A 144,179-nucleotide genomic window follows, 5' to 3' on the forward strand; every position below is an offset into this window, starting at 1 on the left:
TTTTATAAAGGCAATATGTTGCAAAGTTCACTACATTTTCTCCAATTTTTTAAATCAATTTGCAATATTTATTTAATTCACTAGCCCAGTAGTCTGCCAATAGGGCTTTTAGCTAGTAGGCCCAGAGCTACTCATGGGTGCATGAAGCAACTGTTTCTGTGGTGTCTGTTGAATTTAACATTATTTAAGGCATGGATGGCATTGGATTGAATTGCAAAATGTGTTTTTCTTGGGTTTTTCACTTTTTTTCGTGTGTGTTGAATAAATGGCTTTGTTGAAGTGTGTGCTTGTTGTGTAACTTGCTAAGCTTTTTTAGCCCTGTGGATTTTTGTTTTTGGCATTGTTGCATTAAAGCTGTGATTAGCAATTTAGCATGACTCCTTTGTCTGTCCAGTGTGTGAGTGTGTTTGTAATTGCTGGCCAGTATTTGCCTTGGCTGAGCCTCCCTGTGTGTCCAGGGACCATTTTGTAAAGTCTGTGCCATATAGGCCTGCTTGAGTTCATTGTTTTCCAGGGCCTCTTGCTTGTTGTGAGTGATCATGTGGCTGCTTCAATTTTGTGGTGGTAGTTAGTGTGCTTTATGCTTTTGCCAAAGGCCTGCATATCTGTCCTTTGTTCCGCTTTGCTTATTGCTTCTGCACAATGCCAAACGGGGTCCGTTACATTTTTATTGTTGCTGTTGTTCTTCTTCTTTCCTATCCTTCCTGAGTGTACAGTACACCATGAAAACCCTTGTTGTCAAAGTCTCACAAATGGCTACACTGTTGTTATGTTTTTTAAACACTGAGGTAATAAATTTAATATTATTAATAATAACACTAACAAGTGTGACCCCACACTAAGTTATATATTATATTTGTTTGTTTGTTTGTACTAGTAGTAATTGAACCACAACAAGGAATACCATGTTTCTCTAATGTTCTTCTTGCTTCTTTGCTTTTAGGTGCACAAAAGAGGAGGAGACAACATCACCCATTGTACTGCCAGTCAGAAGTCCTGCTGCGCACGACGTCACGTGACATGTGACCACAGACATCTCTTCAACTTGTGTCACTACATGCTGCTGAGATCTTGAAGATGGCCCCAAAGAAAGGTACCAGGTACAGTAGTACCAAACAGTTGCCAGTGACAGTGAGAAGAAGGCACTGCCACTTATTACCAAAAACAGCACCTGCAGCAGTGGCATCTGAGGAGCATGCTGGGAGCAGCACCCCTGCATCAACAGACCCACCCCACCAACCTATGCCCAAGCCTATGTCTGTCGTGGAGGCAGCCAGTTTAATCAAGAGTCCAATGCCGACTAGCAGTGAAGTTAAAATTGAATCATCACAAAGACTCAGATATGTGTGTAACTTCAGCCGCAACAAAAGACGCAACCACCACCCCCAATAGTAATTGTTCCTCCAGAAGTAGAGGCAGTTCAGGAAATTGAGCTCCCTGCAGAGGAAGAAGAGCAAGCCACTATTTCAGAATAATCCATTGACTTCCAGATCGCCAGCAAGGAAAAGGAGGGATAGTCCATCTACTTCTTCTGCCAGCCCCTCTTCTGATGATCCAGATGCTACTTGGAAGCCACCAGCTCGGTATGAGAGTGAGACACGCCACAAGACAAGGCTAGGGAAAAGGAAGGTTCCAGAAAGCTTTGATCAAAACCCATTGCTGTATTGGTATGGGAATCTGCGCAAATGGCCATTGCTCAGCAGGCTGGCGATAAACTATCTGACTTGCCCTTTCACAAGTGTCTCTTCTGAGCATGTTTTCAATGCTGCTGGTGCTGTTCTGACAGTGAGAAGGACCAGTCTCGTGCCCCAAAACGTGGAGAGGTTAACCATGATCAAAATGAATCAGCACTTTACACCACCGGATTGCACCATACCTGAAGTAGCACAGCAGGTAGATGATGACAGCGACTTTGGCCATGATGGAACTAGTGTGTTAGATTACCTACTTTTGGGTGAACCACCAGATTTTGAGGGCGAGCTCTACTTCTCTGACAACAACTAGGCTTTCGACTTGTTACCCTCTTCCTTGCTTTGACGCCCCAAAAAAAAAAAAAAGCTAGGAATATTATTTACTTTAATTATTTGTGTTTGTCACTGTCTTTCTGGTTCGAATAACAACAAATCCATCACCACTGTCTTACTCTTTGATTGCCGGATTGGAGTTGCAACTGTGTGCAGACAGTGAAGAAGTAAGTACACTTCCACGAGTCCTGCTCCAGTCCTGACTCACCGTAAATCCATTTCCCTCAAGCCAGACATTGGATGGAGAATAGTACAAGAAATGTGAAATGTGTGCCTGCCTCGTCGAGTCCCTACAAAGAACTTGACTATAGCTATCCTCCTTTCCAAGCCATGAGGGACTGCCCCATAAGAACAGGTAAATGATGGCATGCATTGGACACTGACGCTGAGTGACTGGTGTTTGTGTTGTTGTGCATCAAGTCTAGTCTACTAGTATTTAATCTACACACAAAAAAGTGACTTAAGTCAATGTTTCCCTTTTTGTTGTTCAATAGAAAATGTTACTACTGCAGGCTGATCCATTGCATTTTTGATTCTGGACTCTCTCTGTACACTACAGAGTTGGACACCATGATGACGATACCATATTCGCAGTCAGTCAGTATGATCAGAGATGATTGATGGAATAACTCGGGTGATCATGAAGTGGCCTAAAAGGTAAAAAAGTCAACAACAACGATACTAGACCTACTTGTCTGTGTAGTGGTGGAGGCAAGTGTGGTGGTATGACTGACAGCGGTGCATTGATTTAGTTACTTAATTTGAAAAATGCTATGTTGCTGTGTATGTATGTGTGTGTGATAACTGCTGTCTGGCTCAAAATGTAAGCTAAGTGGACGTTGGGTTGGTGCCGCAGGCTTGCTCCTGTTGTTGTTGTAGATGCTGGACACAGAGTACACCAAATCACAAATACGCAGGGCAAATTTGGTGTATTTTCATTCAGCCGGTTTTACAATAGCATTGCTTAAAGAAGTCTATGGAAAATGCATAGGGAAATTAACTTTTGGGACCCCCCCTTTATTCTCTGTCCCCGCTTGATTCATTACTCCGAAACTTCCCAGGAAGGAGCTGAGGTGAATTAGTATACATATATATCTATCTATCTATCTATCTATCTATCTATCTATCTATCTATCTATCTATCTATCTATCTATCTATCTATCTATCTATCTATCTATCTATCTATCTATCTATCTATCTATCTATCTATCTATCTATCTATCTATCTATCTATCTATCTATCTATCTATCTATCTATCTATCTATCTATCTATCTATCTATCTATCTATCTATTTACTGAAAAAACAGCGGTTACAAAGACGCCATTGTTGTGCTCAGATTTCACTCATACAAAACCATCAAAATTCACCCGCCCACTCAAACAGCCACTCACTTAGTCACCCATAGAGCCACTTACACACCCAGTCACTCACTTATACAGCAATTCAGACACCCACCTACTCACTCACCCATGCAGTCACTACACACCCACTTACCCACCCATAGAGCCACTCACAAGACCATTCACTCACTCATACATCCACTGAAACACCCACTCACTCACACAGCAACTCACTCAACCACACAGCTACTCGCACTCTGACTTCTACACCCATAAAGCAACTCACACACCCCTACCCACAAGGATACATACAGTCATGCAGTAGTATGTTTAACACCTATAAACTCTTAAAAACACTTACACTCACTTGTTGATGTCATCAGTGATGTAATCAATCAATCAGGGGAATTGTAAGCTCGCTACTCACCTGTAAGGGTCTCAAGGTGCTGAGGGGGGTGGGGGCCCGCAGATCTGTTTAGCCAAAGAGCCAGGTCTGGAGAGTTTTCCAGTAGCTCATTCCAGGTCTTGGCCACAATGTGAGAGAAGGATCTTCCACCTGCTCTGGCTCTGTGACAACGCAGGGTTTTGGCCAGTGCGAGGTTGGAAGATCAGAGGTTTCTTTTGGGTAAGAATATAAAAAGGAGATTCTCCGTACCAAGGAAGATTATTTCTCTAATAAAATTCTTAGCTCATCTAATAATCCCAAAGAAATGTTTTCCATAGTGAACGAACAGTCCTTCTGTGACTCCTTTAATTCCTTTTTCTTTGAGAAAATTGCCTCTATTAAAGATAGTATTCCCTCTTCTACCTTTCTCATATCTGATCCGAGTATCTGTCAGAATGTACCTCGGATGGATCAAATTCCTTTGATCTCTAAGGAGACCTTTCTTGATATACTTACAAAAGTTGACTCTGGTTCCCCCACTGATTGCTGCCCTCCTCATATACTTCGGGAAGTTTTTACTATCTGTCCTGACCCCCCTCTTTCATTCCTTAACAACTCATTTAAATATGGCATTGTCCCTGACATATTTAAAATTGTGGAAATCATCCCCATTCTGAAAAAAACGGGCGCGGACCCGTCTGTTCTTAGTAATTATCGCCCCATCTCTCTGCTACCCTATTTGGACAAAGTCCTAGAGGCTTATGTGGCAAATTGCTTTAGTACATTTGTTGAACACAACCAGATCTTGGACTCCCACCCGGCAGGCTTTAGACCAGCTCATTCTACGGAATCTATTATACTTACAGTCTTGGACTAATTAGCGGCATCCCCCAGGCCCTGGTTCTCCTGGATTTGTCAGCAGCATTTGACACGGTCGATCAGAACATCCTGGTTGACCGTGTCAGAAATGCCGGGATCCAGGGTCTGGCGTTGAGATGGATTTCCTCCTATCTCAGCAAACGTTGCAAATTTCTCGTCCAACAAGAGGGAACTGACCTGTGGGGTCCCCCAGGGCTCCTCCCTCTCTCCACTCATCTTTAATCTGTATCTTCTTCCTCTAATTCAATCTCTGAGAGAAAGAAGGATTGGGACGTTCAACTATGCTGATGATCTCCAATTGGTGTTTGATATCAACTCGTCAGCATCCTCAGTCTCCCACTTTCAATCTACTATGATCTTTATAAGTGACTGGATGAATAACAACCAACTCAAGTTGAACCCTGACAAAACTGAGCTGATCCTTACAGGCAGCTGTATCAATCCTTCGCATTCCAACTTTTGGCCACCCTCCTTGGGCAACTCTCCGGTGCCGGCAAGCTCTGCCAAAAGTTTAGGCATACACGATTTGTCAATGAATGACCAAATTGGTTCAGTGGTTTCCGCAAGTTTCTTCCGACTGAGGAGAATAAGGAAGATTAGCAGATTTCTGTCGAGGGAAGCTCTAACGCTGCTTATCATAGCCTTGGTTATCTCCCGATTGGACTATGCCAATTCGTTGTACTATTGCAAAAACAACAGTTGATGGACAGAATGCAGAACAATGTCATACATTCACCCAGTACACGGATCTGGGCCTAAATCCATCGTTTTTTGGCTCACCATGCCGTTCCAGTTTGAACCCAGCCATATGCAAATCAGTCTTGACCCTGTGCCTCATGGGAACAGTCCAGCCCGAACTGCCAAGCCAGGTCCTCCCTGGACTGGAAACCAGCATCCTAGGACCGGTTTCGGGGTCTCACCCCTCTTCAGCCTGGATAGCTTGATTCCAGTGGCATGGAGAGCACGGGACCCAGGTCTGGGCATACCCTTCCCACTCGGGGTGACAATTGCAAAAACAACAGTTGATGGACAGAATGCAGAACAATGTCATACATTCACCCCAGTACAGAGATCTGGGCCTAAATCCATCGTTTTTTTGCTCACCATGCCGTTCCAGTTTGAACCCAGCCATATGTAAATCAGTCTTGACCCTGTGCCATATGGGAACAGTCCAGCCCGAACAGCCAAGCCAAGTCCTCCCTGGACTGGAAACAAACATACCCTTTCCACTCGGGGTGACAAATGCAAAAACAACAGTTGATGGACAGAATGCAGAACAATGTCATACATTCACCCCATTACAGAGATCTGGGCCTAAATCCATCGTTTTTTTGCTCACCATGCCATTCCAGTTTGAACTCAGTCATATGCAAATCAGTCTTGACCCTGTGCCTCATGGAAACAGTCCAGCCCGAACTGCCAAGCCAGGTCTTCCCTAGACTGGAAACAAGCATCCTAGGACCGGGTTCGGGGTTTCACCCCTCCTCAGCCAGGATAGCTTGATTCCAGTGGCATGGAAAGCACGGGACCTACGTCTGGACATACCCTTCCCACTCGGGGTGACAAATGCAAAAACAACAGTTGATGGACAGAATGCAGAACAATGTCATACATTCACCCCAGTATAGAGATCTGGGCATAAATCCATAGTTTTTTTGCTCACCATGCCGTTCCAGTTTGAACCCAGCCATATGCAAATCTGTCTTGACCCTGTGTCTCATGGTAACAGTCCAGCCCGAACTGCCAAGCCAGGTCCTCTCTGGACTGGAAACAAGCATCCTAGGATTGGTTTCGGGATTTCACCCCTCTTCAGCCAGGATAGCTTGATTGCAGTGCCATGGAGAGCAAGGGACCCACATGTGGGCATACCCTTCCCACTCGGGGTGACAATTGCAAAAACAACAGTTGATGGACAGAATGCAGAACAATGTCATACATTCACCCCAGTACAGAGATCTGGGCCTAAATCCATCGTTTTTTTGCTCACCATGCCGTTCCAGTTTGAACCCAGCCATATGCAAATTAGTCTTGACCCCGTGTCTCATGGGAAGAGTCCAGTCCGAACTGCCAAGCCAGGTCCTCCCTGGACTGGAAACAAGCATCCTAGGACCGGTTTCGGGGTTTCACCCCTCTTCAGCCTCTTCTGTCCATCAACTGTTGTTTTTGAATTCGTTGTACTATGGCATCCCCACTTATCAACTGGGACGTCTTCAGTTGGTTCAGAACCAAGCTGACAGACTCATCTTTCACCAACCTAAGTGGCAGCATGTGACACCTATTATGAAAAAACTACACTGGCTCCCTGTGGCCAAGAGGTGTGTGTTCAAGCTGGGTTGCACCATCTTTAAAGCTCTTCACGGCAACAGCCCTGCTTTTATTTCTTCTAGGATTCAACATTACATTCCCTCCCGGGACTTGTGCTCCTCCTCCTCAAATTTATTAGTCATTCCTTCTTTTAAACATAAGAAGCACGGAGGCTCTAGATTTACCGTTTTGGCCCCACAATTCTGGAACTCTCTCCCCGTGGAGATGAGATTGGTTACGTCCTATGCACAGTTCAGAAAATCGCTTAAGACTCGATTGTTTGCCCAATCATACGACATCTAACCTCAGTTTCCCGCCAGCACCTCTCTGCCCTGTCAGCACCAAGAAACCGTTTGGTGTATGTAAGCTATTTAAAAGTTTTAACATAACATACGTAGAAGTTGATTCTGTCATTGAGGTATTTGGGTCCGTTGTTTTGTAGGCATTTGTAGGCATGAGTGAGGATTTTGAAGGTGACTCTTTTCACCACCGGGAGCCAGTGGAGTCTTAGTAGGTGTTGGCTGATGTGTTCATGCCGGGGGATGCCGAGGACGAGTCTGGCGGTGGTGTTCTGTATTGTCTGGAGTTTGCGGAGTAGGGACTTGTTGATGCTGGCATAGAGTGCGTTTCCAAAGTCCAGTCTGCTGGTGTTAAGTGCGTAGGTGACTGTCTTCCTTGACTCGGGGGGATCCATTTGAAGGTCTTGCGAAGGACGGAGGGTGTTGAAGGAGCTGGAGGTGACGGCATTGACCTGACGGTTCATGGTGAGTGATGAGTCGAGTATGATGCTGAGGTTTTTGGCATGATGTGAGGGGGTAGGTGGGCCTCCGAGGGTGGCCGCCACCAGGTGTTGTCCCATGCTGAAGGGGTGGCTCCAAGGACGAGGACTTCTGTCTTCTCGGTGTTGAGCTTCAGGCAGCTGTTTGTCATCCAGACCGTTACATCTTGCATTCCTTTCTGGAAGATGAGTTTGGCGGTGGTGGGGTCTTTGGTGAGGGAGAGGATGAGCTGGGTGTCATAAGAAGTTGAGTTTGGCGGTGGTGGGATCTTTGTTGAGGGAGAGGATGAGCTGGGTGTCGTAATTAATGTCACTGACCATGTCATGAGTGATGTAATATGTGAGGTCATAAGCAGTGCATTGCGGGAGGGTGAGTTATAGTTAGCTCAGGTAACTATAACTGCTGAATTTCTATGGTTTTGTACGAGTGAAATCTGAGGCTAACTAAGGTTGTTTAAATTCTATTTCCTAACTATAACATCCTTGTAACCTTTGGCTTTTTAAGTGAATTTTTTAGGTTTTTCAAATTCTATTTTCTAAATATAATGACCCTGTAACCTTTGATTTTTAAGTGAAATACTATGATTTTTAACTTGTAACCGCATTTGCAGAGTGGAGGAGAAAGGGGGCGTGCCTGTGACCAGCTCTCAGAAATCCTGCTGTATCAGAATAACACGAGGTAACAGGAGGGCTTTTTGGCCTTGAAGGACCCTCAGCATCCAAGAGGACTTCATCCCCCACCCAGTTGTGCACCAGGAGGTGCATTTGCACAGTGGCCAAGAAAGAGGGCAGGCCTCCGACCAGCTTACAGCAATCCCACTGTGTGGGACTGTCTGGAGATAACAGAATGGCTCCTTGGCCCCCAAGGACCTTCAGCAGCCAAGGGGACTTCATCCCCAACCAATAGTGTGCCAGGAGGATCGTATGCATAGTGGTGGAGAAAGGTGTCGGCCTCCGACAAGTTCTCAGCAATCCCACTGTGCAGGACTTACTGTAGGCAACAGGAGGGGTGTTTGGCCTCCAAGGACGCTCTGGAGTCAAGGGGAGTTCATCCTCCAAGTAGTAGTGAACCAGGAGTGTGTTTTCAGAGGGGTGGTGAAAGGGGGTGAGGCTTGTGGCGACTTGCCAGGGCCATATTTTTAAAATACTTTTTCTTTTATTAGGGTAGCCCTCCTTCCCTCTTCAATTTGCGACACTACTGATGCACATGAGGTCTCTATAGCTTGTAAAATGACATCCAACGCATAAATTCAATCTTGCATTGGTTGGCCTTGCGCAGATCCCTGGTTACAACGGTCTGGTGAGCACTAGGGATGGTGGGTGGGACTGACCTCTATGTTTTTTAATTCTACCCATGATGTTTGTTTTTTAGCTGTTGTGTATTTCGTAAACTGCTTCTCGAAATTATACTAGCTTTATCATCTTTTAATATGTATGTCGCAGCAGTCGTTTTGTCCTTCAGGCAATGGGTGAAATGCTTAAAGCAATCTAAAACACTGGCAATTACTCGGGCCTACTGGCCTACTGTCAAGTATTCATGTGCCACAGGACTTTGTGCATGATTGTGCATATTTTTACTATGTATACTCCTTAGTTATGCAAACAGCTGCAGGTATTTGGTGCTTCAAACTACAGGCGTGCCACAGCATTGCAGCAGCCATCTATATTATTCAACTATAGCACTTTTCTTATAAGCATTCTATTTCATGTTCTGTCCACTTCGAATCCAGTGCTTGTGAACTTTCTTGCTTTCACAATACACAGAAACACTGCTTCTGTTTATATCATTATCAGTTACACAACAGTAAGTCCTGCACACCTTATTACCAGTTACACAACAGGGAGTCCTGCGCACCTTTCTTACGTGTGCCCTTTAACTTCTAGAACCGTGTGTGATAAACACTGTATACTACTCTGTGCCAAATGACTTAGCACAGTTTCTTTTTTTATGCATGAATGTCTAGCTCTGGTTACCATATTGATGGTCACTGCCTGCTTATCAGACCTGCTGCTCCTGATATCTTCCACATGCGCTTTGCTGAATATATGTTTAATGCTGCACGTTGTTTAGATGATGTTGTGGACGTTCTGATTCAGCACTAAGCATTAAGGCCAGCACGCAGCTTAGGCGGTACTATAAACGTGCAGATTCAGCACTATGACAGTCCATGCCTTATATTGCACTTGTCGTATTAACTATTGATCACCTCATGCGATTGACTCAATATTCTACCTGCCAAAACTATCAGATAGATATATCTTCACATTCCCTCCAACATCTGCATCAGCACCAGACTCACCGTATTATGGCGGGCAAGGTGATTCATGAAAGGACCCACTAGGGCTGTTAATCTCCCAGTATGAGGCTCATGAAGAGTCTGTGCCTGGACCATTAGGCACGCACCACAGGAGCAGAGATCAGCACATAGTTTATGACAGTTTCATAACATCTGTAAACCAGTCTACTATTTTCCGGGAGTCTACCACTTTAAGAAGGAGAAGTAGTCTCAAGGGACGATTGCGTACAGCAACAGGCAGGTGGGTGGAGGAACAGTTGGTTCCACCTTTTGCCCCTCCCACAAAATGGCCAGAGTTGCAGAATTTGTATGCGTGGCTTCTTTCATTTGCGGAACAATGATGGGCTCCAGGGGTTGTGCACATAGGAGGGGCCGCTCCAAACCACAACCCACTTTTAGTCTGATATCATGTCGGCATGTAGACTAATCTATAAGATCAGAATCACCCCCAAGCCCTGCTGCTGAGTGGTCCATCTTTGTAGTGATTTACCTCACGGGGCTAGCTTATCGCTGGTTTTCCTATCAAGGTTGTTGCTAAAGCCCCAGACAGACTAACACGGCATTCCCAGGCCTGTCATTGAAGGATTAATGACTGCTTGCTGAGTCTGCCTGCCAGAGCTAAACCAACCTGCGAACGCCGTTTTCAGTGGTTTAGCCACATCCCTCTCAGCAGAGGTCCTGATGGCATTGCACTGAGAAAAAGAAATAGGTAATGGGTGAAATGCTTAAAGCAATCTAAAACACTGGCAACTACTCGGGCTACATCCTTCCCACTGTTTTCTACCACTCTGTCACTGTAGACAGAGGCCAGCCATATGTAAATTGTATTTGATGCTTCTTTAATAGGCGCAGTCCAGACTGAAATACTAGTCCAGAGTCAGACTCCAGATGGGAACACAAGCAACTCCTGACTGGTTTATGTCTATTTAAGCGTTTTCACTGATGTATAGTTTGATTCCTATCGATGAATGTACCATCTGTTAGCCTATAAAATTAACACAGAAGTCTACATTGTGAAAACATGTATACAATTCAGTTTGCCAACTGTTTTCCTCCTTACTGCACCTACTCAAGATGGTTTTCTGTTCAAAGCGCAAACCCGACTTTGGTTAATATTCTTACTCAGGTAGTGTCCACAGTCTTTTTCTAACTACAACAGCATGTTAATATAGATATACATTTATTATTATTATTATTATTATCATTATTACTGGTAGTAATATTAGTTTTAGGAGTAGTATTGCTGTATTGTTGTTGTCATTGTTGCTGTTGTCATTATTACTTTTGTCAATATTCCCATCAGTATAATTATTAATGCCACTACTATTATTAGTGCTAATGATAACAATCATATTAAGATGAATACCAATAGAATGACTGCTGGATACTGTCATCCATCTTTCCATCAACACAACTTGTGGATGATTAAGCTTTAAGGAAGTATCCCCACTGTGTGAGAAACCAGGACTTTTTTGCAGTGTCCCCCACTTTATGCCCCCGTTTTGGCTACCAGGGAAAGTGCTCTGTGTAAAAGGTACATGATAATTAGATATAATTACAATTGGTACTGAAAACCTACCTGTAATCCCTAGTATATAGTAGGACATGTAGGTTTAGAGGCCCAGTAGATTTAAAGCACTTATGTGTCCCTGATGTGGTGCCTGCTGTCATTTTAAAAGCCAGCCCTTTCATGTCCAAATTAAACTTTGTAATTAACAGTGCTTCCAAAGCCTTAAACTACTTCATTTGTACATTTAAGTACCCCTAAGGTCTGCCCTAGGTGCCACAAGAGTAGGGTGCCAATTCCGTATTTGTCCCACTGTAGTACACTAACTCTGTAGGCTAATATGGGAAGGCTTTATTTAACAATAATAAAATCTAACTATTGACTGGAGTGAGCTAAAATAATAGTTCAAAGTGTCAAAATAGTTAGAATTAATCCAGCAACTTGCCACAGTTGGATTTATTATAACTGTGTCAGAAAAAGAATTATAGAACTTGCTTTTCTGATGTGCCTGAATGCAGCCCTGTAACAGTCTCTTCCGGTTGGCAATCCTTTGACAGGCTGAGCCAAGCACTCTTGATTAGGTGTGAAGTGGCCTGGGCTGAGACAATGGAGACATCTGGCAAGAGGAGATCTGATTCCTGCAGATGTCAAGACAGGAAGGGGGCAAATAGCCAAACAGTTCTTCAAAGGCAGAAAGACAGTGAATACAGGGACCTGGCTCACCATCACTTCCTGCGCCCTCAGCCAGATCTGATCCCCTGTAATTAAATTGGGGGAGAGGCTGTAAGGGGAGTGTAGGGGACATTTAGCCACACCTGTGGGTGGGGTTAGGCAGACCTGTACCTCCAGGAGAGATATTCTCCATTTTGATTTTGGTGGAATAGTACTTTCTTGGACAAGACAATGCCACACTTAAGGGGAAGTGGTAATCACAAAGGATGGCACCCTCCACCCCATTGGTCAGAGGTGCCCCTTGTTTGCCAGCCCAGAAACCTGGATACATATGGGAGAGCAGCCCAGCAACTCATATCCCTGCCTGGAAATATCAAGAGAAGAAGGCTTGCCCTGCTGGTCTGCACCCAAGAGTACTGCACTCATAAGGACTGCAACTGCTGAACATTTTGGCCTTCACAAAAGAGGACATTGCCTGGCTTCAAAGAGATTAAGGAGTGGAAAGCAATAGGTACAAAGGAGCTTCAATAAGTCACCTGCATAAACTCCACCAAGACAAGCCCAGCTGACTAACTTCCCTTGGACTTAACTTATTTCACAAGGTGCATTGTGGGTATTGTAGTCCCAAACCTCCAAGAGGCAAATCAGAGCTTCAGCAACCTTAACTGGTGCTGTGAAGCACTTTCCTGCATCAAGAAACACTTCTTGAATTGGCCCCTCAAATACTCAACAGAAACATCTAGAGAAGAAGGACTGCCCTGCTGTACCCTTGGACTGCACAAGACAGGACTACACTCATACGGACTACACTTACTGCACTCATAGGGCTTCACAACAAAATGACTTTACCTGTCTTAAAGGATGAGGAGTGAACTCCCTGATAAGTAACAGGCAGACAAGTGCTGAAAGTGCTACCTGCAATATCAACAACAAGAACAACCCCAGCTGAAAATCTTCATCTGGATTTTACTTGGATTTGACCGGGTGCATTGTGGGAGTTGTAGTCCCAGAACTCACAAGGCAAACCAGAGCTTTTTAACCCTTGGCTGGTGCTGTGGACCACTTTCCTGTATCAAGAAACAAACCGGGAAGTAAGTGTAAAAGTGTTACATTGTGAGGTGGCCTGAACTCTTAACTTTGCCCCTGTCCAGCGCAACCTTTGTTTTGTTCTTTGAGCGCTATTTGCTTATTAGCGTTAGTTTAACATTTAATCTTTGAAAAATCGCCAGTTCTCTACGTTGGATTTTTTTTATTTTTTTTTTCATTTTAGTGTAATTTTAATCATAAAGATTTGTTCTAATTTTATAAATTGGTATTAGATTTTTATTGTGTGTTGTGTTTTACTTATTTACTTTTTCTGGTGATAATAAATGTTTTACACACCTGTCTCCTAAGTTAAGCCTGTCTGCTTGCACTCAAGCTGCCAAGGGATGAGGAAGGATTCATTTATTTATTAGGAACATGACTGAACCTTATTTGTGATTGTGGTGTTATTACTAAGTGTAGGCACCTACCTGCCCTTACTAATAAACTACCTTCCAACACACTGCATGTGTGTTTTGGAAAATAGGGCCCTTTTTTATTATAATATGAAATCAAGCATGTATTTAACAAAAAGACAAATAGCTGTGCTGCAAAACACAAGTTTTAGCACAAAGAAAAAATTGGCAATTCTCCGACACTATTTGTCAGTGAGACATCTTTTCAGGTTAATGAGCTAATTGAAACCAACCTTTCTGTGAGTGAACTTTAGATGCTTTAAATCTTCACCATCATTAAATATTTAAAGGTAACAAGACTGGTAATTATTTCTGAACTTTGTCAGGGCACTAGCAGTTTCAGTGTTCTGAAATGAATATCTTGTACAGCTAGATATATCAAGTCACTCCATTTGTACATTGTGCTTCATTTCCAAGAAGCGAAAAATCTTTATAAAAACATGTCTATGTGTGCCATGTGAAAATTAAACTGGAGTTTTGTGGCACACGTCAACAATGAGCTCCTGAGCTTTACAGAAAAACAAGGCTGAAATCAATTCAATGCAATATATTGTGCATCCTGAAAAACAATAAAATGTTTTAATATTTTCAAAATTTTTACTATTGTACCTTAAGAAATAGTTAATGATTTAAACATGTAAGGCATGCTTTTTATAATGATTATTAATAAAAATCGATAGCTATTTTATGTTTGAGTGAGTTGTGGAGTTATCGGTACGCCTTGGAGATGTAATGCCTCATGTCAGGTGGCACCTTCAAGAATCGGAACCGGTACACAACATTGGTAGGAGTCTAATCCCTAACAGAACATTTGGCTGTACTAGTTGCAAGCAAAGGTCTGAGATTGGTATGGAGGATAATGAACTAGACTGGAGGCTGCATGCTGTCATTCCAGTGCAAGCCAAACAGCATGGAGTTTATTTAGAGGTAGAGGATAAATGGACATTTGTCAAAATGACACGAGTACTTTCTCCCTAGCTCTCTGTTCCCCCACCATATTAGTGGGGAGGGCAATATTTTCATTTGGGAGAACCATTATTTTCATTAGGAAGATAGCATCAAACTGACCAATAAGATTAGGGGGAACAGCAAGCCTCCATTTTCTGGGGCACAATTTCTGTCGAAGACTGCCATGCAGTAAAATCACTGATTTGCACAAAATGTCCATACAATATCCCTTACATGCTAGGATACAACTACCATCATGCTAGAGACTTGCTATGTGGGTACCAGAAGTGTGCTCTTTTCACCAAATAACAATTTAATCTTGTAACACAGGCATGGATAAACTACAGCCACAGGTATTTATTGAGTTCTGTTCTGCCATGCTGTAGGGACCCAACATGTGGAAAGAAAATCACCATTGCTGAGGGTTGGAGCTCACAATTAAGTATACCATTCTACACTGGTATGATGGGAAATTTCTGTGCAACACTGATCAATTGGCAGTCCATCTAGCAAAGAATAAATTGTTCTGAAAGTCGATGTGAATAACTGCATTATTTCTTTTTGCAAATACAGCATGTAATATTCAATGACAATGGGCTTTCATACCCTGTGTAGCAGTAGCTGTGCCGCATCTGTGCAGAAAAAGAGTAGTACAGCTGCTCAAGGGGGTGCCCAGGAATTAAGACCACAGCTAATGATAGCCCCTGCCTTGTGATATTGCTGGACCTCTCAGTTAACTACAACACCATCAAACACTGCAATCCCATCCACACCCATAAGTCTCACATAGGATTCATTGGCAATGTCCTTCACTAGTTATTCTCTAGGCCTGGGCAAAATGTGATTTACGGTGGAGTAATAGGAGTAGTTTTAGTACATTTGCTTACTCTTGTGATGCAAAAGTACCAGAAATTACATGCTAATGCCCTTTCCTGTGATCTGGAGTAATGTAGGGCAAAAATGCCTACACCAGAGCACAGGAGAAGAGAAGGAGAGTATGCTGTAATTCTATGTAATTACACTATGGCCACTTACGCATTTTAAGTCCAACTGTATTATTCGCAGTTCACGCAAGACATAATACATAGGGGGACGCAAGGAGGAGGACGACAGAAAGACGGAGACACCGTGGCACGTAGGAGGGCGGCCCGCAGAGAAGGTAAGTGGATTTAAAAAAAATGTTTTTGAAGAGGCTGGCCTCGACTGTGGGCCGTAGTCCGCTCCTCCATGGAGTCGGAGTTTTGCCACAAGTTCGCATTCCCAGCGGAGGGTGGAGTCGGTAAAACTCTGCAAACTATGCTGGCGGAGCAGAGTACTCGGCCCGGGGTTAATCAAAACATTGATAAGCAGAAAATGCATTACACTCCACCTCACCAAGATGGATTTTCTGTTATTTACCCAGAACATCTAGAACAAAATAGTCTAATCCTGGATCAATGACATATAACTTCCTTACTTAAAACTGCAAATTCTGCCCACTGCCAGGTCACAAGAGTTCATCCTGGATACCAGCCTCAACATGCAGGAACACATTGTTAAGGAAACACAGATGGCCTGGTTCCAACTCTCTACTAAAGGAAGTGAAGCTCTTCCTCCCAGAAAGTGACTTCAGACCTGATACTGAGGCCCTTGTACTCTTGCATTTGGTTGGTGGAAACCCACTGCTCCATGGCCTTCTAGACTCTCTTCTGGCCCCCTTGAGGGTATTCTAGGGGATGCAGCTTTTCACATCCAGGGCCTAAAGAAATATGAACACATCACCCCCCACCCTGAAGAAACTCCACAGGTTCCCCTTACTGACACACGCCATCTACAAAACTATCTACATCATTTACAAAACCATCATGGCCAGAATTCCCTTTCAAATGGCTAACTAGCTCGCCACCTCTGGTAGCTACTGGAATCCTTGCAGCCAGTATACCATCAGATTGGAGAGAAAAAAAGAGTAAAAACGGGAAGAAATAACAAGGCAAACGGCCTTTTACATGTATGCACCCAGGTTCTGGAACAACATTCCTGTATCCCTCAGGATTACCCCAACTGTACTGCATTTAGGAAAGAGTTGAAGTCATACCTCTGTAAAGAACACTACATCACAGTGCAGTAGAGTACACTTCAGATCCAGGAAACCAGTTCAAATCACTCATTGACTACATCTTTGCCTTTGACCCTATACAGTACTCACCTGACTTGTGGCTAAGATTGTTATCTGCAAATGAACTAACATACATACGATTTTGAATGGGGATTTCAAGACTAATGAACTCTAGGCAATCCTACATCAACTGGTCAGCAGTTGTAATTTGGTTCATATGGACTCTGAGGTTAGAAGTCAAATAATGGATGTTAGACTAGCCATCCTTAGGTTAGTCTTCCTCTAAACGTTTTGCCTGTTTCCCAACATGTTTGCTGAAATTCACTTTTGTTGGCCTCTGTGCACTTTACCACTGGTAAAGTGCTGGTGCAAACCCCCCTAAACATGGTTAAATTGGTTTACAACTGATTGGCATATGTAATGTACTTATAAGACCCTTTTAGAGTGGTCTACTATATACCCAGGGCATGTAAATTATATGCTACTAGTGGACCTGCAGCACATACTACGCCACTCACCTGAGTAGCCCTTTAAAACATGACACAGGTTGGCCATTGCAGATTGAATGCAGTTTTACACTCCCAGTTCGACTAGGCAATATAACCCCCTTGCCAAGCCTTAAACTCCCCTTTTATTGCATACAAGTCATCCCTAAGGTACGCCAAAAGTAGCCGATAGGACAGGACGCTTTGATAAGTAAAAGTTTGACAATGTACTTTTAAGTTTTGCATGCGCTTGTAGTGAAAAACTCCTAAATGTATTTGTTACTACTGTGAGGCCTTCAGGTCCATAGGATAACAGTGGGTTGCCTTATTACATTTAATAAGTGCTAACGTTTGATTGGGGACAGAGAAGCATTTCATGTTTGGTACATATGAAATTGTAATAAAAAAATCTCCTTAATAGGAAAGTTGGATTTTAAATTACAATTTTGAAAATGGACGTTTAGAACGTTTGCATTTTCCTGCCCTCTGCCATTTGGTAGCTGCAGCCCCTCTTGGGTCACATGACACAGTGTAGTTGGCAGTTAGGACCTTGTGAATTCTTCCCAGACAGTCACATAATAGAGGAATTAAGTGTGCCTCAATGGGCCATCTGCTGGAAGGATAGGGGGCAAAGCTGGGTCCAGCCCCACTTGAAACTGAGTATGTTGTGCTCAGCCTTCACACAAAGGGCTTGTCGCCACTGCATTGTCTCTGCAGCCAGCTTGAAGTAGGGACCGGGGAGTCAGGAAGTTCTAATCACTTCAAATGGAAGCCGCTAGAAACTTCTCCTAACTTCAAATAAGGTACAGGGTATACAAATAAGGCCCACAACCCGCTTTTCAGTTCACTCTGGACCTGTGGAAGGACTCTCAGAGGAGTGCTTCCTACTGTGGCCTGCTGTATACTCCACCAAACTTCTTAACAGTTTCCTGGAGCCTGCATTGAATCCTCTGCAACCTGACCTGTTGTTGCGCCCCACTTCTCCACCTGAACTCAGGACAACCAGAGTGACTCCAAGGACTAGTTTGCTGGCCTCCTGTTCAGAGCCACATGGAGATAGCAGGTTTCCACCATTTTGAACCCATCCCTTGGCCCAGCCTGAGTGAGACATAACCCCCAAGTGGTGTTCCTCCAGTCCTGGACCCTTGGTGTTGGAGCTAAAGGTACCCAGATAGCCAAAAGCCAAACATTTGCTGTGAGAACCCAAGAAAGATTGGGACCAACGTGCTCCTGAATCTGCAGTAGGTGCATTACCGCTCAGCCTGACTTTGCGAAGACTCCTGCTGCGTTCTTCTCTGCAGCAGCAAATCTTGTTCAGAGGTCCTACGCCAAGGGGGCATCTGGCCTCCTGGAACCCTTGTCAGCTACAACCTCCTGCCTCGTCCTGCTGGAGATTTTCAGTTTCCATAAAAGTCTAAATATAGTGGCTCCCCTATCATTACGCTGTATCCTCAGACACCACTTGCAGTCTTGCCCCACTAAACTTTGCCTTCTTTGAACTTTTTTGCCAGAAATTCTTCTAAGGCCAAAGGCACATGCCGATGGGGTCCAATCCACTTCCTGTATCTGACCCACACTCCATCGCAACCAGCCATATGTTCAACTTTGACTCGGTCTCACATAACTAGATGTCTGGGGTTGGCGGTTTAATCATAAGTCTAGGTCTACTGATTTGATTTTTGCCATATTGGTGTCAAATAATTTATTACAATGTACTTTCTTTTTCAAAATTGGTGTGGGATTATTCTGGTTTCTTTTTCTTTCACGCTACCATGGTATAAGCACAGGTTGATGTAGTGGCATTTTGTGTTTCGCACCCGGGAAGGAGGTGCAATTGCATGCATGGCGGATTGCTTTAATTTTTTCAGATATTCAAGGGAACCCCAGTACATGCTCATGTGAGTGCCTTTTTGTGGTGTTCTCTTTGTACGGACACAAATGACATGTGTAAGTGTCTCCAGGGACTCCTTCTCTGAGGCTTAGGAAATCAAATAAAGATAGCAGTCTATAGTAGTTGCTATAACAGTATATAGTCCACTTATGTTCTGAGCCCTTTTAGCGAGCCAGAAATACACCACTTAACAATGGATTTCTATGAAATCTGATGCCACGAGAAATGTCCAAGAGGAGCTTTTCATCAAGTATGTGAATCAGAAGGATATCTATGGGGCAACATTAATATTAGCTCTACCCTTCAAGTCATGAATACCATAAAAAGTAGTTGTATAGAAATATTTATTGACAGAACACAATGTTGTATTGGTAGAGAATAACTAGGCACAGGGTCAAGACTGATTTGCATATGGCCATGTCTAAACTGGGGTGGTGTAGTGGGCAAAAGAACGATGGATTTAACCCAGATCTCTTGACTGGGGGAGAATGTATGCATTGTCAGCATTCCGTCCATCATTTGTTTGTTGTAACGCTTTTCACCCTAAGTGGGATGGGTATTCCCAGACGTGGGACCCGTGCTCACCACGCCACTGGAGTCAAGCTATCCTGGCTGATGACGGCTGATAGCCAGAAACCGGTCCTAGGATGCTTGATTCCGGTCCAGCGAAGACATGGCTTGGCAGTTCGGGCTGGACTGTTCCCATAAGGCACAGGGTCAAGACTGATTTGCATATGGCCATGTCTAAACTGGGGTGGTGTAGTGGGCAAAAGAACGATGGATTTAACCCAGATCTCTTGACTGGGGGAGAATGTATGCATTGTCAGCATTCCGTCCATCATTTGTTTGTTGTAACAGGTTGATGTAGTGGCATTTTGTGTTTCGCACCCGGGAAGGAGGTGCAATTGCATGCATGGCGGATTGCTTTAATTTTTTCAGATATTCAAGGGAACCCCAGTACATGCTCATGTGAGTGCCTTTTTGTGGTGTTCTCTTTGTATGGACACAAATGACATGTGTAAGTGTCTCCAGGGACTCCTTCTCTGAGGCTTTGGAAATCAAATAAAGATAGCAGTCTATAGTAGTTGCTATAACAGTATATAGTCCACTTATGTTCTGAGCCCTTTTAGCGAGCCAGAAATACACCACTTAACAATGGATTTCTATGAAATCTGATGCCACGAGAAATGTCCAAGAGGAGCTTTTCGTCAAGTATGTGAATCAGAAGGATATCTATGGGGCAACATTAATATTAGCTCTACCCTTCAAGTCATGAATACCATAAAAAGTGGTTGTATAGAAATATTTATTGACAGAACACAATGTTGTATTGGTAGAGAATAACTAGGCCATCTCAGCCACCAAATTCCCTCTTTTACTGCAATATAAAGCAGTTACATTTCTGAAGGAATTTCATTCATCATATATAAAACCACTGTCTCCCAGGAATTATCCCTGACTGGGAAAATAATAAAAGTTACATTACTAATATCTTCTCAAAGCTAGAAGCAAATAGAAATATAATTAATTTTGTATGCATTTTGGCAAATCTTTATTTACGCTGCAAACAATTATATAATTATCTACTAGCAGGTCTAAAAAAATGATCAACACCAATTTAGTGCTTTTAAGGAAAATGGAGTCTAAACGTGTGTCATACCAATGTGACACTAAGGGGGTAATTAGGATGGCTGGTGGATGCACTCTATTGGACAACGGGCAGCCCGACTTGCTGTCTGCGGTCTCATCAGTGTGATTACAATTAACCCTGGCCGGTGAACAACGCTACGCTCGCAGAGTTTGCGGAGTTTCTGTAACTTCGCAGTTCACACAGAAAGCGTAGTTACCGAATACTACGCAATCTGCAACGTAGCGTAGCTGTTTTTCTTCTTCGCCTGCTCAATATACATTCTCGCGCGAGCAGTAACGACTTACCGTGATTCTGCGTTCGCCGATGAGATTTCCTATCCGTTCGCGTGCGCCACAAGATTTGGAATCCAGCCGCAAGATCCCGTGAGAGTGTGCGAACGCGAACACGTCATCCGGACGAGCGATCTGACTTCCGGTGGCAGTGTTGGTAAGATCGGGATCCCGAACATGCAGACACGTCATTCGGATGTGCGATTTTACTTCCGGCGGCAGTGTTGGTAAGATTGCGATCCCGAACACGCGGAAACTACAATCTGGCGAAGAATATCTCTCGAGCATCATAAAACCTTCTCAAAAATGATCATTTTGCTAAAAAAAAACTCCTCAGATAGTGATTTGGCTGTAGTTCTTTGTGCAAGGAGTCCTTTTTCTTTTTTACTTTTTTTTTCAAGAGGAAGGAAGTGCCCCTGAATCTCCAACTTCCTGTTCCTGTCCAGCTGGCTCCTCCTAGTCCATGTGCTGTTCACTTTCATTTGGATTTGGAGCTGGAAAGATCATTTTTTGTGTCTGTCTGCCTCATCATATCATTGGATTGGATTTGAGCCTTGAGGACTTTTGGATTTGAGATTTTACAAGTAAGTTGGAGAATTGGTGTACTTGTTTGTTTGATTGGGGCTTGTTTGTACCTACATTTTTTGGGGATTTTCATTGTTTTTAAAATGTATTGTTGTGGGTGGCCTGTAGTTTCAGTAGGGGCCTAGTGTGAGAAAGTGCCATCTTTCTTGCATGGTATGCTTCCACTTTTTGCTGAATTGCTGAATGTACTTTGACTGAGTGTGCCCTGGGCTCCTGCCAATCAGGTGCCCAGGGCCTATGTTCCTTCCCTAAAAACTGTGCTGAAACCAAAACCCATTTTGGCAAACCCTGGCCACATGTCAGCCCCTGGTAAATGGTACTCTAGGTACCCAGGGCCTTGTGACCAGGGAAGGTCCCTAAGGGCTGCAGCACTGATTGTGCCACCCTTAGAGGCTCTGTATTCTGACACACACACAGTGCCCTTGCAGGATGAGTGTCTGGGTACAGAACAAAACAGAGAGACGACATGGCACACATCTCTGTGTGCCATGCCCCCAACACACACTGCCCTGGCATACATCAGTCACCCCTCTAGCTGGGGCCCTATGCCAGTGGTGTGGGTAGAGGCGCATGAGCCCTGTGCCCCTACAGTACCCAGGTCCAGTATATGGTGCTGGGAGATCGTCAACACGAACTCCACAGCACCATGATGGCTCCACTGAAGACTGAGAAGTTTGGTATCAAACTTCTCAGCACATTAAACCCGCACTGATGCCAGAGCAGGATTTAATGTACAATGCACGACAGAGGGCATCTTAGAGATGCCACCTGAACCTAACCCACAATACACGTCTTGTCTGAGGGGCTGCCTAGGCTGCCACACAGCAGACATGTTGCTGGACCCCTGGGTAGAGAGCCATCCGCTCTCCTGGGCCTGCAACAATGCACATCCTTGGCGAGGTGCTAGGTCTTCTCCCCCAGGATGGGCAGAGGATGCTTCAAAGGCATGCTGCTTTTGTGAGCTTCTCCAGGCCACTTGCTGTACACAGCAACTGGCCCCTACCGGTTCTAAACCCCCACTCTGGCAGGAAGACTGGCCGGAAATCCCAAGGAAGTAAAGGGGTTGTGCCAGCCTCTGCCAACCCCACCCCTCAGATGGGGGAGGCCAGGTGAAGCACATCTCCAGGCTCTCGCCAACTTGAAGATGGTAAGCCCTGCCCAATCAGGACTGGCCTACTGCCCCCTCCCACAGGAGAGTGGCAGGATAGGGGCTGTACCCACCCCTGAGGTCCCTGCCCTTTACCTACCTGTAACGCCCCTAAATTCCTTATTTAGGGGCACCCTGAACCTTCCTTCCTTAGATCCAGATTCCGAAACAGCAAAGAAGATCAAGAAGCAAGAAGACCTGCAGTGCAGCTGCTAACAAGAAGAAGACACCAACTGCTTTGGCCCCGGCCCTACCAGCCTATCGACCCTCAAACCTGCTCCTGCTAAATCCCGGCATCTCCTATGGCCAGCAACCTCACAAACCCCAGAGGACCAGGTAACCTTGTGACTCTAAGCATCTGGGACTCCCACGAGCAGTGGTACTGCTCAAAGCAAGTAACTGACCCCTGGCATCAGCCAGGAACCGCAAACCATGCACAGTCTGCACCCGCCAAGCCTGGCCTGTGCTGGAGTGGACAAAGACCACAAGGACATCCCCCTGGCGACTGTGACCCTGAATCTGGCATCCAAGTACCCACCTCGATGCTCCTGACAACGCCTGCAGCCTCAAAGCCAGGGACCTCTCCAACCGCGATCAACAGAGGGTAAGATTTCCCGACACCAAAAGGCACCCCTGCACCCGGCGCCCTGCGGCCCCCTGTGCCCAACTCCTGGGTACCTACATATCCTCCAACTACCCAACTTACCTCTAAAAGTGGTGGTCGCACCCAAAGAATCTTCGTCCCCGAGCTTGCAGCCTTTGTTCGTTCTTGAGCTTCTCCATTGCAATCCATTGAGCGCCCTACGGCTCAAAAGCACCGTGCACCCAGCCGACCGAGTGGCCCTGGCAGTGCAACTTCTACTCTAACCTACTTCCCCATTTGCCCTGAGCAAGTGACCAGGAGCCCAGCTCCCACAGCTGCGTGGTCTGCTAGCCAGCAGCCACCAACCACAGGCCCCCTGCCTCCCATAGGATAACATTGGGCCTAACTCACTCTGCAACCTGCTGCCCCTGCGCCACTGAGGGTGCGACAACTGCACTTACCTGACCCTGAGAGACCCCCGAGTCTATGCCCAGAACCTTAACTCTGCCAGTCGAGTACTTACCCAAAAGCCGATAACTCACTCTTCCATAGGGTAAGATTGACTGGTTTCACTTGAAAATTCTTCAAAGTGTGGAGTTTCTAAACTTTAAAATATTCACCTAAAATCAACCAAGTAACGAAACCTGAAATACTCACCTGCTATCAGGAGAGATCCCAGTGCTGGATCTTGGTGCCCAGCACTGACCCTGAAAAGTAATTACAACCTTACTTACCGCTAACTCAATTTTCTTCCATAGGAAACCATTGACTGTTTTTCTGTGAAATATCTTCTGTGTCGATTTTTCCAAACTACAAATATTCTTTAAAAATTTCACCAACTGTGAAAACGTAATTATTTCCCTGTCTTAGAAAGATGTCCCAGTGCGGGACCTAGGAGCCCAGCACTGGATTACAAAAGTAACGAGAACATACTTTACCTGTAAATTGAATTTTCTTCCATAGGAAACCATTGACTATTTTTCTGTGAAATTTCTTGTGTGTCTATTTTGCAAACGTATAAATATTCGTTAGACATCGCCTGTATAACCTAAACGCATTCTCTCAACTGCTTAGAGGTGGTACACTAGTGCTGGATCCAGGATCCAACACTGAACTAGAAAAGGTAACAATAACCCCACTTACCTGCTATGTGAATTTCCTCCCATAGGATTACATTGGTGGTTTTATTAGAGAAAAGTTTTTAAGTGTCAACTTTTGAAATACCAAAATATTGCTTAAAAATCAGAACAGTAACTAAAACGTATTTACTCACCTGTTTCGAGGAACTGTCCCAGGACTGAATCTAGGATCCACTTCTGGAGTTAGAAAAGTAATCCTTAAAGTAACTAATTGCATTTAACTTGAAATTCCCATTGAGCTCAATGTATTATTGTGTTTGAAATTGTGTTGCCTATTGCAACCACTGTAACTATTATATTCAAAAGTCTATTGCCTATTGAAAAGTATTTATCTAAAGCATCTTCATCTGCGAAAGTGTGTTTTGATACCTATTGTTGGTTCTAAAATAAAAGAACTGCCTATTTTTATACAAAAACCATTGGCCAAGAGTTCAGTTCTTGAGTGTGTGAGACCATTTGGTGACTGAGTGTGTGCAACAAATGCTTTACACTGTCCTCTGATACTGCCTTACTGCTCAACCAAGCTACCACTTTAGAGAGTAAGGTTATATTTAACTTTAGCCTCTGCCAAACCTCTGGGGACTATGGACTCTGTGCACACTGTACCTATTTGGGAACAGTATATACAGAGCCACTTTCCTACACCTAGTTGTTTTTCTTTGAAATTTCAGCCAGTAGGTCCAGAGGTACCCATGGGTGCATGTTCCTGTGGTGTCTGTTGAATTTAAATATCATGTAGGGCATGGATGGCATTAGATTGAATTGCTAAATGTGGTTTTGGGGGTGTATTTAACTTTTTGGGTGTGTGTGTTAATAAATAAATACCTTTGTTGGATGTGTGTGTGTGCTTGCTGTGTAACTTTCCAAGCTTTTTGCATTTCGTATTAAAGCTGTGTTGTTTAGCAGGCCTCCTTTGTCTAGTCATATAGGCCTGCTTGAGTTCATTGTTTTCCATGGCCTGTTGTGACTGTGAGTGACCATGTGGCTTGGGGCCATTTTGTGGTGGTAGTTTAGTAGTGTGCTGCTTTTTCCATATAGGCCTGCATGTCTTTTCTTTGTTCCCCTTGGTTTATGCTTGTTGTTGTTGTGGCCTGGCCATGTGGGTGGTGGCCATTTTGTGAAGGCAGGCAGTGTGCTTTTGCCATAGACTTGCATTGTCTGTCTTCCATTTCTTTTTGTTGTGGGTGGCTAGCGGCCATTTTGTAGAGCCATCCAGGCTGTGTGCACTGCTTTTGCCATAGGCCTGCATTCATTGTCTGTCTTCACTTTCTTGTTATTGTGGGTGGCCTTGCCATGTGGGTGGCGGCCATTTTGTGGAGTAAGGTAGTGTGATTGCTTTTGCCATAGGCTTCCAAGCTTGTGGCCTAGTCTGCCAGTAGGCCCTGAGGTAGATATCATGGGTGCATAAAAACTGTTTCTGTGTTGTCTGTTGAATTTTAACATCATTTATGGCCTGGATGGCATTGGATTGAATTGCAAAATGTGTTTTTTGGGGTGGAATTTCAGTTTTTTGGTGTGTGTTAAATAAATAGGCCTTTTCAGCCAGTAGGTAACCCTGAGCGTTCAGCTCACGTAGTTTTGGCAACTCCGCACTGCATGACAACGCGGACTTACACTTTTTTTCTTCTTTGCGTGCTCAATATGCGTGTTCGCGCACGCAATAACGACTTTTTGTGAAGATCACGATGCCGAATACGCAGAATTCGCAATCTGGCGAAGAATATCTCTCTCATAAAACCTTCTTGAAAATGATGATTTTTTTCATTTTGCTCAATAAACTGCTCATGTTGTCATTTGGCTGTAGTTTTTTGAGCAAGGAGTCATTTTTCATTTTTACAATTTTTTTAAAGAGGAAGGAAGTTCCCCAAGGTCTCCAACTTCCTGGTCCTGTCCTTTGTCTTCACTTTCTTGTTATTGTGGGTGGCCTGACCATGTGGGTGGCGGCCATTTTGTGAAGCCAGGCATTGTGTTTTTGCCATAGGCCTGCATTGTCTGTCTTGTCTTCCTTTTCTTGTTGTTGTGGGTGGCCTGGCCATGTGGTGGCGGCCATTTTGTGTGACCAGCCTCTGTGCTTTTGCCATAGGCCTCCAAGCTTGTGGCCTAGTCTGCCAGTAGGCCCAGAGGTACTCATCAATCATCATGGGTGCATGAAACAACTGTTTTTGTGTTGTCTGTTGAATTTAAACATCATTTAGGGCATGGATCTCATTGGATTGAATTGTAAAATTTGGTTGATGGGGGGATTCACTTTTTGGGTGTGTGTTAGGCCTTTTCAGCCAGTAGACCCAGAGGTACTCATGGGTGCATGAAACAACTGTTTCTGTTGTGTCTGTTGAATTTCAATTAGGGCATGGATGGCATTGGATTGAATATTGAATTGCAAAATGTGGTTATTTTTCGGGGTGTATTTCACTTTTTGGGTGTGTTAAATAAATGCCTTTTTTGCTGGTGTTGCTGTAGTTGTTGTGTAACTTTCCAACCTGTTTTTAGAAATGTGGATTTTCGTTCTTGCATTAAAGCTGTGTTGTTTATCAGGCATCCTTTGTCTGGCCATATAGGCCTGCTTGAGATCATTGTTTGCCGTGCCTTGTGCCTGTGAGTGACCATGTGGCTGGGGGCCATTTTGTGGTGGTAGTTATTAGTGTGCTGTTTTTGCCACATAGGTCTTTCCATTGTTCCTCTTGTCTTACTGCTTCCAAATCCATCCCTATTGCCAGCTGCAGTTTCCTGATGCTGCATCCATCCCACGTGATGCACAAAGTTAGGGCAAACAGGCTCCATTACATTTTTGTTTTTGTTCTTTGCTATTCTTATTCTTCCTGAGTGTACACAGTACACCAGGAAAGCCCTGGCCTCGTTCACAAAGTCTCATAAATGGCTACACTGTTGTTGTTCACTGAGTTACTAAAATTTAATAATTGTAACCACCACACACTAAGTTATATATTATATTAATTTGATTGTACTATCGTTTGACTGATGATCTTCTGGCTTGTTTGCTTTTAGGTGCACAAAAGACTGAGGAGGAGGTGTGTCATCATCGCCCGTTGTGCTGCCAGACAGATGTCCTGCTGCTATAAACGATGTGACGTGTGAGTGACCTGACCAGACATCTCTGCAACTTGTGCAACTGTGTGCTGCTAACATCTGAAGAAGATGCCCCCAAAGAAAGCAGGTGCCAGGTCCTCCAGTACCAAGAAAGTTGCTATTGAGAAGAAGGAACAGAAGAAGGAAGTGACACTTAAGTCTGGTGTGCCGCCCAAATCTTTTTTGGGAAACCAAAAATGACGCCTGCAGCAGCGGTGTCTGGGGGACAAGCTGGGGGCAGCACCTCCACATCAGTGGGCCCAACCCACCAACTCAGGCCCGAGCACATGAGTGTGAAAGAGGTAGCCAGCCTAATGGTGGAAACCAGTGATGCTGAGCCTGAGATACACTTATCACTATCTCAAAGTAGTCCCCAATCAACGCAGGAGGAAACAATAGTAGTTGTTGCTCCTCCTGAAGTAGGGGCAGTTCAGGAAATTGAGCCTCATGCAGAGGAAGAAGAAGAGGAAGCCACTCATTCAGAAGATATATTGTCTTCCAAATTCCCAGCAAGGAAAAGGAGGGTTAGTCCATCAAGTTCTTCGTCAAGCACCCCTTCTGATGATCTAGATGCCACTTGGAAGCCACAAACTGAGTATGAGAGAGAGATACGTCCCAAGACCAGGCTAGGGAAAAGGAAGGTTCCAGAAAGCCTTACACTTATGGAGGTCAATGTAGAACAGCAGGATGATGATGATGAGCCAGTCATCACGAACATCACTCCCGGTCCCAAGGAGATGGAGACCAACATTATTACCCTATCCAAAATCGCTACGAGGGATGTAACATGCATACCTCCAACACAGGTAACACCAACACGACCTACAGGTTCCATATTTGCATTAGCAAAGGCCCGGCAGCGACCTACATCCAGCACAACCACCACCTCAGTAGAAGTAGGTAGTGGTACAGCACAGAGTCAAATTCAACACACACCCTCCAGTTCATCTGGCATTTGAAGTGGCACCTCCAGCAGGAGGTAAAAGTTAAGCTCCCCAGTTTGGGACGTCTTTACGGTTAGCGAAAAGGAGGAGAACATTGCTATATGCTCCATTTGTAATACCTCTGTTAGTCGGGGTAAGCTTGGTACAAACTATGGTACCGGAGGCCAAATAACACATCTGAAAAAACACCACTTGATCGACTGGAAGGACCACCTTTGTGGCATAAAAACTGCAACCATTGGTGTTGGTGGGTATAAACGAGTAGAAGATCGGATCACGGTGGAAGAGGAAGGACAGGGAGACATTCTCTCTGGTAGTGGTACACAAAGTAGCCCTGTCCCCAGCAGTGCAGTGTTACCGTCGCCCACATCTTCGGCAACATCTCAGTGGCACAAGAGTAAGAGTCAGCCTGAGACAGCAAGGAGTACCGCAATAAAAAAAGTGCGTCGTTGAGCCTAAGTGAAAGGAAAACCATGCAGCCTACCATTATCAGCATGTTTAAGGGGGAGGGCAGTATGAAAGCAACCACCCAATAGCACGTTTGTACAATGCGAAGCTGGCCAAAATGTTATCACTGGACAAACTCCCTTTTTCTTTTGTTGAAGGGGTGGATTTTCTGGAATTTGTGACAGCTATCTGCCCAAAATGGCAGGTTTCCAGCCGCTACTATTTTGCCAGAGTTGCTGTTCCAGCACTACATCACGACATGCTGGAATTGCTTGGAAAAGCCTTGAAGAAGAGTGCTGTTCAGAGTATCCACCTGACAACAGACATGTGGACCAGTTGCCAAGACACTGATTACATGTGCATCACTGCACATTGGATCTCTTTTGTGGGGGTTAGAGAACAGATATCTGCTGGTGTTGACGCTGCCGAGATTTTTCATGCCACTCGCAAACATGAAACTGTAGCCATGTTTGCCATGGAGAAATCTCATACTGCTGCAAACATTTTGGATGAGTTTAACAGCAAGTTCTTTGAGTGGCTGCTCCCAACAGGGCTTAACATTGTTTTTTTTGCCACGGACAATGGCAGTAATGTAGTTAGGGCCATGAAAGATAGTGGCTATTTCAGGGTCCCGTGTTTGGCACACTGCATTAACATTGCTGTTCAAGACTTTCTGAAAAATGAATACAAAGTCAGCAACTTACTGGCCACCTGCAGAAGAATATGCACACATTTCAGCCATTCTTTTAAAGCCCGGAAGCAGCTGAGGGTCATTCAACGTGAGCATAAAATGCCAGTCAAAGCACTCATCCAGGAGGTGCCAACACGTTGGAACTCAACTTATTACATGCTTGATCGTCTGTTTGAGCAGTACATACCACTCAATGCATATGTCATGCAAAGATTAGGGGATCCTACTGTGAGAGGCATGACCGTTGAGATGGGCCAATGGGACCTCGTTAAATGCCTGACAGGGATGGTACTTCCTTTTGAGGTATTCACACATGAAGTCAGCAGAGAGGACTGTACTATGGGCCAAGCTATCCCATTGTTGCACATGCTAGAGCAACAGCTTAAGGGGGTGTATGAAACATACGCAGGTGCGGATGACAAACAAGACGTATATTATTTGGCGGACTCCTTAGCCGTTCGCTTATCTGAAAATACAAGGATTCAAAAATAACATTGTGTCACATCCACATTACATTACTGCTACAATTTTGGATCCACGGTACAAAGTATTTCTGAACAGTAAGGCAGTAATTCCTTTTTCAGAAGTGCATGTTGTCAAGTACAAAACTTTGATAGCTGAGCAAGCCATTGACTTTGAAAATGAATGGCTGGTAATTAGAGGCCCCCCGCCTCAGGCCAGAACAAGTACTACAGGGCATCCAGAGTCAAGTTCTACTTCAGAGCCTGAGGGCAGTGCATTTGCCTTCCAGCAGTCACCCACACCAACACTACCAATAACATCAACAACAGCATGAACAGGATCATCCACAGAACAATTGGTTTCTACGGCAGGGGTATGGTAAGTCCAGTGCTGATGCAAAGGCAAAAGAGGCCGAGCACATCGGAGCACCCCTGAGCATTGAGCGGACGGTCCAGGCCTATCTGGATGACCCAACAGAGGTCTTCATGGATCAAAACCCATTGGTCTATTGGTATGGGAGAAGAAGCCAATGGACAGTGCTCAGCAGGCTGGCGATAAAGTATCTGGCTTCCCCTTTCACAAGTGTCTCTTCTGAGCATGTTTTCAGTGCTGCAGGTGCCATTGTAACTTTGAAAAGGACCACTCCCTCACCCAAAAGTGTGGAGAGGTTAACCATGATCAAAATGAATCAGCACTTTATACCACCGGAGTACAAAATACGTGAATCACAGCAGGAAGAGAGAGCGACTTCGATGAAGGAAGTAGTGGGTTAGATGACCTACTTCTGTTCGAACCACCAGAGTTTGAGGACGAGCTCCTCTTCCCTGACAACTAGGCTTTCAAATTGTTACTTTCTTCCTTCCTTTATTTGTGTGTATATCTGCCTTACTGGTTCTAATCAAATCACAACAAATCACTCACCACCGTCTTCTCTTTTCATTTCCCTATTGAAGTTGCACCTCTGTGCATTTAACTGTCCACTCAGAGTCCTGCTCCATCTTCCTGACTCGCCCTAAATACATTTCCATCGACATTGGATGGAGAATAGTACAAGAAATGTGGCCTCTAACAGTGACACAGTCCATCTAGAAGAAGTGAAACGTGACTATAGCTATCCTCTGTTTTGTTTCCGAGCCGAAACTCATCACTATCCGAAGGATACCGCCTCTGCAGGCATCCACAACTCTTCACTCTCAGAACTTGGGCAGGCATCCAAAAGTAAACTTATCACTGTCAGAAGGCTACAGCCTCGGCAAGCATCCAAAGTTCATCACTGTCAGAACAGAAGGTACGTGGCAGAGAAAGACAAGACTCTTCGAAGAAACTTGCTGAAATTTCTGCAAACTCAATGACCAATGACCGCTACCCAGGCCGCGGCCCATCACAGCGCCGACCATGTGAACCAACTTCAACTGCGACAAAGTGCCACAGATGAATAAGAAGAAAACCGAAACAGCGACTAACAACACTCAAAATGAATGTGGAGTAATAATGAGGCCACTGCCTCGTTAAAAAAAACACACACCTGTCAGAACTAGGCATCTGATCTGACAGCCAAAGAGGAGAGCAAGACAGGTAATGATGGCATGCATTGGATGCTTGCTGACTCTGAGCGACTGCTGTTGTTTGTTGTGTTGATGTTGTGCATGAAGTCGAACTCTACTAGTTAATCTGCCAAGTAAAAGTGACTCAAGTGACAGTCAATGTTTCCCTTCTTGTTGTTTAATAACCAAATTGTACTCCTTCTACTGCAGGTGCAGGCCAATATCCGTTGTAGTTTTTTAATATGGAATATGGACTTAATCGGAGTCACTACAGACTGAGTTGGAGTTGGACAACACGTACCACATCATGAGGATTACCATACTATCTTTGCACGCAGTCAGTCAGTTGGATCGGAGATGATTGATGTAATAACTCGAGGCGTTTACTTTCAAATCAAGTGGCATAAAAGGTAAATAAGTCAACAACCACAGCAGACCTACATGTCTGTGTAGTGGTGGAGTCGAGTAGTACTAGTCACAAGTGTAGTAGTGCAGGTATGACTGACAGCCGTGTGTTGATTTAGTTACTTAATTTGGAAAATGCTATGTTGCGGTATAGGTGTCCTGTTTCAGGTTAATGCTGGAAACAGACTTGTTGTTTATTAACAAAGTTGTACTTCTACCACAGTGTGATCCATTGGACATTTGAATATGGACTCTGGACTCACTCGGTACACTACAGACTGAGTTGGACACCATGATCATGATGACCACATACTATACTCTTCGCAATCAGTCAGTAGGATCAGAGATGATTGATGGAATAACTGCGTTTCATGAAGTAGCATAAAAGGTAAACACAACAATTCAACAATAACCATAGCAGACCTACATGTCTGTGTAGTGGTGGAGTCGAGTGTAGTGGTATGACTGCCAGCGGCAAATTGATTTAGTCCCTTAATTTTGAAAATGCTAGGTTGCTGTATATGCCTTTTGTCTGGCTCAGTCAAAATTTAAGCTAAATGGAGGTAGGGTCACAGCCCGGTGCCGTGGGCCTGTTCTGTCCTGTTGTTGTTGTAGCTTAATGCTGTAAACAGAGTAGACTGGATGTATCCAAGCCGCCTCAGTCTGAAAGTGTTGTCTATTCTCTTCTTGCACTCATCCGTAATTGAGGCTTTTTTTTATCCATTGATTTTTCAATACCCCTTTTGTTTTTCCATCTACACTTACAGGCCGGCCTTTACCCTGTGCTATACTGGGAGAAACAACTCACACTTACCTTACCAATCCGCATCAGGCAGGCAGTGGCACCCAAGATTGATGTGCGAAGTGTCCATGGAAGGGAGGACCAAGAGGAATGACGAGATGCAACTCCACAATTTGACCAGGATAATACAGTAACTTTAGTATCATTCATCATTCGTCTTTTAATTATTTTTATTCCTTTTTTCTCTTCAATCATTATGACTGTGTGTTGTTGTTTGTTTGCTAATTGATCCCTGCAACTATTTTTTATTTTTAGTTGCTATCTTTAAAAGTTACACCGGTAAAACATGTAATTTGGGTCTCTCTGAGGGCATGCAGGCAAGGCAAATTGCATATTAATATACTGCTACCCTATACTGTCTAATTGTCTAGTAGTAGTTAGTAAGTACTACTCATTAACCATCAAGTTATCTTCATCATAATTCTTTCCCTCAGCATCTATTTTAGGTATTGCAAGTGTCTGTAAAAATGTTGTGATCGAGTCAGGTGTAGCCCCTTCAGTTGCTTGATAAATCCCCTCGTAATGTTTTAAAAACAACTCACCAATGGAAGTGGTGGTCTTGACTTGTGTTTTAGTAATGGGGTCTATTAACTGGTCTATTCTATTACGCACCTTCTTTTCTTTAGATTGCCAGGCCAACAGCTTTCCTGTGTATTCACTCTCCTCATAGATCTTTTGCATTTGTAAATTACTATTAATTTCACCTAAATCATAATAAAAATCCTTCATCCTACGCTTCGCCTCATGGAGTTTATGTCCAGAAGCCTTGGATCTGACCCTATAGTGCTCTTGGGTTGCCTGCGAGAGTTCAGATTGGAGTTTAGTTTTCTTCTCCCTTCTTGCCTTGAGTTTAGGAATTTCTTTAGATGTGATAATTCCACGTAGAGTAGCTTTAAATGCATCCCATATTATGTTTACTGGGGCTGTACCTCTATTCTGAGTGAAAAATTGCTCAATTTTTTCGTTAATATCCGTACACCATTGTTGATCAAGAAGGTTAGATTTGTTAAAAAACCATCTCCTTGGAGAACTTACTTCATAGTCACCTAAATTAACCTCCATGCAAAGAGCTGCATGGTCTGAAAAAGCATTGGGTAGATAGGCATAGTTATACAATTCTAGGTCATGAGATGAAAGAAAAAAATCTAACCTTGATGCGGAGTTATATTTTGCTGAGTGGCATGTGTATTCGCGTTTGGTAGGGTTTAAATCACGCCAACAATCAGTAAGATCTAAGTCGGTTTTGCAACTTTGGATAGCTAAGGCAAGTTGAGGTTTATTCTGTCGGCGGTCTTTCTTGGAGGAGTCTAATCGTGGGTCTTGTAATAAGTTAAAATCACCCCCCCAAATTATTGGCCCAGGAAGACTGGTTAATGCCTGCTTAACCTGTAGGATAGCTTGAGGGTCATCCAAAATTGGTGCATAGATTGTAGAGAGGATGACATTATGGTTATTTAATTTACCGTGTGCGACGACCCATCTACCTCTGGGGTCTATGCATGTCCCTTCAAGAAAAAAACCTACATGTCTCCCTATTAAGATAGAAACTCCTCTCTGGGCCATCCCTGCAGGAGCAGATATGTTATAGCCCGCCCAGCTTTTGAAGAGTTTAGCTGACTCTGTCTGATCTTTATGGTGAGTTTCTTGAAGATAAATTATGTCTGGTACAAGGTTTTTCAACCAGCATTCAATAGCGTTCCTTTTACGAACGTTATTCAGACCGTTAACATTTAAGGTAATAAGTTTCACCATGTTGTTTGAGATTCAAGACGTTAAATGTGGCCTTCCGCCGAAATGTAAAAGAGCAAAACCACAAAAATGCAAATGAACAAACAACAGCAGCAGCATATAAAATACAAATGCGCAAGTACGCAACTGTGCAAATGTGCAAATGTACAAACAGCAGCAGCAGTTTAGGAATAAATTTCTCCATGATGTTTGAGATTCAAAACATTGAATATAGCCTTCCGCATGGATGCAAATGTGCAAATACGTAAAAGTGCAAATGTGCAGACAACAACAGCAGCATATGAAATACAAATGTGCAAGTATGCAATAGTGCAAAAGTGCAGATGTACAAACAGCAACAGCAGAGAGTAATACCTTTTCTCCATGTTGTTTGAGACTCAAAAGATTGAGTGTAGACTTTCGCATGGAAGCAAATGTGCAAATACGCAAAAGTGCAAATGTGCAAATAACAACAGCAGTATATAAATTTGATGTCCTCAGCAAAAAATACAAATGTGTATCACTGTCTGTGAAGGTATGCAGATAAGCAGAAAAATAGTAAAAAATAGCGACATGGATCTGAGAGATTTGATTCCTTCTCAGCTCAAAATGGGCAGGCATTACTTGTGAGGTCTTGTTGTCTAGCCATGATCCCAAAAAAAAAAAAAAAAAAAAGAATTTCGTAGAATATCCTTACTCATACCGTAATTGTTATGATGTGAAAAAACATAATGCCTTAGAACTCTCATTTTCCCCCCTTTGCAACACCCCCCTTCACCCCCCTTCCCTCCCCCCTTGAGTGGACGGAGACCCCAGTGTCCGACTTCCGTCCAACTCTGTTGTTTCTTCTTTTTGGATGCCATTGCAATGCATCCTTGTGTGCTTCCTGTTTTCATCGAATGACCGCCCTAGGAAGATAGTGACTTCAGCAGTAATCCGCAACTTATTTAATTATCCTCCAAGGCCTTCGAGGAATGACTGAGCTTCATGTAGGACCGAGAATATAAAAAATGTCAGGATTTTACTTTATTAGAATTAGATGAAGTGATAGAGTCCTTCCCCAATTGCAAGGCTAATGGCGAGGATGGCCTCCCCATTGAATTTTTAAAAAAATTTGGGGGAATATTACGAAAGGAATTTTTGAAATTAATTAATAATCTACTTCAAGGGAGCCCCCCGCCGGATTCTTTCCATACAGCGGTGGTGGTCAGTATTTTAAAAAAGGGAAAAGATAAGGAAAATATAAACTCATATAGACCGATTAGCCTTTTAAATACAGACTACAACATTTTTACAAAACTTTTAGCAAATCGATTAAATAAAATTGTAGGATCTCTGATAGCTCATGACCAGTGCGGCTTTATTGCAGGCAGACATCTCAATTCCAATACTACATTTTTATTAGAGACACTAGATTATTTTAATACAAATAAGGTGGAGGCTCAAATTTGGTTTTTGGATGCGGAGAAAGCCTTCGATCTAGTGTCTTGGGATTGTCTGTTTGCAATTCTGAGTAGTTTTAATTTCCCGAAGGTTTTTATTTGTATTTTACAAAATTTGTACAAAAACTCTAGGGCACAAATCATCATCAATAACACCAATATTGGCTCCTGTGCGGTTACTAGAGGTACGCCCCTTGTCGCCAATTTTGTTTGCATTATTTATTGAACCTCTGGCGATCGCAATCAGGAATATTAAAGCCGACACTGCCCCAATTTTAGGTATGACAAATATAAAATTATATGCAGATGATATTGCCCTTTTTATTGACTCTAAACCCTCAAGCCAATTTAAGATTTTGAAAATCTTCTCTGATTTTCAAAAACTAGGCGGCTATAAAATTAATGTAAACAAAACGGAAATTATTCTACTTAACTGCACTATAGACACCTTAGCTCCTGAGTTCAGGAAGATATATAACACGGATCCAAAGAGATATCTTGGAATACTCATATCCGCCAGCCCAGATGATCTTTTTTCACTTAATTTTGTACCTTTATTAAATAAGGTTGGCTCTCTTCTAGACCGCTGGAATTTACTTCCCCTGTCTCTTCTGGGGCGGGCATCGCTAATTCGAATGTCGGTGTTACCCCTTTTCAATTTCCTCTTTAGTGCAATTCCCTGCGCAATCCAGGCCTCTTATTTTAAAAAAATAGAAGCTTTGATCTCCTCTTTTCTATGGGCAAAAAAATCTCCCAGATTAGCACTGAGCACTTTATATTTATCATCTGCACAAGGAGGACTGTCCCTCCCAAATTTCAGAGAATACTACTTCGCGTCTTTTGCACATTACAGTCACAGGTTTTTTTTTCTAGACTCTCATGAGACAGATATTTTTTTTATGAAAAGGATGTTGTTTGAATTGAAAATCTACGATCCGGTTAGAGCCACGAAAGATCCCAAAAAAGTTTGCTATAAATCCCTTCAGTGGATCTTCAAGGTGAAAACGCAGTTTTTTAAATTTTATGACTTACCTATTTTTAGCAATAAGACAAATTTAATAAATCTTAGTTTGGGAGATGCTCGCTGCTTGGACCAAAATATATTAACTATTTGGAAAGAGAATGGTTTTGAGAAAATTGAAGATTTCCTCCTGGGAAATAGATGGAAATCTTGGGACGAAATACACACCCAGTTAACTCATTCGCACTTAATGCTGAACTGGTCCTTTATTAGAATAAATCTAAAACTCAGAGAACTTAATATAGCAAATTTATCCAATAAAGAAAATATTTCCACTATCTTTAATAACAAAATTCAAAAGAAAATGAGTATCTGGGTCAAAATTTTAAAAGAAAGCAAGGCCCAGGACCCTTACAGCAAGTTTTCTGAAAGATGGAAAAAGAGGGAAGATATTACAATCAGTCATCAGGTATGGGACAAAATAAATACATTCAATAAAACCATTTTTCGCGGAGCAAATTTTAAACGTATGCAATTCTTCAACAAATGGTTAATATATAGAACCCCTTCCTTCCTACATAATAATTTCCCCCAAGTAGCCAACAAATGTTTCCGATGTGATGAAAAAGGCACTTGGAAACACATTGTCTGGGAGTGCCCAAAGATCCAGGTTTTATGGAAGGAAATAGAAGAATATCTTTCAACTATTCTTAAAACTAATATCGTATTTGATGACCTTATTCCCCTTCTAGGCTGCTCTCCTATTCACACCCAACATGACGAGTCCCTCTTTATAGCTTCCTTAATAGCTAAATCCCTCATATTACAGTCCTGGAAAACAGATTCTGTTCCATCCTTCCAGGCATGGAAGTTCAAACTATTTCAAATCCAAGGTAGGGAAAGAAGTTATTCTTTTAGATCAGGGGCTCTCAAAAAATATGATACAAATTGGAGTGTGTTTGATTCTTAAAATTGTCTTGCTATTACTTTAAGGGATGTATACTGTTGCGAGAACATCTTTTAGCTTATATGTCTAGTGTGTTCATCTGGACTTCGCACGTGTCACTTTATACATTAGCAATTTCAACTGAGAAGACGTCCACTGTATTTAAATGCTGCATACTGTTTTCATTCTATCAAAATCTTTTGATTATTAATGGCAGTTTTTTTTTTTTTAAATAATCTTGTACCTTTTTTTTTTTTTCAATTCAAATGTTAAAATGACAATTTGTAAGAATATTGCTGCTACTTCTTTTCTCATACTGTATTAATTGGTCTTCACGGCATCTTGTTTTCAGTTTCTCTGTATTGTTATATTTGAACTCTCAATAAAATTTTTTTTAAAAAAGTTATCTTCATCATGCATGCATTTCCTTTTTCTCCCTTTATAGATTTATTGGATAAAATCATGGTCGTCTGCCAAGATTGTGTTTTGCTTTTGTTGTGTCCATGCATACTGTTTTTCTTCGTCAAACCTTTGCCCAAACCCCCCTTCCCATCCATTCATCAAACCCTAACCCTCTTATCGTGGGCTGTGTGATTTATATTAAGGTGTGACTACATTAAATGTACACCAACAATTTATCACACGCTTGCTGGAGCAGATGTGGTGAAAGCAACACTAATTCAATTTCAAGGCAGGGTGAGGATCTTCTTCTGCTTGCCCACCCATGCTCAGTCTATGTGCAACCCAATTTTTTTTCCAAAGGGACCTAATACATCATAATTAATTGCTGGCATTGATTGGATTCATCATCAACATCCACACAGCAGTATAGGTTACGAATTACGATTGTGTTAAGTGACTCGACACAACTACAGTTTGTAACTTCTTGTACTAGGCTGTCCCCACCACCATTACGTTTTATTTTACTTTAGCAGTTGCAATATTGTTTGTTTGGCAGTCTTTTTCTGTACTGTACTTTACTTCGTTCTACTACTCCTCCCACAGTCTCTCTCAGGCCAGTGACTGTCTCTTTTTTTTTTTTTTTTTGCAAATGCTACTGCCAGTGTCTACTACTACCACCACAACCATGGCCTCCTCTCCATTCTCTTGGGAACCCATGCAGCCATCGCTGTGCCGAACTTAATAATCATCAATCACAGGTAAGGTAAGTTTGGTGGGCGGTATAATGGACTAGGAGGAGAGACTGACAGTACTAGTAGGACAAATAACTCAATAAGGGGTACCGCATCTATTTGTTTGTGTGTTACAAAATTGGCAGATTATTTAAATCAAACACTGGCTGATGCCCTGCAGCAGCAAGGAAACCATGTGACATAAATTCATAAAACAGTAACCCCCCCACAAAACATTAACATCGTATGTTTAAGTATAAATATAATTTATTACCCTAACAAAAATAAACTATCCCACACCTGACCCACCCCTCTCCTCAACCCCAACCAATGTCCAAAACGAAAAAGTGCAAACAATGTCCATAAACCCCAACACCCAATTCCCAACCACCAACAAAAGGAATAAAAAAAAGGGCAATCCAACGGGGTCATAGATAGTTCTTAGATTCGCGGGCTTTAAGGTTTTGTCCACGAGGATCTTGACCCGCTCCTCTAGGTGCTCCTCAAGGCGTGCCATTCGGAAGAGCATCTGGCGGCAAAATGCCCTGCAGTTGCATCCAGGGTGGGGGGAAGCAGTGCTGGATGTTAAAGAAGTGCGGCAGCAGGTGGCTGCCTGACCACGGCGCCGTACCACAGGACGCGGGGCCTGGCTGGGGCCCGGGGCATTGGAGGAGGCTGTAGCTGCTGCCGCCTCCTCCTCCTCCTCTGCTTGAGCCACCAGCTGCCGGTACTCTTGGCAGATGGCCTCGAGTTTCCGGCGCCGGGCCCTGGTTGCCAACTTCTTCCGTGTTGTTTTTTCTTGGGAAGAAGGATCTATATCAAGAAAGGAAACGAATATTGTAACCAATACTCTTAGCAAAACAGTAAAACAAAATGAATTCAACACATAGTGGCACAGTAGCACTAGCAAGCACAGTGCATAACATTTGTGGTAAGTATCTATCCTCCCACTTCCTTGGCCTCTAACATTTGTGGGAGTTTCAGGCCTTACACTAGCACTATGGACTCCAGTACACAGTACACCAGTCTTCTTCTTATCTCTAGTTTAGCGAAATGACATAACCTTGTTGTAGTCGGCATGCCAGCTCAGTCAGCTAAGCTTTCACCCAAGACAAACAAACGAGTCATGATGCAGAGACTAGGCCTGGGTGGCAAATTCCGTTCCACTCGCGGAATTTCACGGTCCGCGGAGAACACAAAATTGCCAAAAATTCGCTTTCCGCATCTTCGCAGAATTTTTTGTTGTTCGTGCTTTCTAAATGCATGTTCGTGAGATATTTCTCCCCAAGCATACAAACAGCGTTCGTGAACAGGAAAAAAGCATCGCGAACGAGCGCTACAAGCAATTCCACGTGTTCGCAGAACTTTTGCATGCTCGTGGTGATTTTTCACCGTTTCGCAGATCTTTGCATAGTGCGACTACGCAAATTCCGCCCACCCCTAGCAGAGACTCACGTTAGTTTTATTTACTACTGTCTGCAGGTGGGGAAGCTCGTATTTTTCTATTAGTGGTGGAACTGGCCATAATCTCTCTGTTACAAGAAGGGCAATTGCTCAATTTCACTTTCACCCTGCCCTGGCTACTACAAAAAGGCAGATTACATATCTGATCCAATGATCATTGCTTATATATGGGACGACGACATAAGGTCAGTACGGTAGCGGTCGGTGGTGGGAGTGCTGGCGGGTGGTGAGGTGGGGAGGGGGGGCAGGGTGAGGGGTAGTAAACTATGGATTACAGCCGATTACAGGTAAGTAAACATATAAATTAAAAAAACTAATTTCGTTGCGCGCACTGCATCGCATTTGGCAGTGAAGTGCGCACAATGAAATTTGTTTTATTTATTTTTATGTTTACTTACCTGTATTTGGCCTTAATCCATAGTTTACTACCCCCCACCCTGCCCGTCCCCCTCCCCACTTCACCGCCCGGCAGCACTCCCACCACCGACTGCTACTGCATAAGGTACTTGTTTTGATTGATTGTGTAACCAACAGATAGGCCACCCTTTTCAGGCTGGCTGACAAAGTCAAAAATGAATTAACATAGATATGGAGAGGTCCTCGGAGTCTAAGGAAGGCACTTGATAACTATACACAATATATATTTATGATGTGCTTGCAAACTACTGTGAGTCAACTGTATTATGAAAATACAACTTATATTCCCCTCGGCTTTCCTACTCTGGCGCGGTTTCTTTTACATTCTCTTCAAACTATGACTCTGCATCCAGTGACAGTCTCCACCTATGCTGTCTATGATGAATACATCCAGGCACCCATCCATTCAAAGTAAATGTCTATCATTCTTCTTAATCTCTCAACAAACCTTAGTTTGTTTCACCAACAACCACCCATTGCTTGCCTTAGAGTTTGACCCAAACACCTCTGATGATTCTTGCTATCCAGTATCCACCCATACTGTGTCGCCCACCCAGGCAGGCATCTTCTTTCACCTTCCACCCATCCTTCAACAACCCATGCATCTGATTCCTATAAAGCCACCTTTGCATGCTTCCAACGTATCCTTTTCTGCTGTCATATTACATCTCGCCCGTCCTTCCTCCTTCCACCCTTCTTTCCCTTTTTGTTCAACACATCCATCAAGGTCATCTGATCTGACTTTTAGTCTTCTCCATAAAACTTTCACAGCTGAGTTGGAGTCAGAGAGAAGAGGCCATTGGTTACTCAACTCACGCTGCTAATGCTGTTGCTAATGCATTGCTAATGCTAAGTAAAGGTTGTCTTCTTCAACCGTTGTATAATGTTCACTACAAGTTCATACTTAATAAGTCTCAGCAGTACAGTGAGTAAAGTGAACACCCATCCAGCTAGTGTAATGTCTATAAGTAATGAATCTAACTTACCACCGCGCGCCACTGCTGGTGGCTCTCCCCCTGTAGATCCTGCAGGTGCCGCATCTCCTGCCCCGCCAGAATGGCCTCAGTGACATCGCTGCTGGCCCCGCCATCACTGGTGGTTGGTGGTACGCCTAGAAAAACATTACCCATTTTTAGATGCCTGTACACCCCCCCCATTTATTCGTTTTCACTAGCAAGAGTGAAAAAAAAGTTAATACATACATATACAACATACATCACTAGTCCAAATTGGGTACTAGAGTAGAGTCAGTATACACTAGTAGTATTATGGTCCCTAGGGTCATTATAGTCTACTCTACTCTTTGGAAACATAGCCTGAGCCATGCAACCATGTTAGCTTCATGTCTTTTACGCATGTTACCTCGCAGCTTGTTGTGCAGTAAGACGCCTTTGAGCCCACATGAGCTCATACAGCTACTGTCTGAGCGTTGCGTACAAGAGGTCAAAAAACAAGCCACTTTGTTATGGAGTTCTGTTAGTCTGTATTGCTTAGCAATACCATATTGCACTTTTTGGCATGACTGAGAAATGCTTGCATTATACTATCTAAACATTACACATGTTTAGATGCCTGTACACCCCCCTATTTATTTGTTTTCACTAGCAAGATTGAAAAAAAGTTAATACATACATATACAACATACATCACTAGTCCAAATCGGGTACTAGAGTAGAGTCAGTATACACTAGTAGTATTATGGTCCCTAGGGTCATTATAGTCTACTCTACTCTTTGCGAACATAGCCTGAGCCATGCAACCATGTTAGCTTCATGTCTTTTGCGCATGTTATCTCGCAGCTTGTTGTGCAGTAAGACGCCTTTGAGCCCACATGAGCTCATACAGCTACTGTCTGAGCGTTGCGTACAAGAGGTAAAAAAACAAGCCACTTTGTTATGGAGTTCTGTTAGTCCGTGGACAGCATATATCAGGCCAACTTCTCACGTTGGTGTGCAGCGTGTGGGATTCCAGCTTGCTATTGTTTTACCTGATAATCTCAATTGAATTGATCAACTGAAAACCACTAAAGGTACCTTAGGTACATATAATATCAAGTTTAGTATACAGTAAGTTCTACTGAACTTAGAGTTGTCTGTTAAAGTATAGAACACCCTTTCTACGACTCAAGAGAGTTTAGTAGGCCACACTAGTGTAGGTAGTGCAATACACCACACCACATTAGTAATGTCTAATCAGCCAGGAACCAGTGGGTCCCTGCCAGAAGCCAGTGAGCTTCTCCCCTATAGATATGAGGATCTCTCCTTTGCACAGCTTAGGGCATTATGTTCCCTTAGGAAGCTGAAGACAGGCAAAAGCCCAACCACCCAGCATCTCATAAAGATACTCAAGCTGAATGATCTCCCAGGGCCTAGTGGACTTGGGGTGGCAGGCAGAGTGGGTGGGACAGCAGCTGTGGATGGGCCTAGGGGTGGAAACTCCCCTGACCCCACCTCTACTGCTGACTAGACTGATGACAATGATCAGGATCTGGTGAACCCAGCTCCCCTGGATGAGGATGAGGAGGATGACAACAACGCTCCCCTCTTTGTTCCTTTAGGAAGAGTTGAAAGTAGGGCTAGAAGGGCTAGGTCTCTCTCAAGGAGATCTGTCCAGTCTACCTCATCTGTAGGGACCTCTATTTTGTCTCATAGAGGGAGGGAGACTGCTGAAGTATGAGCAAGACATGTTCAACCTCAGAAAACAGCAGATAGCCTTAGATAGGGAAGCCCTAGAGCTCTACAGAGCTAGTAAAAAGGAGGGACTAGAGTCCCTTGGTGGCAGCAATTTCCCTAGATATAGGGAGAGGTCTCATGGCCATAGAAACCTAAGTAAGATTGTCCCTCCCTACCAGAGTGGGGATGACATCCACAAATGGATAACTGCCTTGGAGAGGGCCTGTAAAGTACAGAAGGTCCCTCAAGGTCAGTGGGCAGCAATCTTATGGCTCTCCTTTGCAGACAAATGTAGCTCCTCACTATAAGAGAAGAGGATGCTGATGATTACCAGGTCTTGACAAGTGCACTGATAGATGGGTTTGGCCTAACCGCTGAGCAATACAGATTACAGTTCAGAGATACCCAAAAAGCACAAAATCAAGACTGGGTTGACTTTGTTGACTGTGCTCCTAAAGCTCTGGAAGGTTGGTTATTGGGCAGTAAAGTGTGTGACTTCATAGGATTGTACAATCTGATAATGAGGGAGCAGATTCTTAATAACTGTCAAAATCAGCTGTTGCACCAGTACCTGGTAGACTCTGATCTGACCTCTCCCCAAGATTTGGGAAAGAAGGCAGACAAATGGGTCAGAACCAGGGTGAGACAGAAGGTACAGAATCAAGGTGGTGACCCAAAGAAGCAGGATTCTAAGAACTCTGACAAGGGTGGGGACAAGGGTAAAGATCAGAAGTCTTCTCAAGGACCCCAAAAATCTTCTTCAAATGGGGAGTCACAGTCTAACAAGGGAAAAGGCCAAAAGAAACCTTGGTGCAAAATCTGTAAACAGAAAACTCACTGGACCAATGACTGCACCAAGTCCAAAGAATCTACTTCAGCCACCAATTCCCCTAAGGCAACTGTTCCCCCTAGTACAGCTACAATAGGTGGTGGCGATGTCCAGAATAAGGGTGTAGTAAGGTTGACCCTGGGTTCTGAGGTGGACTCTGGCCTAGTCAGAGTTCCAACTCAGGCTGTGCTTGTCTGTGATGGGGGCATGGATATGTCCCCCTTTGTGAGTCCCAGTAATCTGGACAAATATAGACAACAGCCTTTGATAAATGGAGTAGAGGCTTGGGCATTCAGGGACACAGGAGCAAGTGTCACCATGGTGACAAAAGATCTTGTGGATCCTGGACAGATTATACTTGGCGAAATGAACCAAGTGACCAATGCTAGCAATGTCAGACCAGACCATTCTTTGGCAGTTGTTAACTTCTCATGGGGAGGGGTAACTGGCCTTAAGAAGGTTGTGGTAAGTGCAGACCTACCAGTACAGTGCTTGCTTGGCAATGATCTAGAGACTTCAGCCTGTGCTAAAGTGGAGCTCAGGACACATGCAGAAATGTTAGGGATCCCTGCTCATGCCTTTGCTGTGACTAGGTCACAGGCCAAAATGTCTAAAGCTGGACAGGCCCTGGATTCTGGAAAAATGGACCAGGTGCCTCACAAGAGGAGGAGTAGGGTTAAGGCAGAGCCTTCCCACCTGACTCAGAATGCTGATCAGTCTCCTCAGGGATATGATCTGGATCCTGAAGAAGGAACTGTCCCAGAGGAGCTTGAACCTGACCAGGTTGAGTTATTGGGGACAAGGGGCCCTTCCAGGTCTGATCTGAGCCAGGAGCAGAAAACCTGCCCCTCTCTTGAACCCCTCAGAAAGCAAGCTGCTGATGAGGCTGCTGTGAATGCTAGTGGCACCCATAAAGTTTATTGGGATGATGGACTCCTTTACTCAGAGAGTAGAGACTCCAAGCCTGGTGCATCCAGGAGGTTGGTTATACCTCTGAAGTTCAGGGGCTTCCTATTGACACTAGCCCATGATATTCCCCTAGCAGGACACCTGGGCCAGAACAAGACCTGGGACAGAATTTTCCCTCACTTTCAATGGCCCCACATGTCTGAAGACACTGAGGGGTTTTGTCGCTCCTGTGTAACCTGCCAAGCCAGTGACAAAGCAGGTGACACTACAAAGGCCCCCCTAATACCACTACCTGTGGTGGGAGTGCCCTTTGAAAGGGTAGGGATTGACATTGTTGGTCCCATGGATCCCCAAACAGCATCTGGGCACAGATTTATACTGGTGGTAGTGGATCATGCCACCTGGTACCCAGAGGCAATTCCCCTAAGGACCACCACAGCACCTGTGGTGGCAAGAGCTCTCTTGAGTGTATTCTCAAGAGTATGCTTTCCTAAGGAGATATTATCTGACAGGGGTGCAATCTTCATGTCTAGTTACTTGACTGCTATGTGGAAGGAGTGTGGAGTGAACTAGAAGATCACCACACCCTATCACCGACAATGCAATGGTTTAGTTGAAAGATTCAACAAAACCTTTAAGGGCATGATTAAAGGACTCCCAGAGAAGCTTAGGCAAAGATGGGCCATACTCTTGCCCTGCCTTTTATTTGCATACAGGGAGGTGCCTCAAAAGGGCGTTGGTTACAGCCCTTTTGAACTTTTGTTTGGTCACCCTGTCAGGGGTCCATTCTGTCTGGTTAAGGAAGGATGGGAGTTACCTCTCAAGCCCCCCAAACAGGACATAGTGGACTATGCACTTGGTCTCCGCTCCAGGATGGCTGAGTATATGAAAAAGGCAACAAAAAACCTTGAGGCTAGCCAGGAACTGCAAAAAGCCTGGCATGACCAAAAGGCTGTACTGACTGTTTACCAGCCAGGACAGAAAGCGTGGGTGTTGGAGCCTGTGGCCCCGGCAGCCCACCAGGACAAATGGAGTGGCCCCCATGCAATTGTTGAGCAGAAACGGGAGGTTACCTACTTGGTAGACCTTGGAACCCCTAAGAGTCCCCATAGGGTACTTCATGTCAACAGACTAAAACCATATGTTGACAGGGCAGACATGGGCTTGCTCATGGCTACTTATGAAGGACAGGAGGAAGAAAGTGACCTGCTTTCTCAGAACCCTGATGATGGGTCAGTTGAAGGTGTAGCCTTGGCAGGCAGCCTCACTGCCCAGCAGCAAACTGACTTCAGAAACCTTCTCAGCCAGTTCAGACATATGTTTTCTCTGACTCCTAGTCAGACCACCTGGTGCACTCAAGAAGTGGACACTGGAGACAGTCTACCTGTGAAGAATAAGATCTACAGGCAACCTACCTAACCATGTCAGGGACTGTATAAGGACAGAAGTCCAAAAGATGTTGGATTTGGGAGTGATTGAACCCTCAGTCCTTGGGCTAGTCCAGTAGTCCTGGTACCTAAACCTCACACCACAGATGGCAAGAGAGAAATGAGGTTTTGTGTAGACTACAGGGATCTCAGTGCAGTCACGAGGACTGATGCCCATCCCATCCCCAGGGCAGATAAGCTAATAGATACTTTGGCCTCAGCCAAGTTTCTAAGCACATTTGACCTGACAGCTGGCTACTGGCAGATCAGACTAGCTGATGATGCAAAGCCAAAGACAGCATTTTCTACCCCTAGTGGGCACTATCAGTTTGTGGTAATTGCCCTATGGTTTGTAGAATGCACCTGCCACTTTCCAAAGGTTGGTGAATCAAGTCCTTACATGCCTGGAAGACTATAGTGCAGCATATGTAGATGATATTGCTGTCTTTAGCTCCACCTGGGAGGATCACCTGGTCCACCTGAGGAATGTTTTAGAGACCCTGCAAAAGGCAGGCCTCACAATCAAGGCTACTAAGTGCCAGATAGGGCAGAGTCAGGTTGTGTACCTGGGCCACCTTGTAGGTGGAGGCCAAGTTCAACCACTACAGAGCAAAATCCAGACCATCATGGGCTGGATTGCTCCAACAACCCAGAGTCAGATGAGAGCCTTCTTAGGCCTGACTGGGTCCTATAGGAGATTTGTCAATAGGTATGGATCAATAGTGACACGCCTGAATGACTTAACTTCTAAAAAGATGCCCAAAAAGTTCAGTGGACAGCTAGCTGTCAAAAGGCATTTGATGACCTGAATCAGGCCATGTGCACTGCTCCCATTCTGCAGAGTCCTGACTACTCCAAGAAGTTCATTGTCCAAACAGATGCATCTGAATTGGGGGTAGGGGCTGTACTGTCACAATTGAATGATGAAGGTCAGGATCAGCCAGTAGCTTTCATAAGCAGAAGGCTGACCCCTAGAGAGAAACGTTGGTCAGCCATTGAGAGGGAGGCCTTTGCTGTGGTTTGGGCTCTGAAGAAGTTGAGGCCATACTTGTTTGGTACTCACTTCCTTGTGCAGACAGACCATAAGCCCCTCAACAAATGAAGGGTGAAAACCCCAAACTGCTTAGGTGGTCCATTTCCCTACAGGGGATGGACTTTACAGTTGAACATAGACCTGGGAGTAACCATGCCAATGCAGCTGGACTGTCTAGGTATTTCCACTTAGAAAATGAAGACTCAACTGGTCAAGGTTAGTTTAACGTACCTGTGTTTGGGGGGGTTGTGTAGGAGAGTAGGATCTACTTCACATGGGTACCCCCACTTTTTGCTGGTGTTTCACTGTTTTTCAACCTTAGTCTGGCTGTGGCCCTGCTAATCAGGACTAGGCCTGGGCCAAAATTCCGTTCCGCTCGCGGAAATTGCGATAATTTGGCATTTTCGCGTTCATGTCAAAATTTCCGCAATCCGCATCTTACCGGTAATTTTTTTCTTGCTCGCGCTGTAAAAAAACTACATTCTCACGTGCGCGCGATCGCCTTACCTGAATCCTCGCGTTCGCCGACAAGTTTTCTCGACCCCGTCGCGTTCTCCATGAGATGTTGGATTGTTGATAGCCATTTTGCGCTGTCTCGCGACAGTTCGCACCCGCATTAACGTCATTTGTCACGCGATCACGTCATTTGTCGCGCGATCACATCTTTCTTCTCGTGATCATGCACCGCAAGAGTATGAGAAGATTGAGATCTCGAACACGTCATTCCCCACCGCGAGCGAGATCGTGAGGACGCGGGCACATCATATCGAACGAGAAAAGGAGAAAGAGACCCCGAACACATCATATCCAACGCGACAGGGAGCGAGAGAACACGATCAAGTCATTTTGGACATGCCATCGACATCCGGTGGAAGTAATGTGAAGCTCGAGAACTCGAACATGTCAAATTTTCAATTTGGAGAAGAATATCAGCTCTAGCAGCATGAAACCTTTTGCAAATGATGATTTGGATGAAAACAACTCCTCAGATTGACATTTGGCTGTCCTTTTTTGTGCAAGGAGTCCTTTTTTAAAAAGGTGGGGAGAGGGAGGAAGTGCCACAGAATCTCCAACTTCCTGTTCCTGTCCAGCAGGCTCCTCCCAGTGCTTTGTCCATCTCCTGCTCATTCTGCCTTTGGATTTTGAGCTGGGAAGGTAACTCTTTTTGTCTGCTGCATCATTGCAATTGGATTTGAGGATTTTTTAATTGGATATTTTATAAGTAAGTGGTTGTTGTGTCTGTTTGATTGGGGGCATTGCAGTTGTTGTAACTACAATTTATTTTTGGTAACTATCATCATTCCTTTTTTTTAAAATGTTGTGGGTAGTAGTAGTCGGTAGTAGTCCTGAGCTAGTCATGGCCTCATGGGTGTGTGCATGATGAAGCAACTGTTCCTTTGGTGTTTTTGAATGTATTTCATTTTCAAGCATCATTTAGGGCCTGGATGGCATTGGATTTGGCATTGGCTGGCCTGTCTGCCAACAGGCCAGCTTTCATCCAGTAGGATCAGAGCAGGTAGCCACAGCTTTATTAATCAAGTGTTTCTGTGTGGTCTGTTGAATTTAGACATCATTTAGGGCATGGATGGCATTGGATTGAGTTGGGGAAGTGTGTTTTTTTGGGGTGGGTTTCTGATGTTGGGCCTGGCCATGTGGCTGGTGGCCATTTTGAAGCCTAGGCCTGTAAGCTTGTCTGGCCTTGTCTGCCAACAACAGGCCTGCTTTCATCCAGTAGGCTCAGAGGCTGAGCAGGTAGCCACAGCTGTATTAATCAAGTGTTTCTGTGTGGTCTGTTGAATTTAGACATCATTTAGGGCATGGATGGCATTGGATTGAGTTGGGAAGTGTGTTTTTTTGGGGTGGGCTTTCTGATGGTGTTGGGCCTGGCCATGTGGCTGGTGGCCATTTTGAAGCCTAGGCCTGCAAGCTTGCCTGGCCTTGTCTGCCAACAACAGGCCTGCTTTCATCCAGTAGGCTCAGAGGCTGAGCAGGTAGCCACAGCTGTATTAATCAAGTGTTTCTGTGTGGTCTGTTGAATTTAGACATCATTTAGGGCATGGATGGCATTGGATTGAGTTGGGGAAATGTTTTTTTTTTTGCGGTGGGCTTTCTGATGTTGTTGGGCCTGGCCATGTGGCTGGTGGCCATTTTGAAGCCTAGGCCTGCAAGCTTGTTTGGCCTTGTCTGCCAACAGGCCTGCTTTCATCCAGTAGGATCAGAGCAGGTAGCCACAGCTTTATTAATCAAGTGTTTCTGTGTGGTCTGTTGAATGTAGACATCATTTAGGGCATGGATGGCATTGGATTGAGTTGGCAAGTGTGTTTTTTTGGGGTGGGCATTCTGATGTTGGTTGTCTTAAAGACATGCTTTTGTTGTGTGTGTCTGGTGTGTGTTGGTGTGCAATGCATGCACCCTGCAGACCTTTTTGGAGCCTGTGAATGTTCATATTTGCATTTTGTTGCATTAACGACAGAGCAGTGTGCTCTAGCATTCATCCTTTACCTGGCTTTTATAGGCCTTTTGTCAGCTCCTGGTGTTTCCCAGGCCCCCTGCTTGTTTGTGATTTGTGAGTGTCCATGTGGCTGGTGGCCTTTTTTTGTGTTGGGAGTTATTAGTGTCCTGCTTTTGCCATATAGGCCTGCATGGTTTTCCTATTGGCTTACTGCTTCCATCCATCCACCCCCTTTGCCAGCAGCAGATCCATGGATGCTGAGATGCTCAAATAATTTAATGGCAAATAGGGTCCACCCCACTTCCATTACATTTTTATTTTGGTGGTTCTTATTAACTTTCCTATCCTTCCTGAGAGTGTAGTGTGTGACTGTACACAGTAGTATAACATAGCCCTTGTTAAAAAAAAGTCATAAATGGCTAGACTATATCTTTTGTTTGCACTAGTACAGTAGTAAGTAACTGAACCACAAATGCAACATTTCACTGATGTGCTGGCTTACTTGCTTTTAGGTGCACAAAAAGCCAGAGGAGGAGGTGTCATCAGCATCACCCGGCTACCCGTTGTACTGCCAGCCAGACAGAAGTCCTGCTGTGCATCACGTCCACGTGTGACCAGAACTTGTTGTGCATCTGCATCCTGCCTGACATCTGAAGAAGATAGCCCCAAACAAATGTACCATATCCAATACCAAGAAAGTTGCCGGCGAGAAGAAGGAACAGAGAAAGGAAGTGCCATTAACCACGACTGGTGTGCCTGCCAATTTTTTTTTTTGGCACCAAAAAAGTTACGCCTGCAGCAGCGTTGTCCGGAAACCAAGCTGGGAGCAGCACCTGAGCACCAGCGGTCCAACCCCACCAACCTAGGCCCAAGGGCTTTAGTTTCGCAGAGGTAGCCAGTCTACTATCGAGCAGCGATGTTGAAATGTCATTATCCCAAAGTAGTGCACAATCAACGCAGGCGGAAATTCAGCAGATAAGTGTGCAGCCGCAACAAGGCCAGCAGCAGCAGCCGCAACAAGAACAGCAGCAGCCGCAACAAGAACAGCAGCAGCCGAACAAGAACCCGCCATAGTAGTTGTTGCTCCTGACGTAGGGGCATTTCAGGAGATCGAGCTTCCTGCAGACAAAGTGGAGCAAACCACTGTTTCAGAAGATCTATTGTCTTCCAGACCACCAGCAAGGAAAGGTGGCATAGTCCATCATCTTCTTCTTCAAGCCCCACTTCTGATGATCGTGATGCCACTTGGCATCCACCAGCTCAGTCTGAGAGTGATGCACGCCACAAGACAATGCTTCTGAAAAGGAAGGTCCCAGAAAAACTTAGAGTTATGGAGGTAGATGTAGAAGAGGGGGGTGATGTTGATGAAGATGAGCGAATCATCGCGCACATCACTCCCGCCCCAAAGGGATTGGAGACCAACATTCTCACCCTATCCAGAAGGGCTGCTACTGAACGGGATGTAGCACGGATATCACCAACACAGGTTACACCACCACTACCTCCAGCTGCCAAATTTTCCAAGACCCGGCAGGGACCTACATCCAGCTCAACCATCTCAGTAGGTAGTGGTAGTAAAAGCACACCCTCCAGTTCATCTGGTATTGAAAGTGGCACATCCAGCAGTGCCAGAAACTTCTCCTCCCCAGTTTGGGACTTCTTTTCTGTTAGTACCAAGGAGGAGAACGTTGCTATATGCTCAATTTGTCGACAAGGTGTTCGGCGGGGTAAGCTTGGTACAAACTATGGTACCGGAGGCCAAGCAAGTCATCTAAGAATACACCACACTATTGTGTGGGAGAATCATCAACTTCAGTTAAAAGAAAGTAGAAAAACTCAACCCATTGAAGTTGGTCAGGGAGCGATATTATTGCGGTGGAAGGTGAAGAAGAGGGAGGCATTTCTAGCCCTGTCCCCAGTAGTGTAGTGGTACCGCCCACATCCTCCTCAGTAACATCTGTGTGGCACCACAGTAAGAGCCATACTCAGAGACAGGCTGAGACACCAAGGCGACCGAGTACCGCAATGAGACAAACTGTATCGTTGAGCCTAAGTGGGTTAATGAAAACAACAGCACCACAAAGGAAAGTAATCCAGCCTACCATTGAGAGCATGATTAGGTTGGAGGGGCAGTTCCAACATAACCACCCAACGGCACAGTTATACAATGCGAAGCTGGCTAAAATGTTAGCGGTGGATCTTCTCCCTTTTTCATTTGTGGAAGGGGTGGGTTTCCTTGAATTTGTGTCAGCCATCTGCCCTAAATGGAAGGTTCCCAGCCAGTCCTATTTCGCAAGAATTGCTGTTCCGGCACTACATCATGATGTACTGGAATTGGTTGGGCAAGCTTTGCAGCAGAGTGCTGTTCACAATATCCACCTGACAACAGACATGTGGACCAGTTGCCAAGTCACAGATTACATGTGCATCACTGCACACTGGGTCTCTTTTGTGGGGGTTAGAGATAAGCTATCTGCACGAGGTGCTGTTGACACAGCTGCGATTTTTAAAGGTACTCGGAAACATGCAACTGTAGCCATGTTCGCCATGCAGCAATCTCATACGGCTGTAAACATTTTGCAAGAGTTTCAAAGCAAGGTTTTTGAATGGCTGCGTCCAAGAGGGCTTAGTATTGGTTTTGTTGCCACAGACAATGACAGTAATGTACTTAAGGCCATGGATCTTGGTTCCTATTTCAGGGTTCCGTGTTTGGCGCACTGCATAAATATTATAGTTCAAGACTTTCTGAAAAAATAACCCATAGTCAGCAACTTACTGGCCATCTGCCGAAGAATATGCACTCATTTCAGCCATTCTTTTAAAGCTCGGAAGCAGCTGAGGATCATTCAACATGAATATAGGATGCCAGTCAAAGCACTCATCAAGGAGGTGGCAACACGTTGGAACTCAACGTATTACATGCTTGATCGTCTGTTTGAGCAGTACAGGCCACTCCATGAATATGTCTGGAAAAGAGGGGATGCTACTGTTAAAGTCATGAACCTTCAGATGGAGCAATGGAGCCTAATTAAATGCCTGACTGAGATGTTTCGTCCTTTTGAGGTCTTCACACGTGAATAGAGCAAGGAGTTCTGTACAATGGGCCAAGCTATCCCATTATTGCAAATGCTAGAGCATCAGCTGAAGAAGGTGTCTGAATCATACAAAGGTGTAGAGGACAAAAGGGAAGCCTATGACTTGGTGGAGAGCTTAGCCCGTCGCTTAGCTGAAAATACAAGGATAGAAAATAAAATGTTCTCACAAGAACATTACATTTGTGCCACAATTCTGGATCCATGTGCAAAATTTGGACTGAAGACATTCTTTGCTTTTTCAGAGATTGATGTTGCCCGCTACAAAACTTGTATAGCTGAGGCAGCCAGTAAGTTGGAAAACGAACGGCTGCTAATTAAAAGCCCGCAAGATCAACCCACAAGAAGTACTGCAGCAGAGCATGCAGGATCAAGTGCAACTTCGTCGGCAGAGGGCAGTGCGTTTGGATCACAACACTCACCATCACTATCGACAACAGCAACAATAACTGGATCATTAGGCCCAGTAGAATCGTTAGACAATTGCTATGTACAGTTAGGCATTAATAAGCACAGTGCTGATGCATAGAGAAAAGAGCCCGAAAGCTTACCAGCAGCACCCCTGAACATTGAGCGGATGGTCCAGGCCTATCTGGACGACCCAACAGAGGTGTACATTGATCAAAACCCATTGCTGTATTGGTATCGGAAAAGGTCTGAATGGCCACTGCTCAGCAGGCTGGCAATAAGCTATCTGGCTTGCCCTGTCGCAAGTGTCTCTTCCGAACGTGTTTTCAGTGCTGCTGGTTCCATTGTAACATTGAGAAGGACCTGTCTCTCGCCCAAAAACATGGAGAGGTTAACAATGATCAAAATGAATCAGCACTTCATACCACCGAATTACACAATACATGAAGCAATGGAGGAAGATGAGGACAGCGGCTCAGGTGACGGAAGTAGTGTGTCACATGATTACCTACTACTGGCTGAACCCCCAGAGTTTGAATACGAGCTATACTTCCCTGACAATTAGGCTTGCACTTACTGTCTACCTCCCTTTTTTTCCTCTTTATTTGTGTGCCTGTCGTTCTGGTTACAAGCTTGTGAATCACAACAAATCCATTACCACTGTCCTCTACTCTTCATACTTAATATACAAGTTTCAGGTGTCAGTACAGTCCTCCGAATCCAGCTCCTCCGCTCCATCATACTGAATCTCCCGCCTAAATCCATTGCCCTCATGAATGATGATGGAAAATAGAAGAAAAAATTAAAACTTTCCTAGTCCCGCCAAAAGAAGTGGAGCATGAATCAGATGACTACTATAGCTTTCCTCCTTTCAGAGCCGAGAGAGACTGCCCATTAACTGAAAATGAGATGGAACAGGTAATGATTGATGCCATGCATTGGACGCAGAGTCGCAGACTGAATGATATTGTTGTGTTTGTTGTGCATGAAGTTATGTCATTGTGCACTAATCATCTATCTACAGTACACACTAAACGTAACTCAAGGTGAATTTTCCCCTTCTTGCAAATAAGAAATTTGTACTTCTGCTGCAGCTTGATACTTTGCTTTTAATTCAATACAGGAAGGGGACTCAATCTGCGCACTGAGTATGATTGACAACAGCACCGTCCACAATGATGATGGCGAAAAAGACGGCCCGTTAACTTAAGATGAAAAGGAACAGGAAATGACAATTAATGGCATGCATTGGACACCTGACTCTGAGCGATTGGTGTTTGTGTTTTCGTTGTTTGTTTGTTTGTTGTGCACAAAGTGAAGTCAAAGTGTACTAGTAGTCTTACTGTACACACTAAAGAGTGACTCAAGTCAATAATACTTCTACTCTTGTTGTGTAATAACAAAATGTTACTTCTACTGCAGGCCGATCTTCACAGTCAGTCAGTACAAGTATCGGAGATGATTGATGGCATAATAACAAGTCAAGGGGACGTTTCATGAGTGGCATAAAAGCATAAAGGTAAACACGTCAACAACAACCACAGCAGACCCAAATGTCTGTGTAGAAGTGGAGTCGAGTGTAGTGGTGGGATGACTGCCGTGCATTGATTTACTAACTTAAACTGTAAAATGCTGTGTTTGGAATGGATAATGTGCTTTGCCTTTGTCCAACTCTTTAAAAAAAAAAAAAAGTACTCTAAACGCAGTATGTGCTACTGCTAAGCTACGTGCCGTCAGGCCTGTCACTGTGGGCCTGCTCTCTCCTGTTGTTGTTGAAGGTCAATGCTGGAAACAGACTAGAGTAGAGATGATGCATACATGCCGCCTCGGAAAGTGTTCTTGTTGCACTACACCATATCTTGTGCACTTGTTTCAACTTTGTTTCTCAATATCCTCTTTATTTTTCCATCTACAATTACAGGCCGGGCCTTGCCCTATACTTAGGAAAACATTACAATGCACACTTACCTTACCAATAAATCGCCATTTTTTTCCAGCCGGGCAGTGGCGAGTGGCGACACCCAAGATTGATGGACGAGAGGACGAAGAGGAATGCCGAGATGCAAATCCAGTCCACATTTTTTACCAGGATAACACAGTAACAGTATCAACTTTCATCTTCTTTTAAATAATTTGATTAATTTTTTTGTCTGCAATCTTTACAACAGTGTGTTCTTGTTGTTGTTATTATCATCATTAGGTTTGCTCTCTGTTTACGATTCTTCCCGACCAATATTTAAAATTTCTATTTGCTATCTGTAAAAGTATTAATGCCGGAACAACAGAACAAGAAGTGTATGTAATCCGGGTCTCTCATCATCATGCATGCATTTCCTTTTTCTCCCTTAACATATGGATATGGAAGTCTTCAAAGATTGTCGTTTGTTTGTCCATGCATACTGTTTTTCACTGTCAAACCTTTCCCCAAACCCCCTTCCCATCCATTCAACAAACCCTAACCCTCTTCCCCCGGGCTGTGTGACTTATTGTCGAGGTGTGACTAAATTAAATGTACACCAATACTTAATCACACGCTTGCTGGGGCGGATGTGGCGAAAGCAACAGTACTTCCATTCCAAGGCAGAGCGATGATCTTCTTCTGCTTGCCCACCCATGAGTAGTATATTTTAGAGGTGATTTTATTTAACAAAGGAACATATACCTCAGCATTAATTGCCGGCATTGATTGGATTTGTTGTCATTCCTTATACAAAGCATTAACTGTTACGCTGTAGGCCTAGTCAAGTGACTCGACACAACTGTAGTTTGTAACTCTGTCTCGTAGGCTATCCCAACCACCATTATGTTTTGTTGTAAAATATTTTAGCATATTATTGTTGCTCGGTAAGGTCGGTACTGTACTTCATTCTACTACTCCTCGAACAGTCTCTCAAAGGTGATTGACTGTCTCATTTTCTTTTTTTGCAAATGCTGCTGCCCTGCCAGTGTCGACTACTACTACTATACTACCACCACCACCACCCCATTCATGGCATGTTAGAAAAAGGAAACCATCTTCACCATGCAGTCATTGCTGTGCCTAAGTTAAACATCAAGCAAAGGTAAGAGAAGTTTGGGGGAGGCAGAATTAATAATGGACATGTTTTCAATGAATTCAATTTCACACACCCCTTTGAGTCCAGATAAAGAATGCATAGACTAGAGGAGAGACTGAAAGTACTAGTAGGACAAGTCAATCAGTGAGGGGTGTCGCATCTATCTGTTTGTGTCTTACACAGTCAGCCAATTATTTAAATCAAACACTGGCTATGGGCGGGCCTGCACCAGCAAGGAAACAGTGTGATGTAAAACAGTAACCCCACCTACAAAACATTAATAACATTGCATGTAACGTAGAAAAATAGATTTAATTGACCCTAACAAAAATAAACTAAAAACCCACAAAAGCTGACCCACCCGCCTCCCTAACCCCAACCAATGTCCGTAAGAAAGTCCAGAAAATAGTCCAAAAACCCAACGCCCAAACCAGTTCCCACCCACCCAAACAAGAATTAAAAAAAGGGGCAGAAGACAGGGACTAAGGTGTGGGGCAGGATTGCAGGAGGACACGCATCTGCTCCTCTAGGCGGGCGACGCGGCATCTGAGGGCGCGGCAGTTGCAGCCACAGTAGGGGTGGGCACCAGAGATGGTATTGCAGTGGCGGCGGGCAGCCGCCAGACGGTGGCGCTGTACCGCTGGAGGGCAGTGGCTGGGGCCTGGGGCACTGGAGGAGGCTTGAAGTGCTGCTGCAGTCTCTTCCTCCTCTTCTGCCAAGACCACCAGCCGCCGATATTCCTGCTGGATTGCCTCCAGCTTCTGGCGCCGTGCCTTGGCGGCCAACTCCTTCCGATTGACTTTGGAAGGAGTAGCTGTGTATCAAAAAGAAAAAAACAAGACAATTGTAAAATATACTCTTAGAAAAACAGTAAGGCAAGTTAATTATACACATAGTGGCATGGTAGAGTAGCACTATAAAGCACAGTACATAACATTTTAAATCTCGCCCGTCCTTCTTCCTTCCACCCGTCTTTCACTTTTTAGTTGAACAGTGCACTAGGTGATCTGATCTGACTTTTAGTCTTCTCCATAAAACTTTCAAAGCGGAGTTGAAATCAGATAGATGAGGCCAATGGTTACTCAATACTCCCGCCCTTATGCCAATTAAAGGGTGTCTAGTCTAGTTCCCTCTTCAAATGTTCACAACAACTCATACTTACTTGGACATCGGATGGCGGGCGGACTTTATCCGACCGCCATCCTCATGCTAAAAAGGGTGGGGGTCCCGTGGGGACAATTAGGATGTGACCGCCACAGTGGCGGGCGCATCCTGTTTTTTTTACATTCTGGTGGGCGGTGCCGAAAGCAATGCTAAAAATACATGTTGTGCTTTTCCAAGCACAACATGACAGGCCCCGCGTGGAGGCTGTCACGTTTTGATTTGAAAGGCAGGGGGGTACCATAGCATAGGTACCCTCCATGGGGGCCACCAAGTATACTCTGCATGCCTTTCCGTGGCGGCCGGCAATGCCGCTATGTAAAGGCATTCCAAAATGCAGATTATATGGCTGGTGGTGTGTTCAGAGAGACACCACCACCATATTGAACCCTTTTCCGCCTGGTACAGGGATGGCAGGAGGTTGGCCCCTGCGGGGTCGGCGGTGACTACCGCCGGCCCGGCGGGGGCAATCCGCCCGCCATCCTAATGGGGCCCTAAGTCTCAACAGTACAGTATACATACAGTACACCCTTGCAGTGAGTTTACTATCAACAATAGTTAAGGATTATGAATCTAAATTACCACCGCCCGCCACTGTTGCTGGCACTCCCCCTACAGCTCCATCGTCGGTATCGGCAGCAACTGCCGCATCCTCTCCCTCCGCGTCGCCTTCGCTGGCCCCGGCAATGGTGGTCGGTAGTGCGCCTAGAACACATTACACATTTATTAGGCGTCATATACACCTCCCCCTATTGGTCAGTAGCAAGATTGAAAAATGAGTTAATAGTATAACATACATCACTAGTACAAATCAGGTAGTAGTAGAGTAGACACTAATAGTTATATATGGTCCCCCCTAGGGTCATTCTAGCCTTTGCTTAGTTAGCCCGAGCCATGCAACCATTTTACCTTTGTGTCTTTTATTTTTGCACATGTGACGTTACCTTGCAGCTTGTTGTATAATGCACCTTTGAGCCCACATGACCTGCCTCACACTGCTACTGTCTACGCGCTGCATATAAGCGGTCAACAAAAACATTAACAAGCCACTTTTTTATGAAGTACTGGTGTACTGTTAGTCCATATTGCTTATCCATAAATGCTACACTTTTTGGCACGGCTGAGAAATGCTTGCAAGTTGCAATATACTAACGCGCACCATTTCATTTTTCGCATTACAGACGGAAGATTCCCTTCTACGAACCAGAGCTTTGCAGAGCTTATGAATGATGCAACAACTACCAGTACTAGGTTCTTCTAAGGTGAGGGTCCCTTCACTCAGAGATCTTCATTTATAAATGTATATAAACTAAATTCCTAGGGGATGGTGGAGCTGCCTTCCACCACTGTTCAGTTATCATGATTTAATTCCCAACTGTAAGTAAGTGTAACAATGTTTATTGTTTTAATGTTATTGGGCCCGATTCACAGAACTAACTTAAGACAAAATCCTAAACTTACTACCATTTTGGTATTCACAGAAGGCACTTACTCATTTTGGTATTCACAGAAGGCACTTACTCATTTCGGTATTCACAGAAGTTAGGAGTCCTAACTTTAGGACTCCTAAATGCCTTCTGTGAATACCGAAAGTCTTAAAATTAGGATTTTTCGCAGTTTAGTAGTAGTATAGTTAGGACTCCTAACTTTAGGACTCCTAAATGCCTTCTGTGAATACCGAAATTCTTAAAATTAGGATTTTTCTCAATTTAGTAGTCCTAAATTTAGGACTCCTAACTTTAGGACTCCTAAATGCCTTCTGTGACTACCGAAAGTCTTAAAATTAGGATTTTTTTCAGTTTAGTAGTAGTATAGTTAGGACTCCTAACTTTAGGACTCCTAAATGCCTTCTGTGAATACCGAAATTCTTAAAATTAGGATTTTTCTCAATTTAGTAGTCCTAAGTCTAAACTTAGGACTACTAAATTGAGAAACTTCTGTGAATACCGAAATGAGTAAGTGCCTTCTGTGAATACCAAAATGGTAGTAAGTTTAGGATTTTGTCTTAAGTTAGTTCTGTGAATCGGGCCCATTGATTTTCCGGTTGGTGCTGCATTATATAATAGAACAATGTACAGAGCTTCTCAATTCAAAATAAACATTTTGAACTTACATAGACTTGGTGGCATTTGGTGTGGACTTACACGAGTGAGCAAATTAAAGGAAGGGTGTGCATGTGCATTGCTTCCACGACTGAGAGGTTGGGTGTGTTATGTTCTGGGTTGTCTACTTGTTGGGTATCTTGGGGGAGGGTTCGGAGACCTAATAGTTATGACAAGACACTACTATAGTCGGGCAGGGGATTGTGTTGGGTTCTGAATTTCTGATTGAGGTGTGTGAGGAAGGTCCAACCTACCATCACAAATATCCTATTTTCCTGTGCAAAGGTCTGTATGTGCAAGATCCCTACAACAGTAGTAGTATGTCCTATAGGCTATCATATCAAAATAGTAATAAATCTGGTTGGGCATTTGTTGGTGTGAATTGTCAAAGCCTCAAGATTAACAAAGACTCAAGATCAATAAGACTAGAAAGAGTACAATAGGACGACCCAAAGGACTGGACTCAATGGCTGGAGCTACTGGTGAATCTGAGTTTTATTTACAGCCTTTCCAATAAAGAGTGGCCAACTGGGCAAGCTTAGCTACTACAGTACAGACAGACTGATAGTAGCAGTAGTACAGAGAGTCATCATAGCAGAGGCAGGGATAACAAGATTTTTGAAACCGTACAGATGGAAGGATAATTGTTGGTAAAAAATAGCATTGGGAAACTGAAACTATAGTTCGTGAAAAATATGGTGCAGTAAAAGTTATGGAATAAGAATTATTATTAAAAACAAGAAGACTTACTGGGGCCAGCAGAGGAGCCTTCGTTGGTGTCCTCCTAGTGGTGGTGTTCTCCCACCGACTGCCTACTCCCTGTCTGCCTGCCCCTGGGTGCTGATGAACAGGAAAGATATAAGAAAGAGACAAACATTGATGGATGGTGTCAAACAAATACAATATTTTTAAAGAACGGTCAAAAAACACTTATGTAAACAACAATTGCAATAACTAAATTGACCGATCTCATCTGGTCAACAAGTAGTATCGGGGGATTCGCGGATCGACTACTTAAGATACTATTTATCAACAGTAATCCAGTCTTCCATTCTGATTCCAGAATACTAAGTTACAACTAAGCCTAAGTACGACGTACCACCCGACCTAGTCCACCTATTCCAGGCGTGCCAATTGTACATTAAGCATGCATTTCCACTTCTTTTAGTCCTCAACAATGCATATGGTCAAATGGAGGACACATGACTACATTTTTTGTATACACCAAATTTTGGGTTGATTGATTGATGCTGATGTTCTGCTAGTGCTAAGCCAATTACCACCACTCATTGAACAAACTAGAAAAGGTTCTAATAAAGACTGGCATACTAGCAGCACGTCACGTAACTGAGGGGGCATCATGCATACCACTGAAAAATTACAAACTCATACAAAGTACCTAAACCTAAGTATCAATCCGCCCCTATCGCTTAGTGACAGGACAAAGTAAGGACTAGAGTCACTGTAGCATTACGTAACTTAATTTCTCTAAAATAAACTCTTACAGAATCACGCTAAGCGAGTGCAAACGCAAAGTTACAAACAAGTAAGATTAGTAGTAGCGCAGAGAAGCACCTGTGTCATAACAATCACAGAAGACTTTTAAACGTAATTAACCTGGAATGTAAGCAGCAACATTCTAGCTGGTTGGAAGAAAAAAAAGATATTCGCAATATAACACAGAGCAGAAGAATAGACACAAAGTAGTAATAATTAAATAGTTACTCACCAAGACGCGGGACCTCCACTCCTAGCAGGTCCAGCAGGTCCTGGATGTCGGACCACCGGTGCGTCAACTGCGCCTGGGTGCGCCGGACCCCAGAGCAGCGCAACACTGCCCGGCGCACCTTCCCCCACCGCTGTCGACGCTCCCGGAGGCCGTACCCGGACCCAGGCCTGCCACCTGCTGCCAGGGTTGAGGGGAGGTGGCGCTGCACAAAGAAAATGAGTGCAGCTAACTCCACCTCCCCAAATAAGGCCCGTGCCTGCACCCCTTGTGGGCGCCGCCTTCCACAAGGAAGGTGGTCGCGGCTCTGGCTGCGACGAGCCCTACCCTTTGACATGGTTCTGGGACGGGGCGGGAAAGAAAAGGTAATAAAATTTAAAAAGTAAGTAAAGGAAATAAATAGCAGGCAATAGAAAGAGTGAAAAAGTAGCTAAAAACAAAATAAAAGTAGACAAAAAACAAACATATAGAAGCAGGAAAATAGTTAGAGAAATAATAAATAAAAAAGATTTAAAAAAAGTGCCTCCCATGGGTGGCACAATACATGCTTCAGCCCTTGGTAGGCCTCTGAGGTACCTATGTCCTAGGTACATAGTGTACCATATACTAGGGGCTTATAAGGCACTCCAGAATCCAATTAGAAATGTACCTAATGTACATGGAAACCATTTTAGAGATGAAGCAGCTAGTCTGGGGTCCTGATTAGCAGGGCCACAGCCAGACTAAAGTCGAAAAACAGTGAAACACCAGCAAAAAGTGGGGGTACCCATGTGAAGCAGATCCTACTCTCCTACACTTGGGTCATTATAGTCTACTCTACTCTTTGCAAACATAGCCTGAGCCATGCAACGATGTTAGCCTCGTGTCTTTTGCGCATGTTACCTCGCAGTTTGTTGTGCAGTAAGATGCCTTTGAGCCCACATGAGCTCATACCGCTAATGTCTGAGCGTTGCGTACAAGAGGTAAAAAATCAAGCCACTTTGTTATGGAGTGCTGTTAGTCCGTATTGCTTAGCAATAACAAGTTACACTTTTTGGCATGACTCAGAAATGCTTGCATTATACTATCTAACATGCACCATTTTTCTCATAACAGGCGGTAGATTCCCTTCTACGAACCAGAGATTTGCAGAGCTTAAGATGCATGTAACCAGTACTTCTATGTTCTGTGGTTAGGGGTCTCCCAGAATTCACACAGATCTTTTGTCTTCTATGCACTCGTAACAATGATTATTGTTTTACCTTTATGCATTTTGCTGTTGGAGCTGGCTGTAGTATACTGAATTTTATAGAACAACGTACAGAGCTTGTTAGTTGAAAACAAACCTTTTAAATTTATACATAGACTCTGTGGTATTTGGTGTGGTGGTGGACTTACACGAGTGAGTGAGCGAAAGGGTGTTATGTTCTAGGTTGTGTAATCATTGGGTATCTTTGACACTATAGCTAGTCGGGCTGGGTATTGTGGGTTCTGACAGAGGTGTGAGGAAGGTCTAAATTCCCATCACCAACATCCTATTGTCTTGTGCATAGTTCTGTATGTGGCCGTGCAGGATGCCACAACAGTAGTAGTATGTACTATATCCTATCAAAAATAGTCAAATATCTGGTTGGGCATTTTATTGGTGGGAATTGTCAAAGGCTCAAGATTAAGAAGACTAGAAGAGGACAACCCAAAGGACTGGACTCAGTGGCTAGAGCTATTGGTCAATCTGAGTTTTATTCAAAACCTTAAATAAAGAGTGGCCAACTGGGAAAACTTAGCTACAGACAGACTAATAGTAATAGTACAGAGAGTCATAGCATAGCCAGTTAGAACTTAGAGGCAGGGATAACCAGAATTTAGAAACAGATAGTCAAGATCAAAGAAGCTTTTGTAAAAAATAGAATTAGGAAGTGGAACCAGAATTATTAGTTCGGAAAAAATAAGATGCAGTAAAAGTTAGGGAAATATAATTGTTAATATTAACCACTGGAGGACTTACTGGGGCCAGCAGCAGAGCCCTCGGTAGTGGAGCGGTCCTCTGGTTGTCCCCCCGACTTGGACCCCGTCTTCGTGCCCCTGGGTGCTGCTGATCATGTAAGATATAATAAAGAAAGAGACAAACATTAATGATTGCTGTGAAACAAATACATTTCTTTTTTTTAAACACTCCAAAAACTGTTTAGGAAACAACAATTGCAATAAAATTGACCTATCTATTCAGATCGTCTACTGGCTTGCGGGATTCGCGGACCGTCTATTTATGTATGAACACTAATCCAGTGTTCCATTCTGATTCCAGAATACTAACTAAGCCTAAGTACAACCTGACCTAGCCCACCTATTCCAGACGAGCCAATTGTTCACTAAGTCTGCATTTCCATTTATTTTAGCCCTCAAAAATGCATAGATGACATGGACGACACATGCATAAATGTGTGCATACATCAAATTGCTGGTTGGTTGCGTCTGATGTTCTGCTACTGACTGACACTGCTAAGCCTACCACTCACTAAACAAACTACAAAAGGTTCTACTAAGGACTGGGGTAAGTAGCACTCAGTGACAGAGGATGCATCACGCAGACCGCTAAAAAATTATCAACTAATACTAACTAAACCTAGTATCAATCCATCAACCACTATTTGACAGGAGGACAAAGGAAGGACTAGAGTGTCTCTAGCAATAGCATTACCTAACTAAAGTTCTCTAAAGTAAACTCTTGCATAATAATCAGCCCAAGCGAGCGCAAAGTAGCAAACAAGTAAGAGTAACGCCGAGCACCTGTGTCCTACAATCACAGAAGATTTTGAAACGTAATTTACCTGCAATGTAAGCAGTAGTATTCTTGTTATTCGTAAAAAAATGATACACAATACTTATACTACTATATATCAGCTACTCACCAAGCCCCACAACCTCGACACCTAGCAGATCCAACAGGTCCTGCTCCCTGTCCAGGATGTCTGACCATCAGTGGGCCAGCTGGTTATGGGTGCGTCGGACTCCTGAACTGTGAAACACTGCCCGGCGCACCTTCGCCCACTGGCGGTGACGCTCCTGGGTAGTGTACCCGGAGCCTGGCCTGTCGCCTGCTGCCAAGGTCAAGGGGAGGTGGCGCTGCACAAAAAATACAAGGACGGCCACCTCCGCCTCGCAAAAAAGCTGGCGGGCCTGCAACCCTGCAGGGCGCAGTCTGCCGCAAGGCAGGCGGCTCTTGGGTGCAGGCGCCTTGCCCTTGGAGCCGGTAGCGCTACCCTTCGCCATGGTTCTGGGGTGTGTGGGAGGCGGAAAAGAAAAGTTAGAAGGAAAAAATAGGAGCTTAAAGAAGGAAGTAATATAAAACAGTAAAGAAGTAAAAAGAACACAGTAAAAGTAGAAATAAAATGCAAAATATAGACTTAGGGACAGAGAAAGATAGATAATAAATAAAAAATAAATCTGAAAAACAGTGTAAAAAACTAAGGTTCGCAAAGATTGAGGGAGGATAGAAAAGCAGGCCCAGAACCATAGCAGAGAGTGAAAAGCAAGATGGCCGTGCCCATCGTGACCACGTGGGTAAGTTCATGCAAGATTTTCCCCCAAGCACACAAAGAGCGTCGCAAACAAGTAAAACGCATTCCCGAACATGAAATGCACATTGCGAACACACTATACGCGACCCGGAACAGGAAATAAGGCATTGCGAACGGGCGGGATAATTGAAAAACAAGTAGGCCGCTCCCATAGGTGACCGCATGGGCAAGTTCGCGAGATACTATCCCCCGAGCACGTAAACAGCATCCCAAACATGTAAAATGCGTTCCCGAACACATAAAAAGCAATCCCGAACACGAAAAACACATTGCGAACGGGCGCGACAAGCAACTACGCCAGTTTGCATAGCTACGCATAGCTCGCGTAGTGCTTTAACATCTTCGCGTAGCTTCTTGTAGTGCGACTACGCAAACTCTGCCCAGGGTTAATTACAATGCGACCACCTCCAAGGCGGTTGCACTGTCCATCTTTTGTACGGATGTAGGTGCTGCATACTGCAGCACACGCTGCAGTACAAAAAATAGACAGGAAACATATCGCTGCACTACGTGGCAGGCACCATGCGGTGTCTGCCACATGGTGCAGGGATATGTAGGGGGGCACAATAGGTGCCCCACAACACCCACATCCAAGGGCCAGGGGGTAAGGGAGGCCTCCTACGGGCCCCCAAGTCCCTTTCTGCCAGGCTTTTCATGGCGGGTAAACCGCCATGAAACGGCTGGTGGGGAGGGACATCATAATCCCTATGGTGGTGCCTGACAGGCACCGCCACCATTGTAAGGATTATGACTGCCTCTGACGCACAAACGGGCTCCTTGAGCCCATCATATGCTTGGCTGTTGGGCTTTCCAACTGCCATCCTTCTGCCCTCCATTATTATTTGGCAGGCTGAAAACCTGCACACGATGGCGGTGGGACCGTCATTGCAATCGGCCCCTAAGTAACAGGGACATTTTTAAATCTATTGGAATAACATGTTTTGCTTCATGGTTTCAAAGCTCAGCACTTATGTAAGTGGTGAGTCATCTTACAATATGTCTGTTATTCATTTAACACACAACTCAGTTAAAACCTACTGTTCTTACTTAGGTCTGGCCTGTCCTACATAAGGAGAGTTGAACAGATTGTGAAGAGGAATAATCCACTTAGAAAGAGAGTAGAGTACTTAATGCTTGGATACCAACCAATGTCTCAACTATTGACTCAGAAAGTGAGAAACAGTATTGATGGATTTTTATTGATTTTATTGTCATTTATCTTGGTCTTTAACACTCGATCTATTGATGAGGTATGCTGGCCCAATTAAAGATATAACTGTTTCTACAAACAGCATGATGAGGTGTGCACAAGTGGTGATGCCACTCCAGTGTGTCTTGCTGATATTGTCAATGTAGCATTTTTGCTGTGATTCCAGAATGAGCTGTCCATTAAACTGAAAGTGTCTGATATTCTCTTTCAAGATACATTCTGTAGAGTAGATGGGAAATGTCCAGCCCCATTACCAAAGTGGAAACGCAAGGGAAAACGGAATGTACACTAATTCATGACTACATCTAACAGATTACTGTTTGCAGGTCATGTTCATTGAGCAGTAGCATCCTTAGAGGGCTCTTAGCCTGCCATTGGCTCACACATCCGCACCTGCATAGCATTAGTCCAGTACAGCAACACAGTTGTCTATCATCATTTCCCAGATTTTTTTCAGCTCACGGGGCTACCTACTATTCTACCGCAACAAGCATGTGCAAAGATATACTGAAAGCCAACTGGTCCCCTGTGTTGTCCCCTCGCTTTTTAATAAATTAGTGTGTGTTCTTGTACCTCTGACTGAAGTAATTATAAAGTAAAAGCAAAACCATTGGCACTGAAGGGAACTAGCTTGTGTGTGGATGTGCTCATTGTGAGAGAGCAAAATGCAACCAACCACTATCCCATTCTATGATAGTGGAAGCCAAATGTGAATGACACAACAACAGACCAATGGGTGGAGAGGTGGATGTAAGTCCCTTTAGGTAAGTATAGTATATGTATTCTAGTAAAATCAAAAGTTCTTGGCTATCCCAGACCTAACAACTAGAAAACTGTGACATTATTGTGCTCTCCTGCTGACAACAAAGCGTACAGTGTTCCTCAAGTCGAAATATATGTTGTGTTTTTATTGAATAGGAATAACTAACATCCAAAAGCAAACAACTGTCCCAATAGCATTTTTGAGTTTAATGTCTGTCCAAATTTTAAATAAATCCATGTACTTTCCTTTTCAACAATACACAATTTAACAAAAGGCCCAATCCTCACAATGTTGTGTCTCTGTATTGTGCCAATGCAACAATCATTTGTTTTAAATTCATGAAACATTGTTCATACAATGTCAAACTTGAGCTATGCCTCCAGGAAATAAGAAGATTTGATAAAACTGTTCCCTTTGCACCAACACTACCAGTATCAGCTGCTACCGGACCCGGCGGGGGATGAGGGTTGCTGGGGTGAGGGGGGAAGGAGGGAAAGGAACAAAAAAAGACACTTGCATTGCCATGGCCATCTGTGTCTCTCCTCAGCCCTTTTCTTCCTGGCTTTGGTTGGAATCAGGAAGCTCCCAGGCTCCCCTGAGCCAATCACAGCGCTTCAATGTAGCATTGTGATTGGTCTGAGCGCCGTGGCTCGGCGCTTTGGCGGCGACTGGGAGGCTTTGAATGTTCCTCACCAGGCTATGTAATGCAGCCTGGTGGGGAACATAGAAAGTGCACATGACTGCTTGGGCGGACGGAGAGGGCTGGCCAAGCAGTCTTGCACACTAAAGGAGTGCAAACCACTCCTCTCCCTGCTATGCCCAGCCCCACCTGCCCAGAAAGCCACTGAGTCTAATAGGAAACCAAAAATGATAATAATGATACATCATTTTTGTTTTAGTTTCACTATTGAGCAGTGGGGCAACACTCCTCTGCCTTAACGGAGGAGCCGCCACAGAACACTACAGATTGGGAAGCGCCTTACTTTCTTCTTGAAAAATAATAATGTGCTCCTACTTCGCAAGATTGAGTATTCTGGTCAACCTTCCCAAATATTGGTCTGATTACGTCGATAGTTCTAACTTTATGCAATCGAATGTACTGTTTAATGCTTGTTTTCCACATGAAAAGAATAAATTACATTAGATATCAATAAGCATCTCGAAAAAGCAACTGGAATCCCTGGTCTTGTCGCCATTGCTGTTCATTACATACTCTGATTTATATGTGCCAAAATAGATGCCGCATAAACCGGCTGAAACTGTTAAACTGGAACGTCTTCGAGGTAGTGAAAAAAAATGGAAAAAAGTTGTTGCATGCATATTGAAAAAAACAGAATTGACGGATGATATTTCTAAAAACTAATATTCACAATAAACTGTAAATTAATCCATACAGCATTGAGGTTCTAACATTGCCACTTTTCTCAAGCAATTTTACCAGTTATGTAATTTCGAGTTCCAATAAACGTTAGTTGTGCAACTATAATTCTAAATACATTTATTAAATCATATTTTCACCTTCAAATATGAACGATAAAGAGAGCATGAGGAAGTGCCTTCTGACAGGTGCAGCGCTCCTGGCACCTGCAGGTGGCTGGGAAATTCATTTAGCATGCAAAGGGCATCAGTTCTGAGCCCAAGGTATTTTTGAACACATGTCGTTGATGAAAATTACAGGAAATTAGTGTATTCATAAGATGATTTGACGGTGATTGTCTGTCATGCCACTTCACTATTTATCTATCAGGGTGTTGAAGAAAATACAAATATTATGCAAAACAAATGAGAACAAACAGATGATAAAAATATGCATTACAACCCCCTAGCATGCAACGCACAGTGGGATTTTTTAATTTTATTGTTCCTTCTATGCTTCCTAAGGAGCGCACTGTTGTTGATATCAAAATGATATTTCAGATCTTTCTTATTAGCCACAGCCGTGCATTAATAATGTATATGCTTTTAAAGTCTGCAATTAGAAAGCATCTCTGAAATCATTTTATTGGGAGTGAATGTTCTAAAACTTCCCTACAGAGTGTTTCCTGAAATGAGCATCACATTTTCCTTTAAGCCTATAGAGCTGATCCTCCTTGCAAAACGACGACTGAGAATGTTTTTATGATAATGTAATAAACACCAGTCTTTCTGTAAAAAAATAGTTATTTTGATGTCTTTATTAGTTTTCCGAAAAGTAATTCACTGTTCTCAGGAGTGTTGTCAGTCAACAAGTTTAAAACACACGTGCTGGTCCTTTCAATAAATCTCTTATAACACTTGTTCCTCATAACGACAAAAAACTTGTTATTAGACACAGCATGAATCATGAATCCTGAAGGCAGGAGGTAAATATTGATATTAATAAAATGATAAACTAATCATAACAGTGTCAAACTGAAGAGAATTGTCACTTTCACCACTGGTTCCTCTTACATTTGAAAGACCTCTTCGGTCGGATCATGATTTTGAATTTTACATATAAGGTTTACTATGAATAATAAATGAATAAGCAATATAACATGCAGGATAACGTTTGACTATGCCAGACAACTAGGTAGTGGTAGGCGAAATGTAAACTTTGCTAGTTAAGTTGGTCAATCTAGGGAAAATCCAATTACGCTTGACAGACGTTTCTCAACCTTGATTAACTTTCCCCAAGGCAGCTAGAATTTACAGATAATGATTTTTGGAAGGATGTGTAAGGAAACTAAAAGATGAGCAACCATACCTGCACAGACATCACAACACTGGCTGCCGAGCAAGGGCAAATCAACGGCTACCTCTCAGAGCCGCCATTAGCCCTGAGTGCCATTTGCTAAACAGCGACTGCTGCGCTGGCACATCATTGATTCATTTCAGAGAATGCAGTTTAGGATGGTGATGTTGCCAAGTGCTGGCTGTGAATGCCTGCTGGAATCTTTAGCAACACCTGGTAGGGCCAGTGAAGAATATTTTAAAACCTTTGAACGCTTTGCAATTTGCAAAGCTTGCAAAATGTAAAAAAACAAATGTTGCCCAACCCTACATGCTGTGTGCGGCCTGGGGTTGGGTGAAGGGCCTGGCCTGCGGCTGGGCCGTCAACCCAATGATATGCCGCCATGCACAGCTGACTACGTCATGTTAGAATATAAAGGGTGTAATTTTAAGTAAAGCAAACCTACCGGTTTTGTGAAACAGGTCAAAACACCAAAGTGTAAAAAGCCGCAGGTCTATTGGATCACTGATATAATATAATATCGACAGACCGAATATCGACATACCAAAATATCGGCACTAATAACACTATTATCGACTAGCAATACTTATTTAAAAAAATACACAAATATCGACACCATATTATCGTCAAACAAGAATATTGTTTTAAACATTATCGAACACACAAATATCATAACATAAAATATCGACATTTGTTTAAAAATATACAAAATGTTCGAAATATCTAAATAAAAAATATAGACAGCAAAATCATCGTTTTTATACAAATATCGACTAGTTAAAAATTACTAAAATGAACATATCTTTAAACCAAAATGTATTGCTACTCTATAAACATTCACTACACACATAATAAATATAATACGTTTTTTTAATAATATATAAACATATAAAAGCATAAAATATTAACAAAACACGTTAATAAATAATAAGTAAAATAATATTAAATATAATGCATACAGCATTTAACATTAAAATCAATATAAAACACACTTAACTAACGAAATCAGTAAATAAAAAACTTAGCACTAACTACTTCTTAATTAGCTTTTGCCATATAGGGAAACCAACTACCCAAAAAATGTTTTTACTACAACGAATGAAAACCTCACACTAATAAAATACACCAATAACATGAAACTATCATTTAAATAAACACTATATAAACAATAAAAAAATTATATTTAATTTACACTTCAAACCTGCAAGAAAAAAGAAGGGGAAACTCAGCCGGATTGACTCCAGAACTCAGATTTTAATTACAGAAAAAAGCTTTGGAACTGCAATAAGTAAGTAAAACTGCATTTAAAATATAACACTACTTCTAGACTTCACCCAAAAATATATATAAAACATCATTTACAAATATCTCTCTCTTAAATTTATATCTTCTCTACAAATATATTTTAAAGCAGCCAAAATATACTACAACAGTGTCAACAATACATTTACAAAGAAAGTAAGTATATGTTATGTTCTACATTAAACAACTCACTAAAAATACCCACCCAAAGACCCACTTTTTCAGAATCTTCCCACCACCTACAACACAAAACAACAAAAATATTACAATTATTTTTTTCCTACCAACAGAAACATCTTCAACCAATCAAAAATACAAGCTTGGAAAAATTGCAACAGCATTTTTATTTACATCAACATCAACATTGTAAGAATGTCCAAAGCAATGTATATGTATTTCTTAAAAAAATCTATACTGTATTATTTTTATTAATTTGTATATACATTTTCCTTAGCACTAAAAAGACCACCATTACTGAAGGCGCACAATTTTTTATGTCTCTAAAAGTGTAGATGTTATTATGTTACATGGGTTATGTATATACACAAGAAAAATAAACTGGTTTAAAAGTGTTTTGGAAATGTAGCAAATATTATTCAAACAAATGTTACGGAAGAGCTATAACACTAGAAACCACTGTTGTATCTGTAAAAGAGCATAAACACCCCCCAAATGTAACTGAGATTGAAGTAAAATAGCTTCTTGAATAAATAAAAGAAGCTAGCACTAGTACAGATAGACCTACCACAGAAATATTAAAACAACAGTTACTAACAGTACCCCAACATGCATATAGCCAATTACCCTCTATTGATTCTTTAAAAAGAACAATAGCTAGACAAAAGAAAGCCACTACAGCTACCACATGTGCCCCTAAAACGTTTCAAGAGGTAGAGATTGCCCCTGAACTAAGAATATCCCACAATAATGAACCATGTGTACTATTTGATAATAAATGCAAAGAAAAAAGAATCATTATGTTTGCTACTGCAAAAAATTTATTAAAACGACAACAATGAGACACATGGATGATGGATGGGACTTTCAAAATGTATCCCAAACCATTATATCAGTTATACACAGTCCATGGTCTGTATCAAAATAATAATATTCCCTTTATATATACCCTACTCCCCAATAAACAACATTCTACCTACCTTGAATTCCTAAACAAAATAAAACAAGAAACAAATAATTATTTTCCTCAGAAAATAATTATTGATTTTGAACAGGCTATGATTAATTCTATACTTAAATGCTACCCAAATACAGCAATACAGGGTTGCTATTCCCATTTTAACCAATGTCTAAGGATACACTTGCAAAAGTCAACTCTAAGGGGTTGATTCCGATATTGGTCGCAAATTGTGCCGCCCGACACGGATCCGGGTTTTCCTCCGACCGAACCGTAGACACTGCTTCCAAATGGCTGAGTACGATGCCATGCCTGTCCTTTACAAACGACTTGGTCGGAATCTAAATTATGGCTGATTCCACAGGAAAAGAGCCAGACGCGAAGGACTCGGTCATAAATTATTCCACATTGGCCTGCATTAAGACGACGCACGCGACATGTAAATGAACCACGCCTCATAGCCTCACATCAACACGATGCGCGCGACTCCCACATGAACCATGCCACATAGCCTCGCATCAACACGACGCGAGCGATTCCCACATGAACCATGCCACATATCCTCGCATTTAAACGACGCGAGTGACTCGTACACCAACCATACCACATAGCCTCGCATCAGCATGACGCGAGCGGCTCCTACATGAACCATGCCACATAGCCTCACATTAACATGATGCGCGTGACTCATACACGAACCATGCCACATAGCCTCGCATTTAAACAACGCGAGCGACTCGTACACAAACCATGTCACATAGCTGTGCATCAACACGACGCAAGCGACTCCCACATGAACCATGCCACATAGCCTTACATTAACACGATGCCCGCGACTCATACACGAACCATGCCACATAGCCTCGCATTTAGATGACGCGAGCTGCTCGTACATGAACCATGCAACATAACCTCGCATCAACATGATGCGAGTGACTCCCACATGAACCATGCCACATAGCCTCGCATTAACACGATGCGAGCGACTCGTACACAAACCATGCCACATTGCCTCGCATTTAGACGATGTGAGTGACTCGTACACGAAACATGCCACATAGCCCAGCTTGGATAGAACAGACTCGAACAACACCAATAACACAGGAGCAAGCATCAGGTGTGGCCAAAAATATCTGCCATGAAATGAAAAGTTCAAAATCTTCTTCATAGAAACAGACAACATTTTTCAAAAAAAACAATGTCACCTCCACAAAAAAATTCAAATTTAAATAATAAGACACACGTACTACTCCACCTATATAACAGGATCAAACATTTCCTAGCACTATTTGCTACTCCAACAGACATGCTATCAGACCACACCACTACACAGTCAATTCATCTACTTACTACATACACACACAACTCATCCACCACACAACTAGCACCACACAAACACACCTTTACTCACACTCACTCACCTTCACCTTCACCCACACATCCACCTACACCACCACCCATCACCATGCTCTCAAAGAAGAATCCAAAGTTCACACCAGATGAGTTGAAAGTCATGATAGATGAAATCCTCAGGGTGGAGTCCCAGTTATTTGGCAGCTTGGTCCAACAGACCACCCAGTCCCAGAGAACCAAGATGTGTAACCGAATTGTCAACAGAGTGAATGCTCAAGCACCTGCCGTGCGCACCAAGTCAGATATCCAGGCCCATTACGATGATGTATGTAGGAGGGTCAAGAAGCTCATTGCCAAAGAACATTTCATGAACCAGTGGACCAGCCAAACCTGTGTATTTCACTTCCTGGGAGGAGAAGGTGCGGGACATCCTACCAGTGGAGGGGCTAACTGGATTACCTGGACTACCAGAGCCTGGTGAGTACATACTGAACTAGCCAATATTGACAGCAAATCCACAGTCAGAGACATCACTGTCAAGGGCACAGTCATACAAATCACTGTCAGGAAAGACAGAACAACATTAATTAACCTGCATGTGATGGGCATGCCTGTCTGTCCTAGAAAAGTAAATGCCAAGCATATTTAATATCTAACTTGTACGACGCCCACCCCTCCCACAACCATCACACCTGTGACCATACTGGCCCTGACATTGAATGACAATGCACAGGCTAAATGGCTGACACTGGACTCTGGTGTGGGGATCACAAGGCCCTGTAGGCACTTGGGCCCAATCGGACTTAAGACACCACTGTCAGACAACTGAGGCTGTACCTTCCTATTCACTGGATATAGCGCCTTGTCCCAGGGGGTCTAGTTGTGCCATGTTGGAGCATCATAATTTGCAGTGACTGCAAATACCATCATGCCTTGGCCTAAACACACCACCTCAGGCAGAACAAGTTGCACACCTGTGACTAGGCAGTCCCTGAGAGGGAAAGGAAAAGTACAGGCAAGATGGCTACACAGGGGCTACATTAATGGAATTGTGAGTAGTCACAGCCAGTACTTGGGCTCCTCACACAAATACACACACCCACTCACCCTAACAGTACATATCCACACACAGACAGGGAAAGTACAGTCACAGGTGTACTCATTGTGAAACCTGGGGAGGTGTGCGGAGGACATGACATGTTGTAAGCAGCATTCAGAGCACGTAACACTAACCACCCACAATGAAACAGACATCAAGGACAAAGTCCATTTGAATGTAAATGTAAGGTCCACAGCAAGATGGCCCACACTGTTGCATGTAGTCATGTGCCCAAGGCATTGCTGTGAATTTTCATCCAACAACAAAATCATGCAGCTGTGTCAGCATCCCTGCCACTACACACGACTCACTGTCATTGATCCCCTGTCAATGAGGAGTAAGCTTGTGTGTTTTGGAAGAGTGGAACAAGTCACCGCTGCATAACTCAAGCACCTAACACACTGTACCTCACAGCACTGACCATGAAAAAAGCAAGTCATCACCCTTTGTTAAGCCATCTGTCCATGTAGGACAAGTAGTATGTACATGATGTGATCATGCACAAAGCTAAACTGCAACAAAAAGTACTACAGAAAGATATTCACATGTATGCAATGTGGTGAGAAATATCAACACAAATATGTCTCTTCAAATTGCATACGTTTCAAAAGCATATGATTACAACACAGGCCAAACAACTACCGTGTACTCACAATGCCACACATCACAACCACTTGCAGTAGGGTCAGGGCTGGAATACGTATTGATACAACTGACCAATACAACTCCAGTGTGTGCAACAGTGGGGAATGATTATAGGTATCAAATAGTACCATTCCACATGTTTGTGCATCACCCACTGCTGGTCAATGTAATGACTTGTTTTGCGATGTCCTGCCATGTAACAATGTGGTCGTTGCAACAAACACCATGCTAACGCATGCGTTGTGACGCATGTGATGTAATTGCCGTTTCACATCAATACATCCATTAAAGAAAAACATAGTAATTACTGACAGATACAGGAGAGTGGGTATGAATTTGTCCACAGCAATGTGACTGGTGTAAACAAGCACAAACGCAAGCATGCATGCACCAATCTAGGTAAACATCTGAATTGGAATAGTACATTTGTCATTGTAAATACTCAGATGTATGAAATGACAATACATCGGTGTCATGCACAGGGTGTCACTTGACAGTCAATGTCTATGTACAGTCTAGGTAACAACACATGCACATACATGCACAGAGCTGGACATGCTGTGAAAAGCAGATCTTCACTAAGTCACAATGTAACATGAACAAATATTCCAGTGTCTGTGACAATTGTTGAGTAAAACTTTTTGAAAATTCCACTCAATGTACTACATCACTCATTTCTGTGTATAAAAAGTTGACATGTGTAAATACAATACTAACAATGTGTCTCTCTTCTACACACAGGGGATCCTGATGTGAGTCCAGATACTGAACAAGAATCTGAGGCCCAGGTTGCGGATGACACTGAGACCTAAAGTGGGTCTGTCTCGTTGTCCTTATCGGACGATGACGAACAACCTGGCATCACTGATGTGGGTCAGCATGCAGCACCAGCACTAGTAACAACAGCAGCCCCAGCGACCACGCATGCAACATCTGTGAACATCCAGATGCCCAGGACTCGCACAGACACACCAAGACCACCAAACCCTGAAAGAACAGCAACAAAGGCCACCCAGGAGTTGGCAGGAAACATCACCCCTGAAAACAATGAAGGAGGACCTGTCCTGTCAGTGCGTGCCACACCAAGTTCTGTTTTTGCAGGTATGGTTAGGAGTGGTGTGAGGTTTGTGGTGGGAGGACATTACTACCAGCTGGTGCTGATGATGGAGAGGACCCCCAGCTGACTCGCATTTTCAATAGAATGGTGTTAGACACGGGTGAGTATAGCATGGACGCGTGAGCCACAGCCAGGCCAAGGCGACGCATCGAGTGGGTGTTCAATACAATGGTATTGGATGCGGGTGAGTATAGCATGGACGCGTGAGCCACATCCAGGCCAAGGCAGACGCATCCAGTGGGTGTACAATACAATGGTATTGGACATGGGTAAATATAGCATGGACACGTGAGCCACAGCCAGGCTGAGGCGGACGCATTTATTGGCTGTTGGTTGTCATGCCGACAGATGCTCATTTTGCATCGTGGACGAATCCCGTGCGGACAAATTCGGTTGACCTTTGATACACATGTATCAAAGTCTATGTTGTGATGATGAGCAGATTTGAAACGTTGTAGTGGGCGTGTCCGATGCGTGCAATGTGATGGATTGGACTAATTCATACAATGCGAACAACTCGGACCTATTGCTTTGCAGGCATGTTACAGAGTCTGCCTCTGCTGTACAGATATAAGTCAGTATGTTCCCAAGATTATTCACTTGCCTGCACTACATGCTACTTGACTGCACTTCTACATCTCTCTGCTTATGTCTCTGCATCCTATTGGTGTCACCATGGCACGTACTGTGGAGAGGGTCCCTGCATTTACTGAAGAGGAGAACCAGGCCCTGCTGGACAGCCTCCTCCCACAGTACAGCAAGCTGTATGGCCAACCAGGGGAGCATGTGAGTGTTGATTACACTGCATGTACAAAATTGCATGTCAAATAACTGTCCCTCAAGCACTGTGGTCCCAAGAGCATGCATGCAGACATATTTGGAGTAAGTCTTACAGTCTTTAGACATATATGCACAGGAAAGGTAAAGTGATGTAGCAGTGTGTGTTGTGGGTCGGACTTCCCTGCCCTGTTTTCATATTTCGTAGGGAGGTATTCACACAGGACAACTGCCCATGATGATACTTGTCTTCCCTTTAGACAGCAAATGCCAGTCTGACCATGACTCATATGTCCATGTGTGCGATGCTTAGGATGTACCAGATGGAGTAATGGTGTATCACCATGTCATCCTTCCAGGTCAACGCCCATCAGAAGGCAGAGATTTGGCTGACCATCACCTGTGCCTTGAGATTGGTGGGGGCCTACCATAGCTATCGCGGCCACTGCCAGAAGATGTGGCAGGACCTCCGTGGCTGGACCCGGAAGATCGCAAGGGTCCAGCAGAATCTGTCACCTCATCGCCGAAGGGGTGGACGACGGACACTGACCCCCCACATGCTGAGGATTCTGGCGGTAGTCTTCCCTGACCTTGATGGGCAGTTGAAGGCCAGACAGCAGCAAGACGGGGGTGAGTATATGCAATGTATTTGTACAAGGTATGTAATGCTTGTTTCCCTCCCTCAGCCTGCTCACCCTCTCACGGGTCATATGTCTGCTTAGACAACACTTCATGGGCAATTTCTGAGTAGACCCCATTATCATATGACCGCCAGGTGTGTCCCTCCCTGTCTGTGACATTTGTCACTTAGGATCTGTGTATGTGCAGTATTCTAAGGCTATTGTGATCGCACCATTTCCAACAGGTGTATAGAGTTTACCAACATGAGTGCTGTAATAGTCTGACATGTGTCCGCACATTGCCTGTAAAATGTTCTGTGCTCTGTGTGTAACATACATATAGCTTTGAAGAGGCAGATATAGAGAAACACTGGTGTTTCAGATATATGCTACACACCCGTGCAGCAGGTGAGACCAATGTTGAAGCCTCAGACAATTGCAATGGATAATTGTCCAAAAGGGTGTAGTCACCTGCATGCTGCTCCGTGTAATCCCACATTTGACACGGCCCAAGGACCAGTATGCCAACTGAGCCCAAATGCAAAACTGTCACATCAGTGTTTTCTGTTTCAGGCAACCCTTTCTACACTGCAAAGTAGATTCTCATGTGTCTGAGTCTGTGACAGTGTGAACAGGCCAGACTTTGTACAAGAAGACAGGTAGTTGATACATGTGATCTTGACAGACAGCTAATTCATGTATTCTGGCTAAAATACACAGGACGGAACATGTGTGTCTCATCCCTTGACTCTGCATGATGTTGGCTTTGACATTTATGCTCATGCAGCATCACTTCATTCCTGATTACTATGAAATAGGTCATGTGGGCAGATGTGTTCATTAATGTAGTCCATTGCCAAAGTAGCCCAACATGACCTTGTCAGAGTCTTGGACTTGGGTGTTGCACAAAGGGGATATGTAAACTTGAGCACTACAGATGTGGCATGGAAGGGGATTTCATGTTTGTGACACAGTGCTGACTTAAACCTTGTGATTCACTGGCCCGCTAACAATTGTCAGTACAACTGTTTATGCAGACATGCGAGTGGCACAGTATGCCACATTGAAAGATTGTGATGATGCACTATTTGAACTGGTCTGTTGTCCTGCATTCAGACCATTATTGCATTGACGTTCAGGACATATGCCCACCTTGATGTTTGGTGATGTTAGAATTTTCGACATGACAACTTTGATTTCAGTCCATCCCATTTGCTGTGTCACTTCCAGTCTCCCCTAAATGAGAAGAGCAATGTGTGTAATGACACATTACACTTATGTGCATTACAGATCAGACGACCGGCAATAAAGTGTGTTTTTTGTTATGTATTTCATGGTCCATGTTCCACATCAGACAAATGGTTCCATTGCCAGTATGTGTTTGTGAACAAACGTTTACTGGCAGAATGACAAGTGCCATGTTAACATATGTGCAAGGAATGAGAAAGGTGCCGATGACATCATGCAGGGGTTTGCTCTGTGATGTGTTGTGCTTGTACTCATGTGTCAAGTCTATGCAGTTGACTGATATGAATCTGTTCATCTTCCTTGTTCACAGCATCACCTATGTCAAGTGGAGGAGATGATTCCAAGGAGCTTGAGGAAGCAGGTAGCCAGACTGGATCTACTGTAGGGGAGGAGGAGGAGGGACCCAGTGGCACGGAGGGTGAGGGGAGCCATGCCGAAAGCATGTCAGACACACAGCATCTGCCAATGACCTGTCAAGCACCGGCGACGACTCCCTTGTGGTGTTGGATGAGGACATGTCTGGTCCCACTACATCTGTGTCTGTCCCAACCACCACCACCACCTCTACCCTCCAAGCTGGTCAAAGGTCCATGAACACATCTGTGTCTCCTTTGTGCCAAGCACCACTGCCCCTGCATCTGACCCCCCTGCTGCCCTGAGTGTGGAGTCTGTGGACCTGCTCAGACAGATCCATGTGGGGCAGACATCCATTCTGAGTGTCCTCCATGCACACACCAGTCTGTTGACACAATTGGTGTTGTTCATGGAGGTCATCTCATCAAACCTCTCTGCCCTACAGCAGATAAATCAATCCATTGCCTCCTCACTGATGGCAGCAGTGTCCCTCCTCCAGCAGTCCCTCACCCATAGCTCCCCTGCCCCATCCACAGTTACCACTACCCTGCCTGCCCAAAGCACACTCACACAGGCACATGCACACACCCCAACAGACACAAACAGCACACAGACACCCAAGACAAAGTCTAAACAGGCACACAGGCACAGTCCGGGGACTGACAGCACACACAAAGGGGAGAGGGAGAATAGAGTCTCACATGCATCCGAAATCACTCGTCATTCCTCACGACCTCTCCCCTACCCATGACTCTCCTGCCACGTGCTCTAGCCAGCGGCTCTTCCTCTGTGACCTTGGCCTCTCCCCAAAGATACAACAGTCACAGCTAGCAAGGGGAGGAAGAATTCTCCAGGCACAGAGAGGAGTCTCACCCCTAAACACACACCCACCCCTGAGTCCAAAGCCACCACCCATAAATCACCTAGGTTCCCAAAATCTGTACCAGCACAGCCATCCCACACTTCACCCCCATCCACTTCCTCACAGTCCCAGGCACAACATACCAAGAATCAGACCTCACACCCCATAACAGTTAACCACACACCCCATTGCAAAGTCCCCAAGAAGCTCAGGCCTTCCCCCACTCACACAAACACTTCCCCTCCAAATGCACACCCTCTCCAGTCTTATCCTGACACTGCAAAGGAGCACTCACCCCCTCAAACGGAACAGGCCACTTCAGTGGAGCCCCCACCCCCTCCGCTGGAACAGGCCACTTCAGTGGAGCCCCCACCCCCTCAGCCCGAACAGACCACTTCAGTGGAGCCCCGACCCCTTCAACCCAAACAGGCCACTGCAGTATCGAGCGACTCCACCCCAGTTCCCATCCCTCTCTAAACCCTAGACGGTCACCCCTAGTCATGTCTCTGTGGTGCCTGGCATGCCTTTACAGATGCCCCTCCGAGGGGATATGTCCCCTACTTGTAGCAGTGCAGGCACGTGAGGGAGAGAGAGCTTCTTATATACCCCTAAAGGACTTTTTGAAATGGACTGGCCATTGGGCCTTATTATTATTGCAGTTCTGGTGTTGATACAAAGGCTGAATGAAGCATTTTTTTTAGGAGCTTTGCATTTCGTGTTCCTCAGTCTATGAACTTGTATAATAAAATTGGTGTTGAAATGTTTGTTTGTGACAATACTGATTGGGCAATGTGATGGACTGCATGTGGTCGATGATATATGTATCCTGTTAACATATGTATCAGAGTCAGCATTGACTACAATTGCAAGTTGTAAAGAACCACAATGTTTTGTGCATGGAATGTGACATGCTTTTAAGACACTCACATCTTTGACTTATACTTTTGCACGTAGGCCGTGCTGGGATTTTTACACATTGTACCATTTCTTTTAGGGTACAACCCTCTACGATTGACATGCAGGATAGCGCTTTGCTGATTGACAAGTCATCTGTCGCATCAGTACAACTTGGTTAACATGAAGTTTGACTACATGCAGATGACTCAGAAGGCACACATGTACAGAGGGTGATGCAAAAACGTGTTTGGTGTGTTGTAATATTTGGATCCATGACCGTGTGTAATTCAAACATGGTGGAACCCTGCCATGGCCAAGCAGGGCACAGCTGAGGATCCACAGTTTGGAGATCAGCTCATGTCACTGTGTTTTCTCTGTGACATATCCTGGGCCCATGGTGTGTGTCATGTTAGCATTTGTCCCTGTGTTCAAGTTCCATTTCATACCAAGACTGTAGTCCCTGCAAATGTTCATGTTTGAGAATCTTGCTGTGTGCTGAGTATGACAGTTATTTCTGTGCCTATTTGACTTACAGTGTCTGTGATGTTTGTGCCCCAGTACAATGTGCTCATTATGGGGTCATCCATGGTTGGTTTGAAATGTGGGCCTGCACTGTGTGCAAACTCACATTTGACCCATTTAGTATTCCTAGAGTCACATGTGTGCTAGCCACTTCAGCGTGTAGTTGATCTGTCATCTATCTTAGTGAGCTTGGCTGTTTGGTTGTCTTTATGCATCTTCAGCCATGTAGTTCTACTAGCTTTGTGTGGCATGTGGTGTAGGTTTGATAGATATCATTTTCTCTACTGGCCCTGAGACTCATGCATCTTCAGTCTGCACATTAGTTGGAATAATCAGTTTAATTGCCATAGCTGCCTATGTGAGGAACTGGATCTCAGCAATTAGGTAGTTTTAGATATGCTCATTTGTATTTGTGTCTGGCTGATGTACATGAAGGAGTGTGTTAATGTTCTTTTGATGGTCACTTCTTACATTGTCCATTTGCACTTTTGCGGCAATGTTAACCCTCAATGGCAATGGTTGTCTGAATATGGCTGAGGTGTATTTTTGCACGCACTACAATGTTAGCCTCACAAGTCCTGTGTATGTTTAGCACAGAACCATTGATTTGTAACAACATTGCCTGTTTGCTTGGGCACAAAGACACACATATTTGTCAAAACATGCTAGGGGTTTGAGACCTACATTCACCTTGGTGGCACTATAGTGATGGTGGTGTTAGACCCCATACCACTAATGTGCTTGATAATGCTGCAGGATTGAACCACACACTCACCTCTTCGTGAACACAGTGAGGGGGGTTATAACCCATTCCGCCTATGTGCTTGATGATGCTGGGGGATTGAACCCCACACTCACCTCTTTGTCACTACAGTGATGGGAGTATTGATCTTCATGTCTACATTGTGGTGTCAGTTCACACACATCAACACTATTTTGGCAGTTCTGAAGTGGGGGAGTGTTCTCCCTCAACCTCTTGTGGGGTGGAGATTGCATGGGGTGATAGGCATCCAACACCCTATGGTTAGTATTTGCTGGGAGTGATAGGTATCCACCCCCTATAGGGTGGAGAATACTGGGAGTGATAGACATCCACCCCCTATAGTTGGAATCTGCTGGGAGTTATAGGCATCCACCCCTCTATGGGGTGGAGAATGCTGGGAGTGATGGGCATCCACCCCCTATGGTTGGAATCTGCTGGGAGTGATAGGCATCCACCCCACTATGAGTTGGAGACTGCTGGGAGTTATAGGCATCCACCCCCCTATGGTTAGGATCTGCTGGGAGTGATGGCATCCACCCCCTATGGAGTGGAGAATGCTAGGAGTGATAGGCATCCACCCCATATGGTAAGAATAAGCTGGGAGTGATAGGCATCCACCCCCTAAGGGGTGGTGACTGCTGGGAGTTATAGGCATCCACCTCCCTATGGTTGGAATCTCCTGTGAGTGATAGGTATCCACTCCCCTATTGGTTGGAGAATGCTGGGTGTTATGGGCATCCACCCCCTATGGTTGGAATATGCTGGGAGTGATAGGCATCCACCCCCCTATGGGGTGGAGAATGCTGGGGGTGATATGCATCCACCCCCTATGGTTAGGATATGCTGGGAGTGATAGGCATCCACCCCACTATGGGGTGGGGAATGCTGGGAGTGATAGGCATCCACCCCACTATGGTTAGGATCTGCTGGGTGTGATAGGCATCCACTCCCCCTATGGGGAGGAGAATGAGGGGAGTGATAGGCACCCACCCCCCTTTGGTTGGAATCTGCTGGGAATGATAGGCATCCACCCCCCTATGGGGTAGAGAATGCTGGGAATGATGGGCATCCACCCCCCTATGGTTTAAATCTGCTGGGAGTGATAGGTATCCTCTCCCCTATGGTTGGAATATGCTGGGAGTGATGGCATCCATCCCCTATGGAGTGGAGAATGCTAGGAGTGATAGGCATCCACCCCATATGGTAAGAATAAGCTGGGAGTGATAGGCATCCACCCCCTAAGGGGTGGTGACTGCTGGGAGTTATAGGCATCCACCTCCCTATGGTTGTAATCTCCTGTGAGTGATAGGTATCCACTCCCCTATTGGTTGGAGAATGCTGGGAGTTATGGGCATCCACCCCCCTATGGTTGGAATATGCTGGGAGTGATAGGCATCCACCCCCCTATGGGGTGGAGAATGCTGGGGGTGATATGCATCCACCCCCTATGGTTAGGATATGCTGGGAGTGATAGGCATCCACCCCACTATGGGGTGGGGAATGGTGGGAGTGATAGGCATCCACCCCACTATGCTTAGGATCTGCTGGGTGTGATAGGCATCCACCCCGCCTTATGGGGAGGAGAATGCGGGGAGTGATAGGCCCCCACCCCCCTATGGTTGGAATCTGCTGGGAATGATAGGCATCCACCCCCCTATGGGGTAGAGAATGCTGGGAATGATGGCATCCACCCCCCTATGGTTTAAATCTGCTGGGAGTGATAGGTATCCTCTCCCCTATGGTTGGAATATGCTGGGAGTGATAGGCATCCACCCCCCTATGGGGTGGAGACTGCTAGGAGTTATAGGCATCCACCTCCCTATGGTTAGGATCTGCTGGGAGTGATAGGCATCCACCCCCTATGGGGTAGAGAATGCTGGGAGTGATAGGCATCCACCCTATATGGTTAGAATAAGCTGGGAGTAATAGGCATCCACCCCCCTATGGGGTGGTGACTGCTGGGAGTGATAGGCACCCACCCCCCTATGGTTGGAATATGCCGGGAATGATAGGCATCCATCCCTCTATGGTTGGAATATGCTGGGAGTGATAGGCACCCATCCCCCTATTGTGTGGAGAATGTGGGTGTGATAGGCATCCACCCTCTATGGTTGGAATCTGCAGGACTTGATAGGCATACACTCCCCTATGGGGTGGAGAATGCTGGGGGTGATAGGCATCCACCCCCTATGGTTAGGATCTGCTGGGAGAGATAGACATCCACCCCTATGGGGTGGAGAATGCTGGGAGTTATGGGCATCCACCCCCCAATGGTTGGAATCTGCTGGGAGTGATAGACATCCACCCCCTATGGTTAGGATCTGCTGGGAGTGATATACATCCACCCCCTATGGGGTGGAGACTACTGGGAGTTATAGGCATCCACCCCCCTATGGTTAGGATATGCTGGGAGTGATAGGCATCCACCCAACTATGGGGTGTAGAATGCTGGGAGTGATAGGCATCCACCCCCCTATAGTTAGGATCTGCTGGGAGCGATAGGCATCCACCCCCCTATGGTTGGAATATGCTGGGAGTGATAGGCATCCACCCCCCTATGGGGTGGAGAATGCTGGGCATGATGGGCATTCATCCCCCTATGGTTGGAATATGCTGGAATTGATATGCATCCACCACCCTATGGGGTGGAGAATGCTGGGGGTGATAGGCATCCACCCCATCTGGTGCTGTTGCCTTTCTCGTGCTCATGACGTTTTGGTGTGTGGTAGCTGTCTGACTTACCGTGTCTGACAACCGCTTCGATTACGGTTGAGTCGATAGTAGATGTACAGTATTGGGATCGCGTGCGTGATTGCATACATGGCAGCTCCGTCTCGTCCCTGTTGATCATGTTTTGGCATGAGTCAGAGCTTTATTACGCCTCGTACGTGCTGGACGCTGCACCCTGGAAGTCGCGTATGGATTACGCATCATACTTGCGTATCAGGAAACAGCTTATGACCAGACTCCGGAAAGACTCGAATTATGCACTGACTGAGCCTGGTCGTTTGTAAAATGTTGCTGGATTACGAGCGGACGTGGAGGTCGGAAATCGGACACTATGGGGCACATTAGGATGGCGGGCGGACTTCAGCCTGCCACCCTAGTGGTGCTGGGACCGGCCGCCAGTGGTGCGGCAGTGCCGCACCTGCAATTAGGATGCCACTGCCACCGTGGCAGTAGCATCCTCCATTCCCAGCATTGTATACTCAGTATTTAAGACCTCCCCTGCACAATGGAACTAGGCACTGTTTTTAGCCAGCCCTGTAATGTCACATAAAGGCTTCTAACAATGACACTAGGAAGTCGCAGTCTGGGGTAACAGGGAGCTCTCACCTGACGCATGCGAACATTTTGTCAGCTTAAACAAAACTATCTATTACATTTTATAAACAGACTGAGCATTAACTGTGTTAGGGATGCAAGCACTCCGAGATTGATTTTTTAATCTTTTTATGCGTACAACACAAGGTAGTTTATTTTAAATCTTGTAATACTTGTACTAGTGGAATTTTCCTTGATTTTATTCTTTTTTTTTTTTTTTTTTAAAAACCTTTATTTCTTCAAGAGTCTGGACACAGCTATTCAGCCGACAACCCGGAGGTTCGGCAGCTTCGATAGGAGAATACAAAGAATCGTCCACAGTACATTGAAGGAGCAGTGAGAAGGTTCCATTTTTAATAATTACAAACACACAACAAACCCCAGCAAGGCAACACTTGATTTTATTCTTAACGTATTGTATGCAATGGTTTTTATTAATCAAGCATAATGAAATATTACTTACTTACCGTGACCCAAATAGGCCCAAAACTCACCAAACAAATGTTCGAATTACTGCAAAGTCAGGTAACACTATCCCAAAGCACAAGAGGCATAGAATACCTATCACTAATAGCTAAAACCATACTTTAAAATATTAACCTACAGTAATTTAAAAAAAAAATCTGTAAAACACAAACTGTATATATGCATATCATATTTCTAAATGTTGTAAAATATAAATAAATTGTCATATATATTTAATGTAATAATATAAATATATATTGACATCTTAATTAGATAAAAAAAATATAACATATATTAAAAATATTTTTCTCAATATTTCCCTCCAACAATACATTTTTAAATTACTTAAGGTTTGTGTAGCTGAAGAAAAGATATTCCAAATATTGCTAATTCATCCAGGTATCTCTCAATCCAAATTAATGTAAAAATGAACCCCCCAATAAAATGCAAAAATCCAAATGTTTCAAAAATAATCCTTTGTCGATAAATCCAACTAGATTAAACCATAAAAAACCCAAAATTATATTTAAACAAAAAAAACGCTCCAGGAAAACCCGAAAAATTAAGAAAGTGTTAAATAAATATTACTTCAAAATACTAATACACACTTCTTTATTAGAAAACGCATCCTTCTCCAAAACGCGACTTCGAGAAAGGAAAACCTGTAAAAAAAGTGAAAAAAATATAATTACCCACACATACACTATCATTAAATACATTTACAAAAACGTTTAACACCATAGGCACACATTTCTGTACAAATTCCAACCTCTCTACACTAGGCCACAAACAGTAACTATTGATATTTCGCTAAAATATAACTAACACCTAAAACACACCAAAAACACAACCACCTAACACTAGACACACTGCCTACCACCTAACTACATTCAAATTCAAGCAATTACTATGGGGTCTATTATGATCATGGGCAGATTGCCACCGCTGGACTGGCGGTGGCCACCGCCAGCCCAGCGGTGGCGATCCGCCCGCCAAATGTCCCTGTGATACCCCCACCATATTAGTATGGCGAGGGGCACCTCGATGGACGGAAAGACTGTCCACCACTTTTCCGCTGGTCGGCTTGCTGGCCGGGTGGAAAAGGCAGATAATATGGTGGCAGTACCTTGCAGGCACCGCCATCCATATTATGATATATGTGGAAAAAGGCCTTTCCATGGCGGCATTGCCGCCATGGAAAGTCAGGTGGTCTTTGGCATTGGGGGCCTGTTGCGGGCCCCCAGGGTGTTGGGGGGCGGGGGGTGCACTTCGGGGGTACCTCATTTCCATGCACCAAGTGGCAGGCACCACGTGGTGCCTGCCACGTAGTGCATGGAACTGCTGTACACGCACCTTTCACATTGCATGTGGGGCTGCAGCCATCAACTCCACCCGCAATGTGAAAGGCCCAGGATTCGCCCACCAGTATGGCAGACGCATCATAATACCAGTGGTGGGACCGTCGAATGTCTGGTGGGCGGTACCAAACACCGCTATAGTGGTGGGCGGACCAAGTCCGCCAGAAATCATAATGAGCCATTTAGTTTTAAGTAAAGAAAATCACACTTACCTTCCCCGACGCGATGCAGCTTCAAACTGCGAGCTTGTCCCCTCAGAACTAACCCAAAGCAACAGGTAGCGGTTACAAAATAGTACCTGTAAAACAAATATGGCTGGTTAAATAATAAAAAAGATAGAAATTAACTTGAAAACATGTAATACAGTAATAAATAAATTAATTATATATTTTCAAAAAATATAAGACTATTTTACTCATGTATTAAAAATAATGTAACATTGTTTCTGCATTGTAAAATTATAATAATAATTAATATAACATATATTAATTATTATTATATTTACTTATTTATTTGTATGATATACAATGCTTTAAAAAATAAATAAAACAAATTTCAAATGTTAAATAAAAACTTACCTCTTCAAAAACATGTTTATATAAAATGTAACAATGTAATAGTTAATATTATTAATAGTTCATACATTAATATTATTAATTAAAAATATTTATTACATGTACAAAAATTGTTAATCCCTTAAAAAGTTAATATTTTTAAAATATTTTTTTAATAAGTCTGTATTATGTTTTATTCTTTAATACTAACAAAATATGTATTTACTTATTAAGGGGCCTATTAGGATGGCGGTCGGAAATTCTCCCCGACCGCCATGGTAGCGGGAAAAGACTGCCCGCAAGAACCGCAGCATAACTGCCGGTCCAATTAGGATGCTCCGCAGTCAAAATCTGACCGCAGCGATCGAATTCTAGAGATTACGATTGCAGCGGTTGCTGCTGCCAGCAGTTCCGCCGCCGTGTAAAAAGGAGCATGCCATGCATGTCACTGCACTGCGTGGCAGGCACTGCACACTATTTGCCACCTGGTACAGTGACATGTAGGGGAGTACCATGTGCACCCACACCCCCCCTAACACACTGGGGCCCACAATGGGCCCCCGTAGACATTCTCCGCATGCCTTTCCATGGCGGTTCCACTGCCGCGGAAAGGCTGGCTACCGCCGGAATCAAAATAATGCCGGCAAAGCCTGGCCCTGCACCGGCATCATTGTAGCGGTCCAGTTTCACCCGCTAGGCATGCGTGCAGACTGGTACCAGCAGAAAAGTGGCGGGAGGAGATTCTCACCGCCTCAGTCATCACCGCCATGCTAATGAGACCAGCGGTTTTCAGGGTTGCGATCGCTGGCGGATGTCATCCTAATAGACCCCTAAGCGGTCCATTAGGATGTAGGGCGGTGGGTGGTACCACCACGGCGCTGGTGGTGGGACCACCGTGGCGCTGGCGGTGAAGAAAAATTCCTTTTTCCACCTGCCAGCAGTGGACATCACGCCTGACATATTAGTATGGTCAAACATAGGCAAATTTCCGACCGCCGCGGTGCGACGCGCACCGCCATCAAAGTGCACCCGCCACTGCGGCGGTGGGAGCCAATGGAGACCCTCAACCGTGCGGAATGATGTCCGCCCCGCTCCACAAATTAGGTGTAACAACCTGACAGAGGGTCCAAATCCACATCAGACACCCTAGGGGGGACCGGGACACATCCACAAGGGCACCCACACATCACCCATCTGCCACAAAGTCACCCCGCTGCATCCTGGACACACAGCTACTGCCACCATGCAGCAATGTCCCGGTCACGCCACCGCAGTGGCGAACACAAGCTAATACATGCGCACAATGCAGAAGGCAGGTCCAGTGCCAGACATGGGCAGGGCACAAAGACCACAGGGACACACCCACTCCCACCACACACTAGCACACCCCATGAAGGCACATGCCATGTGCCCCCCATGTGCACCCCATGCACAACAACAAGCCAGGGCAATACATACCCTTCACCACACAACAAACAATCATGGAGACACACAATGCAGGAGTGGCTGCACAGGAACACACAACACACAGCACATTAGCACAGGGCCAGGGAAATACACACAACACCACACTCAGAGATAAAGTAATGATGACAAGCAACAAATGAACACACACAAGGAATCAACATGCAAATGGACACACAGCCTGCACAGTCACACATGCATACCACGGACTGACACACACACACATACACACATGCCAACAGCAATGGAACACAACAAATAGGGAAACCAAAGCGGGATGCACACAAATGGAAGGCCATGGAGACACACAACAAGCATGTGTATATCACATCAACACAAGGAACAGAGCACACCACCCTCACACCATCAAAGCACACATGGCTGGCACAGTCAGTGAAATCAAACCACAGACAGCTCAGTGCAACAACACAGGGAGACAGCAAGGCAAACCATGTATAGGCACAAGGATGAAAGGATGAAAGGAAGGCCCTGAAGTCAAACTGGGAACAGCCACATATCCATACAACTACCTCACAGGAGTACACCAGCAGCACTACACACAAGGACCATCTACACACCTCTGGACTGACAAGCACCAGTAAGAATCTACACACATAGCCCCCTCACACCAGCAGCACACAACACCAGTGCCAAACACACTGAAGGCTGGCACTACTTGACAGGCAATACACACACAAACAACCACACACCCTGGGCCAGCCACAAACATCACACACAGGGATGCCACCACAAATGTGGAAACAAATACAACAGACAAACACATAACCCAACAGAAACACACACAGAGCCACAACAACAACAACAGACATGCCTTGTGCAGCTAAACTGGGGAAAGGCAATGGGAGCACAGACACAACAGGAGTGCACAACCTCATCACTCACAAACAATGCACTGACAACATACCACAACACACACAAGAAGTTCACCATTACAGAACAACACAGCCACAGCAAACAAACAACAGATGCACAGGCAGAACAATCACATAGCAAACATAGCACGACATCAGGGGATGCACACCAGGCAATCATAAGGCAACATACACACTCAGCACTGCATGCACAACAAGCTGTGTGTGTGCACACCAAGCATACCAGACACAGACAGACATCAGTGACAGAACAGCTACCCACACAACACCATACAGCACATCATAAAGACAACAGCACACCCAGGAAGCGAAGCAATAACACAAACAACACACATACATCCAACACCCAACAGTGTCACAAGTCTGGGACACAAAGGTGGAAACAACGTGACCACAGGACTGAGCAGAATACACAGTTGAACTGCATTGCAGCAACCATGACTGACAAAGAGCACCAGAACATCACACATGACCGATTGGGGAAATGCACTGAGTGACACATTGACCCTGGACAAAGAACTGCACCACAAAGCACAGAGGCACAAATGAAGTCATGGGGAGGCACACACACATACAAACCGAGGGGACAGCTCACACCAAAGTGAAGTGTACTGCATGTCAGTAGGGAACATGGCAGGAGTGTACCATACACAAAGAGAGGGAGTGCAGACCCACAATGGGAAGGCAGCTGAAGCAAAGATAGGGAATGGCATGACAACACACACAACATGAAGAGAACAATGGGAGAGCTAGGGAGGCAGGGGTGCGTCCGTATCCCCTGTGGTATGTGTTAGTTTTATCAAAGCTGGACGAACCCAAAGGTGTTGGTACGATCACTGACAAGCAGTGCTTGGGAACCCACCAGGTGAGTAAAAAGGCCCCTCACACACCAACCTAGTTGGTGTCATGCTTCATCATAGGTGCCCCAACCGGGTGGCCGAGTGCCTCCCGGTTGTGCTGTGACGCCTGACTACAGCAGAGCTGGTGTGGTGTAATAGTGTGATGTGGTGGAAGTTTAAAAATACCTCTGAGAATCCTTGCCGAGGGAAGTTTATTGATGGCGGCTCAGGATATATTAAAAATAAGACTATGTGATGCAACTACGAAAGAGTTTAATTTCTAATAGTTGAATATGTGGTTGGTCTACATGTTTCAGCCCACTTCAGGGTGTGGGGGGCTTTCTTCAGGACCAGGAAGTGCAGTGAGTGGCAAAGTGGAGCCACGTGAATGGTGAAAAAAATTTAAAAAGGTAATTTACCTACACACTCGCTAAGGTGTGTGGAACCGGTATCGGCTCAATGGCAGACACCGCAGCGAAAAAAGACCTGTGGGAAAAAGAACACAACACAAAGACACATATAGCAAATGATGCTAAGAATCACAGCAATTATAAAATGCAATCTTTACTTGTTGTGAGGAAATCAATGCTTGCAGACTGTCGTACCTGTGGCAACACACACACTGTGAAGGTGTGGCATGCTGCTACTGTCTGATGCTGATTGTTGTCAGGTGATAGAGCGGGCGTAATACGCCCTGTGAATACTATCGGTGAGGGGGAGACGAGCAAAGAGGGTCTAAGCTGTACTCGTGGGGTGCCTGGTTGGTGCAGCAGGCAACTTATAGAAGTGATTCCGTGTAGCCACTGACTGAAATGGTCGGGCTAGATCGCAAAAAGTACCCAGTGAGTGCTAGTAAGATTAGCATGCCGGATGGCTGTGCGCATAACTGGCTGAGTGCTGGGTACAAAGAGGGGGAGGTATGCCCCTGAGTGGCGCGCTGTAGGAGAAATAAAGAATAAAAGAAATTACACTATGGCTGATTGTGGTCGCTGATCAGGATAAGGGAGGAGTGCGCTCCTCGGAACACACACACCATGCCACACTGGAGGCAAGAAGGCACCATGGGACAGCAAGGCATGAGAAAACACAACCACAATGGCAGTGTGGGGCAGCAGGTCTGCACAGACCCCACAAACAGCAACCAGACACATGGATGTGCAACAAAACACAACACTGAATTGCCAGTAACACCCTCTGCATACTCACAAGTGACAAAAACAACAAGTAGGAGTCAGACAGAACTGCAAGGACACACCAACACACTGTACAGTGCACAACATACAACTCACACATGGGCATACAACACAACCACAGGGATGAACAATCAAAACAACAGGCACACAACTCCTGGGTGACACATGTGTAATTGACATTGCATAGGCATGCACACATCAACACTCCCCACAAACTCACCCCCTTCACACTGCACACTACCTGGCCAACCAAAAGCACAAATGGAAAGCAGGCCATGGGACTAGGATGACTGGCCATCACACGATGACCACACACATACACCACTGGGCACACATATAGGAAGAACACACACATGATGACCCTGGACAGCCTGCCTGCAATACTCTGTGCAGAAACCCACCCTGTGCTGGCACTGCCCCCCAACCTGACATGTGTACAATAGAGCCAACATGAACTAATCAAGTAAATGACTACTGCTAGCCATTTGAAATTGACACAATTTCCACCACAAGTATCTGGGCCAAGAAGAACTGAAGACCCTGTCACCCCTGAAAAAAAGAGAGCAAGTGAGTAAAAACCTTGACCATATTGAAGTGCCACACAGACTATGTGGCACAGTAAATCATTTACACACAGCAAAAGAACTTTATTCAGAAAGGACACTGACAAAATAGACAACTGGAACAACTGTCTTTATTCACACATTGCACAGATAGGCACCATGAGAAGAGAAGAGTAAGGCACAAACACAGAGCATGTTCACGAGAAGCTGCACAGGCAAGGGCAAAACAAAAACGCCAGTGGCCAGGGCAGAGGGCAGAGTATGTCCATGAGAAGCTGCACAGGCAAGGGCAAAACAGCAGTGAACAACAAGGCCAGTGGCCAGGGCAGAATGCAGAGTATGTTCATGAGAAGCTGCACAGGCAAGGGCAAAACAGCAGTGAACAACAAGGCCAGTTGCCAGGGCAGAGTGCAGAGTATGTTCATGAGAAGCTGCACAGGCAAGGGCAAAACAGCAGTGAACAACATGGCCAGTGGCCAGGACAGAGTGTAGAGTATGTCCATGAGAAGCTGCACAGGCAAGGGCATAACAGCAAGGCCAGTGGCCAGGGCAGAGTGCAGAGCATGTCCATGAGAAGCGGCACAGGGAATGTGTGTGACAGTCAGGGGGCAACATTGTGCAGTACAGGCCCACCTGTGTGAGACACAGGTGTGTGAGGGTGACTACCACTCAGACTTGGCTGTCAGGCGAACTGGGAGCTGGCTGTGTCTCGGGGACTGCCGGGGCACTTGAAGGGGGAGAGAGCGGAACAGCTGAGGTAGAGCTATCAGTGGCTTGGCAAGCTGGAGGGCTATTTGGACCAGGTGGTGTAGTGGCATGTGGAGGTGGAGTCATGCAGACGGGAGTCACGGTGTGGCTGGGAGATTGTGGAGGGGTGCCCTTCCACTTCTTGGGGATCCTAAATGGCCTGACTGACTGTGGATCAATGGGAAGTGGTGTGGGCACAACAGGCACACTCACCACCACTGCTGGAGCAGGTGCAGGCACTGGCAGCCCCTCTGGTGATGTGCTTGACCCAGCGGAACGCTTTGCCTTGCTTCGCCTCTGCCCCCCCTTTCCCTGTTTACTAGGCGTTACCCCTACAGTGTCCTCTGGCCCCTGCTTCACTGGGCTTGGAATGCGAGTCAAGGTGGTTGGTGATACTGCCTTTGAGCCCTTCCTAGTTGTACCCTTGGCATGTACCACCTTCTTGGTGGGCACAGACACTGTATGATTATCTTTGCGCGATGCTTTAGGGGCAGGAGAGTCCTTGGATGGGGATGCCACTGAGGCATGTGTGCCTGAGGTCTGCTGCTTTGCTAATTGTCCACTGGTGTCACCTGACGGGCTTTTCTCCCTGCGCTCTGGGGTGTGTTTGGTCTTCTGTGGGGATGGTGTCTGCGACCGGGACTGCTTGGGTTGCTGCTGCTGTGTGATCCGTGTGCTGTATCATGACTTTGATGTATGTGGACCGTGGTCACTATCATCAGACATGGTCACTGCCTGGGGGTGGACAAAGTGACTGGAGCTGGACTGTGAGAATGTGCCTGTTGCAGGGCAGATGTTGCTGTTGATGAAAAAGCCTGGACTGTCCGGAGCAGCCCACCCACGTCAGAATGTATGCCCTCCATGAAAGCAACCACCTGGGCCAATTTCTTGTTGTGGTCAATGAAGGCATTGATGAGAGCTGTCTGGCCTACACACAGCTGGTGCAAAAGGTCCACAGACTCAGTACTGATGGCAGCAGGGGGGAGAGGGGTAGGGGCAGCGGTGCCAGGGGTGAAGGACACTCTTCCCCTCTTACTGAGGTGGACACGGGCAGCACCAGAGGAAGTGGCTGGGAGGGTGGGCAATGGCCGCTGTGTGGTGGAAGTTGATGCAGAGTCCCCGTTCCCTGTGCCCTCCAACATGGATGCATCCCCGCTGGCATCGGATGATGTGGTGCTTTGCGTCTCAGGCTGGGACTCCTCCAACAGTCTCCTGTCCCCCTCTGATGCACTGGTGACATCTGTGTCACTAGGCTCCTGGGCAGCTGTGGTGCTAGTTTCACCCCCACTGGTTTCCATCTCCTGTCCCCCGTAACCACAGGTGATGCTCCATGGGAGAGAGAGATGTAGGGTAAGGTCAGTGGCAAAAACAGAACAAACATATGCAAGCAATGCATGACAAAAGTTGAGCAAATCTACATGTTGCACACCACTCTGTGCAATCACATCGTGCCAACTCACTACATAGACTGAAGCAGTGCGTGGAAGCTGGAAACTCAGGCATGAGTGAGCCATGTGATGACCACACAGCACAACACCCTGCTTGTGGCTCTGTTCAAACAGACACACAACTAGTTCTGAGCACACCTAGGGACATGATGGGGGCACACTACTTGTTGCCAATGACAGAACTGGATGGAACAGGAGGAGGACAACAAAGACCCAGACTACAACATGACAGTCCACACTGGACATTAGCCCATGCCACCCACCATGACGTACCTTGGGGACAATAGAATGCTGCACATTGCTGTAAGATGTCTAGCCCTCCCCAATATGGGTGCATGCAATGGAGGCATTGATGTACTCACAATCAGATTGGGCTCACTGCCGTTCCCTCCCATGGGATTCCCAAGACTACACCATTGCAGAAGAAACCTGAAGAGCACAACTCAGAATGTAATGTGAAGGCACAGCATCCGAATCACCTTTGTAAGTACAGGTAATGCAAATGCATGCCACAGGCACCCAGGCCAGCAGCCACTTAAATGCCACAGCATCATACTGCCAACATCACAGAGGCCAGCGCTGGCACAAGCTCTGTACACATGCAGCCACTCACAGCCAAAGTCAGACTCCCCAAATGCTCACCCCTGGCTTGCTGCTGATGCTCCTTCAAACGTGCATCCAGCTCAGGCTGTGTCATCGCCAAGATGCGCCCCATTAGTGGTGTCATACTGTGCCGTGCCAGACACCCAGTGCGAGTAAGCAGCCCCAGGGTCATCTCCGCCACATTCTTTTCCAGCCCGATGATGTCGTCCCATCTCTTTAGGCAGTGGGTGCGCCATCGGTTTGAGACCCCCAGGGCTCGCACCTCCGCTGCAATGGCCCTCCACACGGCCTTACGTTGGTGTACCTTGACCTGCAGGCATGGGAGACAAGAGGGAGAAATGATCAGGGACACAGAGTCATGTACCGACATCTATCAGTATATCAGCAAGATACATAATCATCACATATCCAATGATAGGTCAATCAGAGACTATAGTACAGCCCACATGGGACCCCTGCATGGGAAAAGCTGATGTTAAAGCATGTAGGTATGAGGGGGGAACACAGTCCCTGCACATCTCACACACATCTCCAGTCCATTGTTGGCTTGAGCAACACATACATCACATGTCCACCTGTGTTTGGGGGTGGACTCACTGTGTCCAAGACTGCACAGCCATCAATGTCCCTGTCCTGTGAATATTTGAATGTGTCATGATGGTCACATGGATGGACATGATATCACAAATATAAAATGCCAATCACAAGGGCAGTTGTGTGCAAACCACAGTGCTGAGATGGACCATAGCTGGAGTGCAATGTGACAAGACTGATGTCCAACTCTGTAAGTTCAGTGAGTTGTCCTTGTCTTTGTAGGCTGGGACTGTGCAGGCCAGCTGGGCTCAAACTGAGATGGACTACAGGGGCACACACAGCCATACAGCCAAGAAATCACTGTCCTGACTACAGCATGAACAACCTTCTGTGTCACTGTATGGCTGACAACACAACACAGGTCACTCATACATACATTTGCAGGGAGGGAAAGCTGTGGTATTGGCTACACACACCCTCCCACTGGAGACAGCATGTCAGGCAGTGCATGACACTACCCCACACTCCCAGGCACATACTGCATCAGTCCAACTACATGTGTGGCCCCACTGCCCTACCCCACCACTGTTGAAGACATTTGGGGCACCATACAGCCTTGGGTACTGTGTGAGCACCTAGTCCACCAGGTCCTCCAGCTCCTCGCTCGTGAAGGGACTTCTCTGTCCTTGCCATCACTGTGGACGTGAGACAACAGTATGGGATTTTGGTAGTGAGGGGTCTCAGGCAGCAGTCCCTGGAGGCAGAAGCAGGTGAGGGATCCCAGGCAGCAGTCCCTGGAGGCTGCAGCAGGTGAGGGGTCTCAGGCAGCAGTCCCTGGAGGCAGCAGCAGGTGAGGGGTCTCAGGCAGTAAGGCAGTAGGTTCTGTGAGCAGTGGCAATGTGAGACTCACTCCCACATATATAGCCCCCTGGGGTTGTTTCAAAGGTGCCAAGCTGCAGCAATTGGTGGTCCAGGTCTGCCTCTTTCAAATGCATCCAATGACCGCCTCCCCTGTGGCGGAGCACGCCTACCGTGATCTTCAAAATAGCATCATGTCACCACAATCATTGCTCCCATTGGCTGTAAGGGCATGCTCCATGGCGGTGACACAATGCTGGGGCCCGGGGTGCGCTACCGCGATGGTGCATCTTTCAAATCCAGTCAATGTCCGCCTCCGCGGTGGCGGAGCATGCCTACCGCCATCTTCAAAATTGCATCATGTCACCCCAATCATGGCTCCCATTGGCTGTAAGGCCATGCTCCATGACGGTGATACAACGCTGGGGCCCGGTGTGCGCTACCGCAATGGTGCATCTTTCAGATCCAGCCAATGTCCGGCTACGTGGTGGCGGAGCACGCCTACCACGATCTTCAAAAATGCATCTGTCACCGCTATCGAGCTTTGCATTGGCTCTAGGGCAAGCTCCATGGTGGTGAAACAGCGCAGGAGCCCGGTGTGCGCTACTGCGATTTTTGTGGCGGAGCATGCCAACTGCCATTTCCACATGTCTCCATGCCTATGACTACCGCACTTGTGTGAATGGGGGTGCTGGTGACACACCACCAGGGCCAGGCGGTAGATACTGCAATATGGGTGCCATGCATTGACACGAGGAACTGCAATTTGGGTGGCGGAGCATGCCAACTGCCCTATGGGCATCTCTCCATGCCTATGACTACTGCACTTTTGTGAATGGGGGTGCTGGTGACACACCGCCAGGGCCAGGTGGGAGCTACCGCGATATGGGTGCCATGCATTGACACGAGGCCCCGCCATTTAGGCGGCGGAGCATGCCAACGTCCATATGGGCATGTCTCCATGCCTATGACTACTGCACGTGTGAATGGAGTACTGGTGACACACCCCGTGGCCGGGTGGTAGATACAGCGATATGGGCGCCATACAATGGCGATGGCCATCTGTCAAACATCAACAGTGCACAGTGCCAACATGTTCAATGGCACATCATTGTGCACACAATGCCAATGTTCAATTTACTCCACTGATGGCTACACATGCCATGTTTGTGTGTGTGTAACGTAGATTTACCCTACCCACTCACATGTCACTTAAGGATTTGATGTTGGTGTAGGCAGGACAGTGTAGTCCTGGACTGTACAATGTGTACACATGTCAATGTGTTGAGGTCCAGTGACAATCACAGCAATGCTTGTCTCGATGAATGATGATCTACTTAGCATTGCCTCTCATGTCTGCTAATGAACACATTTGTCATTCCAGCCCCGACTGTGGTCATTGTGTGGTGGATGTGTGCCAGCTTGTAATGACGCATTAAGGTGTGACCGGTACAGCAGCTAGGTATGAGACAGTGGTTTTGATAAGTTACACATATTCTGGATGCTAGACTCCCAGGCGTGCACATGTGTACTGTGGCCATATCCCTATGTGCATTCACATTGCCCAAGGTGGTGTTTGAGGTACTTGTCTTGTGTAAGTTGACATGTGTGCCCTTTGTGTAGCTGAAGGTGTCCCTCCATGTAAGCTGGTCTGTTAGTCACTATAGATGTCAGTCATTGTTGTCGTTCAGTCATCCAGAACGTGATATAATGTGCACATCTCATGGTGTATTGCATTGCCACGTGTCCACTGTCATCTCCACTAGGAGGAGGCCAAATTTGACTCGTCACTTGACGGTGCTGGAGGACATGGAGGATGTTGCGATCATACGGAAATGCCGCCTGGACAGAGCCACCCTGAAAACCCTTTGTGATCTGTTGGAGCCCCACCTGCAGCCACGCAGGACATATCCATCAGCTTTCACCCCTACTTATAAGGTGATGGCAGCCCTGCATTTTTTTGCCACTGGATCGTTCCAGGAGACTGTTGCCAGCGCTGGTGGGATGTCACAACCGATGTTCAGCATGGTGCTGCGTGATGTACTGTCCGCCATGATGCTATACAAGGACAGATACATCCATTTACCCAGGGGTGCTAAATTGCCAGCTGTGAAAGGAGACTTCTATCCCCTTGGACACATCCCCAATGTTGTTGGGGCCATCGATTGCACCCATGTCGGTCTTGTGCCACCACAGGCAAGTGAGCACATTTACCGCAATCGCAAGCATTACCACTCCATCAATGTGCAGATGGTGTGCCTGGCAGATATGACCATCTCGCAGGTGTGTGCAAAATTCCCAGGCTTGGCCCACAACTCCTACATCCTGCTGAACAGCATAGTGCCCCAGCTGATGGCTAATCTTCTTCCTGAGTGTGCATGGATTGTGGGTGAGTATGCCTAGTCGTGTGGCGTGCTGTGTGTGTGACCTGCTGCTCTGAGCATCTGCGACGCTGCAATGTCTTTTTGTGTTTGTCATACCTAGGTGACTGCATATCCCAACCGTCCCTGGTTGCTGAGCCCACTGCGGAATCCCAGGTCCCCGGCTAGAGTCCGCTACAATGAGGCCCATGGGAGGACACGTCGTGTGGTGAAGCGTACTTTTGGCCTGCTCAAGTCACATTTCCGGTGCCTGGACAAGACCAGAGGTGCACTGGCATACTCGCCCAGGAAGGCGTGTCATATTTTTGTAGCATGCTGCATGCTCCACAAACTAGCCATTCGCAAGGAGATTCCCCTGCTCCTGGATGATGGTGAGAACCCAAGGCCCCAGCCTGCAAACCAAGCCGTGTCCAGTGATGAAGACAGTGGAGAGGAGGAAGGTTTTGACCTGCGTGAACAGCTCATCACCCTCTACTTCACTTGATGGTGGGTGTCAATGTGCAACATACCCATTGTCTGATGATATTGCTGTTGTCGTGAAGGGGCATGTGAGAATTGTAGCATCAGCCAGTTGCAGACTCAGTGGTGGTTGGAAATGTTTCTAGGACATGTCATTTGGGAACATCAACAGGATGTGTATGTTGACACTTGGTGGCCATTGTGACATGTGCATGTTGGGTTATCCTGATGTTAGGGCTTGTGTGATGTCTGTGATGCCACACCCAGACCAGTGACAGTTTTTTTATTGTGTTTCCCTAGGTGCCTTCGACTTCTCCTTGCCTACATACAGCCCATGCTCCTGGTACATTGTGATCATGTTGAAGACTGTACACCCTGCAATAAAGACGGAGCAGACACAACAACATGTGTGTGAGGATATTTTATTTACTACGGTGAGATGCAAGGGGGGTGTACATTTCCATTGGGGGTGGGGTGGAGCAGTGAGTTGACAGTTGTGGTAGATGAGATAGTCGAGTAGTCACCACATTGGTGTGGTGACCCAGTCCAACAGACAGATGCCATTCACAAGGCAGTGGGGGGAAGGACAGTCCAAAGAGTCAATGCAGTGTTGGAGAGGGTTGCCATCATGGCTGGCTCCCTGACTGGCGTCTGGCAGGTGCTTGGCCTTCAGATACAACCAGGGTCTTCTTGGGACGGCCCCTTTGTCGTTTGGAAGGGGGGGCTTGCTTCAGGGCCAGTGGGGTCTGAGGACTCACCCCTCTCTGTGGGCGCAGGGGAGGATGGTGATCTGTCATTGTGCAGCCCACCAGAGGGAGGTGGAGGTGTTGTCTGTGGCGCATGCCTGTCCCTTAGAACCGCCACTTGCTGGCCCAGGAGGTCCATGATTTGTCCCATGCGGGTGTTGATGGGCCTCATCAGCAGGATGATCTCGGGCAACAGATCGTCCGACCCGCCCGTTCATCCCTGGGCCTGTTCATATGCACCCAGGACTCTGGTGATGTGTTCCAGGGAGTGGGTCCCAGCCTCCTGGTGTCCCTGGGTGACCCTGCCCCTCCCACCTGCCCTGCTGCCACGGACTTGTTGCCACACCACTGTGGGCACCCTCATCCTCTCCCTGCCCTCCACTGTTGGTGGTGTGTGCTGGACATCCTCTGGGACAGGGAGGGTGTTGCAGAAAGCGCTGGTGGTGGTGGTGGCGGTGGCCTCACAGGCCGTGACATCAGGGTTCTGCTGTGGAGTTGTTGGTGCCGCAAATGTGGTGGGGGGACGATGGGGTCCTGGGACCTGTTGCTCCCTGCCACACCAGATGGGCCGACCTCGAGCTCATCGTCCACGGAATCCTGGGAGTCAACATCCGAGAGTCCTTGTACCAGGGGTGGAGACTGGCTCTGCAGGTTGCTGGTGTTGTCCTCGGCAGTGAGTTCTTGGTCACCTGTGGGTCAGATGTGAAATGGGACTCATATAAAAAGCTTGAACAGAAATTGCGCACTCCAAATTTCTCCGGGTCAATGTTTTAAACAATAGTTAGTCGGTGCAAACGAATTAATCCCCCTGAGTAGGGAATTCAAATCGTAGATAAAGTTAGCACGTTCCTGAATAGGAAAATGTCTTTCGTTTTGCACTCAATCTCAGAGATGTGATCTCTTTTGTGAAATTAAACTCAGGTCAATCGAAGTTTATTCAAGCATAACTTGGGTTTATTAACCGTTGTTCAAAATTAATAACGTCAAAGAATTGTATTCATTCTTTATCAATGCATCATTTTTCCAACTGCCCAATGCATTTCGGGCTTTTTTAAGCCCTTCTTCAGGGGCGGTACTCTGAAAGGATAAGGTATAGGGTTCAGTATATGCATACATTTTGTAAACACTCAATCGAAAAGAGAAATCTTTACCCAAACAATTATACAGTGGATGTTAATTGTAACAAACATAATCATGTTAAAACAGTATTAAAAATAATGCGTTCGTAATTGGTGGAAAAACACAACACCAGTGTTGGTAATTACCAAAATAGAGGCGCGCTACACATCATGGTAATATGAAGATATCCACTTGTTTAACGTGTTAGAACAACATAATGTGGTGTGCATTTACCAAAATCGTGAGAAAAGTAAAGACGAAATGGACCAGGAAAGTTTGGGTGGTAGTGTAGGTGAAAAAATGAATGAGATGAATGAATGAAAATACCATGTAGGACAAAAGAATAATATGGTGTACCTTTGCCAAAATTATGAGAACAAGTAAAGACGAAATAAAAAGAGAGAAAAATCTAGATGGTGGTATAGGTGGCGAAAATGCATACAGCGTGGGACCTTTAAAAGAACTCCATCAATTTCTGACAAGTAACGGTAAATCAAACTTACGGTTGGTAATGGTGATGTATAGATTCTCCTGAAACCGGGAGAATCAAGTCAGAAACGCTCCGGTAAGTGTAATGGATAGTAATCATGTGATATATAGACACGTGATGAGGAAAAATGTGGGAAAAAGAGAACTACAAAGAAAACAGACTTGTAGTTCCAAAAGGTCAATAGAGTTTGATGAAACTACACGTGATCAAGTGATATATAGACACGTGATAAGAAAAAATGCGGGAAAAGGAGAACTACAAAGCAAACAGACTTGTAGTTCCAAGAGGTCAATAAAGTTAAATGAAACTATACGTACAAACAATATCGTGGTCAACAAAATATGAAATAATAAACAAAGGTGAGTACGGTTAAATCTGTAAAGAAATTAGGCCAAAAGTAAAATGGAAAAGACAGCGTGTGAAACTGAAGAAACACATGTAATTTGAATGATTCAAACGAGAAGCGCGAGTTCAAAAGATGGTACCAAATCATGGTGCTTGTTGAGGGGCGTCAATGTGATTATACAAGGGTACACGTGTATATGAAAAAATTCGTAAATAAAATAAAATAACTGTAAGGTTCAACATGAACTGTAAAGTTACACAAGGTAATAGGGTATCACAAGTCGGGTAAAAGTTCAAATCTCCATTTTAAGGTGAATAGAGAAGACCTTAGTTACAGAAAACAGCCCAGATCATAACGCTCGTTGAGACCTTTTGGATGTATGGAATTCAGCTTGTGGATCCAAAATGTTTCTCTTTGTAATAGATATTTACTATTGTCTCGTCCCCTCAGATGGGGAATCTGTTCAAGAACTAGAAATCGCAGTTGGCAGATGTTATGCTGGTGCTGGTGAAAATGAGTTGCGATTGGGGATTTCGCCTGTTTGGTACGTATGTTGCTTTTGTGTTCATTAATCTGTATGCGGATTTTTCTCTCGGTTTTGCCCACATAAACCAAACCACATGGACATTTCAACATGTAGATGAGATTCTGACTGTTACATGTGGCTGTAACCTTGAGTTTAATCGTGTTGCCTTGTGAAGGGTGTTGGATGTTGGTACCTTTGATGATAGAGTTGCAATTACCACAGTTAAGACATGGTAAAGTACCTTTGAAGGTGCTGGTAGTGAGTTCATCAGCTTTGGACAATATTTGTTTGAAGTTGCGTGATCTTTGGTATGCAAATCTAGGTGGTATTTCGAAAATGTTATTGAAATCCATTTCCATGCTTAACATAGGCCAATACCTGAGGATGGTTTTTTTTATGTTGAAACTTTGTGTCGAGAATTTTGACACAAATGTCATTCGTTGATCTGAAGTTTTTGGTGGTTTGGGTGAAAGAAGCATCTGTCGGGTAGACTTGTTAGACTTCAAAATGGCGTTGTCAAAAACTTTGGTAGGATATTTTCGTTGTTCAAATTTGAAAATGCAAGCAGATTTGCTTAATTCAAACAATTCATTGGTACTTGAGATTCTTTTCAATCGTAGTAGTTGTGAGTAGGGCACCTAGATTTGCATACCAAAGATCACGCAACTTCAAACAAATATTGTCCAAAGCTGATGAACTCACTACCAACACCTTCAAAGGTACTTTACCATGTCTTAACTGTGGTAATTGCAACTCTATCATCAAAGGTACCAACATCCAACACCCTTCACAAGGCAACACGATTAAACTCAAGGTTACAGCCACATGTAACAGTCAGAATCTCATCTACATGTTGAAATGTCCATGTGGTTTGGTTTATGTGGGCAAAACCGAGAGAAAAATCCGCATACGGATTAATGAACACAAAAGCAACATACGTACCAAACAGGCGAAATCACCAATCGCAACTCATTTTCACCAGCACCAGCATAACATCTGCCAACTGCGATTTCTAGTTCTTGAACAGATTCCCCATCTGAGGGGACGAGACAATAGTAAATATCTATTACAAAGAGAAACATTTTGGATCCACAAGCTGAATTCCATACATCCAAAAGGTCTCAACGAGCGTTATGATCTGGGCTGTTTTCTGTAACTAAGGTCTTCTCTATTCACCTTAAAATGGAGATTTGAACTTTTACCCGACTTGTGATACCCTATTACCTTGTGTAACTTTACAGTTCATGTTGAACCTTACAGTTATTTTATTTTATTTACGAATTTTTTCATATACACGTGTACCCTTGTATAATCACATTGACGCCCCTCAACAAGCACCATGATTTGGTACCATCTTTTGAACTCGCGCTTCTCGTTTGAATAATTCAAATTACATGTGTTTCTTCAGTTTCACACGCTGTCTTTTCCATTTTACTTTTGGCCTAATTTCTTTACAGATTTAACCGTACTCACCTTTGTTTATTATTTCATATTTTGTTGACCACGATATTGTTTGTACGTATAGTTTCATTTAACTTTATTGACCTCTTGGAACTACAAGTCTGTTTGCTTTGTAGTTCTCCTTTTCCCGCATTTTTTCTTATCACGTGTCTATATATCACATGATCACGTGTAGTTTCATCAAACTCTATTGACCTTTTGGAACTACAAGTCTGTTTTCTTTGTAGTTCTCTTTTTCCCGCATTTTTTCTCATCACGTGTCTATATATCACATGATTACCATCCATTACACTTACCGGAGCGTTTCTGACTTGATTCTCCCGGTTTCAGGAGAATCTATACATCACCATTACCAACCGTAAGTTTGATTTACCGTTACTTGTCAGAAATTGATGGAGTTCTTTTAAAGGTCCCACGCTGTATGCATTTTCGCCACCTATACCACCATCTAGATTTTTCTCTCTTTTTATTTCGTCTTTACTTGTTCTCATAATTTTGGCAAAGGTACACCATATTATTCTTTTGTCCTACATGGTATTTTCATTCATTCATCTCATTCATTTTTTCACCTACACTACCACCCAAACTTTCCTGGTCCATTTCAGCTTTACTTTTCTCACGATTTTGGTAAATGCACACCACATTATGTTGTTCTAACACGTTAAACAAGTGGATATCTTCATATTACCATGATGTGTAGCGCGCCTCTATTTTGGTAATTACCAACACTGGTATTGTGTTTTTCCACCAATTACGAACGCATTATTTTTAATACTGTTTTAACATGATTATGTTTGTTACAATTAACATCCACTGTATAATTGTTTGGGTAAAGATTTCTCTTTTCGATTGAGTGTTTACAAAATGTATGCATATACTGAACCCTATACCTTATCCTTTCAGAGTACCGCCCCTGAAGAAGGGCTTAAAAAAGCCCGAAATGCATTGGGCAGTTGGAAAAATGATGCATTGATAAAGAATGAATACAATTCTTTGACGTTATTAATTTTGAACAACGGTTAATAAACCCAAGTTATGCTTGAATAAACTTCGATTGACCTGAGTTTAATTTCACAAAAGAGATCACATCTCTGAGATTGAGTGCAAAACGAAAGACATTTTCCTATTCAGGAACGTGCTAACTTTATCTCAGATGTGAAATGCTCATTGCAGTGCACCCGGCAAGCTTTGTGTTAGCTGTGTGTCATTCACTTTTTGTACACTGCACAATTGACATATCATCACATTGTTGACTATGTGCACTACTGTGCTTCCTGACATGATGCAGTGGTACAAGCATTACTTGTCCATGGTGTGAGGTGTCAAGGTATACCATGCGAACCGTGCACTCTTGAGGTTTACATGGACTAGTTGCCATCTAGGACCTGGCACAACATGTGTTTAATTGAGGAATCATAGTTTATTTGTCTGACCTAGCAGATGTCACATCTGGCCATGGACTGGCCATTGTCATCTCCTGCATCCCTTTTTCCTGTCATGTGCATATCTTGATTTGTGCCACCACACAAGCTCTCATATTTTTCAAATGGTCCTTGTTGCCCTTGCCCCATGGTGATAAACATGTAACTAGTTGCTGTGCATGATTGTGCCCTGACTTTCTTCTACCTGTGCATTGTTGTGTCACACTTTGGTGGTTGTAACAGTTTCCTTAGCTTATCTGTGTGCACACTGTGCTTGGCAATGGGGTAGGTAAGCCTCTTTGTGCAATGAGGGGGCTGGTGTTGTCATATGGCACCATTTAGTTTGTGAAAAATGGGTGGGTGCACGTACTGGGTACCTACCTGTAAGTTTGTATGGTGTACTGCAATGGCTTCCAACTGCTGCTGGGTGGTGTGGGGGAGGGCTCCATCCTGCTGAGGTGTGGCACAGAGGGAATGTTGGGAATAGTAGTGCATGCCTCCCACCCCCAGACACCCTAATTGTGAAGATGGCTACCTACCAGAAAGTTTGTTTGGTGTACTTCAATGGCTTCCAACTGCTCCTGGGTGGGGTGGGGGAGGGCTTCATCCTGCTGAGGTGTGGGACAGAGGGAATGTTGGGAGTAGTAGTGCAGGCCTCCCATCCCCAAACACCCTCCGAGGGAAGATGGCTACCTACCTGTAAGTTTGATGAGGGGTGTGTAATGGCTGACACATACTTCTAGGTGGGGTGGTGGGAGGGCTCCATCTTGCTTGGCTGTGGGACAGGGGGCATGGTGGGAGTAATGGTGCAGGCTCCCCACCACCAGACACCTTCATTGTGAAGATGACTACCTACCTGTAAGTTTGTTTGGTGTACTGCAATGGCTTCCAACTGCTCCTGGGGGGGTGGGGGAGGGCTCCATCCTGCTGAGGTGTGGGACAGAGGGAATGTTGGGAGTAGCAGTGCAGGCCTCCCACCCCAAATACCCTCACAGGGAAGATGGCTACCTACCTATAAGTTTGATGTGGGTTTTGTAATGGCTGACACATGCTTCGTGGTGGGGTGGTGGGAGGGCTCCATCTTGCTAGGCGGTGGGACAGGGGGCATGGTGGGAGTAGTGGTGCAGGCCCCCCACCCCTAGACACCCTCATTGTGAAGATGGCTACCTACCTGTAAGTTTGTTTGTTGTACTGCAATGGCTTCCAACTGCTCCTGGGTGGGGTGGGGGAGAGCTCCATCCTGCTGAGGTGTGGGACAGAGGGAATGTTGAGAGTTTTAGTACAGGCCTCCCAGCCTCAAACACCCTCCCAGGGAAGATGGCTTCCTACCTGTAAATTTGATGAGGGTTGTGTAATGGCTGACACATGCTTCTGGGTGGAGTGGTGGGAGGGCTCCATCTTGCTAGGCTGTGGGATAGGGGGCATGGTGGAAGTAGTGGTGCAGGCCCCCCACCCCCAGACACCTTCATTGTGAAGATGGCTACCTACCTGTAAGTTTGTTTGGTGTACTGCAATGGCTTCCAACTGCTCCTGGGTGGGGTGGGGGAGGGATCCTACCTGCTCAGGTGAGGGCCAGGGGGCCTGGTGGTTGTTGTAGTGCTGTTGTCCTTTACACAAGCCCCATGGTTATGTTGTTAGCTATGTTTGGGGTGAATGGGAGTGGGTGAATGTTGGATCTGTGAGCCATGTTTTTGTGAGTGTGTGGTGCAGATGGATGGTATGTGTCCTAGATGGTGTAGCTTTGTAGTTGTGCAAGGCAGTACATTGCAGAGTGGCGGTAGTCATTTGTTTGTACTTACCAGCCTCCACTCCCCTGGCTACTCCTGTGAGACTCTCTGAATGCAGTATGGCAAGCACCTTCTCCTCCCATTGTGTGAATGGTTTTGGTGGAATGGGAGGGCCACCACCAGTCCTCTGAGCCAGCTCATGGTTCTTGCTCCTCCTCTCCTTGACCACCCTCTTCAGATCATGCCAACACTTCATGATAGTTTTTTCTTTTTTTATTATATGAATTAGATAAAATAAAATATTTTAGTATATAAATAAACTCAGATATATTCACTAAATATAATGAATAAATCCACATTTAAAATTATATTTTATAATCAAAATTCCGTTCATTAATACATTTTGCACACATTAATTATTAACATTTACATTCAATAAATAACTGTTACTTTTTTTGTAATTTATTTAAAAAGATATATACATTTTAATAAAATCTTACATTATATTTTAATAAACTCCCCAACCCTCTTCCCTATAAACACAATTTTGCACTCATAAATTGAATATTTCAAATCAAAATTAAAAATGTTACTTTAATTTTAAAATTTATTTTACAAATTTAAAATTCTCCCCACCCTCATCTCCTATAAACCCAACACCCCATTCCCATCCCATCCCATAATATATATATATATATATCAACATATCGAAAGCAAACCTATTGGATTTGTCAAAAAATGTATAACTTTCATCAAATGTATATTTTATAAATAGACACATTGCAATGTTTAATGTTAGTGATTGTCATGTAATATTTAAAAAAAAGGATTTTAACATTAACATGCCTTTAAATCTTTTTTAAACATTTTTCAGGCCACAAAGTGCAGTCATAGAACCAACCACAAGGGGTCCCTGAACTCCAGTTGTAAATCATATAGATCCAGCTCAGAGTGCTTTAGAAAATATAGTTAGCTCTCCTGGGGTCATGGATTCAAGGATCCAGGAAACGTAGAGGCTGATTACGAGTATGGCGATCTTGAGTCTGCCGTATCCGTGGTGGATGTCCGATCGCCACAACCTAGACGGTCCAACAACCTGATTACAAGTTTGGCAGTCGGACCACCACCAGCCAAACATAATACCCCAGAGGCGGAGGCAGAGTCTTCGCACCGATATTCAGAATTTTCCAATGTTTTAAGATACTCCTCTTGATTTTATTGGAGTAACTACAAAAGGTATTGACGCATGTCAGTCTATTAAGTTCTTCTTTCGGACCAGCCACTTCAATCAGAACATTGGAAAATTCTGAATATCGGTGAGAAGACTCTGCCTCCGCCTCTTTTTGCTTTCAAAAGGAGTTCCAATATTAAAGATCAGATTGTGCACACCAGACCGAGAATAAAGCAGAAAAGTTTTGATCAAACATCATTATGGGGCTTACCACCAGTGGTGGGGCATTACCCGTGTGGTTCTTGTGCGGCGTGTCCTCAGACCATGCACATGACAGAACCACAAAACCATGGGTGTTGAGTAAGCATACAAACTGTAACAGCGAAAAAGTTATCTACTTGGTCACATGCCCATGTGGTTTGCGCTATGTGGGCATGACCACACGCAAGGCAAAAACGAGAATATTGGAACATAAAAGCACCATTCGGTGCAAGAGAAGATCTACAAAAATGACAAATCATTTTTTGGATTCCAATCATCAAGCAGATGAACTCAGATGGACCATCCTTGAACAACCCATAATACCCAACACATCACTGATATTTCTAAATTCTTGTTCAGAAGGGAACAACGTTGGGTATTTCGTATCAAGAGTGATACGTCAGGATTAAATGAAGATATTCCCTGGTTATCGTTCTAAACATCACAGTGAAGAGAGGATATCATATTATAATTGAGAGGGTTGAAATTATGTTCCTTGTCATAATTATTGTGATAAAAGAGGGGCACCCCACAAATCCTCCCCTAACATAAAATCAGGGTTATTTCATTAGCTGGAATATAGACGTGTCACAATGGTGGTTTTTATGCAAGTCTAACAGTACTTGCATTTAGAATCATCGTACCATCGTATAGAGGTACTAATACATCGTTTACTTCATGAAGGGCTTTGATACATACATGTATGATTTAGCTAGTTCTACTAGTATTCCAATTTTGATAAATAACGCATTTTAACATTGATTGCTTATTTTAAGCATTGTTTAGCTCATTAAAGGTTTTTCGAATAGACAGATACCTAGTGAGCAATGCTGAGCATGTGCAAAATAGAACACTTATTTGTTGCACATGCGCGTTAGTTTTACAGGCAATTCAGTCGGATACCTTTGGGGGTCCTTTTCACTTGCTGCGGAGCGAATTGATTCAGATATTTAAGAAAACCAGCCGCCCACGTCGGTACCTCTGGTTACAATTTTGTTCCACTACGGAGTACCGACGGAGAGGTGAGTGGTCTAGACTTTTTAAGAAGAACTGACATTGTCGTTTGAAGTCGGGGTAGTAGGAGCTAATTTACTATAAACCATACGTAATCACTGAGATAGTATCCCCCGAGATATTCATACTTCCTTGTTAGAGGGCGGGGAGAACAAGCCCACGCCTAGATTTCGTGGGGCTTTTTGATTTGTTTCTCATGGCGCTTTACTTACATCGTAGCCTTGAGTATTTGTCGTTAGTTTACATTTGAGAATGGGAGATATTTATGTAGCCATCGTTAGATTTCATTTTACGGATGGGATGAATTTGTCTCTTTTTTTCTTTTTTTTTCTTTTATATGAATTAGAAAAATTACTGTGGAGATTGAGAAATGGGTGCGTTTCGCATCACATTGTTGACAAGCATTATTGCTTTGCTTCTTCATTAAAATGACAGATATGATTTCTATGCTGTTGAAACAACAGTGTTTGCCTTGATCTGTGCAAATAGCTGAGGGCCACCATTGTTAACAGTAGGTGGTTGGGGTACAAAGAGACTCCGGGAAGTCGCATGTATTAGTGTGTTTCTTCCGGAAAGGATATCAGATTGTTGCCTGCAAGTTACAGCATAAAGTTTGTACGGAAAAAGTCATACACTATTTGAAATAATCATAGCATGAGTATCACTCTTTGATTTCATTAATCTAGGAAAGAGTGCCACTTGTTTATTGTTTTATTGTAAAGTCCATTCTTGTTGGTTGTTTTTAGACATCTTTATTTATATTTTTGGGAATAGCACAGCAATACTGACTTACTATATGTTGGATTTTTGCTTGTGATTTCAGAGCGGGGCTCCCTTCCCTGAGTTGTGACCAGGTAGAGGTGGGCTTACTTGTCCTACAATTTGGGTGAGTCAATACATTTTGGAGTACCCTAATGGACTTGTATCTGAGGATTGATGAGTGAGTCATCCTCATGAAGTAAAAGAATGCGTTTGAGAAATTGATGATTGGAGAGTAATTGTTTTTTTGTGTCTCTTTTTGTTTAGACAAGTTCCAGTGATACCGATTCTGTACTTGGATTACTGGTTTTGTATTAAGTATTTCACACATTTATTTTTCCACTTTAGCAGCAGCTTTGTTTATTGGTCCTGAAGAAAGCCAAAACTTACTTGTTAGATGGTTAATGGCTGAAACATGTCGACCCTTTTTTCAATCTAGCAGTTTTAATAAATACTGCATAGCACTGCGTTTTAATCCTGCCAGTAGAGATGAGTCAACAAAGTTTTCTTTTCACCTGCATTAGGCAGTTTTAGATTCACACTTTTTCATTCATTTGTTGCGCTGCACCCTCACACCACTATTTTGCTTACATTTGGGATCTTAGCATCCATATCTGAGGTTTATACATCAAAACATCCCAGAGCTCCCACCTCTCAGAGAGGTGGTTGTAGCCCTCAGTGGGACTAGGTTTTCCAACTGGGAGGAGAAAGCCCAAATGATGAAGCATGTCCCCTTTGGTTAGTGAGGGCATTCGTCCTAAGAAGGGATTTCTCCCTATTAAATTTTCACTAAAAGAGACACTTTTATTACTCTTTTTTTCTCCTTTTTCTGTTGCTTCGTTGTACTGCTTATAAGCTGTATCAGACCCAAGAAGTTAATTGTGTTTGGAGTGTATTGTTATAGGGGTATAACTTCTTGCAGGTCTTTAAATAGCCATACCCTTGGACCCCCTCTTTAGAGTATCTGGTGTGGTACGAGGAAACAGCAGCATCCTGAGGATGGGGTACCCAGGCACCACTCAATTAGTTCCATGGGGGATGGAGTCACCGGGGACCAACGTTCGCTCCCCATAAAAACACTGGCCCTGGGGAATGGAATCCCGCGATACTTCCTGAAGCAGAGGGCCTCACAGTACCACCCCAACAAAATGAATTAGACCCTGGGGGGGCTCTCAGGGTCTTTCAGAGGCTTGGGATGGGTCTGGATGCCCCTCCCCATAACACGTTAATCGAATATGGTCCCTGTGGCCAGGCAAAGTCTTGTTGATGTGGTGGCAGTAAATCAGATCTTATCTGGTGTCGAGATCCTGTGTGGTATGATATATACATAAAATGTCAACTTTAATTTGTAAAGAATTTGGTGCAATTCCGTTTAACTATTCTGGCTGTAACGGTGTCTAACTTTTATTTGGAAACTTGCATGGGAGGAATGCATTTTGGGATTCCCCCTTTTTCTCACCCCACCCCTGAAGAATCACCCCAGAACATTTCAGGAACTTGCTGAGGTGGATGAGACTTTTTGGGAAAGTTCCATGAAGGTTTACCAAATTGTGCCAAAATTAAGAGCAAACCAAAACATTAATTTCCTATGGAAATGTTGTTCTAACCTATATTCACTGAAAAAAACAATGGTTACAGATAAGTTATGGTTAGGAAATAGAATTTAAAAACCTTAGAAATTCCCAGAAAAAACCATGGTTGCCTGGACATTATAGTTAGGCTCAGATGTCACTCGTCAAAACCATAGAAATTCAGCAGTTATAGTTACCTGACCTAGGTACAAGTTACACCCTTGCAATGCACTGCTTTTGACCTCACATATCATATATTTCATGACATGGTCAAAGACATCACTGATGACATCTCAAATAGTATCACTGATTACATCATCCAGTAACTGTGAGTGTTAAACTAAGGGAAGTGGCTGTGGAAGTGCCTGTGTGGTTGAGAGAGTGGGTGGGTAGGTGGTGTATCGAAGAGTGAGTGGGTATGTGAGAGACTGTATACATGAGAGAGCGTGTGTTTGAGTTTTTGTATGGGTGAGTGAGTTGGTTTGTCAGTGGATGCATGAATAAGTGGGTGGCTGTGTGATTATCTGTATTGGTGAGTGAGTGGGTGTGTAGTAGCTGTAATGGTGAAGGAGAGGTTGAATGGGTGGCTTTATGAGTGAGTGTGCAGGTGTGTCAGTGGCAGCAAATAGTGAATGAGACGGTGCATGACCACCTGAATGGGTGACTGAGCAGGTACATAAGTGTCTGTATGGGTGAGTGACAGGACACATGAGTGGCTGTATGGGTGCATGTATGGGTGTATACCTGGGTGCATGGGTGAGGGAGTAAGTGAGTGTGAGCGAGGTTGTTTGGGAGAGTATGTGCTCGTTTCAATGACTGCATATATGAGTGAGTACATTTGTTAAAATATTTATGAGTAAGTGAGCTGGTATGTGAATAACTATGGGTGAGTGAATATGCTGTGTGAGTAACTATGTGGGTGGGTAAGTAGGTGTCTGAGTACGTGTATGGGTGACTGATTCAGAGTGCTAGTGGCTGTATGGGTGTATTTGTTGGTGTGTAAGTGTCTACGTTTGTATGACTGGATGTATGAGTGGCTGTATTGGTCAGTGCAGTAATTAGGTACATGAGTGGCTGTATTTGTGAGTTAATGGTTGTATTAGTGGCTGTATGTGTGAGTTGATGTGCGAGTGCCCCTATGGATCAGTGAGTAGGTGTGTGAGTGTTTTTATGGGTCTGTGAATGGGTATGTCAGGTTGTATAGGGGTGTAAGTAGGTGTGTGAGTGGTTCTGTGGATGATATTATCAGTGATGTAATTTGAGAAGTCAACAGTAGTGTCATGAGTGATGTTACTGACCATGTCATGAGTGAGGTAATATGTGAAGTCATAAGCACTGCATTGCGGGGAGCGTTAGTTATAGTTAGCTCAGCAAACTATGACTGCTGAATTTCACTGGTATGAGAGAAACCTGAGCCTAGCTATAAAGTCCCTGTAACTTGTTTATTTCAATACATTTCTACTTTTTTAAATTCAATTTCCAAACTATAACTTTATTTTTTGGTGAACATCAAAGTTTTTTTAAAATTCTGATTCCTAACTGTAACATCCTTGTAACCGTTGTGCATTGCGGGGGCGCGAGTTATAGTTAGCTCAACTAACTATAACGGCGGAATGTCTATGGTTTTGTATGAGTAAAATGTCCAACTAACTATAACGTCCCAGAAACCTATGGTTGTTTCAGCGAATTTCAAAGGATTTTTAAATGCTAATTTGTAACTATATCATCCCTGAAACCTATGTTTTTTTCAGTGAATTTCAAAGGTTTTTTGAATGCTAATTTCTAACTATATTCTCACTGAAAGTTACTATTAATAATATTAGCGGATACTTGTGTAAGTAACTAGTCCATTCCATCTAGCAACTAGAATATTTACAGTGATGCAAACAGAGTGCATGGTGAATTTATAAGTGCTTACATATTGCCTGGATTGGTGATTGGAGAAGTGCATCGGACTCACAGGAGGATTCCTACACTGCATGGGTAATAACTTTGGGGTCCATTAGGATGGAGGGCAGATGTCCTCCGCCGGGCGGGCGGTAGCAACCACCGGATCAGCGGCGGACATCTGCCCGCCATCAAAGCCCTGAACACCGCCGGTCCGATTAGCATTGCGGTCGTGACTGCAGCGGTTGAAGAAACAGAAACCTTATGGGTCTGGCGGCGCGGGGAACGCCTTAATCTCCTGGGTCCACTTGCTTTATCTAACAGAGACACAGGACACTCTGTTGGGCGTAGAAGATCAGATTTATTAGCTGCAGCTAAGTACAGTTGTCCCAGAACTACACTCGGTATGTTCTCACGAGACTGCCACTTTACTCCGTGGCGCACAATCTCTTATAGTACATGGATGGCATACAGATTAACCAAGAACACTCCCAAGGTATATAAAAAGAGCCAATAAGGAAAGTACAAAAACAAGGCTTTACCAATGAAAAGAACTTGAGAAATAAAGTATCGAGTAACCCAAAGAAGCCTCTCCTCCAACTGTGTTTGTCGTCCCTCCCCACAGGTTAATTCATTAACGTGTCCGTAACTGACTTGCAGGTGGCGAGATACGTTTGTGTGCCTTAGAGGACAGTTGTGAAACGAGAGAATACGAGCAGAGGACAGCAAAGGCCAAAGGATAAGATAAAGTCAGGAAAGAATGGTGCGAACCAACAGATAGTTGAGACAGGGATTAGTCAGACCAGACAGGGATTAGTGGACTCGGCCAGTCCCTGACACCAGTTCGTAAACTGAGGCAGAAGGCTATTTCGACACGATGCTGCAGGAAAAGCAGAAAAGACCAGTTCGTTGTGCTGCCTGAGTGAGGGCAACACAAAATGGCGGCGGAACACAAAATGGCGGCTCGATACGATCGAGATCGAAAATCGAGTTTCCTCAGACCCTCCTTTTGCCAGAACTCAGACAAAATACACAGACTCACATTAATCTGAGTCGATGTCGATGGCCATGAGGTCATCAAGCTGTTGCTGTAACATAATTTTAATGTTTTCTGTTCTCTGTGATTCAGGTTATGGGATGCATACAGAAGCACAAAGGCCGCAGAAGAGAAAATGATGGCCAGAATCATTCCAAGGAATGTTAATACCTTCCATCCCCATTTTGACAGTAGTCCCCAAAACCATCCCAATAACGACCAATATCCTTCGTCCTGATGAATCGACTCAGAGATTACATGTAATTTATAGATGGCTTGGTATACGTCGGAGCATCGTCAGGTATATAAATACAGCAACTAGATCCGATCAATGTACAGACTCCACCATGGTCCGCAAGAATAACATCTAAGGAAACTCGGTTCTGTAATGTCATAAGATGATCTGCCTGTAGTTCAGCTGTAATATTACTTAAGGCTCCTACAGTGATGTCTATAGTGGTCTCTACAACACAAACCAGTTGTCTCATGTTTCTGCTATTGGCCATTGGACCCCAAAAAGGAAGAATTCCTTTGAGGAAATCTCCTCCCTCTTGTCCTGCTGTGTCCTTGGAATCAATAATTCCTCTGCCATATCTGTTTCTATGGTGAGTTGAAGACGCAGTATATGTAGGGGGAAGAAGGAAAGTTATATAGCATGTTCCGGAGAAACCAGTCAGCAACCACGTATAAGCTCTATCGTGGCAGATAAAGTACGTGCCCTGAGATGGTACTAGCGGCGGCGAATTCTGAGAAGTGTAGATGTATGTGTGGGAACGGAAGCTCTTCTCTTGTTCAGCGTTAGCAGTCTGACCATTTATCTGTAAGCAGAAATTACCTTGATGAGGTACAGTCCAAATTGGTGGAGATTCTCTTTGTTTAACCTTATCACTAAGGCTAGTGATATAATGTGTGACGTTCCAATTAGTATATGCTTTTCTCTCATCTGCAGAAATTTTACTATTCTCCATGATTTTAACCATAGCTACCATTCCCTTTATCAATGAACTATGACTTAAATCTGGATCACCAATATATGAACTGACAGGCCGTTTAAATCGGCTCTGATATGCGTTAGAGAATATTACAAAATAAGCCCAAGCGGAACCTTCATAAGAGAACGGAAGGACTAAGTACGGCATCCCTTTTTCGGTGGTATGAGGCATAAGTCCACACACCCAACAATTGGTTGTATTAATTACCAATTGGTGCTGGTGCAATAACTGAACAAATTAATTATTGTAGTATTCGGTTCTTCTTATGAATTCATGCTGAGGAAGTGTGTGAAAAAGATGCGGAGAGACAGTAGAATTAGAAGGGAAAGAGACAGAAGTAGGGACAACTTTTTACTGCATAGCATAAACAATCCATCCTATACACGCCAATAAAATACACAATAATATAAAAACACATAACGTTATACCACAACGACTGTACACTATTTTAAAAAAATGTTCTCTTATTTTATTCTTCTTCTCTCTTTCTTCTAATGTAGTCTCCATCTTCTAAGTGGATGCTCACGGCAATCTTCCTCAATCACTTGGTTATGATTATCTGCCGTCCTATGACACTGCACGTCCTCCAGACCTATTGCCACTACTCAGGTCACAATCAAGACTCCTACCGTGACCCTGCAACCGGGATAGAAACTACATGGAAGAGAGAATCTCAAGTTTTCTTAATTAGTCTTGGCCTGAGATTATAACTGACTTTGTCAGGTACAGTCTGGTCTCGAAACAATGTTTGTGGGGTTGTAGTGTTCAAGAGGAGGTGTGGTGGTACAGCTTCCTGAAGAATATCGTTGTCTTCTTTCTCCGATCGAGTTCCACTCAGGCGTGCATCGCTAAAAGGTAGGAGCCTAGGAACCTTTTCGTTTTCAAAGTCTCTTATACCCTTACGGACCCACTGATCAAAGGGCAAAGGCAAAGGCACCTTCTTGCAATGCACGCCGTGTATCCAGTTTTTCTTTCCTTCGACCTTTATTGCTGTTCGCGTCACCAGGAGGACCTGTCGAGGTTCCCTCCAACGAGGCTCCAAATACTTTGTCCTTTGGAAATTCTTCACGCAAACCCAGTCACCTGGTTGGATGGAATGACCTGGGTCTGTGGAGGCCTCTGGCAAAGCGTTCTGAACCTGTTGATGGAGAACATGCAATTTAGTTGTAAGGTCGTGCAAATAATCAATCAGCATTGGGCATGGTATATCAGAATATTTTCTAGGGCGAGGGACTCCCCATACATTAGCTGGGCGTCCGAAAACCATCTCGTATGGGCTAAGTCCCAAACGAGAATGCACAGCTGTTCTGGTGGACAGAAGAGCCAAAGGTAAAGCATCGGGCCAGGCAAGACCTGTGGTGGCTTGTATCTTTGCGAGCTTGAGTTTAAGGGTGCCATTATAACACTCTACTAAACCCGCTGACTGTGGATGGTTTGCCGAATGGAATTTTTGCTTTATACCAAGACCTGCACAAACTTTTTGCATGACTTGGCCCACAAATTCACTCCCATTGTCACTCCAGACAATGCGCGGCAAACCAAACCTAGGAAAGAACTCTTTCAAAAGGACCTTGGCAGTGGACAAAGCTGTGTTTTCTTTCAGAGGGTAGGCTTCTATCCATCTGGAAAAGGCACATACCACTACTAGAACATATTTGAGATTGTTGCATCGCTCCATGTGAATATAGTCGATTTGCAACACCTCAAAAGGATATGTCGGGGGAGCAAAATGACCTGCCGGAGTTGGGGTTCCCTTTCCCGGATTGTACATCAAGCAAATAATACAATGCTTTACCACATTATCTGCACATTTTGGAATCCCTTCATTCTGCCATACTGGAGCCAGAAGTTTACATATTCCCTCTGCACTGATGTGGGCTCGACCATGCGCCATAGTAACTACAGGCAGTACATAGGCATCTGGTAACAGCCAACATTGGTGCTCTGACAATTCTACCCAACATCCCATCTCATCTAACATTCCTGTACTTTCTTTCCACTTTCTCAACTCTTTCTCTGTAGCATCTTCCTGAATCGATCTCACACTTTCTATTGTGTCTTCACACATCCCTCTTTCCCTGACCCTATTTGCAGGGCCCGCCACATACATGCGACTAGTAGAATCTCTGGCTGTCCTTTTCGCTATCTCGTCCGCAAAAGCATTTCCACGACCAACATCGTCAGAGATCTTCTTATGCGCACTACATTTCACAATTGCTATCTGGGTAGGCAAGGCAAGTGACTCAAGAAGATTAGTCACCAATTGACCATGCTGTATTTTAGTACCATGGGAGGTAAGGAATCCTCTTTCCTTCCACAAACGTCCGAAACTATGCGCCACACCGAACACGTACTGGCTGTCGGTATACACATTCACTCTCTTTCCCTTAGACAAAACACACACTCTGGTCAAAGCTATCAGTTTGGCCGCCTGAGCTGAATTATGTCTGATGCATGCTGTCGCCACAATTGTATGCAAGGTAGTAACAGCATAGGCTGAAGTTGTCTCACCATTCGGCAGTTTGAAACAAGACCCATCCACCCATAGGATCCCATCTGGATCCGTTAGCGGTGTATCTTTCAAATCAATTCTCCCTTTTGTCTCCTCCTCAGTACAGAGAAAACAATCATGTCGTTCTTGAATACCTTCCTCTTTCGGAAGGGGTAACAAAGTGGCTGGATTCAAAGTGTTACATCGTTTGATGTGCACATGACTAGCCAAAAGTGTCAGCTCATATCCAGACAAGCGAGCACTCGTTAGATGCTGCGTTTTCGTTCTGTTTAGCAAGGTATCCACTGCATGTGGTACCATAACAATGAGAGTATTATCTAGCACCACTCCAGCAGACTGACGAATAGAAACTGCTGCTGCTGCTGTAGCTTTAAGACAACTAGGCAATGCCTTGGCTACTGGATCTAACGTAGCTGAAAAATAGGCACATGGCCGCTGTTTATCTCCAAATCGTTGTGTCAGGACTGACAATGCACAACCTTCTCTTTCATGGAGATAGAGCGTAAAGGGCTTACTTTAATCCGGGGTACCCAACACAGGAGCAGAACACAGAGCAGTACGTAAATCAGTAAAACTCTTTTGCCATTCGTCAGTTCAAGGAAGAGGTTGGGGCGTGTCTTTCAAAGTGAGTGCTAACAGAGGTTTGGCCAGCAAGGAAAAGTTCGGGGTCCATTGCCTACAATAAGAGGTAATGCCCAGAAAGGCACGCACCTCTCTTTGTGTGGATGGCACAGACATTTGCGCTATTGCTTGAATTCGTTCTGGGGTTAATCGTCTTCCCTCCTTTGATAAGAGATTACCCAAATAGGTAACCTCTTGACGGACATATTGTAGTTTAGAAGGCGAAACCTTATGATTAAGATCAGACAAGTGACGTAACAATGCAACAGTCACATTCCTGCAGACATCCTCTGAATCAGCAGCAATTAACAAATCATTCATATATTGAATAAGAGTAGCACCTGAGGGCAAAGGGAAAGCATCAAGCTGACATTTCAGAGCTTGACTATAAATGGAGGGGCTTTCACAATAGCCTTGGGGTGCGCGCTTGAACCGGAAACTTCGGCCTCCTAGAGAGAAACCAAAAATATCCCTACTCTCTTCGGCAATGGGAATGCTGAAGAAAGCATTCTTCAAATCAATGACAGAAAACCAAGCCGCTGAGGCAGGTATCATAGTTAACAAGGCAGTAATATCTGGGACAACAGGAAACTGCGGTACAACAATTTTGTTAACCTCTTGAAGATCAATCACAAAACGATAAACAGGAGGCTGAGAACGGTCAGTGCGTTTAAGAACAGGAAGAATAGGACTATTACATAAATTTCCTCTCGTTTCCTCAATCACACCCTTCTGAACTAAATCATAAATGATATCCAAAAGCGCTATTTCACCTTCATTGGAAATTCTGTATTGAGGAATGCAAGGCAATTTAACATTGGGCTTGAGAGTAACAAGATAAGGCGGGATCTCAAGACAATCAACATCATTTGGACCTGTAGCCCAAAGCGTTGCGGGAAGAGAGAGCAATTCAGGTGGGAATTGGTCTTTAGACAAATACATTGGAGAAGTTAGTTTCTGCCCCAAAGTAAGATATACACCAGAAGGAGAACAATATATCGTTGCATGCAATCTTTTCAATAGATCCAAACCCAACAGATTCTCGCCGCAACCCGTTGTTAAAAGAAGAGGAGCTTCTAAGTCATAGGGGCCAATTGAAATAGGCAGAGGGCTAGAGACTGGGTTACAAACCGGGGCGCCAGAAAATCCTCCTGATACATTCGTTGAGCCAGACAAAGGTGCCCCAGGGAGTTTAGAGCAAATGATAGAACTTCTCATCGCACCAGTATCTAAAAGGAATGGCTCTGAAACACCCATTGTAGTGACATTAACATAAGGTCCACTCTGATCTACTGGAATCGATACTAGGGGTGGGCGGAATGTGCATAACCGCGTTTCGCAAATCTCCGCGAAACGGTAAAAAATCTCCGCGAACACGCAGAAATTCCGCGAACACGCGGAATTGCTTGTTCGCGATACTTTTTTCCTGTTCGCGGTCGCTGTTTGCGTGCTCGGGGTGAAATATTTTGCGAACACGCATATTAAGAACGCGAACAAGCAAAAAATTTCGCGAAGTCGCGGAACGCAGATTTTTGGGCAATTTCGCGTTCTCCGCGGAACGCGAAATTACCCAAATTCCGCAAATTCCGCGAACGGAACGGAATTTACCGCCCAGGCCTAATCGATACAACTCCCTCACTTTGTCCATGGCTGTCCTAGTTAGCGTGAAGGCTTTCATTTTCATCTTCAACATGATACTCATCATTGTAATACTGTGTAGACTGAGTATTCTGTTGATCAAATTACTTCATAGAATTCGGAGGAGGAAGGGAACGCTGTTCTTGAGTCAACACACCTCGACCTCTACCCCTGGGCGCTAACTGATGAATACCTCGACCTCGTGGAGCAGATGGTCCTTCACTACGCTGTAATAAAACCGGGCAACTATTCTTAAAATGACCTTCCTCTCAACAATAGGCACATTGGTTAGGACCTAATAAAGGTCGCGGAACAAAAGGCTCGGGCTTTTGATACACCCTCTGAAACTGTGGAGGCTGTTGAAACTGGCGCTGAGCAAGACGGGGTGGATAAGCCTGTTGCAGAAGAACCTTCGTTTTTAATTCTTTAGTCTTTTTCTCTTGCTTATCTTTCTCTTCTTTATCCCTGTTCTCATAATATTGAGCAGTAGCCAATATCTGCGCAGAGGAAGAAACAGCCCATGAACTTTCAGAGTCTTTCAACTTATGTGACAGCTCGGGAAGCAAATTAAATACAAATTTGTCTACAAATAATCGCTGTCCACCCTCTGTAGTCATGTCCTGACCACAGTGATCAATAAACGTCTCTTCAAAACGAGTGAAGAAATCAGAGACACTCTCATCTTTCTTCTGTTTACACGCAGCTAGTTTATCCCAATTAACTCGCAAGGGAGGCATCATCGTTTTCATTAAAGCAATAATCCTACCAGGTAGTTCTGAAATCAAAGCATCAGGCTTAGCACCACCCCCTTGGGCTGCATCTGCAGCAATTATAGCATTCCAATCAGCGCCTAATTCCTGTGTGTGATTCTCTCTCCGAATTCGAGCCCATAATGCTTGTGGGACTACATTCCCCATTAACATATCGATATCGGCTAAATTCATAATACAGGCGTCAAAAGTCTGAGACAATTCTTTATAATAACCAGCAGGGTTTTTACGGGGATCTGGTAGAGACTGTTTAAGAGCCAAAACTTCAGATCTTTTCCAGGGGACATGTACCCATATACGCTTGAAGTGTGCGGGAATAGCTAGATTACCAACTGCTGCTGGAACCTCTTCTCTCCATACTGGAGGAACCTCTCTCATTCGATAATGTTTGGATGTCAGCCTAACAGCAGGATCGGAATCAAAGAAAGTCTGCGAGGAAAATAAGGATCTAAAAGAGACAAGTGTCTTTACAGCGTCCTCAATCTTAGGACCCACGATGAGTCCCTTATCAAAATTAGTCTGAACATCCAACAGACCCTGAAGAACTGAACTCAACCTTTAACAAGAGTGTCACACATAACATTAAAAACATATCTCTGCGTGGGCACTTCCCACTGATGAAGGGTAGCCAAAATATCGTTCGCACTTAGTAAGGGACCTTTCTCAATCCATTTACGAGTGAGAGAGTACAATACCACTCGTTCATCGATGGTTGGAAGCTGACTACGAGACTGTCTTCGAGAAAAAGCCGGAGACATATTAAGAGTCTGTTATATCCTGCTAATGTTGATGCAATGCCAGTCTACCACCAGTGGAATGTTCATGTGATGATGCAGTCAGAATGTTGGGAATCTCCAGTGAGTAATGTCAGTCAGGTTATTTTCTCCATGGTTGTTCTCACACTGTTTTCTATGGTCGTTGTTCTCCGTGTTTTCTATAATCACTTTTCTGTCACTTTCTCAGGTTTTCTCTTATGTTTCTAGTTTTCTGTTTTTCGGTAAAGAAAGGGAGATATGTTATATCCTGCTAATGTTGATGCAATGCCAGTCTACCACCAGTGGAATGTTCATGTGATGATGCAGTCAGAATGTTGGGAATCTCCAGTGAGTAATGTCAGTTGACTGGGGCTGAGCTGCCTGCTGGCTGCTCCTGGTGGGGTCTTTATCTGATCTAGACTTGGTCTTTATACTATCTTAATCTAATCTACTTTTGATCCTGTACCATCTTCAAATAAACCTACTTAAATCATCACAACTGAATGGACTTGATTACTACAGAGTCTCAGAGAAAGAAGACAGAAACCCAGAGACAGTATCTGTGATCCGTTTACGGACAGTCGGAGAATTGGACATAAGGACAGGGGACAAAGTATTGGGCGAACTAATAGGAGAAGAACTAACAGTTATAAGAGGAGCTGAAGGCAAAGGAGATTGTGGCTCTAGGGATGGAGGTAAAGCAACCGGTGGCAAAGGAAGTGGGGGCGGCAATGCTTGAAGGGGCAAATGCGGGGGAACCGGAGCAGGCGGAGGCGCAACTAATGGCTGAACCGGTTGTAATACTGGGGGTGCATTAGCGCCTTGTACATAGGGAGGAGGCAATCTCAATAGGTGGGACATCAAAGGGTCTTCCTCCAGTTCCATACTTTTATCAGGAGAGGAAGTAGGCAACACCGGATAGCATTTATCTATCGCCATACGATGCTGTCTCTCTGAAATTTCCATTTTACGATGGATCTCATTATCTTTAAACTGCTGGGCAGCCTGTATAATCGTCATACTCTGTGCCTTCTTATCTCGTTTTGCCTGTTTAATTTCTCTCTGTTTGGCTTCCTTACGCCAAAGGCGGAAAGAGTCAAACATTGCCGGCCGGGCTTTTCTTTTAAACAAAACTGCTTCCAAATTATCTAATATGTCAGGCTCAAAGCTACCATTCTGTGGCCACTGTAAAACACCATCATTCTTTGTGTATCGGATCCATGCCTCATTAAAGGCAATGGGGCCAACACCATGTTTAGAATAGAGCTCATAAGTGGGAGTTCCAACCGAAGGAATTGGACAAGAGTCCTCCAGCCGGGAGTCACTATCACAACCAAAACAACAAAACTTCCTAAACTTACTCAGACCAGGCATCGTTATTTCACTGGACTTTTCACAAACATCTAGGGGGTTAAATCAATTAACACAGCACAAATGTACTCACCCCTCGGCTTCGGCATTTGCAATAGCCGAATCAAAGACCCAAAGGACCAAACAAAATAGTGGGAGCTACCCACCACCAATACTTAACTAAGTGTCTTCTTACGCCAACAGAGACCGTCTAACGTCTCGCCTTACCATACATCACCAAAGAAGGGCCAAAGCAAGGCGGCAGTCAGGGCAGCAGTCGTCAGGAAGGAGAAACCGCACTGAAAAAGACCTTCGGACCACTTTCGACATACAGGGGTCGCGTGACGTGGCTCGCGATTCCTCCGGAATTTTCTTGCGGGGCTCCTCATGACCTTCAGGCAGGACTACTACCTCTGAAGTCGCCCAACGTTGGCCGCCATTTGAAGAACCAGAAACCTTATGGGTCTGGCGGCGCGGGGAACGCCTTAATCTCCTGGGTCCACTTGCTTTATCTAACAGAGACACAGGACACTCTGTTGGGCATAGAAGATCAGATTTATTAGCTGCAGCTAAGTACAGTTGTCCCAGAAGTACACTCGGTATGTTCTCAGGAGACTGCCACTTTACTCCGTGGCGCACAATCTCTTATATTACATGGATGGCATACAGATTAACCAAGAACACTCCCAAGGTATATAAAAAGAGCCAATAAGGAAAGTACAAAAACAAGGCTTTACCAATGAAAAGAACTTGAGAAATAAAGTATCGAGTAACTCGAAGAAGCATCTCCTCCAACTGTGTTTGTTGTCCCTCCCCACAGGTTAATTCATTAACGTGTCCGTAACTGACTTGCAGGTGGCGAGATACGTTTGTGTGCTTTGGAGGACAGTTGTGAAATGAGAGAATACGAGCAGAGGACAGCGAAGGCCAACAGATAAGATAAAGTCAGGAAAGAATGGTGCGAACCAACAGATAGTTGAGACAGGGATTAGTCAGAACAGACAGGGATTAGTGGACTCGGCCAGTCCCTGACACCAGTTCGTAAACAGAGGCAGAAGTCTATTTCGACACGATGCTGCAGGAAAAGCAGAAAAGACCCATTCGCCGTGCTGCCTGAGTGAGGGCAACACAAAATGGTGGCGGAACACAAAATGGCGACTCGATGCGATCGAGATCGAAAATCGAGTTTCCTCACGGTGTGATTTTCCGCCCGCCACTTTTCCGTCGGTTGCAGTCCGCCCGCTTGCCTGGCATGCGGAGATGGACCACTACAATTGTGGCGGATCAGGGCCAAGCACCGCTGGCACGATTATGATGCCGGCGGTAGCCAGCTTTCCGTGGCTGTGGAACTGCCATGGAAAGGCATGCAGAGAATGTCTCCGGGGGTCCATTGCGGACCCCCAATGTGTTGGGGGGGTGTGTGGGTGCACTGGGGGTGTACCATGGGTACATGTGCAGTGCCTGCAACACAGTGCAGGACATGCAGGACATGCATGTTTGGACATCGCGGCAGTGCTGCTGGCAGCACCACCCACCACAATGTTAACCGCTGCTATCCGACCGCCGCAGTCGGATTTCCACTGTGATTTATCACATTTCCTTTGTCATGCTTTACCAAACATACTTCAGATCCAATTACGGCGTATTTTCCTTCATTTATTTTTTCTGTAACAGTTTTTTTTTAAATTATAATGTTGTAGTATTTCATATAGACATATGTTTTCCAGGTATGGACTTCTATTTGGATAGTATGTATCCAACATATTTGATTACAGAATATCAGTACTTTCTGGTTCATTTAATGCCAAGTATTCAATTTCTTGTACAGATTTCAAAACACGATTTCGTGCTGCAGCAAGGCATAGACTTATCCAGATGATTCCTCTTGACTTTGAATATAAACTGGCGGATGTCAATCGATCCGAACATTCGTAGGATCCAATTTCTCGATGTGAAAGTATCTTCAAGCCGAAGCTGTACAATGTTTTGCTAAGTGTCTTCTCCTGTGAAATTTCCTCCCACATTTCTTTCAATTCTGTCTTCTCAGACTTGGTAATATATGATGTGACGTAGCGAGCAACAGCAATTGAGTTAGCTGCAACATATTGTATGTCCATATTTGTATTCCACATCTTCAAAATCACCAGATTGCAATCATTAATATACTTTGATTCTTCTGTTCTTTTTATATTATAAGTATTTTTGGGTGATTTTAGAGTCATAGTATGCCTCACTGCTGACATAAAACTGTTCACTCTTCCTTTCTTCCTTTGGAAATTACTGGACGTGGAAAGCCAAATCGACATTTTGTGTAAAATGTATCCTTTGACTTATATTTCCGTCGGCAATATTTGCCACATCGATGACTCTGAAAATGTAAAACTTAAAATATTTTCTCCTCCTGTTTTCGGAATTGCACAGGTAACATATTCTTCAATAAAAGGTAAAGAAGTCTCATCTGAATCAGTTCCAAATGTGGGTGCATTTTTGATTCATAAAAGCATATGTATATGAGGAGCACCTCTAGCTTGGTATTCTTTTCTCCCAAAAAAATCAATAACTTTGCCAATAGGTGGATTTTTTTAAATTACAAATGAAAGACATCATAGCTTCATATCTATGATTAAAATATCTGCAGACATGTACAGGATCTAGGGAACACAGTTCTCTAGGTGTCTTCAATTCAATATTCTCTATATTTGAATTTGCTTCTCGTAGAAAATCCAGTAAATCATCCCATGCGTACTCAGCACAGCTAAGTGTAACAAACCACATAGGGGTTCCTAAGTTTCTTAACATACATTTTAGTTTCCCATGACGTCGATACCAATATTCATTAGTACCACATTGACATGCCATAAAATTAATTAACTTTTATTCTAAATGTGCGTCTCTTTCTTCAACTTTGTCCATAAATTCCTTTGCAGAAACATGTGAAGGATGCGTTCCAGTTTTTAATATATGGTTGACTGCATATGAAAGTGCAGACACATCACTCTCAAATAAAAGATGAAACAAATATGGAATACACTGACAAAATCTTGGTTCTTCTGAGTACAGTCATAAAGTACAATATTCTGAAGCTGGAATCTGAACTGGTCGTTCATCATATCGTCCACCTTTTCCAGTAGGGAACAGCTGTGAAAAACAACGAGCTTCCAAAGTTTTTTCCCACACACTCATGAGAGTTCCTTTTGATTTTTTCATCTGGAACAATTCAATAGTATCTCCTATCAGTTCTTTTGAATGTAGAGGGTGTATAGTATAATGTTCATACATTGTTTCTTTTCTGGAATTCTCCATTTTTTCTATTTGTCCACTTGAAATATGTGTTTCATCTTCTTAAGTCATTTCTTCTTCTTCTACATTTACACTTTTATAGTAAATATTGTTTTGCATCAGATATGATGTAGCCTTTTGGACTTTCGTGACATCTATTAACTCTTGCCATATTTTCCGACTCTTTGTGGGTACACCAATAACAAGAATGACTACAGGTTCAGTATCCTCTCTTTCTACATCAACAGTTTCAACATTTTTCTTAAAATCTAAAGATAAATACACAACTCTTCCTTTTAAACCTTTTTGTAGACCTGTTTGAGGCAGCTTACCTTTTTTAGGCCCCATACGAATTATAGCCTGAAAAGGGTTCACAGGTTGTATAAGTATGGCCTCATATGTATTTAAATCTTGAAGTTCAGGAGGTATAGCTACTAATTCTAAGTCATTATGGACAGCTCTAGCTGGCATTTTGTTCTCTTCTAATTTATTGTAACAATATCTACAAACACATTGTACAGTACTTAAATCAAAACGGCCTTCCACAAAAAGATGAGCAGCAAATTCTCTCCATTTATCATTGTTTTCCTTTCCACTTTTTAAAAACACATCTACATTCCTAGTTGAATTTTATAGTGAGTAAGTCGGCAACAAATATACAGAAACTACATTAAACTTTTTTACTTTTTTTTCAAACTTCACATCAGTAGCATCTTCCATCTCTTCTTCAACACCTACACTTATCAAACTCTCACTTTCTCTACACTCCTCTTGACCAGCAAAGAAACGTAACTCTATATCATCACAAATATTTTTTACATCCAACATTGAACCATGCAAAAGAGCTGTATTAATTTCATTTAGACATAATGCAGGACTTTTCACGAAGTATAATATTCTAATTAACTTCCTCATTTCGGAATGATGTACTGCTAACATTCTTAGATGGTGAAAACGACTTTGACAAACTTTCCTAGAAAGACAAGCCATGGAATGACCTTGCAACCATGTATTTCTTCTCACTTTGCAAGGACCCAGTCCTTGTAATATCTTAATCTTCTGTTTCACATTTTTTTTTCCATATTCTCTTAAGAAATTTAGTAAAATATCAATAGATTGTTGACGTATACTATAAATACTACTACAAACCTTGTAAACACTGGAGCCTGGGTACGTCTCCCTTGAACTTCCTCAGCTATTACTTCTTCAACATTTCTAGGAACTATCTTTTCTTTTTCAATTGGACAATCATTTTTCACTTCATAACAATGACCACAAGTACCAACTGCATGCAGTAATCTATTTGGTTGAATAACTTTCTTCATTAAAAAAAGGTTCTGTACTAGAAGTATGCATCCATTCCCCGGAAAAAATTTTGCAAAAATTAGTTCTATTTACAATTCTTTTTCTTTTACATTTGTCCTTCATACGCTGCATTATTGTATTTAAAGTCTTCAATCTTTTTAAAATCAAGATAAACAATTTTCTTTTCAATTCAAACGCATTTTCAATCACACTTAGAATCTCCTTTTTTGTCTGTAAAATGCTGATCTCCTTTTATATATTTTACATTTTTTTAGTACATTTTTGAGTACTCTACTTTTATAGATTATTTTTCGAATTTCTGAACATTGATTCTTCCTGCTTCCGACATAATTCTCTTTCTGATAATCCAATTTTCCACTTTTTTGTACATTTTTCTGTCCTTGTTGTGTCTGTCTGTTCTTTATTTTTAAAATTGGAAACTGTTTTTGCAAGTTTCTTGAAAAATCTTTACTTCTCTTACCAGAACACTTTTTCTTTAAAGATCCATGTTGTAGTTGATCTAATTCCTCTTTTCCTTTTTTTTAATTAAAATAAACCTCTTTTCTTTGTTCACTTTTTGTTTGCTCTTTTCTTGTCATTCTTACTCTTTCTTTTGTGTCGAAATTTTTATTAGCATTTCTTAAATACAGAACAGAAATAATATCATAAAGTAGCAGATTCTATAGCACTTTGCAGTATAGAAATATTGATAAATACAATTGTATATACAAAACAAATGCATCAAAATATATCGAGTAATGTAAGTGAGGAATGGATAAGGATAAAACATTATATTAAGTACAATTAAAACAATCATTATTAAATATGAGACTACTAGAGTGTCAAGCTAAAGTAATGCAAAAAAACAAAAAGTGTTAGAATCTGAAATTATGAAGGTATTAATTTGCAAATACATTAAATACACAGTTCATCAAATAAATACATTTAAATATCAAAAAGGTAATGTATGGATAAAAATACAAGATCATCCAATTGAAAGTAAGAATGTAACGGTATTGGCTGAAAAGGGCTTATCAAGTGTACAAGACTTTAAACTATGGAAATGCCGTAACTAGGCCATTGAGGGAGAGAGATAGAAAAGAATTAATTATAATTATGCAAAAGTGGCCAAAGTAAATTAAGTAGTGGAAGTAGTTGCGGAGACATTTTCTATATTTAGGAAAGGATCCCACACTTGCCCTGTGAGGCAGTTTGAAAAATTGCTGTTAACCAATTCTCTTGAGATGGTGGAGATGGGGATTTCCATTGTCTTAAAATAAAAAATTTTGCGGTAGCCAATGCGGTATGTACAAGACGGCATTGCTGTTTGGAGAGAGTAGGAGAATCCTGTAAGTCATGCAGTAAAATAGTTGCTGGTGAGAGTGTTAAATGTAAAGGAACAGTGTTATGTAGAACCTGACATATGTAGGACCAATATTGCTGAGCCATAGAACATTTACATATGATGTGGACTATATCACAGCCTGTGTCGTTACACCTCCAGCAATTAGTATGCGATAGTAAGCCTGCCCTATGTAATGTTACTGGTGACCAATGCCAGTCATGAAGTATTTTAAATAAACAGAATTTTAGACGAGCTTCCCGGGCACCTTTAGCCAGGTTTTCCAGCAATTCCACCCATTCATCATCTTCATAAGAAATTGCTAAACGTGATTGCCACTTAAAACGGAGATCACGAGGGTGTGAAAATAGTTGTGTTGGGAGTGTTTTATTCAGACCAGAGATAACCCCTCTAGATTTCCCCCAAATGTGAAAATAAGACACTATTGGTGAAATTTGCAGTATCCAGGGTTTCATACCTAAAATATTAAAAAGGGAATTTTTGAGTTGTAGATAATTGTCTGATTGTGATAAGGGGAGATTGAACTGACCCACCAGTTTTGAAAAAGGTTTGAGATCACCATCATGAAGAATCTGATCTAAGGTAATGATGCCTGCTAATTTCCATTGGGGCCAGGAGAGAGTTTTATCTTTAATGGGTATACTGGAGTTATTCCATATTTGGGCTTTTGGATGTAAACGTGGATTAAAGCCCAATATACGATGTGTTCTGAGCCACGTTTTACGCATTGCAGATAAACCTCTTTTCTTTGTTCTCTTTTTCTTGGCTTTTTTCTTGTCATTTTTACTCCTTCTTAATAATTATGCAAAATATCTGTAAAATAAGAAAAGTTTTTAAAACAATTTAATATATTTAAAATAATAATATTTAAATATTCACATGTACATCCATAAAAATACATACAAAGAAACTAGATCAATAATTTCAGCAATGGAACAGCGCTACCTGCATAATTGTAGTAGTGTGAAAGATACTAGAGCACAGCATTAGTAGTATACAACTAATTGTAGAACTGCATGGTTACAACCTGTATCATTCCATGAATACATGGCTAGTGACTAAAGATTACAATACTACAAGGAGAGTGACTGAGTGCATTTATAAGTGCTTAGGTATTAGCGGAATGATAGGATAAGTAAACTGTGCTGGAGGGTGATTGGAGAAGTGCATAGGACTAACAGGAGTATTCCAACACTGCATAGGTACTAACTGGATATTTAGAGAACTGTACCAGTACTTTGTAGCTGGGTAAAGGTCTGCATGGATAGTGCACAGAATATTGTAGTTCTACTTGTGGCTAGGCCATTCCATAAGTACATAACAAGTAACTGGAATGATTACAGTGCTGCAAACAGAGTGCATGGTGAGTTTATAAGTGCTTAGGTATTGGCAAAGTAATAGGGTAAGTAGATAGTGCTGGATGGATGATTGGAGAAGTGCATGACACTGACAGCACAATTGCTAAACTACATGGCATGCAGAGGGACACCTGCGGGTCGGCTAGCAGAGGAACAGCTGTGGGCCAAATGCTATAGTAAAAAGTACGGGCCGTCGCCTTGCAAAGAGATAGGTACGACCGGTAATCTCGGAAGAGGAAGCATGAAGGGGATATCTCGCAGTGAGAACTGCACTATTTTTCCAGTGTTTGCTTGCAGAGGTACAACTGCGGGCCCGACGGCTAACAGACAAAGAGCTGCTAGCCGACTGGTGGTTCGCAGAGGGAGAGTTGTGAGCCAGCGGGCTGGCTCATGGAAGAGGAAGAGTCATTTTTCCTCTTTCTTAATAATTATGCAAAATATCTGTAAAATAAGAAAAGTTTTGAAAACAATTTAATATATTTAAAATAATAATATTTAAATATTCACATGTACATCTATAAAAATACATACAAAGGAACTAGATCAATAATTTCAGCAATGGAACAGTGCTACCTGCATAATTTTAGTAGTGTGAAAGATACTAGAGCCCAGCATTAGTAGTATACATCTAATTGTAGAACTGCATGGTTACAACCTGTATCATTCCATGAATACATGGCTAGTGACTAAAAGATTACAATACTACAAGGAGAGTGACTGAGTGCATTTATAAGTGCATAGGTATTAGCGGAATGATAGGATAAGTAAACAGTGCTGGAGGGTGATTGGAGAAGTGCATAGGACTAACAGGAGGATTCCAACACTGCATAGGTACTAACTGGATATTTAGAGAACTGTACCAATACTTTGTAGCTGGGTAAAGGTCTGCATGGATAGTGCACAGAATATTGTAGTTCTACTTGTGGCTAGGCCATTCCATAAGTACATAACTAGTAACTGGAATGATTACAGTGCTGCAAACAGAGTGCATGGTGAGTTTATAAGTGCTTAGGTATTGGCAAAGTAATAGGGTAAGTAGATGGAATGGAATGGAATGAGGATTTGTAAAGCGCGTTGGCTACCCAGGGGCGTCCCAGCGCTGTAAAGAGCTTGAGCTGAGCTGGAGAGGCTGGAATAGGGAGGGCTTGGTGAAGTTTTAAACCAAAGTTTTGCTGAATAGCCAGGTTTTAAGAATCTTCCGGAAGGTGAGAAGGTTGGGTTCAGACCTGATATGGAAGGGGAGGGAATTCCAGATCCTGGCTAGGTTGTAGGAGAGCGAGCGGCCTCCGCATTTGGCCTTCCTGATGCGTGGTACTGAGGCGAGGTGGGAGGTCGCAGATCTGAGGGAACGGGTGGGCTGGTAGGCTTTCACAAGGGGGGAGTTGATGGAGGGAACTGTTCCCCAGTAAGAGCGGTGTGCGATGCACATGCTCTTAAATTCAATTCTGGATCTCACCGGGAGCCAGTGAAGATCTCTCAGTCTGGCTCTTACTGAGGTTCGGCGGGGAATATCCAGGAGAATTCTTGCCGCACAGTTCTGAATGACCTGGAGTTTGTTGAGTGTGGATTGAGGTGCTCCAAGATATAAGGCGTTTCCACAGTCGAGGCGGGAGAGGATCAATCCTTGAACCATAATTCGTCTCGAGTGGAATGGAAGGAGAGGAAGGATTTTACGAAGCAGTCTCATCAGCCCGAAACAGGTGGCAGCGAGCTTGGTGGCCTGATGGTTAAAGGAAAGAGTGTGGTCAAGCCAGACGCCTAGGCTCTTGATTTGCTCCTTGGGTTGCGGGGGACTCCCTCAACAGAGAGGTCAGATAGGGTCAATGGTTTTTGCGATGTTATTTCCAAGGAGCATTATCTCTGTTTTGTCCCCGTTAAGTTTAAGACAAGAGCCAGACATCCAGGTAGCAACTGCTTCCAAGCATTTGTGTAAACTGTGATAAGAGTTAAGGGGGGGGTCCAGTGCTACCACTAGCTGCGTGTCGTCCGCGTAAGTAACGATCTTCACCCCAAATGGGCAGATGACATCAGCTAGGGGGCGTAGATAGACATTAAAAAGGGTAGGGCTCAGGGAGGAGCCCTGAGGCACTACACAATTAAGAGGTCTACTGGCAGAAGTGAAATCCCTCTCAAAAACCCTGAAGGATCTATCTGTCAGAAAAGATCTCATCCATCTGACAATCCTATTCCTTCTAACCGATGGAGAAGGATATTATGATTAACAGTGTCGAAGGCGGCACTTAGGTCGAGTAGGACGATGGCCGTGGACCCGCCATCGTCCAGGATCCTTCTTGCCTCGTCTGTCACTGCAATCAATGCCGTCTCCGTTCCGTGACGGGGCCTGAAGCCGGTCTGGGAGAGATCTAGTATGTTATTGGCTTCCAGGAAGTCAGTGAGAACGGAGTTGACATGCTTCTCGAGAAGCTTACTGAGCCATGGTAGAAGGGAGATGGGTCGGTAGTAGGGGTGGGCGGAATTTGCGGAATTAACTTCCGCAAATTATCGAGAAAATGCAGAAAATCTCCGCAAACACGCCGGAAATATCGCGAAGACGTGGAAGTTTTTTTCCGCCTGTTCGCGGTATTTTTTGCGTGATCGCGGGTCGCCAACTTACCCATGCGGTTGCTCACGGGCGCGGCCATCTTGTTTTCACTTGTCCCGCCCTCTCGCGATGCTTACTTCCTGTTCCGGGTCGCGCAATGCATGTTTGCGCCTGTTCGCGGTCGATATTTCCTGTTCGCGACTGCTTTTACTTGATCGCGTTGCTTTTTGCTTGCTCGGGGAGAAAATATCGCGCGAACTTGCGCACGTGGTCGCAATGGGCGCGGCCATCTTGTTTTTCACTCTATTGCATGCTTCTGGGGCCTGATTTTCAATCCTCCCTAAATCTTTTCAATCCTTTGTTTATAGCCACTTTTTTTGGATCTTTAGTACTTATTATTTCTCTAACTATTTTCCTGCTTCTATATTTTTGTTTTTTGTCTACTTTTTTTTTGTTTTTTAGCTACTTTTTCACTCTTTCTATTGCCTATTTATTTCCTTTACTTACTTTTTTAATTTTATTACCTTTTCTTTCCCACCCCGTCTCTCATCCCCAGAACCATGTCAAAGGGTAGGGCTCGCCGCAGCCAGAGCCGCGACCGCCTTCCATGTGGAAGGCGGCGCCCACAAGGGGTGCAGGCACGGGCCTTATTTGGGGAGGTGGAGTTGGCTGCACTCATTTTCTTTGTGCAGCGCCACCTCCCCTCAACCCTGGCAGCAGGTGGCAGGCCTGGGTCTGGGTACGGCCTCCGGGAGCGTCGGCAGCGGTGGGGGAAGGTGCGCCGGGCAGTGTCGCGCATCTCTGGGGTCCGGCGCACCCAGGCACAGCTGACGCACCGGTGGTCCGACATCCTGGACCGTGAGCAGGACCTGCTGGACCTGCTAGGAGTGGAGGTCCCGGGGCTTGGTGAGTACCTATTTAATTATTACAACTTTGTGTCTGTTCTTCTGCTCTATGTTATTTATTGCGAATATCTTTTTTTCCTTCCAACCAGCTAGAATGTACAATACATTCCAGGTTAATAACGTTTAAAAGTCTTCTGTGATTATTATGACACAGGTGCTCTTCTGCGCTACTACTAATCTTACTTGTTTGCAGCTTTGCGTTTGCGCTTGCTTAGCGTGATTCTTTACGAGTTTATTTTAGAGAAATTAAGTTACGTAATGCTACAGTGACTCACGTCCACTCCTTACTTTTTCCTGTCACTAATAGAGAGGGGCGGATTGATACTTAGGTTTAGGGACTTTGTAGTTGTATGAGCTTCTAATTGGTTAGTGGTATGCGTGATGCCCCCCCTCACTCAGTTACGTGACGTGCTGCTATTACGGCAGTCTTTAGAACCTTTTCTAGTTTGTTCAATGAGTGGAGGTAGGCTTAGCAGTTACTTAGCAGTAGCAGATCAGCATCAATCAAACCAAAATTTGGTGTATACAAAAAATGTAGTCATGTTCATGTGTCCTCCATGATTGGACCATACGCATTGTTGAGGAATACAGTGGAAATGCATACTTAATGTACAATTGGCATGCCTGGAATAGGTGGGCTAGGTTGGGTGGTACGTTGTACTACTACTTAGGCTTAGTTGTAACTTAGTTTTCTGGAATCAGAATGGAAGACTGGATTACTGTTGATAAATAGTAACTTAAGTAGTCGAACTGCGAATCCCCCGATATTACATGTTGACCAGATGAGATCGGTCAATGTAGTTATTGCAATTGTTGTTTACATAAGTGTTTTTTGACCGTTGTTGAAAAATATTGTATTTGTTTGACACCATCCATCAATGTTTGTCTCTTTCTTATATCTTTCCTGTTCATCAGCACCCAGGGGCAGACGGGCAGGGACTGGGCAGTCGGCGGGACAGGAACACCACCAGGAGGACACCGCTGAGGGCTCCTCTGCTGGCCCCAGTAAGTCTTCTTGTTTTTAATAATATTTCTTATTCCATAACTTTTACTGCCCCATTTCTCCCGAACTATAGTGTGTTTCCAAATGCTATTTTTTTACCACCAATTATCCTTCGATCTCTACGGTTTCAAAAATCTTATCCCTGCCTCCGCTATGATGACTCTGAGTACTACTACATCCTATCAATCTGTCTGTACTGTAGTAGCTAGTCTTGCCCAGTTGGCCAGTGCCACTCTTTGTGAAAGGTTGTAATATAAAACTCATATTCACCAGTAGCACGTACAATCCGTTGGGTCGTTGTCTTGTACTACTTTTACTCTTATTGATGTTGAGGCTTTGAAAATTCACAGCAACAGCCCTACCAGATTTCTTAATATTTTGATATGATACCCTATAGGACATACCACTGTTGTAGGGATCTTGCATATACATTTGCACCAGAAAATAGGATGTTGGTGATGGTAGGTTGGACCTTCCTTGCACACCTCAATCAGAAATTCCGCACCCACCACAATTCCACTGCTTGACTATAGTACTGTCTTGTCATACCTATTAGGTCTCGGAACCCTCCCCCCAAGATACCAACAAGTAGACAACCCAGAACATAACACACCCAACCTCTGTCGTGGAAGCAATTCACATGCATACCCTTACTTTCATTTGCTCACTCGTGTAACTTAGTCCACTCCACACCAAATACCACGAAGTCTATGTAAGTTTAAAATGTTTATTTCAATTTGAGAAGGTCTGTACACTGTTTTCTTAGCAGCACCAACCGGCAAATCAATAACATTAAAACAATATACATTGTTACACTTATACAGTTGGGAATTAAATCATGATAACTGAACAGTGGTGGAAGGCAGCACCACCATCCCATAGCAATTTAGTTTATATACATTTATAAATGAAGATGTGAGTAAATGGACCCCTTACCTCAGAAGAACCTAGTACTGGTAGTTTGTGCATCGTTCAGAAGCTCTGGTTCGTAGAAGGGAATCTTGCGTATAATGCGAAAAAAGAAATGGTGTGCGTTAGTATATTGCAACTTGCAAGCATTTCTCAGCCGTGCCAAAAAGTGTAGCATCTATGGATAAGCAATATGGACTAACAGTAACAGTAGTACACCAGTTCTTCCTAAAAAAGTGGCTTGTTAATGTTTGTTGACCGCTTGTACGCAGCGCGTAGACTAGACAGTAGCAGTGTGAGGCAGGTCATGTGGCCTCAAAGGTGTCTTAAGAAGCTGCAAGGTAAAGGTAGCGTCACATGTGCATGGCTAGGGCTAATCAAGCAAAGGCTACAATGATCATATAACTATTAGTGTCTACTCTACTACTACCTGATTTGTACTAGTGATGTATGTTAGTATTAACTCATTTTTCAACCTTGCTACTGATCAATAGGGGGGAGGTGTATATGACGCCTAATAAATGTGTAATGTTTTCTAGGCGCACTACCGACCACCAGTGCTGGGGCCAGTGAACAAGGCGACGCGGAGGGAGAGGAGGCGGCAGTTGCTGCCGATACCGACGATGGAGCGGTAGGGGGAGTGGCAGCACCAGTGGCAGGCGGTGGTAAGTTAGATTCATAATCTTTAACTATTGTTGAACTTGACAGCACACTCACTGCAAGGGTGTACTGTATGTATATGTATACTGTACAGTTGTGACTTAGGGCCCCCATTAGGATGGTGGGCGTATTGCCCCCGCCGGGCCGGCTGGAACTGCCGTCACCGCAGGGGCAAACCTCCCGCCATCCCTGTAGAAAATATTCAGACATGTCCAGGCGGAAAAGGGTTCAATATGGCGGTGGTGTCTCTCTCACCACACCGCCAGCCATATAATCTGCATTTTGGAATGCCTTTGCGTGGCGGCATTGCCGTCCGCCACGGAAAGGCATGCACACATTGCAGAGTATGCTTGGGGGCCCCCATGGAGGGTACCTACCGATGCTATGGTACCCCCCCGACTTTTAAAGCAAAACGTGACAGGCTCCGTGCGGGGCCCATCATGTTGTGCTTGGAAAAGCAGCACAACATTTTAGCATTGCTTTCAGCAAAGCCAACCAGAATTTAAATTAAAAAAAACAGGGTGTGCCCGCCACTGTGCCGGGCGCATCATCCTAATTAATTGTCCCCACGGGACCCCCACCCTTTTTAGCAGTCGGATGGCGGGCGGACAAAGTCCGCCCGCTATCCGATGTCGTAAGTAAGTATGAGTTCTTGGGGACGTTTGAAGAGTGAACTAGAAGACTAGAATTCCCTTAAATTGGTATAGGACTAGGAGCCGGAGTGTTGAGTAACCAATGGCCTCATCTATCTGATTTGAACTCCGCTTTGAAAGTTTTATGGAGAAGAGCACCTGGTGCACTGTTCAACTAAAAAGTGTAAGACAGGTGGAAGGAAGAAGGACGGGCGCCTTTTAAAATGTTATGTACTACTGTGCTTTATTTTATAGTGCTACTCTACCATGCCACTATGTGTATAAATAATTACCTTGTCCTACTGTTTTATTAAGACTATATTTTACAATTGTCTTGTTTTTTTCTTTTTGATACACAGCAACTCCGAAAGTCAACCGTAAGGAGTTGGCCGCCAAGGCACGGTGCCGGAAGCTGGAGGCAATCCAGCAGGAATACCGGCGGCTGGTGGTCCTAGCCGAGGAGGATGATGAAACTGCAGCAGCTATTGAAGCCTCCTCCAGTGCCCCGGGCCCCAGCCACCGCCCTCCAGCGTTACGGCGCCACTGCCTGGCGGCTGCCCGCCGCCACCGTGTCATCTCCGGTGCCCCCCCCCACTGTGGCTGCAACTGCCGCGGCCTTAGACGCCGCGTCGCCCATTTAGAGGAGGAGATGCGCCAGATGCGTGTCCTCCTCCAGTCCCGCCCCACCAGTTAGTCCCTGTCACTGCCCCTTTTTAAATTCTTGTTCGTTTGGGCGTTCCAGACTTTTTTCTATGGACAGTGGTTGGGGTTAGGGAGGGGGGTGGGTCAGCTTTTGTGGGTTTAGTTTATTTGTTAGGGTAAATTAAATATATTTTTCTATGTTACATGCTATGTTGTTAATGTTTTGTAGGTGGGGTAACTGTTTTACATCACACTGTTTCCTTGCTGGTGCATGGCCGCCCATAGCCTGTGTTTGATTTCAATTATTTGCTGACTGTATAAGACACAGATAGATGCGACACACCTCACTCATTGACTGGTCCTTCTAGTACTTTCAGTCTGTCCTCTAGTCTATGCATTCTTTGGAGTGGTGTTTGAAAATGAAATCATTGACAACGTGTCCATTATTAATTCTGCCTCCCCCAAACTTCTCTCTTACCGGTGCTTGATGTTTATGTCCAACTCTGGCACAGCACTGGCTGCATGGTGAAGATGGTTTCCTTTTTCATACATGCCATGATTGGGGTGGTGGTGGTGGTAGTATAGTAGTAGTGGTATACACTGGCAGGGTGGCAGCATTACCAAAAAAAGAAAAGGAGATAGTCAATCGCCTTTGAGAGACTGTTAGAGGAGTAGTTGAATGAAGTACATCACAGAATTTACCGAGCAACAATTATATGCTCAAATATTTGACAAAAAAACTGAATGGTGGTTATTATGAGGATAGCCTACTAGACAGAGTTACAAACTATAGTTTTGTCGACTCAAGTCACTTGACTATGCCTACAGTCTAACAGTTAGTGCTGTATATGAGGAATGACAACAAACAAATCCAATCAATGCCGGCAATTCATGCTGAGGTATATGTTCCTTTGTTAAATAAAATAACTTCTGAAATATCCTACTCATGGGTAGGCAAGCAGAAGAAGATCATCGCTCTGCATTGAAATTGAAGTAGTGTTGCTTTCACCTCATCCGCCCCAGCAAGTGTGTGATTAAGTATTGGTGTACATTTAATTTAGTTACACCTCGACAATAAGTCACACAGCCCGGGGGAAGAGGGTTAGGGTTTGTTGAATGGATGGGAAGGGGGATTTTGGGAAAGGTTTGACATAGAAAAACAGTATGCATACATAGACAAACAAACGACAATCATTGAAGACTACCATACCATATCCATTCCATATGTTAAGGGAGAAAAAGGCAATGCATGCATGATGATGAGACCCGGATTACATACACTGCTATTTCTTGTTCTGTTCCGGCCTTAATACTTTAACAGATAGCAAATAGAAATTTTAAATATTGGTAGTGAAGAATCGTAAACACAGAGCAAACGTAATGATGATTGATAATAACAACTCCAAGAAAACACTGTTGTAAAGATTGTATACAAGATAGTAATCAAATTATTTAAAAGAAGTTAAGTGGATACTGTTACTGTCTTATCCTGGTCAAAAAGGTGGACTGGTTTTGCGCATCTCGGCATTCCTCTTGATCCTCTCGTCCATCAATCTTGGGTGTGTCGCCTCGCCACTCGCCACTGCCCGGCTGGAAAAAAAAGGTGATTGATTGGTAAGGTAATTAATATGCATTGTAATGTTTTACAAAGTTTTGGCCAAGGCCCGGCCTGTAATTTTAGATTGAAAACCAAAGGGGATATTGAGAAAGAAAGTGAAAACAAATGCACAAGTGATGGTGTAGTGCAACAAGAACACTTTCCGAGGTGGCATGTATGCATATGCATCATCTCTACTCTAGTCTGTTTCCAGCATTGACCTTCAACAGTAACAGGAGAGATCAGGCCCACAGTGCTTACCACCATTAGCACATCCTACGTTAACACTTTAGAGTCCTTTTTTTTTCTCTCAAAGAGTTGGACAAACGCAAAACACATTATCCATTCCAAACATAGCATTTTACAGTTAAAGTTAGTAAAATCAATGCACTGCAGTCATCCCACCGCTACACTCTATTCAACTTCTACACAGACATTTGGGTCTGCTGTGGTTGTTGTTGACGTGTTTACCTTTAGGCTTTTCCGTTGCCACTCCTGAAACATCCTCCTCCTGACTTCATCATCATCTCTGAATCGATACTTTTACTGACTGAAGATCGGCCTGCAGTATAAGTATAATTTTTATGAATCACCCAGAGTAGAAATATAAATATTACTGACTTGAGTCATTCTTTATTGTGTACAGAAAGATAGATTACTACTAGTACACTTTGACATCACTTTGTGCACAACAAACAACGCAAACACAAAGACCAATAGCTCAGAGTCAGGTGTCCACTGTCCAATGCATGCCATTAATTGTCATTCATTACCTGTTCCTTCTCATCTTAAGTTAATGGGCCGTCTCTTTCGCCATCATCATGAGGGACGGTGCTGTTAAGACAGTCATTTGCATTGCGCAGATTGAGTGGGTCCCCTTCCTGTATTGAATTAAAAGCAATGTATCACCAAGAAGCAGGAGAAGCATACATTTCTTGTTTGCAAGAAGGGGAAAATTAGTGTGTTCTGTAGAAAGTTGATTAGTGGCAGTGCACAATTACATCAATTCATGCGCAACACACACAACAAAATCTACATCATTCAGTCTGCGATTCTGCGGCCAATGCATGGCATCAATCAATACCTGTTGCATCTCATCTCGTTAACGCTGCAGGCCGTCTCTTTCGCCATCATCATGATGGACGGTGCTGTTAAGTCACAGTCATTTGCATTGCGCAGATTGAGTGAGTCCCCTTCCTGTATTGAATTAAAAGCAATGTATCACCAAGATGCAGGAGAAGTACACATTTCTTGTTTGCAAGAAGGGGAAAATTAGTGTGTTCTGTAGAAAGTTGATTAGTGGCAGTGCACAATTACATCAATTCATGCGCAACACACACAACAAAATCTACATCATTCAGTCTGCGATTCTGCGGCCAATGCATGGCATCAATCATTACCTGTTGCATCTCATCTCGTTAACGCTGCAGGCCGTCTCTTTCGCCATCATCATGATGGACGGTGCTGTTAAGTCACAGTCATTTGCATTGCGCAGATTGAGTGAGTCCCCTTCCTGTATTGAATTAAAAGCAATGTATCACCAAGATGCAGGAGAAGTACACATTTCTTGTTTGCAAGAAGGGGAAAATTAGTGTGTTCTGTAGAATGTTGATTAGTGGAAGTGCACAATTACATCAATTCATTCATGCGCAACACACACAACAAAATCTACATCATTCAGTCTGCTATTCTGCGGCCAATGCATGGCATCAATCATTACCTGTTGCATCTTATTTTCAGTTAATGGCCAGTCTCTCTCGGCTCTGAAGGAGGATAGCTATAGAAGTCATCAGATTCATGGTCCACTTGTTTTGGAAGGACGAGGAAAGTTTGAATTTGTTGTTACCATCATCCAATCATCATTCATGAGGGAAATGGAATTGAGCAGGAGATGCAGTATGATCGAGCGGAGGAGCTGGATTCTGAGGACTGTAGTGTCAAATGGTCGACACCTGAAACTTGTATCTTAAATTAGAAGAGTAGAAGACGGTGATAATGCATTTGTTGCGATTCACAAGTTTATAACCGGAACGACAGACACAAACAAAGGGGGAAAAAAGGGAGGAAGACAGTAAGTGCGAGCCTAATTGTCAGGGAAGTATAGCTCGTCCTCAAACTCTGGGGGATCTTCCAGTAGTAGGTAATCATCTGACACAATACTTCCGTCACCTGAGCCGCTGTCCTCATCTTCCTCTGTTGATTCATGCATTGTGTAATTCGGTGGTATGAAGTGCTGATTCATTTTGATCATTGTTAACCTCTCCACGTTTTTGGGAGATAGACTGGTCCTTCTCAAGGTTACAATGGAACCAGCAGCACTGAAAACACGTTCGGAAGAGACACTTGCGACAGGGCAAGCCAGATAGCTTATCGCCAGCCTGCTGAGCTGTGGCCATTCAGACCTTTTCCTATACCAATACTGCACTGGGTTTTGATCAACGTACACCTCTGTTGGGTCGTCCAGATAGGCCTGGACCATCCGCTCAATGTTCAGGGTTGCTGCTGGTAAGATTTTGTGCTGTTTTTTCTGTGCATCAGCACTGTGCTTAAGGCCTATCTTTACATACCAATCTGATAATGATTGTACTCGGCCGAATGATCCAGTTATTGTTTTTGTAGTCGATGGTGATGGTGAGTGTTGCGATTGTGAGCCAACCGCACTGCCCTCAGCCGACGAAGTTGCACTTGATTCTGCATGGCCTGCTTCAGTATCAGTACTTGTTGTGGGTTGATGTGGCGGGCTTTTAATTAGCAGCCCTTCGTTTTCAAACTTGATGGCTGCTTCAGCTATACAACTTTTGTAGCGGGCAACATCATTGTCGGAAAAAGAAAGGAATAGTCCTAATTTTGCACGTGGATCCAGAATTGTGGCACAAATGTAATGTTCTTGTGACAAAATTTTATTTTGTATCCTTTCATTTTCTGATAAGCGCCTGGATAAGCTCTCCACCAAGTCATGGGCTTGCCTTCTGTCCTCTACACCTTTGTAGGATTCAGACACATTATTCAGCTCATGCTCTAGCATTTGCAACAATGGGATAGCTTGGCCCATTGTACAGTCCTCCTTGCTGACTTCACGTGTGAAGACCTCAAAAGGAGACAGCATCTCAGTCAGGCATTGAATTAGGGTCCATTGCTCCCTCTGAAGGGTCATGCCTTTAACATTAGCATCACTGCTTCTGTACCAGACATATTCATTGAGTGACCTGTGCTGTTCGTACAGACGATCAAGCATGTAATACGTTGAGTTCCAACGTGTTGCCACCTCCTGGATGAGTGCCTTGACTGGCATCCTACGGTCACGTTGGATGATCCTCAGCTGCTTCCGAGCTTTAAAAGAATGGCTGAAATGAGTGCATATTCTTCGGC

This window comes from Triturus cristatus, chromosome 10 (assembly GCF_964204655.1).
Source record: "Triturus cristatus chromosome 10, aTriCri1.1, whole genome shotgun sequence".
In the NCBI taxonomy this organism is placed as follows: Eukaryota; Metazoa; Chordata; class Amphibia; order Caudata; family Salamandridae; genus Triturus; species Triturus cristatus.